Raw genomic sequence first — 106,762 nt, 5'->3', positions numbered from 1 at the left:
GTACTGTCTATAAAGATGCTTAAGAGAGATCATTTGGTCACATCAATACATTAATACAATACACATCAAAACAAAGAGTACGTTAACAGTTGATGAAATGAAAACGTTGCGAGCTATCACAAGTCACACTTTGGCAACGAATTCAGAATTCAATAAACCAACAGGTCTAAAAGTGGACGACGAAGAAAGAGACATAGATATAGAAATCGTTGCGTATGTGTTTATACAAAATCTCTATTGTTTATTGTTTTCGGAAAGAATGAACTTCAGATGTAGTCTAATTTTAGAGCTAGCCACTACAACTGATTTGAACATATTAAATGCTGGTAATACCTCTACTTTTCGAAGAATTGGATATCTGACAACATTGCCGGTCGTCTACAAGACTAAATGGACTTGGTAAACTACGGAAATGATTATTGTTTCACGACAAACACACATACCCTATACCTACTAAAAAAACTAATAAAAAGCTGGTAAATTGAAAGCAGAAATGGCCAAATATGGCCAATCGCATTGATGCGACCTGTGATTTGAACATTCCGTAGAAAAATATGTTTTATGAAAATGAGAGAAAATATGCCTAGAATGAGATGATTAATCTCAAAAAATTCTAAAATAGAATTGCAGAATTGAAGGTGCCTCGGCTTCAAAATACTAATGAAGAAATTGAGTGACACCTTTGTCCTCGCTCGATAATGTATAATCTTTGCCAAAAGGAGCAGCACAGTGTTTTGTACTTCCACTGGAGTTCTGGAACATGTTCTATGATGTGCTTGACCAAAGATCTACTTGCAAAGTAAATGAAACTAAACAAGGTAATGTGACGACCTGGATGATCGAAATCGATTGAAGTTGCTGATCTCAACATTATTACCGAAAACAACTCAGCTAACTACTAATATTGATCTTTGTTTAAAATTCATGCACGTTGTTCTCATCTTCAACATTAGGCTTGTTTTCTTAAAATATACTGTTAAGTGTAATAAGGTTTCTTGTTCTACTGCTTTCTTTTGCTAACGATATGAGGCTCGGATACCCGCTATTAGTTTTTCCCCGCTATTAATCTTTGTAAGGACGATTTTTCAAATATACCCATCCTTATTCGATATTAGATCATTTACTTACGATGCTATGAATTAAAACAGTCCAAACACCACATTTTTGTATGACGCAATTATGTGTCGTTCGGTTTTGCAATACTATTAAAGGCAGATTTGGAGGTATAATTAGTTTTTTTAAATTCACACTTACTTCATGTGTTCAATTGTTGAATAAAGGAAGATGTAAAATTATGCGTTTAGCTTTTTTAACTACGAGAAATCAACAACTATCAGGATTTATATTATTATTATCTACAGACTGCATAAAAATTTGCGCAAAAAGTACACGAACCTTCATTTTATTCTAAAACACGATTAATGTCAAAATATTGTATCATTCATCTTCACGAAGTTCTCAAAGTTTGGACGATTACTTTATTAATACCATTAAAATTCAATAATTATTGATAGATATAACTACAATTTTTAATAAAAAGAATCTTAAAAAAGAAAATTAAATCAATTTTCAACAAGTACAATAAATCAAATCAACTTTTTGATTTAGATTTGTATTTTTGTTTAAAATGTGACCTTAAAAATGATTATCTGTTTATGATCTTTATGAAAAACCATTATCTTGATTTTGAAACATTTTATTTATCTTAGAAATGTTGAAATATTTCTGATGTGAGATTGGTAAAGATTTTGATCGATTGTTACCAGTCATTAATATTAAACGAAATGGGAAAACGTCAGGGGAGGCGTGAAGAATAAAAAGGGAAGTGATGTTTGTTTTTGGGCGCGATGCTCGGTCCATTATCTTTCGCCACATTAGCCGTCAACGGCTCCCTCCGTGAAATATGTATAATAACACCATGCATTATAGAATAGTATGGACCCCCTAGGCGATGTTCCAGCACGTGTTATCCTTTCAAAGTTAATTTTTATTAATTTTTTTTGTTTATTATTACAATTTTCAATCAAACAACATAATAAAGTTATAATGTAAAGATACAATACAAAATAACGAATATTTTTAGTTAATAAAAAGTTTTTATAAATATTATATTTCTGACTTATCCGGATAAAATATTAAGATTAGGATGAGAGGGTAAGAGGAAAACCTTTGAGCTCAACTGTGATTGCCACCGGAAAAAAGGCTATTTTTATGCTTCGAGCGCCCTCTCGATCTCTGGATGGACTATTTTCCTTTGGCAAGACTCGTCCCCTTCTATAAAGTCGTTCCCAACGATTATTTATACAAGTTTCCGGGATCTAGCTCGATCCCTTTGTCCTACCATCGAAGGGATCACCTGCACTTTAATGCTTCTGAACTTTGTACAGATGACTTGGCACACAATTGTTTTGCTTTTTATTCTATTTGCGAGGTCACGTGTCATATACACGTGACCTGACAACTTCGGGTAACATCACAATAACATTTTGAATCATTATTAAAATAGTAACTGATAATATTATAATTTTGTATCTTAGAAAATGAATTTGTTGTTTCGATATTTTGATACCTCAATGCTCTCTATATCAGACCATATAAGCTGGGCGGGATTCAGTGCTACCTATACCATAGGGCCTATCATATTTATAGGAAAACAAAATCGCTGGCGTTCCGAGCGAGTCGGGATGCCCGGGACGCTACCGCCTGATCCCGCAGGAGAGTTATGTATCTTGTAGATTTATGTATAAAGTGTAATTCCGGTAAACCCCGTCGACGCTAAGCCTGGCACGGCGCTGAAACACGGCCTGAACGTGAGTCGGTCTCTTCGTTGCTTGCGTTCGTTCTCTTGTATTCTTCCGCATTCAATGCCTAAACTCAAAAACCACAACTACTTGTATGGCATCTTAAATTAATTGGGTTCCTTCATGAAAAGCTCTGTCTACATACATATGTGGTTCTTAAGATTCAAAATGTTCATCAAGAGAAATTAAATTTAACGTTTCTTTTTTTCAATTATATAACTTCTTCACGACGTTTTCAAAATAATCCCTGAAGATGGCACATAGCTGAAACTAGTAAGTCAAGTACAAGATAAGTATAAAATGTATACATTTTTTCCTTATTACAAATATTGATAGAATGGATTTCGATTATAATTCTTTAAAAAAAAAGTTTATTAAAAATGTGCAATAGGATACTAGGTTATAAGACAAGGTAATATTGAGGGCAATAAATAATTGTGGAGTTAATATCGTGTACTACCCTAAAACGGATTACAAGTTACGATTTCTATACTGTTAGAAGGGGGAGAGGACCCAGTAATGCCAGGCACGTGACTGCTGCCGTCCACGGCTTTGCTCGATCCGTAATATGTTGTTGCTGTGATTTATTGATAGTGACATGAAGACTCAATTACATACCTGGCAGTAGTGACGTCGTCGTCGTTCGTCCTCCCCATGTGTTTCACGAACGCGTACATCACCGACGATCTCATTTGTGCTCGTCTCATTAATACAACTCATCATACTACGAATATTAAACATTTAGACCAGCATCTGTACATTAATATACATTATAAATAATAAAACTATAGAGTTTGTTTGAAACTTTTCCAATTACAGGCAACGATTTCTAAATCCAAATATATTTATGATACAAACATAATAAACTTTTATGCCTTTACAACATATTGACTTTACTTTTATGCTAAAATTGCAAAGAAAAAACGCTTCGTAGTAATCTTATCAATTCAAATGGCTGCAGTGAATGCCGCAGTACAGGGTTTATCTTTTTATTGTTATTACGAGGTGACCAAAATGGGCGCAGAGTCCCCATCCGGGATGCTGCTTAGGTACCTTGTGTATACCCGCCTCATCTGAAATTTTCGGAACCCGACGGTAGCCATAAACGGGAATAAAAAACATAAGTCATCCCGGCAAATGCCGGTAGGCGATATGGGAACCCATTACGGAGTCCTGTTATGGGGAGCTGGCGCGCTTTATGTCTCTTTTATTCCCGTTTTTATTTTACGATTATGCCGGCCAGATCTCCTCCTCGCCCCCTCTTTCAACGCGGCGGGACTTTGCCGTACCCAAGAACTAATCGGAATCTATTGTATTGGCTTTTAAATTTAATTTTTGTGGTTGCAAACTTGATACAAAAAATCTACAGAATTATTTCTTCTCAATGTAATTTTATGTTTAAAATAAAATTAATAAAAAAAAAACATAAAGCAGAAATAATGCCTTTTTTATTTGTCTCTGTTCCGCCATAATTAGAGGACTTCAAAGCTTTGACACGACACTTGTTGTTGTTAAGTTTGATCAGTTGAAACAAGAGAGGTAGTAGTAGAATAGTTGAAACATTAAACGTGCCATTACTTGAGTTGATGTAGTCGACAAAGTTTGTTGACTAAATCAACTCCAAGCTTGGTATTATTACGAAACGTTATTATATCAGTGTTTATATCATCTCCACTGTTTTCACCAATATAACTATTAACATATATGCTAGAAATATCACATGTTTGCTGTTTCTTGGAAAATAGACAATTTATTAACAGAGAAAAATAAGCAAAAAAATGGTGGGCTAAATTTGCAAAAAGGAACTTCTAAACACTCACTGCATATGTACGTGGTCAAAGCTGAATTGAATTTAAAACAAAACACGTGGCAATAGTAAAACTGAGAAAACGTTAACAAATATCTAGGACCAAGGCTAATTATTCCTAAAAGCTTTAAGTTTTAATCTATTTATTAAGATAATAATCCCATTACTTTAGATCATCATCTGATAGTACTTAACACGACCTGAAAATTTAAATCAATTTAAATAAAGCAAAATTTTTTTCCTCTTTCTTGCTATTTATTTTATTATGCTTCTAAATCGATTTCGAGGAAACAATCCTCATCTTCAGTAGAATCTTATATAAAAACATTTTTAAAAACAATATGAAATAAATCCAAAGTTTCTATACATTTACTTACTGTCAGTTTAATTGAAAAAATATATTAATCATCAAATTTAACACATCTTCCAAATTTAACTTCATCTTTTTTATCCAAACTTGAAAATTTCTTACTTTAATAATTGAACAAATATAATAGAATATCAAATTCAAAACCAAAAGTTAAAATACACTTAAAACAAAATCCAAAATAATATAAAACAAAACACGCGTTTACATTTGACAAAAGATACGAAAAATGACTGAAGGTCAAAAGGAACAAGCAAGAAGGAAACTGGTATTTATCCTGAATAACATTGTTTATATTTAAATTTAAAATCATTTAATAAAGTGAAAATAGGTGCAGTATTAATTTGTATTTGATCGTTTAATAAATTATAATTTTGATTGTGTTTATACTTTAAAATTTCCAAAGTTTCAAGCAAATCCAATCTTTGACCTTTATTACATTTGTGTATTAATTTAGTTTCTTTGTATTTAATTTTATGTCCCGTTTCCATTTTATGTTTATAAACATTAGAATTATTTTTAATTTCATGTTCTCTGATACGTGTTTCTAATCTCCTGCCTGTCTCTCCTATGTAAATAGTATTGCAATTATTACATTCTATCGAATATACGCCACATTCTTTTCCTATATCTATTTCTTTTTTATTGTTATAATTTGATAATAATTTTAAAATTGTGTTGTTATTAGAATATGCCAGAGAGATATCATATCTGGAGAATAGGTGTTGCATAGTTGAAGTATATCGATTGTAGATTATAGGTTTATATGTCAAATTTGAGTTCTTTATTTTAGTATTTAACGGATCTTTTTGTTTTATAATTCTATAAAAAAGTCTGTCTATAGAACTTCTCGGAAAACCATTATTGTTAGCTAATTTATATATGAAATCTTTTTCGTTTTTTAAAGTTTCTTTGTCAAGTGGATAATCTAGTATTCTGTTGATTAAGAATCTAAAATTTGCAAATTTCTGATTGTGTGGGTGGTATGAATTGTAGGGGATAGTAGTTAAAGAGTTTGTAGGTTTCCTGAAAATACTGTATTTAATTTTGTTTTCTATTGTCTTAGTTAAAGTAAGGTCCAAAAAATCCAGTGAATTATCTTTTTCTATTTCCATGGAAAATTTTAATTTTTCATGTATGTTGTTTAGATATTTTAAAAATTGTTTCAACTGAGAAATGTCTCCCTTCCAAATGCAAAACACGTCATCTACATATCTACACCAAAATTTAATGTTTTCTTCAAATATACTGTTATAATTAAGAATCATATTTTTCTCAATAAAATCTAGATATATATCTGAGATTCTACTGAAGATGAGGATTGTTTCCTCGAAATCGATTTAGAAGCATAATAAAATAAATAGCAAGAAAGAGGAAAAAAATTTTGTTTTATTTAAATTGACTTAAACAAAGCTTGCTAATGGATAATTTAATCAATGAAAATTTAAAATTCAGTCAAATAGTTTTTATTCAAAAAAATGGTGTTTACTAAACACATATTTGCTTTATCTAATACTTTATTGAATCATGCAATTCCTGACATGACCTCATAAACTTATAATCTATTTATGTATAAAATATTTAATATATCAGCTGTTGAAGAAATCGAAGAATATTTTAAAATAAAAACGTTTGTCAAGAATACAAAATAAAACGCCAAAAAGATAAAAAATGTAATGTCTTAATGCATCTGCAGTGGTCTTTTGGCTTTACTCAACTCCTCAGGAATGCTACAAATTTAGTTTGTTTTACATAATTCAACCATTTTCCATGTAAACAGCAACCTTGACGGTCGATGTTGCTTATAGCATGAAAGAAAATCTAACAACTAAATTGATAATAGAAAACCTATGGAAATTAACTAGATAAGCAATTTTTTTCTTCTCTGTATAGTCCATTTCTTCTTATTACAGTGTCCTTTCAGTTTTCTTTCTCTTTGTCCGGTCTCTCTTTTTTCATGTCAGCTTCTTTCTTCTATTATCCTTTTTATCTTTCCAATCTTTATTCATTCTCGCTCTTCTAACACCAATCTTTTCACAATCTCTTCTTTTAGCAGTTTCCCTATTCTCTGTCATGTTTCTTTCTTGCTTTCACAGTTTCTTTCCATTCTCTCTCCTTTCAGTCTCCCTGAGTATCTTTGTTTTATAAGTCTACTTGTTGTCTTGCCAGCTTCTGTGTCTTTTTCTACCCTTCTCTTTGCAATATTCTTCTTCTTTTTCTATGTAATTTCTTTCCTTTACAATCGCTTTGTAAACTGATTTGTCTAATAATATTACCTTTTTAGTCTACGTCTTCTCTTCTTAGCGGCTGTTGACCCTTACAATCTCCCTCTGCCCAATCTCCTTCCTCTCTCATGCATTTTTTTTTGTTTGCAGTCTTCTGAGCAGCATTCTTTTCCTGTTAGCAATCTTCCTCTTCTTTGTGTTCTTCTTTTCTTCCCTCTACAATTTCTCTCCCTTTTTCAATCTAAACTTTTTCACTATTTCCAGTTTCAGTTTACAATTAATTACAATTACAATTAATGTAATTTAATGTATTACATATTCTTTCCTCTATTACCATTGTCATTCTTATCTTTTCAGACAGTATCAATCTTTTTCATTTACAACCAATCTCCTCCCTAACAAGTCACCCTTCTATTACTACTCTTTTTTCAACCTTATATTACTAGTCTCTTTCTAACCTTCTACTTCTGTGTTAAGTCGTTTTCTTGGGTTCTTGGGCCCTCTTCTAGCCTCTTCTCTACCCAGTACTTTCTTCTATTTTACAGTCTTTGTAGAGGGTGAAAGTGACTATCTTTTATTACCAGTTTGTATCTTGTCTTTCCAGACTCTGTTCAGTTTATTTCTTCTTTCACCATTCTCTTCACAGTCTGCCTCTTCTCTGTCTATAGCGTTTCTTGCCTTTACTTGAAGCAGTCTTCTTTCCACACAGTTCTTTTGCCTATTTCCAATCTCTGTTCCAGTTATTTCGTCTATTATTAGTCTCTTTCTAGCCTTCTACTTCTCTTATCTGTCGTCCCTTGTCTGGTTTTGTACCCATCTTCTAATCCCGGCACTCTCTGTCCACCACAATTTTTGCATTTTAGGCATCTTTTCATCTTTCCTCTCTTTTTTATATTACTAGTTTCTGGAAGTTTTTTCTTTCTGTTACAAATCATTTTCCAGTCTTCCTCTTCTCTGTCCAGTATGTTTCGAAATTGTTTCTAAATTTCCTTCCTTCTGCTCAATCTTTTTCTTCAATAATCAATCTCCTTTCAGTTTTCTTTTTCTCAGTCCAGACTCTTCTACACACTTACACTAATTTTTCAGAGTCCCTCCATTCTAAAGCCTCTTCTTCTCATTCCAGTCTCATTCTTTCCTTTCAAAAACATTCAGACACAAAGGAAGTGCTACTTTATCTGGCACCATAGTTAGTTTTTTTCATACAATATAACACTTTAAATTGAGACACATTAATCAAACGTTGTATGAGCCTTTATAATAATTGAATTTAACTTAATCAAAACCATATTGTAAACTGCACAATATACAATAGTGTAAGTTTGGTTGTCTACCACCTAACCGCTGAAATTCAAATAAATTATTTAACTTTTAATGAATAGGGTTTAATTAGTTAAAATAATAATTAAAATGTAACTACTATTCATTAATTTATTAGGTTATGTTTGAATGCGGAAATGATAACATATCGTTAATTTTTAGAAAAAAGGATTGTGTTGGGACTTTTTGTAGCATTTTTTGATCTAAAAAAAATCTTTACAATAATTAAAATATCTTAACCTCAGCTTTATTTTTATATGTTTTAATGTTCAAAAAATATTATTTATTTCACTTCTAAGAAACTCATCTATCATCTAGAGGTTGAACTTTAACCGAATTTAACGTCCTAAAGAAAATCTTTGAAATCATTCTGAATAGTACAGCATCTTCTCAAAAGATGGCCAAAATTTTTTTAAAAAATTCAATTCAAAATAATAAAATTGTTTTTTTTGCAATTTTATTAAAAATTTATTAGAAGGAGCTGTAGAACAGAATTAATAAAAGAAAGTCTGAACGTTATAACAATTTCTTTTATTGAATTATCTCAAATAATTGAAGAGGTCGGGTGGAGGCACTTAAATTTTAATTTAACAGGAGGACGTTGAACGTACGTCACCATTCCAAAATTGATGTGCTTTATTAGAAAATAACTGGTAGTTTATTGGGCCCCTTTGGGTTTAATTCATGAATCGCGCCACCACAAAATTCCATGGCTATAGATAACGTCACAGCCTATCTTCCTTGTTATATTGATGGTCTTGATCTTGAACTCACAAGCAAAGACAAACAGATTAGCAATCTGAAAGATAATGGAAAATCGACCGAGGACGATTGTCGAAATTTTTTAACACAAAATAGAACATTTTTTAATTTATAATTCATTTATTTGCTTTATGTAGTTATTTAGGTATTAAAGAGTAACAGTGTTCTTTAAGTGAAGCTTTTCTAAAAATATTTTGTTTTGGAGGTGTGTTCTGACGTCATCTATCTCAACGTTGTCCAAGCCAAATATAGCTACCGGTACTATCGCGAGCAGAAAGTTATCGATTAAGATTTTTTAAAGTGTCTTAAACAATGTTTTCTGTCATAAGCACTTTAAAAAATTAAAAATTGTTGCTAACTGAAAGAGATAAATAAATCAATTTTTGATTAATTGCTTTCGTCAAATCGAAACTATTATTAGTCTAATCGAAAAACTTTTCAAATTACAAATAGTACGTACGTCAATCAAGTTAACAAACCAAACGATATAACACATTTATTGTTGATCAAAACCCTATGAAGTAATTTCTATTTAGAAATCGTAACAGAAAAAACAACAAACGCGTTTGTTATTGATATTAATTTTGGAAAACCGTCAGCAATCTTTGGTTGTTTTTGAGAAGCGCGTGATGATCAGTCATTTCTGATCATGAGTTGAAATTTTTTGTGTGATTTTTTTACGCAATTTACGTTTTTTACAGTTTGAAGTCCGTGGAAAAATACTGAAAACGCAAGTGACCTATTCTTAGTACAATTTGGGTCTAACTTTATTTCGCTACAAAAACAAGTCGTCTCGAGAAAAAAAAATTATAAATACACCATTCTTATTTGATATATATATAAAGATTTAAATTCAATGATCGTGGAGATAAAAAGCACATATCACTTGTTGCAATGCTGTGTATTAAAAGCAACATTAAACATTTTTCCTAATGTGCCCATAATTTGCAGGATAATCACATTATTTATATTTCGCCACTAATATTATACGTAGATTTCACATCATAATATGAAATTTATTGAAATTACCAAAGAATTAGCTTGTAATATATAATTTATATTACAAGCTATTGATAAATTAATTATAAACCAAGCATTCTTATTTTAGATTGTTAACACATAGTGTTACAAAAATAAACGCACTCTTTCAATGTGCTAAAGGAGATTTGATGTAAAAAGAAAAAAATAATAAGTTTAACGAATTGCACACTATTTCAGTCCTGCGTAACATTATTGTATGTATCATCAATGAAAAATAATCAAAATAAACAAGAATATCAATAATGTGACAGTAATACACAAAATATTCAAGTGAATGACGCAGAACCGGGAATTTTGCTGATCTACGTAAAATAAGTTCGCTGACACGAAATATACATGTGCTTACCCGAGGTTTTTCTGGGACGGACTTTGTCCAGAGTGATTTTAAGCAAATTATGATAATTAATTATCTCGAAAACGAGATTAATTAAATCATGCGTTTATAAGCAAAAATTGTTTCTATTATTATACGCCCTTAAATTTAGTGAACTTACTTTTCTTGTGTACATTGTATAGTGTACATTGGAAACACGATTTATTGCAGATATTGAGAATCTGTTAATGGTGTTGTTATTTAATAATAAATTGGGTGTTCTGATGTCAAGAACTGATATCGACTGATATCATTGTATGGGTTAGGTTGGGTTGTATGGGTTCACTCTCCAATAGATAATCATTGTCAAGTTCGTTACCTAACGAATAAAAGCTCTTGTTGATTACTGACGAGGACCACTTAACACTTTGTGACGATAAGTGACATTTTGGAGACCGAGTTGAAAATAAAAAACGCGATGTTTTGAGCCATATTTGAAATTTCTATGTCTTGTGGTTTCGTAAATACCGACATTAACCATGTGACACTTTGTGATAATAAGAGACATCTTGGAGACCGTTAGAGTTGAAAAATAAAAAATTACCTATTGCAATCTGCTAGAGATTGTTTTGCAATGTTTGAAACATGGTCTGCAACCTCATTAGAACTCAGGAATTATGTGATTGATGTGCAAAATGTGTCTGGAGTTGAGCAGTTATAACCTCATCAAGGCTATTGATGTATTAAATCGTTGAATCATTGAAGATGCCATCTCGTCTTTTTCGGCAGATGCGTTTGGTGTACCACTAGAGTCCATTTTCAATCCGAATCTTTTTACAATATTCTGTCATAATTTGACTTAATCTGGTTTAAATACCCTATTCTATCATTTTTATAATACACAATATACTGCAGCTTTTTATCGCATGAGTTACTAGATGTGCGTAGTAAGCAACACTCTTTGCATTAAATCGGATGAGCAAACTACCTCTTTAATAGATCAAATGTTTGGCCAGCTGTGCGGCATGTGGCAGCATCTTGTACGAACCGCATATCAGTCATGTCCATCCAATTTTGCCCAAAAATAGTCTTCCAGCATGCTACGATGGCGAACTCTATCGATCGTAACATGGCGATCATTTTTATCGATAAAAAATATGGTACAATCTGACATGAAATCCACCAACACGGTCATGTCTTGTGGTTGTAATGGAGTCTTTTGAGGTATACATATGTGAGTTTGTTGCTATCTAATAACGCAATTTTTTTGATGAAGTTCAAAATTTGTTTCAAACATTACCCAACCTGCGAAGTTTCGACGCTTCAAATGATCAAGAAACTCCAATTCTTGAGTTAATTTAATCTTGTAAGTAAAATAACCCAAGATCTTTACTCAAAATTCGCCAAACTGTGGTTTGAGAGATTATTCCTTTTATTATTATTTCTAATTTTTGTAAACGCCATGCCGCACTTCCTATTGAAAGCTCGTTTGTTGAAGAGGATGCACATCATCAGAAGTATTCTTTGTAAAACTTTATAAATCAAGAATTTATTAGCATTTTCATTATTACAGGGTTATGTTTGATCCATGTTTGTTGCAGAAAAGAGTTCGTATGGCGTAAGTTGCTCAAAACTGCAATATTATGGGTGGCTAAACATGCAACACAAAGTCTTTGTGCTACAATTAATAGGCACAAATCTTAAAAAATGTTAATAGGAAAATACCTCTATACTCTATCAAGTGGCTAATGTATGAAATTTGGTCTTGGATTATGCGAAGTGTGTTAACTCTATTGTGAAGTTTAAATCAGTACTTTTGCCAGGCAAAATGTATGGTCAAGTATCAGTTACCATATTTTATTGGTATCTTTAATGATTAGATGTATTCAAAGTCATCAGAACTGATGAATGAGCAGCATACTTAGAGTAAATGTATGCACAATATTATTCAATTATTCATCAACAGTTTCTCTATGGTTTGATGTGTAATAAAAGTAAAAACAGTTCTGGTGCAGAATCTATTAGATATTAATTAGATATTGGTAAAAATTTTATAAAAAATTTCTAAGAAGTCGATATTTTACACATCTTTAAGGATTGTTTTAATTACCAGATTGACTTCTATGACACTGTTTGTATAAAATAACATATTGGTGTAATTTAAATGATTCATTAAAAACATAACAATCGAAACTTAAGTAGGAATACTTGTTTTCAACATATTTTATACAAAGAAACAACATTTATATGTAAATGCAGAAAATAACATAATTGCATATATTTTTTAAAACTTAAAAAATCGCATGTTCAAACTTTATTACATATTACCTATTTCTTAAGTTACGATGAAATAAACGTTATAAACAAAATTGTAACCTCTTCAAATATTGCAATAGATCTAAATTTGTTTATCTCACGTAATTGAAGTACCAGCCAGAAATGATCGTAAGATGCCCAGTGTTTCGTCATCCCGAGTTTTATCAATGAACGACAAAAAGTATGTCAAAATGTTTTCATGGTCAAACATGCGCAAATCGAAATAACTTCTTTACCAATAAAAACCTACGTAATATAATTAATTGTAAACACATAAAATATTAGTTAACTCGATAAAATTCATAATCTGTTAAAAAAAGCATGCAAGTTCACGTACAGAATTACATCATTCGCGCACGAAATAGTGAACGATAAAAGAATCAACGGTTCCTCCCTCCTTTGCTTTACAACAGTATATAAAAAGAAGCTTCGCCTCCATGAGAATGAAACGCGAATAGTAGCCTTGAGAAGTCGGTCGTCTGAACGAAAGCTGCCCCAGAAAGATTCTTTAATCATTCAAGTTTGGATCGCTTCCAAAGTTATCGTGAAAGTTATTTCAAAAATTTTAATATCATGGATAACATCAATGATAAAATTGAAAACAACTTGGATTATAGTTATTTCATAAATCCTTTATCGTCAAGAAGAAGACCTGCCTTAACTAGAGAATTAAGTAAGTAATTAATTCTGTTTAAATCAATTTAGAAAATTTAAAAGAAGTCAATGTACTTTAATCTCTTTGTATACAAACTAATTAACGAAATCGTTAATCATCATCATAATTTGTTTCAATTCGTTAGTAATGTAGCTTAAAAAATTCTGGCCTACTTAATTTTCTTCCACAACAAAAAAAAAACTCCATCGTAAACTGGTTCTACAGCCTCTTTGACGAGGTATTGTAGAGCCCCGTTGTGTTTTAGAACCTGTTCTTGTAATTAATTCAGAGAACCCAGACCAAATTGATGAATCGACCTCTTTAGAAAGAACTTTTGTTTCTTCACAGCAAAATTGGCTTACTTAGCTCCAAAGGAAGCAATTTCGTTAGCCGAAGGAATGCCGAACGAGTCCACCTTTCCATTTGAACGTTTTGATATCACCATGAAAGATGGTTCGGTGATGTCGTTGAAGGGATCCACACTCGGCGCCGCTCTTCAATACATCCCAACCCAAGGATATCCACCTTTACTAAAAACTTTAAAAGATTTTACTCTTAAAGTTCACAATCCACCCAACTGGAATAGATCTGATGTTCTAATTACCAACGGTTCCCAAGATGGTCTCAGTAAAGCTTTGGAAATGTGTATTCAAGAAGGTGAACCACTTCTTGTTCAAAATCCTTTATATGCTGGAATTGAAATTATTGTAAGATTATCAAAAAAAATTGTAGTAGTTATTTTTTGTTAACTAGAAATATAATTTTAGATTTCCCCAGTTAAATCAAAACTTCTTCCTGTTGATCAAGACCAATATGGCCTTAATCCAGAAGAATTACGTTCAACCCTCGAAGATTGGAAAGAAAAATGTCTTCAAAACGAATCATACAAAATGCCCAAAATGATTTATATTAATCCAACAGGTTCAAACCCAACCGGAACGAGCATGACTTTAGAAAGAAAGCGACAAATTTACGAAATTTGTTGTGAATACAACATCATTATCCTAGAAGATGATGCTTATTATTTTCTACATTTCTTGGATGAATTAGTTCCATCGTTTCTCTCAATGGACGTCCAAGGAAGAGTGTTGAGATTTGATTCCTTTTCAAAAGTTTTAAGCTCAGGTCTGAGACTTGGCTGGGTAACAGGACCAAAACAATTAATTCAAGCTATTGAATTACATATTCAAAGTTCTACTTTACACTCAAGCACTTTATCTCAAGTAATCACGAATAATTTGCTTCAATCTTGGGGATTTGAAAAATTATTGGAACATTTCGATACGGTTTCCGCTTTTTACAGAGCTCGTCGCGATATAACCATTGAAGCTATGGAGAAACACTTGAAAGGACTCTGTGAATGGACTATTCCAGCTGGTGGAATGTTCGTTTGGATTAAAGTCCATGGCGTGACCGACGTTTACGACATGTTAATGAATCGTGGTTTGAAAAAGTTGATAACTTTTGTCCCAGGTCACGCTTTTATGGCAGATCCAACAAAAGCTTGCAATTACATAAGAGCATCGTACAGCAAATGCCCACCAAAACATATTGATAAAGCTATCAAGATTTTGGGGGAATTGATCAGAGAGGAAAGAGAACTTTTGAGAATAAAATTAGAAAACTGTACGTAATTTTTAAAGGTTCGCATCAAAATAAAGATGCGCTCAATGAAAATTATGAAAATTCCATCATCTCGGGGTGTCTTTTACGACACCCCTTATCGTACAAAAAAAAATACTAAAGTATTAGAATCCTTTCTAGGGGTTATCACCACTTTGATATGTATTAATGCGCGTCTTTGACGCAAAACGATATAGATATAATTTAAATAATAACATTATGCATTCATATTTATATTTTTAGGAGAAAATTTCATCATAAAATTTATGTGAATCTCTGTATTAGATGATAAATAAACGCATAGCAACACTAAATAGTTTATGTGTAAACTTATTTTCTTATCATTATAACGAAACATATTCGTTTTTTTTAACGGGATAATATGATTTATTAACATCTTTTATGACATCTTTTAACGCAATCAAGAGTTGATAAGATAAGATTGCTGTAACATTGTATTAGTGTTCTATACGCAGATAAAAAAGGATATATTAGATGTACGATATAAAGATTCATCTGCTGGTTCATAGGTGACGCTTGATATATAGATGAAAATTTTATGCTTTGTATATAAAATATAACTAGTATTTGGTATATTTTAATGTATAATTGTTTCAAAATATAATAATTATTATTAATTTTAAGTTTATATTTAAAAGAACGAAATAAAATTCCACCTTTGTAAAATGAGATATATTGTGCTTATTTAGGAAAAATTCTGTAATACAATATAAAGGTTTACTTACTCGCAATCAGAAATAAATATTAACCGAGCTAACAATAGCTTATGACATTAAACAATTTAGATCCTATGTTTATGGCAAAAAAACTATCTTCACATATCACCTTTAATCTGACATTGGTGGCTAAAAAAACCTAATCCAAAACTGATACAATAGAGAATAAAACAAGAAGAACACGACTTTGACTTTTCATGTCAAAGTAAATACAAATTCGGATGCATTATCAAAGATTATTTAAATGATCTAAACCTCAAAATTCAAATCTACTTAGTTGACTTACTTAGGATGATTCAGAATTGTTAGAAATTGTCAAAGAAATGTCGAACTCTTTGATCAAATCAGAACAGCAAACGGTTCCGTAAAAAACCACATTTATATCTAACCAGGTATATATAATGCTTATATTAAAGAATTTTCAAATACTGGACCTCGTATAATTAGATGTCCACGAAGGACAGAAGTTGTCACAGATGACAGTTATACAAATTGAATATCTTGTAGGCATAACTAACCATCATCACATACAAAAGATACTCGAACAACTAAAAACAATGTATTACTGACCAAAAATGGAAAAACCATTAGTTTTCTTCTGGGCATGGATGCGTTCATAAACGCGAACTCAATATATACAATTGATAATGTCAATTGTGTTGGAACGGATTGTGTGTTTGAAGAATTATTGTATGATAACACTTGAAATTACTTGCAACATTGTTTTAATCAACGAAATCGGACATGATGCCCAATAACAAAATTGTGAATGGAATGAAAAATCTCAAAGAAAAAACTGCGCTAGGTAGCAAAAATAATTTGGTGTTCACTGCAACCAAGCAATACAAAACTATTATGACCTAGTAATTAGGTGAATTTCATATTTCGTAGAATAAATGAAAAATGGAATTGTTCATAAACTTTCAACTGAAGCAATCTAACCAGAATTGGTGAATAAATAATTGAAAGGTAGAACCCAGAATGGTAATGAGTTCTTCAATAATGTAGTTTAGACATATTTTCCAAAAAAGAGGCTTCTGACCGTAACGCTTAGTGTTTATGAAGTTGTAAAAAGATTCTATGATGGATCTTATAGTATTCGCAAAAATTGGATTGAAGGCAAAAACTTGTGTAAAACTATGAAGATGTTAGAAGCGTGCATGAAGTCAACATAAAACCGAATGCAGAACTGGAAAAAAAATCAAATAGTATTCAGGGCAAAGATTCAATCCATCTCGCAATTGCAGAGTGAGTTCTTTTATGTTACAAGACCCACACTTTATATCATATGTCGGTGGAATACAAAAATCTATTGAATTTCTTCAAATTCCTATCGATTTTAGTTGACAGAAAATATCTTATCAGAAAAATATACTTCAAAAATTAATCTGATGATTCCCATGGAGTTTCTTGAAGGGAGTAATAGATTAAAAAGAACAAATTAATGTTGATCTATAAGCTGAGATCTTTGCTATAAGCGCAGACACTCAATACTACAAATTTCATCCTATGTGTGGTATTACGCTACTTTAAAAAACATCAAGAAGTTGGTGTTAGGTTCTTCGTCTTCGGCCTGTTTAAAACATATACTATGTAGAAAAATATATGAAATGGTGTTATGATTAAGACGGAATAATATATATGTTAGCTATGATGATGATAAAAAATAACTAAGAAATTATTTGAAAAAGATATTGAAAAAATGGTACAACCCGATACGAGATTTTAGTAAACAACTCAACAAAAAAAATATTCGATTATTTCCACTTTCACGATTTATATTAGGACCAATAAAGGCAATATTATTTACATATAAAATCCATATGCGTGATTCTAAGAACGTCTTCTTTCGTCACGTGTAAGAGACAACTCACGCTACATATTTCGTTTTTATATTCATGTTTTTAGAGAGAAAGGTTATTTTTTCCGTCTACTGCTTATACGATAAAATATGAAGCCGTCATGTATTGGACTGATGTTTTTATGAGAATAATAAATATAAACAAACGCGAGAAAGTTATTTTTGTAGCATTTATAAAAGCTGTTAATTTCGGCAAGTCGATTAACTGGCTGAAATTGTTCGTAGATGAAGAGAAAATTAAACGAATTAGTGAATTGCAACGAGTTCATTCTCGCTGTAGCTCTTTTCCTCTCTTTAAACTTTGCCCTTTTCCTCATTCTGTCTCTTTCCCCATTTCTTAATGAGGATATTGTTTTTACGCGATTACTGGCGCTACGAGATGGCGCTCGCGTCGTTTCTGTAAAAACTCTTCATTAAGCGCTTAATTGCACTCGGGAGTGTTAATTGACTTTTGCGTTTGTGAGATTACCATTAGCGGGGGAAGAAGAATACCCGGGGTAGTTTGTTCTTTTAAAAGCTAGCGTTTTAAAAAGGAAAACTTTCCTTACTTTTTATAAATCGAGGGGAGTAGAAACAACTCATCATTTTCTAATTACGCGAGATTTCCCGGCGAACGGGAAACTCATAAAAGGCTGTTTGTGGATGGCCTGATGTCAACGTGACCCCAAGGCTGGTTTATAGATGTATCGAACGGTTAATCCACACTCCCCACTGTTAATTTTGGACGTACGTTGACGTCCTTTGTTTGCACTTAATTCGATAAAACAGTCGTGCACGAAATTACTTTTTTTGTTAACGATGATTTTTTTAAATTTAATATTTAGAACAGTTGGTTAAAAATCTTAAATGAATTCTAATTACAATTTGATATTAATTTAATATCAAAAGCATTCACGACGAAGGGAGCTAAAAAAGAAATCAACGGTTTATAGAATAGACAGTAACAAAGTAAAATAAAATCGGGGAACGTCAAAAACGCCCCCGCCAAATGTCGCAACCGTCCGATACAGTTTTATTAAATGAGGCAACGTCCCAACAAACCCAATTGCGCCCCCAAAAATCATTATGTGTCCGCCCGGGGTGGTAATGTTCTCGTAATGTGGCGGTCTCTTTTATGCCCCCTTTTTCATCCGCAGCGTGAGGGTCTCGTGCCCTCTTGCCCGGTGTTTGACAAACTCGAATCATTTGTGTACATGGGGGCACATGTTTAATTGACTCGACAGTCGGCGGCGGTGGCGACGTCGGCGAGGAACGAACAGCAATTTTTACCCTCACGGACCGTTTAATTTCCTTTTCACAGTGTACTAAAACAACCATTAGCGAAGCTATTTAGGAAGGGCGACGCTCCAGTGGTACTTTTGTCGTATGAAGAACTCTTTCGCATTTAAGCTCCTATTAATCCTTTTTCTTTGCTTAAGTACACTAAAAAATCCACGTTAAATCTGCACACGTTGGGGTAATTTAATGAATCCGTGAACAGATTTCCAACACTTAACGTGTAGTACTTATTGTTCGAATACTACTTTAAACTGTAATTTTAGTATTACAGCCGCAACCCTTTATGTAACGAAATGCTCCCCGCGGCGAGGTTCATAACGACATCTGTCGACAAGGTTTAGTAATTGAATAGAGACTTGAAGATACAAAGTATCGTTGGGAACTTATTCATTTGAAACCGGCCGCACACTGTTTGCTACATTGAACGTAATTATAGGTTTGGAGGCTGATTTCATCTCAATTTATATTTTAAGGATCCCCTAAACCGAAACGTTCGATTTGCAAAGATTAAATTACCATCTGGTACTATATATTACGTAACGATCAAAAGAAGTTATTTCAAAATCAAAAATTACGAGATATAACAGATTACAGTAAAAGCTCGATATATAGGATTTCGTTAGAATGGATATTAGGGACAAAATATTTTTATGTCTGAAGATGTACGGCTAAACCCGAAGCTTTCTCGTTCTAGGTGTAGTGTTAGTTCTAGTTTTAGTTGTTACAGTGCTAAATTGTGGCATATTTTTATTACCGCCACTTCAGACGGCTAAACCCGATCTTTTTCTAGTTCTAGGTCTAGTATTAGTTCTAATACTAGTGTTAGTTCTAGTTTTAGTTGTTATTCAACGTTAGATTGTTGTATATTTTCCATTGAACTAAAACTAGAACTACCACTAGAGCTAGAACTAAAATCATTCGAGTTTAGCCGTGCGTCTGAAAGCACCTTTTCTTTGGTAACAAATCATAGAGTATGCAGATGACATCAGCATATTAACAAAAAGAGTGAATAAAAATATAGACGAGTGCTTTGCGGAACTTAAAAGTATAGTAAAGGGAATATGAATGAGAAAGAAACCAAACTCCTAGTGCAGAGCAGCAACCACGAAATCGATAGAGTGAATCATCACAATATACGAATACAACTTTAAAGTTGTATAGGACCTAACAAATCAAAGGAGGTAATTAAGAGAATAAATGCAGCAAATAAGACATATTATGCCACACTACCCAGAAAAACCAAAATTAGAGTCTATAAAACCATGATACGGACAGTACATATGAAAGAGAAACGTGGACACTTACATAAAGAAACACAGAGAGACAGAGGAACACTTTAAGAAAAGTAATGGCATAAACTAGGCATGGGAACATATGAAGAACGGACATGAACCACGAATTGTACCACTATATGAGGAACCACGAGTCTCAAAATGTATAAAGCGAAGGAGGCCATTGCTCGAAATTGAGCTACAACGCGATTGGATGGATGGATAGATTCTACTCACAAAGTTTAACAATTTATTGAACAGTCTTGGGTTGATACGATGTTAATTGTAAGCCTTGACAGTAAGCGATCGCAGCTTAACCAGGAAATGTCATACATTCAATGCTCTAAGTTTAGCCGAAGACCTTTGCGGTCGAGTCATTGGAATATGTTAATCAATATTGGGTTGATATGATGATTGCTCTAAGTTTGGATGAGACCAATTCTGGGTTGATATGATTTAATACCATATTATTTAATTTTAGAGCATCGCACAGAAGCGAATTAGTTAAAAATCTTGGCCAAAAAGATATTTTTGTCAATTTATTACTTCAAAATTGGTGGAAATTAAAAAATATCTATACAATTAACAAGGATGAAGTATTTTATGATATACTGCGATTTTATTTAATTGTATCTACCTATATTTTTATATATAGGATGGTTCGTTACTACTGGGACACAGAGGAACAGTGGATTCGTTACATTAAATTGTTACGATTTAACCCAATTTATGTTAGTCTAATTGTTAATAATAACAAAAATACAGATGATTAAAGTTAATACTTTATTTTCGCATTTCTTTAAATATTTCGTTTTCTCTTGCATTATGACCATGAAAATTGGTGCATTACCATTTTTTAAGACGATAAATAATAATTTGGTATTAGTTTTGCTTTATCTTTCAGATGGCACTGCTTGCCTTAAAAAACTCCTTTAAAGTAGACATATCCTTTTCATCGTTAAAATCTTTGCAACTCACACAACTTGAAACAGTTTCTCAGACATTTTTACATAAATTTGGTATACCTACCAATCTTCTCTAAAGTTCTCCGTTTTCAAGATAATCACTGTTTAAAGGCACTTTGCAAAATTTAATTATGCTCAGTAAACATTAGTTGGCGTTGAAAATGATTTTATTTCGTCAAACATTAGACTAACACCGTCAATTGGCATTAATACTAGAGTATTAATGCTAATTGACAGTGAAAATTATTAAAGAAAAATGAAAATAAAGTATAAACCTTACCCATCTTCATTATTATTAACAAGTGGACTAAGATAAATTGTGTTAAATCGTAATAATTTAATGTAAGGAATTCACCGTTGCTCTGTGTCCCATTAGTAACGGACCAGCCTGTATAAGACGTATGGTTAATAATTTTCAATAAAAAAAATCTTGCAAATAATAAATTGAATAGACACAATAACAACTTTTAATATTTTACCGAAAACTCAGTGTGTTAATTCAATTTTTTAATTTCTTTCTAGAAAATTATTAACTTTAGAACGCTAACATCTCATACCAAAATTAATTAGTGTTTCAGAAAATAAATTGTAATTTTGGTTAGAAACTTTTTTGTGGACATCCTATATTATCAATTTAATAGTGAAAAAGTGTCCCTTTATGTTTATTTTCTAACTGCAAATGCTCTCCCCAAACAAACAGCATATAGCAGAATTATGACTTTTTCCGAATTTTATACACACACTATAATAAAAATTTATTTTAAGGTAAAACCGCAAAATACCGCAAGAATTTCTAGTAAAATCTGCAATAGTAGGCCTTATACTACAACACGTATACAATATATTACTTTTGGACAATGTTAAACAATTTATTTTTTGCCCATCTAAATATCGTAAAATAAATTATTTTCTCAATTTCAACATATGATGTAATCAAACAATATTACAAAAATACTAATAACCGAATTGTTGCTTTCTGTATATTATACAATTCTACTTACCACCAGCAATAGGTTCTATGATAAATTTTCGAAATATATAAAAAAAGTGTAAAGGAAAAAATTAATTAAAAACCACAATTTTTACCGACGTTTTATCTAGGTGATAACTGTTTACTAAACAATCAATTATCAACTAAAATATTTTGGTGGCGATTGTTACAATAATTATAAATAAGGTGTTTCAAGGCACCTTGGGGTTTACTTAATCAAATAGCAATAATTGCATTTTTAATCTTATTCCTTCAATTTTTCCAATTTTGGCCGAGTTTTTTAAAAAATTCGCCTGTGTGATTAAGTCAAAGACGTTTAATAGTAAGTTTAGCCTAGACGTTGCAATGTGTTGGTAAGTTAATATTCATATGATATCAGTTGAAGAGCCGTGGCTGTAAGCGTCTTCGGCTTAGTCAGGTAAAGTCAGTTTTGGAATAATATGATATTAATTGTGGAGCCTCGGCAAGAGAATTCTGCTTAATAAGGCGAAATCATAGATTCATCACTTTCAGATTGATAATTGATAATAATATTAATTGTAGAACCTCGGATGTAAGTGATCTTGGTTTCATCAGATGATGTCACAAATTCTCTGCAACAAGTTTAGCCTCAGTCTCAGAGGCGGTTAATATGATATTCATTACAAATTGTTGATATTCCGGAACAACGATGCTAATTTTGAAAATAACGTAAGATCAATAATGCTTCAAATGAAAAGATCTAAACTGTCGAAATTCATCCCTACAGAAGTTGTTGAAACTTCGTCATCATAATCAATTACAACATATGCTGTTTCCCATCTTCCTTGCTTCATGCCAAGTTTTTCTCTATCCTGCAGCCACCTCATTCTAGCTCCTTCTCGATTTTCTTCTCCTCCATCGCGTTTTCTCCACTCTTTTATCTGCCGCTCAGAAGACATGCTTTGAACATGACCCCACAATGTAAGATGTTTTTCTTCAATGTATTTTAATAACAGCACATTTAATTTTTGCCTGATCTCAATTCTAGTCCTTTCTAGGACCCACCTCAAGTACTTCATTTGAAAAGTTTTAGTTTTGCTGTTGATAAAATTCATATACAGTTTTTTTTACATTTTTTCCGTTGTCTTTCAGCCTTGTTCCCAGATATTTCAAATGTTGTACTTGATCTCATTTGCGTTCTTCAATTGATATATCATTTCTCAGCATTTAATATTCTGCACCAAAGTATCATTAGTTGTAGATTCCGCTCATTACCGGTCAGTACCGTTACATCATCCGCAAATTCATACACTTTTTACAGGTTTTGGCGTCCTCTACGTTGCAGTCTCTGTCATACTATCTCTCTAAGTACTCTATTAAAAGCATTTTAGAGGTTCAGAAATCCGAAGTGTTTCTGCCTTGTCTGCATTTTTTTTGACAGTTAGGTTGTGGTAAATACATGGTCCTGATTCCTGAATACACTTTGTGATTCGGATAAAGTTTTTTACAACCATTTGCTCAATTTATATCGAATACCTATATAATTTGAACAATCCTTGTTATGTAATGGAATTATGCATCATTTTTCCCAGTCTGTCCGTATTGTTTCCTCTCTCCATTCTTGTTAAATACCTCAGCAAGCATTTCTGTAGCAGCGTTACTCATTCTTTTAGCATTGCTTTGTAAATTGCGAAATCTAAATCTTACAAAATCGAAAGCCATTATGACACTTTAATTGAAATAATAAATAAATACACAAAGTATAATATTATTATTAAAATTATTCATTCAAACAGTTAAAAGCGGAACAGACACCACAGTTAATTTTTTTTTAACTTTCGGCCTTAACAAATTTTTTCTTTTCAATATTAATCCGTTATATCGATGTTTTACGGTATTTTCGTTATTTTGCTATTTTGAGAACCAAATAAAATTGGTGAAAAAAAAATTCGTTAGCTACAGGAAATTTTCCGAAGACCGTTGCCGTGTAGTTGAGAAGCAAAAGAGGACGAAAAAACAGGACGCCTCGGATGCATCTGGGCTTAATCGAGAATTAATCGAATGAACTTAATGAATCGCTAAGAGTGACAAATTAAAAGACGGTGATGAGTTTCTGGTTATGGGAAGTTTCTGCGATTTCATCGAAATTTCAAGGAAATGATCGTCGAATCACTTTTTCATCAAAAGTTAATGTTCAAGTAGATTTAGTTATATTATTATATGCAACCTTCCAAATCAATTTTTTAATCAAATTTAAACGATTCGATCAATCAAATTAAAATCTTGATAAATTTCAAAACAAAGTTATATTATCTTTGTAACAGTCAGCGGGAGTTGAATCTCGACTTTAATAACGCTCCATTATGCACTAAATGGCAAGGACAATGGCCAGGGTGCGCTGAAGAGGGCCGGTGGAGAGAGACGTAATGAAGTTATATACAAACCCTCTCTCTACACGCTAACCTTGTTATGCCTATTCGAATTTGATTCATGTTTAATATCGATGTTTGTAGTTGTCTGTCTTGACAGCAAACATTAACTTCTAACAATAATACAGACCGCTGCAGTGCACATTCTCAGTGTAAATTTAGTCGATTTTGACCAATTTGTGATTCAAATTTACTACGTCAACCCTCTCCTATACAATATTATGCTGGGCGTTAAACTTGCGGTGGGAAGTGTCATTAGATTTAGTCCAAATAAGCTTTTGTCGGCAAGGTGTGAATATTATTAACGAAAGACTGAGTTCTTGAGGATCTTGGTGTTGAGGAGTGGGGTTGCATCTTTAGGGGATCAAGGTAAGGAAAAGAAGACATCAACTATAATATAAGTACTTATCAGGTAGAAAAATCCAAACAAAAACTTGCCGCCCCTATTATCGTCACTGTTTGTACGCGCTAAAAGGTTCTTTAAGCTCTATAAGTATTTCTTTTTTTTTGCAGATCCTTTTTGAGAGGATCTATTACGGTTGAGTTAATTTTTTTGATAGTTGATAAAAAATTGTTTGTAGGTGTAAAAATATTTGAATTGAAACCCTTATTTAGAATAACAACGAGCTGATTTTCAAACATTTTATTAACACATCAGGGAAAGAAAAATTTTCCCTTCGAACGATTTCCGTATAAACGAATTGGAATATTAGGTCCATTCACACGGATAACTGCATAACGCGTAACCAGTTTAGGGGCTCGAAAGGACCCCCTAAGGGGCAATAGTCGCTTCCTAACCGTTGTTTACACCGTGAATTCCTTGCCCCCTTCGTTCTGAGCCCATTTTGTCGCCGGGATAATGGTCTCTTTTTTCGCGTCTATTCTTATGGCCCTTCGTTTTCAATGTTCCGCAAACACCACTAATCCCATAATCCCAGTAATGATGTTTCTTGTGGAGAATAATCGAAATAGTTTTGAAATACATCATAATCATTCTTACTTAAAAATAAATTGATAACATTTTCGTTATAAAAAAAAACACATAATACTTTTTCTTATATTATTTATAAACTGAATCTAAACACTCCTAATTCAAATGAATAATAGGGTGTGTGCCCAACAATACAAAAATCCAGTCACCAAAGGTGCTACCACATAAATACCTACTCAACACCCCTTGACACAATAGTCCCGTTTGTATATTTTCACCTACTTACCGAACCAATACCCACAACATTCTCATTGACACCTTTGTAGCGACCACGCTAATAACGAAGCATTGAGGTGAACAAGAAGAAACTGAGGAGTAATACGTTTGTCGGTTATTGTACGTTGAAGAACGAACGTGAAAAGAGCATTGTAAACGAACAGAAGGTTTTTTTTACAATATCTATTTTGCGACAAACCTGGCGTTCTATTGTATAAATGCGGTTTGTTTTCGAAGTTAAGGATGTTTCCCGCTGCGATCTGGCCCGTGTCCGACGCCCACTGCATTTCTTCGCGAAGAATAACAGTTCTTGGGAACGAAAATCTTGTATCTTGATACCTCTATTTATACCAGACCAGATGTAGTTTTATCTAAAGATCTACAGATTAAGATGTGCAGTTTTTAAATGGAGATTAAGAAAAATAACCAGGAAGTGTTTAGAATTTGGAAGAAGATGAATGAAATGTATATCAAAACTAAGATGAAAAGGAAATAGATAATGAAAAATAATTTAAATGGAGTTATGTTGAGTCTTTTGGAATTGAAGAAAAGCAATGAATATAGATATGATAAAAAGAAAATGAAAAAAGAATAAGTTATACACTTTCAAATATGATAGAGTTGGTATAAATTGTATAATAATAATAATAATAAACCTTTATTGGCGACGTCATACAATAGTATTTGCGCAAGTCAGAAAAGCGTATAATACATAACAAACAAAATAATAAAAAATACATGTAACATTACCGCTAGTCAATTAACAACATTAAGAACATCTTAAAACTACATCTACAATAAACGACGGCACAAATCCGGACGAGTAAGGCATGCGAGATAAGGCCTATACTAGGTCATCAAAAGTGCTCAGACAGTACTCATCCACACTGTAGAATGCTCTCGCTAACAAATAATTTCTGATCCTTGATTTAAAATTATTAATATCAAGTAATTTAATGGGATTAGACAACAAATTAAAAAATTTAATTCCATAATAATTAGTGCCATCCCTAGCTCTTTCAGTGCGAGTATAATCAATCATGAGGTTATCATGGTGTCTGGTTCCATAATGATGGACCTCATCATGTCTTTTGAAATTCTGAAGATTTTTTTTAATGTAAAGGAGACAGTTAAATATATAAATACAAGGTAGAGTTAAAATTTTTAACTCTACAAATTTAGCTCTACAACACTCGGAGAATTTTAAATTCGAAATCACTCGGATACATCGTCTCTGAGCGCTAAAAACCCGAGCAGCATGTGCAGAATGACCCCAAGCGAGAATGGCATATGATAAGTGAGCATGAAAATAACCATAGTATGCTGTCATTACTGTATTTACTGGAACGATATTAATTAAATTTCTAATACAGTGAATAATTTTGTTTAATTTACTAGTTGTTCGTATTGCATGCTCTTCCCATGTAAGTTTACGATCGAAATGAACTCCTAGATATTTGACAGTAGGGTTATCAACATTATCACCTAGTATTGAAGGAGATATGGATAAAAAATGTGTGCAAACAGCCTCTTGAAAATAGGTTGAGTTAGGATTGAGTTGGTTTATGTTGGGTTGCTTGGCATAGTTCTTCCAAAAGCCAACTCGAAAATAGATAGTGTTTTAGATACCTTAAACTATAACCATAAATTTACAATATTCGATGAGTTTGATAGCAAGGACATGGTTGACTCATTTGTCATGTTGAGATCATACTACAGGATTTGATTTGCAAAATTCAGAGTAGCACTACAGGTCGTACAACATAAATTTACGTCGTAGCTAGACAGCAGACAGTCTGTGGTAAATCCAACCCAAAATGAGCGTTGATCTGCTGATCCTTAGCGAACAATATACAAACAGAGGCATGGAATGCTTTCTGTAAGCATTCACCGGAACATAAACTACCTCATCGCGAATCATAAAGCAACTCTAAGCAAACACACTAAAGCACAAATTATGCGGAACTTGTTGGCTACAATGTTTCACATGCCGCGGACGTGCAACTTGAGCATCATGTGGAATGATATAACCAATAATACTATGAGGTCAGCGTTCTAACGAACACCAGAAATAGCTTATTTTCAGAAAAAGACCCGAAGGAGCTAATTAGAGTTAGCGGAAAACTAAAACACACAAGAGGTATGGTTTCTGATATTTCTGATGGTTTTTATGACCCTCAGAAACAGTAGTGGCAGTAATTATCACCCCGAAAAAGTACCTGTAAGTGATTTATGATAGGCCCTCCTAGCGAACTAGATCCAGGGACGTACTTCTTTTTTTATTTTATTTTAAATTAAAAACACATAAACAGTATTTAGAGTACTAATTATTGTTTACATTCAAAAAATACAAATTTTGAATAAATTGTTGTATTTTCACACAAAGTAATGGTATTTCAGTTTTTGAATATTATGTTTTTGTAATTTCCGTTAATGCGGATCTGAACAACTCACGCCAGAGTTTTGGGTTCGTAAACTGCCTGTTTACAACCCCGTCTTTGTTCGTTATATGGCTACAATTAAATCATAAAAATCACCAGAAATATCGGAAACTATACTGAACCGATTCACAGAGGATTCAAAATTATTTTCCAGAAAATGGGTAATAACACTTATCCTGCAAATCTTTATCTAAAGACGTGTCCAAAATAACGTCTTATACCCGGAGTGGCCTGAAAAGAAGAAACAACTACAGGAAGACACCACTGAGTTTCCACTTTTTCCAATTTTTTTTCCTAACACCAGTATGGTGCGGTGCATTGAAATTTATCATTAACAAAATCAACCATCAACTTACATCTCATATTCTTATGATAGTTTATATCAGTCACATCACGCATTGCTCCACGGTAAAAGTAAGTGTTGTCAAGTACTTGTAAACTTAAATCTGAGTTAAGTCCACCATATGTTCTCACGTCTGTATAGTCACATTATTGATTAGAATATACCCAGATCGGCTTACATATGTAGTTGTACACAATTGATTTATTTTGAGTAAACATCTTGAAGTCACCCCAGTAGACAATACAGTTGTCGCACTTTGAAGTGGAGATCTTCGCGTTTTCTCTTCGTCAAGTGCACCATTTAAGTGAACTGGAGATGATTCGTACATTCTACAATACGTGAAATTCACGTGGGAATAGTTTAGCTCATTGAAATTGATTTTCTATTTTTTATATCCACTGTTAATTCAGTACTATGTTGCTATAGTTACGTCATCATGTTTGAGCAAGTCACATATATAAAGCAAGGTCTCAGAACGATGCTCTGAGGAACACCTGCGCTGATGTCTTTGAAATGTCAAAATTCCGCTTCCTGTTACACTCTAAGAATCCAATTAAGCAGGATTCGCTGAGCAGAAATATCACATAGACAGTCCAAAGACTACATGCGCTAATCCAATCCACAGAGAGTTGGTTGTAAAAATGGAGAATCCAAGTTAACCCATCCAACACCCAATTTTTCATTCCATTTTTTCCCATCCATGCTCTTTCTCCCATCGTAACTATCCAATCCACGGTCATATCTCCCTCAACAAGCTGCAAATACCTGGTAATCTCGATAGACAGAAGATTAAAATTTTCCAACCATGCTACCAAGGTTAAGATGAAAGCGACTATTCGAGCAAAGCACTTCAAATCGTTAATATACTAGGGGCGCGGCATATCAACAAAATACGCCGCTCATGTTTACAAATCCATCTGCAGACCGATAGTGGAATATGCTGATCCTCGCTGACGCATCTAGAGAAGCCCTATACCATTTAGAAGTTGCCGTAAGATCTGCCCTTAGATGCACTACACGAATCCGACATCCCCAAAACCCACTCTTCAATCCCAGCAACGAACCGAAATCCCTTCAATCCACTTCCGTCTAAAATCTCTATCCCATACTGCTGCCATCAACTTCTCTATTGATTCTTTAAAAAACTTACTCATCCTCACCCAATCATCCCACCACTCCCGATCATCCCAAGAATCAAGATAGTTAAGTATTTTCCTGGGCAGAAAGACTACGGTCGATAGCCTTTTGTAGGCTAACTATTCTTTTAATGTATAAATTTCTTATTATTTTTTTATATATATGTATATATATGTATTTTTTTATGTTGTAATTATGTTGGCGTAAATAAATTTTGTTGTCTCTCTCGTTGAGCAGTATTGCTTGTTTTCTAGGGTCTTCTCGCTTTAATCTCTAATCCTGTGAACCCGATCAACTCTCGATTCTATATGCAACATTTTAAGCTGATGGAATGAAATTCTCATCATTTACAGCACTAATTAGGGAAATCGTAGCAGGAAGGTGACGTGCGTTGTGACGCAGGGTTTATTTAGTTCTGAGATCTGGAAGATCTTTAGGGGGATACTTTCTGTATTATTTAAGTTTGCCAAGAAAATTTAAATCGTTCTACTAAGATGAAACGGATATTATCGTAGATGTAGCTACTAAGTATTGTGACTATCGACAGCAAAATTAACTTTATTCAACATATCAAGAAGGTGTATGATAAGGTCGGACGAGTAGTGACATTTTTGCCAACAGTACTGCAATGAAAGGTACTCAGCGTAATCACTTATGAAAGTGGCATTATGGAATCGAGACCTGATTAGGGACAAATAATAAAGACAAGTGGAAGCGCTTTAGCAAATGTGCAACGCAAAGACATCCTTCGAGTCGCAAGTGGTGTCTTGGTGGTCTTGTGCTTACCGGGCTTTACCAATCAACTTGTTAACATTGGAAAGAAGGAGATTTCGTGACGCTAAGCCTGTATACAGAAATCAGGCTAAAAATCTTATCATTTAGGTCTGGTAGTAAATAACCAGAGGTTATGATGTCAATCATGTGAAAGATCAGAAACACTACAATGGATATTTCAATAAACATCCGAACACTAGAGGTTGCAGAAATTCGACCAAATAGCACCAGATACAATTGGCAACATTAGTGCAATGTTTCGAAGATTTCTTCACCAATATGATGAGTTCCAATACGATGTGATACTCCTAAGTGATATCCAGAAATTTTTGGTTCTGCTAATTGAAAATAATACTTCAAAATAATTTGATTTCAAGCCAAACTGGTAAACAAGAATTGAATTAACTGTGTATTTCATTTATCCGTTGACTAGTTATGATTTCAAAAGTTTTGCCTGAAAGGAATCTGTTGATTTTGGGTAGGGAATGAATCAGGTTTAAAAAACTGTTTCTGAACATCCAGATTTGGGTGTAAAAAAGTATACTTTTGCTCTTTCTTTCATCATTCATCATGTTATATTAACTTCGCCAACATCGGCTTACAGCTTTCTAAGAGCTTTATGAGCTCTTTGAAATTGAACTTACATTTAATTCATGGATTCATTTATATTTCAGTCTATATTGGATAAATGGTAATAAATCTCTTCTTTTCAGTAGTAATTAAATAATACCTAATTTGTTCCAATCATTAGTATTCGTAATTACATCCAAAAACCGGTATGCGCTATATAAATAGTATGTAAATAAAATGAACGCGTTTGGCAAATTCATCCTGTTGGATGTCCTAAACCAGAATCCGGCGTCGTTCATCCCGTTCACGAGGCATTAATTTTCAATCTAAACCAATCAATGAGAGAGCTAGTTGGGTAAATAATGGAGTCTAAATGCGGTCGAAATCGTGATTAGTTCCGTGGGCCGGCCGCCAGGGGTTAACGGCGGCGGGGGAGATGATGGTGCTGGGGTTTACGGGGAGTGTGAAGGGGACGCCACCTGGCGCTAATTACCATAGTCATGCGGCGGCGGCCTCGCCGGAAATTAAATCGGTTTACGGCGCTCCAATATTTGTGTTACCAACATTTAAACAATTTAGTTTCATTATTAGGCGTACCCGTTGGGCTTTGCTGTTTTTGAATAAAGCGTAGCGCCGCCACCGCCGCCATGTTGGACGTCCGCGGGGCACTCTAATTAGTGATAGAGCGAACGCCACGTATTTATTAATTATCGATGCAAAATGTGTACACTGGCAATAAGCTTATTACGCGTATTATCCCGTGCGAATTAGATTGATGCAATTCAAATTAACATAATGTATTGTAACTGTTTCAGTTCGCTTTTAATATATAGGAATTAATGAAAACTTGTATTTTATTTCATTATTTATTTACATTATCAACTTTGGTTTTATGTGCATTTATTTAAACAATTTAAAATAAAAGCTCAATCAACTTAGTTACTTCGTACGATTAATCTAAAATTAAGATGAAATCGTTATCGCCCTACTTGTTTACATTAGTATACGTATAGTGTAAACCGAGGGATGTTTTGATCACCAAACGAGGTAAACTTGTTACTGTCGTGGTAATGGGTTTTCTCGGTCAGTAACTTATCAGCACGTCATCGGATATCACCCGAGGTAGACTACAGTGGCTTCTAATATCTCTCAACCGTAAGTATAGGTATATCGACGTTGATGCTTTTGGCTCGCTACACAGCCTTTAAATCATATCAGATCAAACGTTTTAATTTATGTTAAAAGTCTACTAAGATGGAGGCATAACAAAATTTAAATCTAATTATACAAAAAGACTGACACTAGTGAACACTTCGAAGTTGTTTCTGTAAGTTCCAAAATGTCATCCGAAACGTCAAAATTTTTTTCAAAAGGCGCACACTTTACCCGAAAGTTTCTAGTTCTACGCCTAGTGTTAGTTCTAGTGATAGTACTAGTGTTAGTACTTCTTCCTTCGTACTTATCTCGTTCATTATAGTTACAAAAAATAAATGAAGATGTACTTATTGATAATATTTGAAATTCCTATACAGATAATCAATATAGTATACAATAGAGAGTAGTTTTAATATTTCAATAGATAGTGTTCGCTTTGTTCAGGTCAGGATTCGTTTACCCGTTAATTCTTCAAACCTTTATCGCAGTCCAAATCACGGATCTACACTTCGAAAGGGTGAGGAGGTAAGGGTTCGAAATCGACAATAGACTAAGGGCCGCAGTTTAAAGCCACTCTTAACTATATGAATTTTGACATCGCCATTATGCAGGCGCCTTTGGACCGTGAGCTGTTGCTATCGAAATGAGAGAGGAAGGATTTAAGAGGGCGATTAAAATGGTTAATGGTCGTGCGGTTTTTGTCCGGGTCCGTTCTATCGGATGAGCCCATTTTTTCTCTTCAATAGTATCTTAATGTGATGTACACTACAGAGTACTTGAAGTAACATTGTTGTATAGTTGCAGATGTTTTAATCGCCAGTCTTACCGTTCCCTTTCAAAAGTGATTATTATTAGAGAAAAGGTAAAGAACGATTTTTTTTAAAGTGTCGAAAGTTTATTGGACGGAAACTCGTTTTCGCGAAAAAGAGCGCTCGCTAAAAAGCTCTCTCTGCAAACTCATTTGTAACGAGTATTCGTTTTCGGCGCGGGACAGGGATGGCGGCGTGGTGGGAGGCGCCCAGGGTTCCAAAATCGAATTATTATTATGATTATTAATAACGAAGGCTAACGGTATTCCCGTGCATGGTACAAATGACTTTTAAATTGGATTGCTGGCGCTCTTTTATACGGAGAGCGCCGCGTCGCTTCGCAAAAATGGAGTACCTAATCTGATTAGTTCGAAGATAGGACGCCAGATGGGAGCGCTAGTTACGGCTCGCCTCCACGCCCCAAAAAATTGCTTGTGAGTTTATTTAGTTAACCGTTGTTTTGATTGATTGTTTTAAAATGGTCTAAAATGAAACGAACAATAATTTAAACCCTCGAACTTATTTAATTCTGTCTAAATTTACTTCCATTTTCTTATCTCTTATAACTACCAATGTATTGTTTTGCTAATTAGGTACTTAGAGCCTTTGAAGTGGTCTTTAATCAGTCGTCTCAAATGTGGTAATTTGGATCAGTTTGCTTTCTCGGCATAAATGAATGATGATTATATCTTGTGATGAGATTCTTACATAAAATCTGTAAAAAAGAACAAGTATACTTGAAAATCCTTATAAATGCCTAAAAATTCTTGGACATTTTTGTTGAATCTTAGAAAATCCAATATTTTATTAATTAATCATGATATGAATATAGGACGGAAAAGATCTACAAATACTTGGAAATTTTTAAAATCGCATAAAAATCTTTTTGAGTCTATCCATGTAAATCCTTCTAAAATCTTTAAAAAGTTTCGAAAATCCTCTAAAAGTAAATGATGAACTTGGTATAAACAGTTGTGTTTGAAAACTCATAGCAATTTCTGTAAATTCTGATGAAATTTGGTAGAAATATCTAGAAATCCCTAGAAATGCTTAAGTATTTCTAAGAACGGTTATAAATCCTTGGAAATTTTTAACAAATTTAGGAAGACTCACATTTTCTTAATGAAGCCTTGAGATTATTGAAAATAATTCTAAATTCTGTAGAAATCCTTGGACATCATTTGGAATGGCTTCAGGAATTCATGAACATTTTTAGAATTCCCTAAATATGCTTATGAATCACTCTATAGCCATGGAAATCCATGTAAAATATAGGTGAAAATTTTCGTCGAATAATCCAAATCGTTAAATATATTGAGAAATTGTTAGATCTTCCTTTAAAAATTGCTAAATATCCATAAGTTTTGGAACATTGTTTAGAAAAAATAAGATATCCCTAGAAATTGCTGATAAAATTTGAAAATCTTTCTAAATCCCTAAAAATTCTTAGAGATTTTGGTAAATTTTAGTAAATACTACATTGTAGCAGAATGTTGCGTGATAAATGTGCAGTTCGTAACTGGTTTTAAGCGTTTTCAGAAATTGAAAATTGTCTTCATTTTCAAGTTTTTTTTCAAACATTTTGTTCTGGTACTTCTCGTTTGGAAGTACCTTGTCTGCTGCTTCGGTAATAACTGTTAAGTAATCAACTCTCCTCGCATTCTACAACCAGCAAACATATCCAGTCAGTATCCAGTAGTTATAAAGGACTTAAAAATTTATGGAAAGTATTAAAAACAATTTCAGAACAAAAAAATAATGACGATACCAACTTTACAAATAATTTTAATGCTTCTACAATGAAAATAGATATTCCACGTTATAGTTTAAAGTATACAGAAGGAGATGTGGTGAAGTGGCCCATTATTATAAGCAGAATATGATCAACCAATATCACAAAAACCTTCAGGAAGATACATAGATTGAATATATCTATTAGAGCAAGTCTTTAAAGATGCCCAGTAAACTGAGGTTGTGTTGACAGTAATGATTGTTTCTTCTCTGATTCTGTGAAAATAATCGTCGTCATATTAAATAATATAATCACAAAAATTTTCTTTCTTCGTTCATGTTTGATGTCTCCGTTTTAACATCTTCAAAGTCATCCCACTTCCACTTTTTGTTAATGTTCCTAATCAGAACAAATTTTGCACAGGAACTACTCTTGACTACTATATCTACAATTTTAATTCAGCATTGTACAATACAATGTTTGCGCTGTGATTTGGGATGTCATTTTCTAATGTACCACTGTTTGATGTCACTTCTTCAGTTTCCAAGCTCTTGAGTATATTGGATGCTAGTTTTGACTTAGCTATTTCCATTTTCATTGGACATCCAAATACTGTCTCGTATATGGTAAACGCTTAATGCCTTCATATATGCTCTGTTTGGTTTCCACCCAAGTTGTGATTCTATTCTGAATATGTTTGTCTCATGAGAATGGCAATGCTGAAATTTGCAATTTTGATATCACTCCACACATAGAACAAAATTCTAAGCAACAAAATTTACAAATTGCCTCCCATTATCAAAATGTTTTTTTTTATTTGTCAGTTTGTATTGGCCCAACATTTTTATATGTTATACACAACATGTATAGTTTATGACATTAATGTTTTGTTTTTCAGCATTATTTGATGTTATTCTGTTGTCTCCTCTTCGCTACTTGTGTTATTGGTGACAAAATCTTGTGGTAGTTTCCTTTTAAGTCGAACGTGGATGTTTTTCTGTCCTAGATAATGATGCGTTGCTCCTTCACAATGTTTTAAATTTTTAATGAATTTGCACTATGTCTTGTGAAAAAATCTGTTATTTGTGGCATGTTTAGTTCCTTAGCGTTTCTAATATACCATTTGTTGCTATTCTTAGGATATTATTTTGAAAAGCCTGTAGTTTACGCAGATTAGTTTTAGAAATGTTTGACCATACACAACTGGCATTAGTTAATATCGCAGTAGTGATTTATAAAGTAAAAGGGAGCACTCTATTTTTAATTGTGATTTTCGGTATATCAGGGTATATAATTGGTTTAATCGCATATTAGGTTCATTAAGTTTTTGGTTGATGTCAAAGCCCAGTGAAGTCTGGCATCGAGATATGCTCCAAAATGTTTAACAGCCTCTCTTGAGCATTCTACAGCCTGGTTGTTAGTTAATACCATTGGCAGATCTCGGAATTTTCGTAGTGTTTTTTTTTTGTATTATGTACACCACGATTGTATAACACCTAGTAAATACATACTAATTAGTTACTTATTTTTAACACCAAATTAAGCTAGATAATGTTTTACAGCTTTTCCCAGTCTGCTTTACCCATAATATAGATAAATATTATCCATTTTGGTTTTAATACTTGCTTGTATATTAGCAACTTGTTACTTAGTGATAGCGTTATCTTTGTGGATATCTGTTAATGCTCTTAATTCAGCTGTTATTTTATTTAATTTAGTTTTATCACTAGGAATTCTATTGGTTTGCCATTTCTTTCTTGCTTTCCGTTTTTCTGCAATTTTGTCTCTAATGAATTTAGGATAAATATTAGATTTAGGTTTTGGTGTTAAAATTGGTGTTGAGGCCCAGGCTGCGTTTTGTATGTCTAATGTTTGTTGAAATAGATTCTGATCTTATTATCAAAATGTAGTATATTAGGTTTTCCAAATAGAGTGAATATGTCAGGTAGTTGATATCATGTTATAGTATAAGATTTTTTGGGCACGCTGTGTTTCTATTGGCAAGATTTGCATAATCACAAATACTACACGATAAACTCCACAGTTATATTTCTGTATTTGTCCTCTTTCAGTGTTCTAGTTCTGCAGCCATTACCAGTTGCAAGATGAGCTTCATGTAAATGCCTAGGATTCCCAACAATGAATAGCAACACCTTAATAAAACATATAATCTCATGATTTATGCATAAAATCTAGGACTTACCGGTCTTTGGGATTTACAGTTTAAATTGAACAAACAAAGATGTACACCTATTGCTAAATTGAATTTACTTCAATTTTATCAATAAATTTTCAATTAACAAATTCCATTATGATATATAATTGGAAAGTTTGATTAAATATGAAGTGGAATATTTTTTTTATTGTGCGTTTATCCTCGTCTATCCATAGGGAGCCAAGCAGGGTGCACGTTATAGTCGCTTTTTTGGGACGTTGTTGCGCGTTTCGACGTCCGATAACTAACTTGTCAAAATTGCTAGCTAACGCCGACGTCGGTCCCGTAGTTCGGAATTATTGGACATGACGCGACTTCAAATGCGCTTAATTGAAACAATGAATGGCCAATCAGTGACCCTGATTGAGTTTTTGCGCGCGGCACACCTTCGATTTTGTTTGCGCGTTTCCGGATGCCGGCGATTCGCCTTTTTGTTTCGGACATTCCGCGAAACGATTCAATTGTTTTTGGCCGCCCTCGTTTCCAACCCCAACTCCGGTCTCGTTTAACCCAAACGTTAAAATTTCGTAGAAACTAAAAATTGATGTTCTTTTTTGTTTTTAAATTTAAACTCTTCAGCACGGTTTGTCCAAGCATCCCTTCCAATTAAAACAGGAGAATATCAACCCTCCCAACCCTTTCCTCCATCCTCATTATCCCTCTCGCCACTCCGGTCCTAAAACCAACCTCCTAATCCCCGCGAAATTGAAACATAACACCAATTACCCCTCGTCGACACGTAAACGTTTTTACAATAAACTACCGTAAACATTATCCCGAGACGATGGTGGGTTGAGGTGGAGGAAAGGGGGGAAAGGACACGGGCTACCTGGTGTGTGGTGCCCCTCTTTCCGGCATCCCCTCCGATGATGGACACCATCATGGAAACTCCGGGTACAGTCGCATTGGTCGACTCGCAGATTCGAGCTCCGCCCTTTCAAATAAACGCCCCGAGCTACTCCTGGTAGCCGATGGGGAGCAGTTTGTTAAAAGCTCGCGATGGATTCGGATCGTTGTGAGGACACCGGTAGTATGCTGGGTTTCGGCCTAGATGTGAAACCATTGAGGATGGTATCCAGTCCCAATACGGGACCTCGACACACCATCGATAACATTTTGGGACTTGTCCGTAAGGATGTCGAGGAACGAGATCGGGAAAGAGCCACTACTCCAGGAAATACAGAAAGTGCTGGTAAGAAAAAAATTCAACATGCCATTAATATTCCATAAACAGTATCAATTTATAATTGTCAAAACAGCAAAGAAATAATTATAACAATCTTTGAAAAATATGATATGATTTAGCATTGCCGTCGGTTGCTACTTTGCTAACCTAACTTTAATATGTACAAAAAATTTTTGGTTTAGTCCCAAAAGATATAAAATGTTTTATTATCTTAGGAATACTCAGTAGTAAGTGATCCATTATAATTTCCGTCGGATAATTTCCTCCTAAAAGTATTAGATAACATACTGAGATAAAGTTTTCAGGGATAAATATATAAGTCTATATAAACAAACAGTTTAATTGATTTAATTGATATGTAATAAGTAGGTTAATTTAATGCATTAAACTCGACTAAACCGCAATGAAAGTTATTAAGAACATTTTTCCGTGTATATAAGAACTGTTGCAAAATAATAATTTAATTAATAATTTTATACTTTCTACTTACAAGGAAACCATAACATGCGATCACTCCACTTTAATTAAATTTTTTTTGTTATACTTAAATATTCAACACCTGTCTGTGCCAAAAATACTCGAGTAAAATGCAAGCATTTTTGCAGATATATATCATAAATTAGCACTTGCCTAAATGAATAAACGTCGCATGGCTGGCAATTTATCAACACGGGGAGGAATAATTTTAATATTACTTCTTTGACCATTGCCGAATCACCAAATTTTTATTCAATTTCACTGATTTTAAACAAATCAGTAATCCATATATCAAAATCCCCCTTTGGTTCTGATAAGCAAAACTATACCTTAGTAAGTATGCCCAGTCATTGTGCCATAAGAGTGTGTATTTAGCGCATTGACATAAGCGATGAAACTGGTCATCATCATCATCAGTAGTTTTACAGCCGTATACGGGACCTCGACTTTCTTTAGCCTCGTCCGCCATTCTTTTCGGTCTCTTGCAAGAATCCTCCAGGTAGCCGCTCCAATTTTTTCCGCATCATCGGATATTCCATCTTTCCATCTGAGCCTTGGTCTTCCTGTTTCTCAAAGGTTCGCCTCGTTGGTATGGCCATGTCATAACGTGCTACATCTAAATCTGCCAAACTTGATCGTTGTTATTATATCTCTATTTGCCAATCCTCTATATAAGTCATACAGTTCAAAATTATATCTTGCTCCAGACGTCATTTTTCCTTCACCATATTTTCCGCAAGGTTTTTCTTTCAAATGTTGCTAATAGCGTCTTGTCTATTTTTGTTTCCGCGACGTAGATCAACAAGTTCGATTTACGCAGATATATTGGCACTGCATAGTAGCAGCGATTAGCCAGTATAATGCGTCTCTTTATTTCTTTACTGACATCATTACTCCGGTTTATTAAGGCTCCAAGTGCCATTTTCAATCTTAATGAAACTGGCATAAAATATTTATGTCATTTGCACTTTGAATTTGGTTCTAAAGGGAATGTTTTGTTTTGATATTCGATGACTTTTAATTATGGTGTATTAGATCTAACAGAGTTATCAATCATGGCGTATCAAAAGAAAGAGAAAAATTGAGGATGCTTGTAATAGATGTAATATGTAATAGATTAACCACGAAATTCTGTACGCTATTTTCCCATATTTGCCCATAACATTTTCCCCTACCATCAACCAAAGATGTGTATCTACACCTCTATCTACACCTCTTAGCATTAACTGGCAACTTTAAAGAAATCAAATCAAAAGTTTTTGCATTATAACTCAATTTTAACAACCTTTAACGTATTAATTTTCATTACATATCTAACCAATAGGTTTAGCGAATGACAGGTTCAAGTATATACATTAATAAAATCAAAATCGCTTTGTATAATTAATTGAGCTGTTAACATGGCAGCTGCATTATACGTTATTATGCCAACAAATTTTGAAGGTACAAAAGAACATTATTGGTTCAGCCTGATATTAGAACCTGATTATAATAATTTATTTTGTTATTTAAACTTTATTCTAAAATACTCAACCAATTATTTCTTTAATTCTTATTGGATATTTTTTGCAGTTCAATATTTTTCCGTAGTGTTCAGCATTACAATATTTCCACATTTATTTTTCCGTTTTCACTATAATCTCACTTGTATAAACTGAAAACAAGCTTCGAATAAAATTCGGGTGGAAATATTCGCTACCACCATTGCTAAATTAGACCTGAAGATGTGTTGAGATATCATCTCTGCATCAAATCTTTACCAACTTTCTATCAAATCAACTTTGTACACAGTGTAGTTTCTATAATCAAGTCTGCATCAATACCGAATATATGCGTGTATCAAGTGTCTTTCAAGATTGCACTGAATCTTCACATATTGTCTGCACCTCCATTATGTCTGAATCCCAGCAAAGTCCATATGATTTCTGCATCAAGTTTCCACCATGTTTTTGTTGAGTCAAGCATGAACAGAGACAAGAGTTCATCAAGTCTGTATGAAGGTTGTATCATATCTCCATTGTGCCTCTAAGTTAATAAATGCATTATGTCTTGATGAAGTCTCCATCAATGCTTCATCTCTGCATACAAATTTCAAAATACTTGTACAAAGTCAACTCTCAATCAGAATATCTAGGAGAGTAGATGTATTATGCTTAAGTTTAATTTTCATATCTTCCCTAAGTTTACATCAAGTTTGACAAGTCTGCATAAAGTTTACATCATTTATTAAAATTGCATTAATTGCATCCGAAAGTGCATCAAGTCTTCTTCGAGATTGGATAAAATCTTCAGAAGGTCTCTTAATTTGATAGATCTACTTTAAATAGGTTTTATGTCTGGATTAAGTCTACAATGTAATAAAATTTTTCTGAAAAAGGTATCATTAGTTATACATGTGTAGTGAAAGTTTTAATAAACTAAAGGCTCTATGCGGAATTGGATCAGTTGGACTTTATAGATGGGGGCTCAAGTTTTTATCTGGTTTACGATGGGCAGGAAAAATGATATAGGAAACGGCATCCGAAACAAGAGTACTACAAAAAAATAGAAATAATGTTTAAGGTTTGTTTTATTTCTTTCAGTAGTATCATAGTAATTTTTAATTTTGAGAAGGAGTGCAAGATTCTGAAACCAATAGCATACCAATTCAATATTGGTGACTTTCTCATAATGAGCTGCAACCTTCACTGTTGGTACCACTGTAATGTCAATGATTAAAGATGCTGAGATAACTATTTTGGACTTGACTTTTATGTCAAGTAAAATTGATACAATTCAAACCCAGTAATCTTAAATGACATCATGATACAAACCAGTATTCATTCAGTCAACAATTCCAACCTGGTTGTGCATTAAGTTACGTCAATGATGAAAGAAGCAGATATTACAATGAGAGACGCATTTATTATTGCCTTTAATATTGCTCAAGAAAATGACATTGAAGCACAACTATTTGTATTTCTTCGTTATGTAACAAATTATGTAGATTTGAAAGAAGTTTTTTGAAACACCTTATTGCACTAAAGTACTAAAGTATATAGTGCCAAAAAATGCCCTTAGGTTCACTTTTACCATCCCCCTGATAAACTATATAAATCTAAGAGATAGTAACAGCGGTTTACATTGTCATTGGTTAAGAACTGGATTTATCTATCGGATAAATTTATCAAGAGGTGATAAAAGTGGGCCTTAATGGTGTAAATCGAAAACTTTAGGTACCGATTAAAAAGTTAGTTAGTTTCACAACGGAAGATCCAATCTTATCCAAGTATATTGTATTATTCATAGAGAATACTAGGTGTTAAACTAAATATTTGAAAGACCACATTATTGTGTCTCAAACACCAAGACCCATCGACTGTAAAGCTTCCATACAAGAAATAGAGAAAGATGAGCTTCCAGACAATATATCGTAATTTTGTCTAATAAAGTGACTCTCTATGACATCTTTCATCTATCATGACATCTTTCGCAGAACTTAAAGATGCTAATTGGTAAAGATGCTAATAGGTATGGCGTTTTTCACAGATGCAGTAAAACACTTACAATCATAAAATATATCACTGTAAGGACATGACAAACTTATTTCTGATTTAGCACTCAGTGCTTTTCAGTTTCCATAACAAATTTAAACTCTTCGAGAAAAATTTGGTTCACTAATTTCTCATGTCTTACTAAAATGTTGACAATATTACCCGAGTATGAAATTATTACTACATATTATACATGCAACTTACATAGACTGACAGAAGATATTAGTAATAGATTTAATGATTTCGTTGCGTCAAAGCCATCTATGAGATGGTCTAACATATTTTGAAGAATGATTGTCCCTTGTCAAAATTGCTACGGATATTGCGGCTATACAGTTGGAGCTACTCAAGTTTCAAGAAGTATTGAATTTTGGAAACATGTTTCAGAGCAAGAATATCCTAAAACCAAAGAGTGTACGCTGCGAAAATGTTATGCCATAATAATTTTAAATAAAACACTTTTCTATTTTTCATTAATTCATGATACACTTTATTGAAATACTTAAACTCTGAAAATTCCCCATTACTCTTCTATACAATTCCCCTCGAAAAGTGAAACACTATATTACCCGGCTCCATAAAAAAATCAACGACTTTCCTTTCTTATTCTTATATAAATCCAGCAATCATTTTCCACCATTCACGAAATTCAGCACGCGACACTATAAGCATACAATAAAGTGTAAACGTGGACAACTTAACTGGTTTTACGATACCGTAAACTATCGGATATTTGGCGTCGAAACGCAAGTTCACGAGATCTCGAGGGAACACGATGACTTTCGTGACCAACAACGGTTTATTATTTTTATATACTTATACATTATAACCATTAAGCGAGGATTTGGAGGGTGAAGGCCGAAAAATTCGCTTTCTATACGAAGACGTCCGGTGGAAAGGTTAATTTGACGCACGTCTCTCGAACGAAGAATTAGGTTTGACGAGATTACGAGATTGACAAATGGGATTCTGAGGGCTTAGGCGCGTGCACGATACATGGATCTAAAAATTGAAAGCCATCGAAACATGCTGTTGCCCCGTACAGTTCCGATTGCCTGATCGAATTGAGAGCTTTCCTTTCTTAAATTGACTATAAGAGGTTTTCAATGAATTGGTTTCCGTGGTTCAATAAGATGTTTTTTTTTTGAGAACAATAATGTCTTAAAAATTTTTTTTAAACAATATCTTTTTAATTTCTTATAATCAATGTTCTTTTAATCCGATTTTTCTTAATCTTCTGTTCTTGTATTTGTTTTAATTAGTTATAATTATCGTTTCGACAACGACGAAATAATCACACATAAACTCCAATAACAAAAAACTCTTGGAAAGGTATCTCATCCAGCTCCGCCGCCATCAATTAAGTACGCTTAAATCTTTTTTCTCGATGGTCACGCAACCGGTTGAGTCAATTAGCGAAGCCTTCGTCTCTACGAGACACAATCTACCGAGGAAATCACCGACGTAGCCCATCCATAATTAATATTAACCGTTCCAAATTGATAATGACTCGGCGCGGTGGTTGTGACTCCTCCCGTTTTCGACTTAGCTTCTTCTTTGCTCTTAGTAGCCTTTAGTAATCGTAGCTTTTGTTCCATTATTCTTTATTAAACTCTAACACATTCGTTCCTTTTCGACGTGTTTAAGTAGTTCCTCGATCGGCGTTGGTGTGTGCAACACTTAAGATACGATCCGGTTTCAAGCTAATGTATTAATTATGTTGAATCACGATCTTGACCTACGCATTTTTTTAATTTTTTTTTGGTCGTTTAGATAAGTTACTTACTAAGACCAAAAATCCTGCTTTAATATAATCAAATAGTATATTGTAAATAACTTTTATATTGCTACGTATCACGTTATATGTTGAATAATTACCGTTTGTCACCACGGTAACTCAGTTAATACAGTAAACGATTTCCGGTATTGTTAATGAATAGTTAAGGGAGGTCGATTACTGCGAGGAAGGACAGAAAAAGCTCGGAAAGCGGCGCCGCTGCGGCGGTAAGCTCATGCAAAAACGCAATTAACAATTACCGGCCTTATCGCAAATCCGTTGTGTTCATTATTAATGCGAGGCAATTAGTCTGGGCACGAGAATGCCGTGCCGATCGATGCGTCTAATTAAATAATCAATTGGCACCGTCACGTTGCACATTTCTGAAAGCTCACGAAAGCTTTAGACGACTCGACCGGGAGGGCGTCGATTGCGTGCCACGGCGTTAATTGAAACAGAGATTTTAAAATCTAAACCCGATATTTGCCAAACGCGATTACTCAACCGCACAACTTTATATTTTCGATTTTGTTGTTGAATCCCATATAATAGAGGTGAATTTTAATTTTTTGCTTGGTCACGGTCGATTTAGTAGGTAGCCGGCGAGCTTTTAAAAGCTTTTAAAACAAAAAACAACTCGAAGAGACGGACTCAATTATCGCAATTTCCCACCCTTTACCTCGCAACCACTCTTCCCGTTTTAATATTATCGGCAGCCTGGATCGCCGCCGCATGGAATTAGTATTTTTTTTTAAGTGTGGGCAGCGTAGGACGGGTTACCACGATTTGAAGGGACCTCTCAAAACAGTTGACAGCCGTCGTATCTCGACGATGATCTTGTTAGCGGCACGTTTAAATCGCCAAAAGTCCAGACTTTCGACCGAATGGACTCGTTCAACCATTAGGGCAAAAATCCCCGATTAGATCTCGCATATATTACCAAGAATGCGTTCGAGGAAATTTGTTTTAATAGAAAATTTAAATTAGAGTGTGAGTGATCAAAAGTCGTGACAGGTGTGATTTTTGTAATTATGTAAACACGTGATCTAGATTAAAAACGCAAACTGCTTCTATCAGAATACGGAATCTATTGAGAGACAATGAACGATCGTTTTCGTTGAATAGAAAGGAAACGGAAGCCGAATCAACCGGCTGACAACTAATTTGATTTTAATTCGTGCGAAAGGTCTCGGGTTATTTACCATTTTATGGGGACAGCTGGAGGTATGATATCGTTTGCATGTTACATCAAAATGCTTTTTCTTAATTTGTGAAATTAAATAAAAATTAGTCATATACATTTTTCTTATTTGATAATAAAGATTAAAAACATATTTTCTTTTTAATGTAAGTGTCCGTTTTTAAATAGAGCTTAAGTTTTTGAAAACGTTGCCTTTTTAATGAAATAATAATAATAATAATAATAATATATAATAATAATATACCTTTATTTACGTTAAGAAAACAAAAATACAGAGACATAATAGAAAAATCAAAGATAGGCGTAAATAAAGTGCGAAAGAAAGAAAAAATTAACCACCTTAATTATTACCTTGATTATAGCGCCACCTAACTAACCTTTATGGTCGTTTCAAAAAGGCAAAAAGGATGTTGGTGGTGGTAACATCCCAGAGGATAGAATTTAATTACACTCCATATTTCTCTTCAGTATATCATCACCTAAGAATTATTTTGAACCAAGCCTCTTACGTCTAGAAAGCAGTAATTTGGAATTAAACGTTACCACATCGTTTACCTTTCGTGGTTGTGACTACGGGCTATGTCTAAATTCATGTTAAGATTAGTGGTATCAAGTCCTATGTCACGTGATTGCATGCTCTGTTATCATTGGTACAATTCTTGGTATAATACAATTTCACATAGTAAGATTTTTAGACATGGTTCAAAATAATTCTCAGGTGACGATATATTAACGGGAACCTTAATGATCGATGTAGCTTTAGTACCACTCTTAGTCAAAAATGTCTATGATTTCCCTTCAAGATGATGCATCTCTTCTAATTGATGTTAACCATAAATTATGATTTAATCCAAATAATTTGCCGAGTAAGCTTATGTAGTCACATAACCCAAGGCAAAAATCACAAGGCGTCTAAATTTTTCGTGGGCTTTGACATAGCACAAAAGAGAATAAAATGACGAAATGATTTTGGAACAAATAATGGAATACCAAGCAGTGTAGCAGTTCATGACAATCGCCAGTGGACTCAATTACTGTGCAAAAGACCGTCAAAAAGACAGTAGCTGATGCTTAATGGTTATTATTGAGCGATTCATGTTTTAACATGGATGTAGTCGAGGACCTATCTGTTTACTAAGATATTTTAATCCTAGTTGATGGACACTTTAATGAAAAAATTCAAAGAATTCTGCACCTATTTACGTACGTTCATTAGGATGGACGCTTAAGCTTTTGACAAGACTACTTGAAGATGAGTGAGTATTGAGTTAAAATGTTAAACTCAAGTTGATAGCAATGTCGACAACCAAGCCATTGGTGGAGTATTTATTTACAAATATTGGTTAGGTTGGGTAGGGTACAAAACCGTTATTGGTTTTGTACCTTTTTGTACTTTTTGTTATTGGTATTTCATTTTCAATTAAGTATTACAAGGTAATGAGTGAGTTCCGAGGAGTCTGAAGAGAAATTAGTGTTTTGCACTGACGCTTAAAATCTTTAATATAGGATAATATGATGTAACTAAATCACTATAATTCCATTGTTTAAAAAAGAAACCCAACCCATCCATTTCGACATATTTAAATTTTTTTAGTTTTGGCGTTATGCTTTAATGAATACATAATTTGCACTACAACATTAAATATTGCAAGAGGATATTGCTTGAAGTGACTACAATGGCTTTGTCACAATTTTTCAATAGTCTCCCAAAACTTTTCCATAAACACTTACAAGAAATATGATAATAAAATTCATCTTAATGCTCTTATGAAAACAAACGAAGACATCGACAATGAAGTAGAAAAGTTCTTAAAAGACATACAAAACGCAGCCTGTGGCTCAACACCAATTTTAACACCAAAACCTAAATCTAATATTTATCCTAAATTCATTAGAGACAAACTTGCAGAAAAACAGAAACCAAGAAAGAAATGGCAAAGCAATAGAATTCCTAGTGATAAAACTAAATTAAAGAAAATAATACTCAAAATTACTTAAAAGACCTTACTGACGATGCCAGTACTGATTATTCTCTGTGGAAGGCAACAAGAAAGCTTGAAATAATAATGATACCAAAACCTGGTAAACCCCCTACAGATGTTACATCATATAGGCCAATCTCATTATTACCCTTACTATCAAAACTGCTTACAAAATTTCTATTAAAAAGACTAAAACCTGTCATAGAAGAAAAAGCCCTAATACCAACATTAGTTTGGGTTTCGGAATAAACATGCAATAATAGACCAAGTGCATAGAATAACGAATACTAAAATAAAATCTGCTCCGCCGTATTTCTGGATATTGCACAAGCTTTCGACAAAGTCTGGTTAGTTGGTTTAAATTACAAACTAGACCAAATACTACCATCAACGGGTAGTCAACTATTAAAATCGTATCTTTCTGATCGATATTTTAGATCTATTATATTTTAAATTTTACGCATTCACCACTACATGAAGTACGAGCCGGAGTTCCTCAAGGAAGTGTGCTTGACCCAACACTGTACTTACTCTACACATTCGACCTTCCTCAGGTACCAGAAACTTTAACAGCTACATTCGCAGATGACACAGCGATCTTGGCTGTTGCAGAAAATGAAGTAGTTGCAGCAAATAAGTTACAATTGGCCTTAAATTCAATAGAAAACTGGACCAAACGATGGCTAATAAAACTAAATACAAATAAATCGACATACATAAACTTTACTTATAAGAAAGTAAACTATGTCCAAGTACACATAAATGGCAATGCAGTCCCTTACGTCGACACTTCAATGACACTTCACTTACAATATGAAGCGTTTTTAAGTGCTTTCAAACGTTAGTGCTGGTTCTGCGCTATTTTATAACTCAATGCAGATGACCATAAAGGTGGGCAGAGAAGTCAGATTTTTGCCATCTGGCTGAAATCTTCATGATTGGACTTCGGTAACATTTTGACATAAGGAAAATATTAGAAAAGATAAAAAAGATATTACATTCCAAGATGGATGTGAAGGAGTCTAAAGTCTGACTTGTAAGTATTGAGTGTTAAAATGTGGATGAATCATTAAGAACCTTCTTCAAAAAGTATCGAATCAATCATACCATCGTTGATATGTCGCGATAGTATAAGATGCTTTATGGTTATCACATTAACCGTAATTGTTGTTTATTTAAATAAACAATTATCGGGGATCGACCTTTTTCATTTTCAAGTAAGTATTACAAGGTAATGAATGAGTTCCGAGGAGTGAAGAGAAATTAGTGTTTTGCAGTGAGGCTTAAAATCTTTAATACAGGATATGATGTAACTAAATCACTATAATTCGTAATTTGTGTTATATAATTTCATTAAAATAATTGACTAAAAACATAATAATTTTATTAAGAAGATTTTTAAATGTGTAGGCAGAGACCAATTAACTACACATTAGTAATTAACTTATTACCGTCGAAAACGGTGTTAATTAAAGGACAAGTTCCCGTAGGAGAAAGCGATTGCTAGTCACAAGCAGGGGGTCCTCACGAATTAATTGCGCGTCAAGCCCGCGGATGATTAATTCTTCGGACGAACGGAAAGCTCAACTGTCGAAAAGTAATTTGGCGGCCGCTAACTAACCGACCATTGTTGCTCCTACCGTTAATTGATGAATTAGTAAATTAAGTTGTTCGGTTTTCGGACCAGTACCGTGGAGAGGAAAGGGGTCTATCGAGTTCTACCTTCCACTTACGGCTCGATTGGCAGCCGTTCCATCTACCGACGTCGATGTTAATTGCATTAAAATCTCTGCTAGAGAGGCGCGAGACTCTCGATGTGTTGGTCTTTTTACTTGTTTTACGACCCGGTTGGTCTCACCTCGAGAATTAACCGGACCCTGCTCTTGCTGGTCGTTTTCTTGCTTTTAAGACTCCCTTAAGTAATGGGCGCGATAGACCGTAGTAGGTATAGATATAAGGTAGCGGGAGTTTTGTAAGGGCATTAAAGAACAGGTATTTCCATCGATTACCGGTGGGCTTAACACAGAAGGTGTTGTTAAAAGGATAGATGATGATTATTAATAGAGTCCTTAGGTTACTATAAGATCAAAAGAAATTTAGTAACGAAATTTTAAAAATTTATTTTTTTACCTATGTGTAGGAGAAGGAAGCTGTAACTCAAACGACGGTGTATCGGAGATTCGTTACGGTAAAATGGGAAATGGTACCGGAACCGGAAGCGGATCGGACGACGAAGGCATGACAGGAAACTCAAGTCTCTCGGAAAGTGGGGAAAACTGCAAGAAGAAACACCGTCGAAATAGGACCACGTTTACAACGTACCAACTACACGAGTTAGAAAGGGCTTTCGAAAAAAGTCACTATCCAGACGTATACAGCAGAGAGGAACTTGCGATGAAGGTCAACTTACCGGAAGTTAGAGTACAGGTGAGTTGTTACTTCATTCTCCACAAACCTACGCATCGCCACACCTAATTTTATTTTAAGTTTTTGGCTCGACTTAACCCGCGCATCTTGATTGAGAGGCGTTCGCCCTCGAGATTGATTAAAAGACAAACCGACCGTAATTAGATATTAACAATCGCATTAGGGGCGAGGATAAAAGTAATCCGGTCTCTGCCTCGCCGTCCGTGCCATGTTCCCGCGTGACAATCTGACATGAGATCAAGAATGTAATCCGATTGTCTCGTTAGGCATGTCTTGTTAGTTCGGCGAGCTCGCTTCACGTAAATTGGCGCCAAAGCTGCTGCTTTAACCGTACAGGTAAATCAAAAAAAAGGCCATAAATAATAACATTAAAACCAAAAATAAATTCTTAAAACAATCCCATAATTAACTTTAACAACATGTAATTTATGTAAATCTGTTCGTAATTAAGTGATAACTGAAGATTTTCATTAAAACAATAATTATGTGTAAATAGATAACCCATCTTAGTCTATTATAATCCTATAAATACTGGTATAAATTTGTTTACAATTTGTTAAAAATGTTTCGTTTTGATATAACTTCTGCACATCCACAAGAAGTTAGTTTGCAGAATGAAACTGCCAGAAAAGATTCTGCAAAACTTACTGCAAACACTTAAAATGTTATGTTTATGTTAAATATAATATGTTAACCATATTGTGTCTGGTCTCCCTTTGGTACTTAACGTAGGCAGACCACTAACAGCATTAATAAGCATATATCAATCGATAGTGTCCCGATGGTGTCGCCAATATAATTTCAGTAGGATATCCTAGTGGATAGTTATGACAATTCCTCGACATTGATGACAACAATGATCGGGGTTTCAAACTGTTTTAGTATTGATGATCATATCCATCGTTGTTTTCTACGCCAAATAAAAAAATGAAATTACTGCACCATTCAAATGAATGTCATGTGCTGTTGGCTTGTAAGAGATAATAAAATAAGAATGTCAATAGAGTATGTGAAAAGTTATGCAATGCATACTGTTGAAAATAGAGTCAAGTCATCTATTGATATAATAAGTTGCTAAGATAAGAAATATCAAAGAACTATGACTTGTAGTAGCTATATCAAACGTCATCATAACAATAGAATATGTAAAAAATAAATTTGATAAAATTGAGTCAAATTCACAGCACAACAAATACACAACACATAACCAATAGAAACACGTAAAATGCGATTGAAGTAGTAATGAGAAGAATGAAATAAATGAGAGAGAAGGAGATGATGTTGGTCAAAATAAAGACCAAGACGAAACAGAACAGCTAAAAAGGAGCAGCTATAAAAGAGCAACTAAGAAATCAATGAAATTCTTCTATTATGACTTTTTTCATTTCAGTGATGTGCAAAGTTGCTGTAAAAGATTTAGGATAAACTCAATTTCACCGAATCTCCGCGACTATCACCGATGTAAAATCCTTCTGGCATCTTTAGATTTAATTGGATGTTTAAACAAGTTAGTAGGAACATTACTATATTTTGCGATTCATCATTTTAAGTAAGATCAACATAGAAAAAAGGAAGCAGCGATATGCACTACAGGTTTATCATATCAAATCTTAGGTCCACAAAAGAGATAGATTTGTGGACATTTATCAAACAGTTTGGTTACCGATAGTTGCTGGTTCCTCTTAACAGCTGTCAGCAGTGCTAATATTTCTTACGAAAACGTCTTTTCCTGCAGTATTTCATTGATTATGTGGTTTATTCTAAAAGTTTTACATTTTACATATGCAGAGAGACTACTTATGATAGTTTTTTCCATGGAATATGGATTCTTTTAACGAAATTATTTATTTGAACCTCTTCTCAATCAGTTTGTCCATTGTAGTAATTCAGCTCATCCATTTGTTAATCGTCGTCTCACATCGATAGAGACTATGTCTTTTTTTGTCTTTCATTTCCTTTGTAGTGCACATTTCGTCTTCCATCTGTACAAATTAATAATCAACTTTGCGTATACGCACCTCGTGCGTTTGACTACAACAAGAAGTGGATGAAGGATCGCAAAACCAACAATAGTAAGGAAAAAAACTCCTAAAATGTAATATATGATTTGTGCTATTTGACTCTACTGCTGTTGGTAAACTAAGAAGTCGTTGATCATTAATAACTTTTTCTGCTTCCGCTTCTAGATTTGATCTGTCTGTTATAAATGTTGGTACAAAATAAAGTTTGATAAACAAATTCCAATTGATTGGATATATTCCTGTTTTACGAAATCCAGCCTGAATATTACTTTGTTTAACAGCTAATGGCATAGGATTTGCAATAATGCTGTGTGTCCTAAATTGACATGGTTTTCTCTGGATAGTTTTGTATCCATGCGTCATAAGTAGTATTAACACCTTTTTGCAAAGGTCCAAATATAGACAGATCAAGTGGTTGGAGTTTATAAGAGTAGTGGGGAGCAACGAAAGTAATATAATACAATTTTTTTTGCAATATTCTATGTGTCTCAAAATAATATGTGATGATTGATTGTTTAATACTAGTTCTCTAAATGATTCATCGTGCATCATCATGTATAAGGCATTAAATGTGTTTATAACATCTTGATTTATAGGTTGCAGTAAAGTAGTCATATTTGGAGGCAAAAATATTTAAAACGTAAATTAATAATTAATTAATAACTTGGTCTACAAAATTCAATACTCCACCAGTATCATTAATAAGCTCCAAAGTCTTACTTTTTAGATATCACAATCAAGTAGACTGCACTATCTTCATCTACACAACTCGACAAATTACACAACCAATCGTGTTTAGACTTGTTAAGCCCATCGTTTTTCCTATTACGTCGTTCGCTGTACCTCTCATCATTTAGGAAGTATTCACGTTATTACATCCGTACCCTGTTATAATGGCACCCAGTCTACCCTACATTCCATAATATCTCGAGAAGTCAATTTCAAATATCAACCACTGAGGTTGGAGAAACTAACTAGTAATACAAACAATATTCGTTGTAATATTCTATATAATTAATTTTATTGTTTCGCTTTATTTTTTGTTAAGTTTTTTTTGTTTGGTTATAAAACATGAGTTGAATTTACCACTAAATTTAGCTGAAATTTAAAACGTACAATTGCAAAAAATTTAATTTATATTTTAGTTTAGCAAATAAACTCGAATTTTAATGAAAAAAAATTCATTAACTTTGTCACTGTATCTACATCAACTTTTGGGTCAGAATTCATGTTATTGTGTAATAATAAATTTGCATTGAATATTTTTTGTAGTAATTTTGTAACATTTTTCGGCGAATTTCAAAAAAGAAAATACACACATAAATTCGTTGAACTGTTAATATTTCAAAAAGAGTATGATATATTTAATTAAGTACCCCGAGTTTATTGCTTTTATAACGTGCCATCGGGCTCATTATCAACGAATTTGTTTTAAATTTAATAACGACCGGCCCGGGTTTTATTAAAATCGAATCGGAAAAAGAGTCGCAGTTTTATGCGGTCGTTGAGGCCGGCGGTCATTTCCGCATGCAAATTCGCTTTAATAAAACCGCGAAACGTTGCCATATTTCCTTGTTAAACAAGCGCCCGCAACGCCAACGGCATTTTTTGCCAAAAAAAAAAACACTAAAAAAATAATAACATCGCGGTCCTAGCATCCAATCAGAATCGGCCGATTATTGAAAACAAAGTCAACGAATTGCGATCCCGCGCCTATTAACAAAATTTAAATTGAATCATGGATGGGCGCACACAATTTTGCAAATAATTTTTTTTTATCGTGTTCAGTTTGTTGTTTTACGTGGGCGAATTTTTCAAACAACAATAATTGTCCGCCTGCGGCGCTAGAAATAATAAAACTTGAAAAAAAAATTTTTCGTTTCGATGCAAATACAATATTGGTCCCCGCTTATGATTTTTTATCAGTTTGGTCGCCTAACAGTGACTTTATGGGAAAATATTTTAAGCGAAAGCGCTATATCAAATATATATTTCAAGTACAGGGTGTCCCAATTTCGATGTCCGCATAGGCTATCACCGAAACTAAAAGAGATAGAAAAAAAGTAGCTTACATGTCATGATCTCGTTTTTCGAGAAAATGCTAATGCCGAAAACTCCGAACAGCTATCGTCTTTTGTTTTCGCCCTATCGGCAAAAACTGAAAATTTTGCGAAAACGACATTCGCAAATATCTCACTTATTATCAAAGATGGAGTATTATAAATAAAACATTATATGGGCTACTTTTTACGAAGAATTCAGTGGCTTAGGTAGAATTTTTTTCCCATCTTTTATTTTCGAGATTTTAGACGTAACTTTATTTTTTTAAATGGAAACCATAGTTGGCTATGACTTAAAATAATTTGTTATTTTCTTCTGATAACAAATATATATAGTTTGTAGGGTATATTTCTTATGGTTATAAAAATTCATTTTGTTCCGTCTAAATCTAATGTATGTATTTAAAAGTTAATGTTGCTATGGTGATAACCATACATACTATGATAGAACATAATGTATCAAATAATTGCCAAAGTTTGTATTTAAAAATTTGATATCAACTCTGGCATTATGCACCAGCGTGTTAAGTGTCAAAGTATAACAAAACTGAATAAAACTTTACAATGAATTTCGAAAATTATGAAAAATGTAACATGATGGAATGCTATAATATATGTTATCAGATAACAATGCGACGTTAGCCGCGGAATTTTATTTCACAAGATATCCAGAAAGAAGACAACCGCACGTACGAACCTTCAGCCGGTCAGCAGAAAATTTAATAGATATTTGGTCCTTCCCCAAACCACATACAAAAACATACCAAAATGACCTGCAAGAGAAATTGCAACAAGACGTCTGACCCAAAAGACGCTGCTCCCGAATATGAAAGAAAAATAAGCATAAACCGTACAAAGCGGGGCTAACTCATTATTTACGTGCCGAAGATGTCAATCGAAGATTAGAATTTTGTAGATGATATTTAAAAAAATTAAATAATCTGCTGTTTGTTCAAAATGTAATCTGGACCGATGAAGTCTCTGAGTGTTCAAAGAAGATTGGGGTTCAATGTATGGTGTGCCCTTTTAGATAATAGAATTTTGGCATATAGTATCTACCATAAAAACTTAAACTCAGGGAAATACCTCAATATATTAAGGCAGCACATTGAGCCTTTGGACGACAATTTGCTACTAAATATGTCTCAAATGATATATTTTCAATATGACGGAGCACCAGCACATAATGCCAGAGTTGTTAGTGAATTTTTAAATACTACTACAAACTCAAGGACAGTAGAATCTAACAGGACTGCTACATCCATTGTTGTGACAGCCTACCAGCAAGCTACGTCACACCATTTTCCACGCCTAGCTGTTGTTATAGTCTATGCGTTTGCTGTGTGTTTTTAGAGGTTATATCCTAGACGTATTCATATTAGTTTTGAAGTTTTATGTTTTTAGACGTATTAATGTCTATCATATAACCTCTAAAAACATAGACAGTTATCAGGCGTGGCAAATAGTGTGACGTAGAGTGCGGGCAACCAACCCGTAGTCGACTACAAAAATACAATGGATGTAGCAGTCCTGTTAGATTCTACTGTCCTTGCTACAAACTTTGGCAATAATTGGAAACAATGCTTTCCCTCATGGTATGGTTATCACCATAGCAACATTAACTTTTAAATACATACATTAGATTTAGATGGAACAAAATGAATTTTTGTTAATTATTCAATAACTATAAGAAATATACCCCACAAACTATATATATTTGTTATCAGAAGAAAATAACAAATTATTTTAAGTCATAGCCAACTATGGTTTCCATTTAAAAAAATAAAGTTACGTCTAAAATCTCGAAAATAAAAGATGGGAAAAAAATTCTACCTACGCCACTGAATTCTTCGTAAAAAATTGCCAATATAATGTTGTATTTATAATACTCCATCTTTGATAATAAGTGAGATATTCGCGATTGTCGTTTTTGCAAAATTTTCAGTTTTTGCCGATAGGGCGAAAACAAAAGACGATAGCTGTTCGGAGTTTTCGGTATTAGCATTTTCTTGAAAAACCAGATCATGACATGTAAGCTACTTTTTTTCTATCTCTTTTAGTTTCGGAGATAGCCTATGCGGACATCGAAATTGGGACACCCTGTACAGTAAAATATCCATTGAACGGACTAATACTGGGAAGGGAGTGTCCGTTATATGAAAAATTTAAACGTACGAACATCTGAAGATGCACCGCTAAACCCGAAACTTTCTAGTTCTAAGTCTAGGTATAGTTTAGTCCAATGATTTAATAGTTAATGGTTAGTTCAATAAAAAATATACAACAATCTGATGCTGTATAATAACTAAAACTAGAACTAAGACTAAGTCTAGTGTTAGTGATAACAAATTGTTTATCGCTTTTAGATTTTTCGGAAAATTGCAAAAGTTGTAGAAAATTTTATTCCTAACAATATTGCTCTATTGCACTTTTGCTCTTAGATACATAGATATTAAAAAAATACGAAAATATGAAAATTTGATGAATTTCGTTATTTTACTAGAAGCAAAGCACGTTACAAGAAGGCTTTTGGAACGAAAGTTGTGGCTAACTTTATTCATAGTAATATTGTTTCACTTTTGCTCTCAGATACGTCATAACGAGAAAAATACAGAATATGAAAATTTCATGAATTTGTTGTTTTCTCAAGTTGTTAATGGTAACACTCGGGAAACGCAGCATGTTAGAAAAAAACTTTTGGAACAATAGTTACTGGAAATTTTATTCTTAACAATATTGCTCTCTTGCACTTTTGCTTTTAAAGGCATCAATATTAAGAAAAATAGGAAAATATGAACATTTTCTGAATTTGTTGCTTTTTCAAGTTGCTAATGGTAACTCTCGGAAAACTGATCATATTACAACAAAAATTTTGGAACAATAGTTACTGGAAATTTTATTCTTAACAATATTGCTCTCTTGCACTTTTGCTTTTAAAGGCATCAATATTAAGAAAAATAGGAAAATATGAACATTTTCTGAATTTGTTGCTTTTTCAAGTTGCTAATGGCAACTCTCGGAAAACTGATCATATTACAACAAAAATTTTGGAACAATAGTTATTGCAATTTTTATTCTTAACAATATTGCTTTTTTGTACCTTTGCTTTTGGACGTATCAATATCAAGAAAAATATGAAAATATGAATATTTGATGAATTTGTTGCTTTATCAAGTTGTTAATGATAACACTCGTAAAATAGAGCATGTTATAAAAAACTTTTGGAACAATAGTTATTGTAAATTTTATTCTTAACAATATTGCTCTCTTGCTCTTTTGCTATCAAAGGCGTCAATATTAAGAAAAATAGGAAAATATAAAAATTTCATGAATTTGATGATTTTTCAAATTGTTCATGGTAACTCTCGGAAAACGAATCATATTGCAACAAACATTTTGGAACAATAGTTATTGCAATTTTTATTCTTAACAATATTGCTTTTTTGTACCTTTGCTTTTGGACGTGTCAATATCAAGAAAAATACGAAAATATGAAAATTGGATGAATTTGTTGCTTTATCAAGTTGTTAATGATAACACTCGTAAGGGAGCATGTTATAAAAAAGCTTTTGAAACAATAGTTACTATAAATTTTATTCTTAACAATTTTGCTCTCTTGCACTTTTGCTTTCAAATGCGTCAATATTAAGAAAAATAGGAAAATATAAAAATTTCATGAATTTGTTGATTTTTCAAATTGTTCATGGTAACTCTCGGAAAACTGATCATATTACAACAAAAATTTTGGAACAATAGTTATTGCACTTTTTATTCTTAACAATATTGCTTTCTTGTACCTTTGCTTTTGGAGGTGTCAATATCAAGAAAAATACGAAAATATGAAAATTGGATGAATTTGTTGCTTTATCAAGTTGTTAATGATAACACTCGGAAAAGGGAGCATGTTATAAAAAAACTTTTGGAACAATAGTTATTGTAAATTTTATTCTTAACAATATTGCTCTCTTGCACTTTTGCTATCAAAGGCGTCAATATTAAGAAAAATAGGAAAATATAAAAATTTCATGAATTTGTTGATTTTTCAAATTGTTCATGGTAACTCTCGGAAAACGGATCATATTACAACAAAAATTTTGGAACAATAGTTATTGCAATTTTTATTCTTAACAATATTGCTTTCTTGTACCTTTGCTTTTGGACGTGTCAATATCAAGAAAAATACGAAAATATGAAAATTGGATGAATTTGTAGTTTCTTCAAGTTGTTAATGATAACACTCGGAAAAGGGAGCATGTTATAAAAAAACTTTTGGAACAATAGTTCCTGTAAATTTTATTCTGAACAATATTGCTTTCTTGCACTTTTGCTATCAAAGGCGTCAATATTAAGAAAAATGGGAAAATATAAAAATTTCATGAATTTGTTGATTTTTCAAATTGTTCATGGTAACTCTCGGAAAACGGATCATATTACAACAAAAATTTTGGAACAATAGTTATTGCAATTTTTATTCTTAACAATATTGCTTTCTTGTACCTTTGCTTTTGGACGTGTCAATATCAAGAAAAATACGAAAATATGAAAATTGGATGAATTTGTTGCTTTATCAAGTTGTTAATAATAACACTCGGAAAAGGGAGCATGTTATAAGAAAGCTTTTGAAACAATAGTTACTGTAAATTTTATTCTTAACAATATTGCTCTTTTGCACTTTTGCTTTTAAAGGCGTCAATATTAAGAAAAATAGGAAAATATGAAAATTTCATGAATTTGTTGCTTTTACAAATTGTTAATGGTAACTCTGGGAAAACTGATCATATTAAAACAAAAATTTTGGAACAATAGTTATTGCAATTTTTATTCTTAACAATATTGCTTTCTTGTACCTTTGCTTTTGGACGTGTCAATATCAAGAAAAATACGAAAATATGAAAATTGGATGAATTTGTAGCTTCTTCAAGTCGTTAATGATAACACTCGTAAAAGGGAGCATGCTATAAAAAAGCTTTTGAAACAATAGTTACCATAAATTTTATTCTTAACAATATTGCTCTCTTGCACTTTTGCTTTCAAAGGCGTCAATATTAAGAAAAATAGGAAAATATGAAAATTTCCTGAATTTGTTGCTTTTTCAAGTTGCTAATGGTAACTCTCGGAAAACTGATCATATTACAACAAAAATTTTGGAACAATAGTTATTGCACTTTTTATTCTTAACAATATTGCTTTGTTGTACCTTTGCTTTTGGACGTGTCAATATCAAGAAAAATACGAAAATATGAAAATTGGATGAATTTGTTGCTTTATCAAGTTGTTAATAATAACACTCGGAAAAGGGAGCATGTTATAAGAAAGCTTTTGAAACAATAGTTACTGTAAATTTTATTCTTAACAATATTGCTCTTTTGCACTTTTGCTTTTAAAGGCGTCAATATTAAGAAAAATAGGAAAATATGAAAATTTCATGAATTTGTTGCTTTTACAAATTGTTAATGGTAACTCTGGGAAAACTGATCATATTAAAACAAAAATTTTGGAACAATAGTTATTGCAATTTTTATTCTTAACAATATTGCTTTCTTGTACCTTTGCTTTTGGACGTGTCAATATCAAGAAAAATACGAAAATATGAAAATTGGATGAATTTGTTGCTTTATCAAGTTGTTAATAATAACACTCGGAAAAGGGAGCATGTTATAAGAAAGCTTTTGAAACAATAGTTACTGTAAATTTTATTCTTAACAATATTGCTCTTTTGCACTTTTGCTTTTAAAGGCGTCAATATTAAGAAAAATAGGAAAATATGAAAATTTCATGAATTTGTTGCTTTTACAAATTGTTAATGGTAACTCTGGGAAAACTGATCATATTAAAACAAAAATTTTGGAACAATAGTTATTGCAATTTTTATTCTTAACAATATTGCTTTCTTGTACCTTTGCTTTTGGACGTGTCAATATCAAGAAAAATACGAAAATATGAAAATTTGATGAATTTGTTGCTTTATGAAGTTGTTAATGATAACACTCGTAAAAGGGAGCATGTTATAAAAAAACTTTTAATCGGTAGAGTTGACAGCGTTGTTTCTTAGTCTAGTGTTAGTTCCACTTTTAATTCAATAAAAATATACAACAATCTAACGCTGAATAATAATTGATGAATAATCCTTGATTAGTAGTTTATTTATGAACTATGTGCACACACATTTATATTTAAATATACTGATGTATTAAATAGATAATATTCATAGTATAACTTAAAAATCGTTATCGTGGTTATTGTTATTGTTATCGAGATTTGACTGTACAAGAATTTAGATATGACGATTTAATGCTCTTAACGCCGGTTATTTGGGAACATTTCGAATTATTCGATGTCGCCGAAAAACACGCCAACTCCACCAAGTCACGAATACAGATTTGACATTATTTACCACAATCTAAACCGCTTAAAAATAAAAAAAAAATGTTTTACTTATTATTTTTTAATATCACACATACAGAAACATCAAGATAAATGTCATCTTAAAGTAATAAGACTTGATCCTGTGAAAGTTTTCACCCAACAACAGATATCATTAAACTTACCACCCGAAAAGATAAACGAAGGCCAGACAAATTAATTCGTTGAGCGAGATAAAGTGGCCGTCGTCCGTTCGGCTCTTTTACGGCACTCGCCTTTGATCTGTACGATTAAAATTTAAAACGTCCCTTAATTAACGCTTGCGCTCGCGGTCCCCGTCGCGAAATCGCGTGCTAATTGACCGGTAATTAGTTATTACGCCTGTCAAACGCGATACTCATCCACTTTGCCAGATCCCGATCCCTTAATGAGATCCCACGAGTCGGCAGCGCGAGGAGACGAGAAAACCGAAATAATCCGGCAGAAAGGTGCCGCTCTACCAAGTTAAGTTTGTTCCCTAGTGACGTAATCTCTCTCTTCAGTTCCTTTTTCTTCTCCTTTACCTTCCACTGCTCTCCCTTCTTTCACTTCCTCTCGTTTCTTAACTCCAGCAACATCACAGCAACTCCTTATTCTCGTTTAGGTCGTTGGTGGTGGTTGTCGTTTTCTTTTAGCGCCCGTTAATTGCCTGTCGTTGTCTTAACGGCCTGCGATGGTTTTGAGCTCTTAATTAAATACTGAATGTCGTTTTCAAGACGACTTTCTAAGCTTTAATCTGTGTGAGCAATTTTGATGGTGCATACTTGATGATATAAGTAGTCTTAAAAACATTAATCATCATATCAATTAAGATAAACTCATAATAAGAAATGTGATAAGAAATAAAAACGTCATGTTTATTGATAATAATAATAATATGATTAGATTTCTTCATATGTATGTATATATATATGTATATATATGTTTATGTTTATATATGTATATATAAAGATATTTGAATGTTAATGTTTTTAAAGTAATTGCCGTTTAAAGCAAGATTATATCTCCGTGAAAATGTGTTTTAATAGTGATCAACGTAGGAGGGTTAAAGATATCCTCGAGGTAATAGGAAAAAGCGTGGGAATTCAACATACTTTCAGAGCAACCAACTGGAAAATTCGTTTGTAGCAAGAAAATGGAGCCTGGTTTTTCACTCAAGACAAATGACGTGAGGGGCGATGTATCCATACTAATGCGCGTCTGTTTCTTTCCGTTGCACCACCAACACCAGGGGGACGTGAAACGTTTAGTTCGGCTTTGGAGGTTGTCGGGAAGATGTTAAATAAAAAAGACCCCGAAAAGATCTTCGTTAACTAATGGTTTCGTGCTATACGGATCGAGGAAATTTCGAAAAACTCACCACTAAAACGGCGCTGAAAAAATCTTTGCGATAAATTGCGTTAGTTGAGTCGAGGAGATTAATGAAGGCGAGTAATTATTGGGAGAGTGTCAGTCAACGAGGGTTGAATTGAAAGAGGTCCAAATTGGGGTTTTGGGATGTGGAAGGCTTAACAATGCGAACAGAGAAAAAAACAGCCACTTACCCTTTACCTTGTCCGCTCATTTACCCCTTCGACACCGCTAATCTCCTATTAGAAAAGGGTTGTTGATTGATAGATGACTAGCCAGATGGCCTGAGGAAGTACGCGTGCTTTTGACACTTCCGGTATACGTCAACATTTCCCTCTTTTCTTTCATCCCGTTCGTTCAATTACCGACCCTTAAACAAGATTTTTTTATATCTCGAGAAGATTATTTTGAACGATACATCCTACACACGTACACGTTAACAGAGCTAATGAAGTGCACCCTCTCCTTGGGTATTAAAGCAGCGGAGGCGCCCTTTGGAATTGCACGGGGGCGCTGTAATCGCGTTTGCCCGGTTAAAGTGCTTTCCGTCCTCAAATGCAAATTTTAACCTCGTTAAGGGCGATTTTGGGGTCTGGCGCCGAGTTTAAATCATCAATGGTTAATTAATCTTCAATTTATTCACTTTATGTAATGAATTTAACGCTCAATTTGGCGGTTATTAATGAAAGTTTTGATGGAGCTCAGGCGAGTTCCGTTCTCCTTCTCTTACGACGGAACCGGATCATCTTGCAGCAGCTGCGTGGTTACCACGAAAGCTTCGCCAGTCGCGACCTCTAACCTTTCTTCATTAGGAAACGACCGAAATTTGTCTATATTAATTTATAACTAAATTTTCAACATTCTTTTTTAAATTTTGATTCCAATTACTGTTTATTAAATTTGTGGTTAATATAATAACAACAAGTTTAGAAGATATAAATATAAATAGTTATAGAGCGACGTTTTGAGTCTATTTGAAATGATTCTAATGCCTGATCCTCAACACACCCTAATTGATTAATCAATAGAAAAGAATGCAAAGGTTTTACGTTTTGCTCTATCTAACAACATTACTACTTGTAATTTGAGCGCTACATCAAGTGGTGTACTAGAAGTGAACATCCAGAAAATGGCAAAATATTATTTCGACGACGATTGTTGCTTACAGAGTTTAGAATCATCCCAAAGAATTTAATATATTACTGATCTATTAGTCTGGTTTTTTCCAAGTTGTGTGACAGTGAATGTTTTTTACATTATTTGCTACTTCACACTCATTTTTTAAATTTTCTGAATCACCAATTACAGCCTGCTATTATTCATTATTCGTAGTCGAAACAGTGTTATCACTTTTATCTTTTTAATAAAAGAAAAAATCAAGCACCACAAGAGTAGCATCTTTTCCTCAGAAATGTTGAGTTTTGATTTTATGGCTCTTGTTACTAATAGGAAAGCGAATTTGATGTAATTTGATGCTCTTCAATATTGACCGAATTAAATTGCTTCTTTCTTTGTTCTACCATTAATAGGAGTTTCACCTCAAACCTTTATCTAAGACTTTACCGAGATATTTTACCTTTAAGGTAAAGATTCGATGGTTATTACATATGAGAACTTTGAAGTTCCCTAACTTCCACTGCGTTATGAATGCAGCTAACTCAGTCTATTTAGGACTTTTAAAGATTGGACAGCATATGTTGTAGCGCCTCGGCCACAAATGACCTGGGCTTAAGTAGGACGCGGTTAGAAAATCTGTTATTGCTTTGATAAAATTAAGTGCTTCATACACAAGACGTATTTTAAAGATGAAAATGGAAAAGGCTGTGATAATATGGATGCATGATGTCTCAAAAACGAATACTAGTTGACAGAAATAGTATCAAGCAGATGGTATTAAGAATCTACAACCAGATCAGCATCAAAAAATTGTACCACAAATGTCAGCCCAGAAATTAATCAAATTTGAATTTTCTGCAAATACGGGATGGATGAATGGATTTTTACAAAGGCACGCGCTACATTGTATAAAGATTAAGGGTGAAATTGGATCTGCAGATCATCTGGCAGCTAAAGAATTTCCTGCAAAAATAGCTAAAATAATTGAACGTATGCCAAGGCTAGTTTATTTAAAGCAGCCAAAGACAGCGTAACTTTTTTATTTTGCTCTAATGCGTCAGGAGGTCGGATGTTAAAACCTGTACTTGTAAATCGAGCTCTAAAACCAAGGAGTTCCGAAGGAGTAAATTTAGACACTTTACCAGTTCACTGGATAGCTAATAAAAAAGTTTGGGTGACCACTGAATCTTTTAATGAATGGTTTCTCAAATATTTCGTTCCAGAAGTTCGGCACTATATGAATGATAAAGGCCTTGAATTTCTTGATTCTGTTGATTATAGACATCAATTATAAACATATAGAACACCCAAATGTTGGTTGACCACTGGACCAAGAAATTATTGCAACCTTTAAGATCTATTATGTAAAGCAAACATTTAAATACATTTTAGATCAATTAATTAATGATAAAAATTTAACAGTTATAGATGCATTTTCTATAAATGACTGCATCAAATATACTGGATTAACACTATCCGAATTGAAACCGTTAATTTTGAACACATGTTGGAACCCTTTGGTCAGAATGTGTAAAAAATAAAGATCATGTGCCTTCTAATACGGTTCAATATTCTAACATGTTTGCAGATATACAGGGTGTCCCGCAACAATTGTACAATACTGCATCTGCATATTCTATGATCGAAAATAAACAAAAAAAGCCTAATAAACATAGGTCAGAAAATGGACCATTTTCGAGATATTCAAAGATTTAGTTTCATAAGTTGATATTGTTAACATCATGAATTTAAATTTGTTTTTATAATAATTAAGTGGTTACTATGATTACGATAAGTTGTTTAATCAAAAAAAATAATAATACTTCACGAAATTATTATTTTACTATTTAATTTAATAAAACTATTAAGTATGGCTCCTATTAATTACTCCAAGGAAGATATGGCGGATATGATGTATTGATACACCATATCCACAAGGCCGGTGGAATTAGAAGAAGCAGTTTTGAGAAGAGTTGATGAAAAGGCCTCAACCAGCATTAGAAGAAATTCTGCATTAACATTAAGAAAACAACCGTTCACCGCATTTTAAGGGAGCAGTTGCTTTATCCTTATCATTACAACACTATTCAAGCTCTAACAGAAAATGATGGCGAAAAAAGAGAGATTTTTTGTAGGTGAGTCATATAGGAAGAGGTAGTAAACGTCGACTTTCCCATAAACATTGTATTTACAGATGAAGTAACATTTACTTAATGCGGAATTTTTAATATTCATAATGCGCATGTTTGGAATGATGAAAATCCCCATGCAATACTAGAAACTCATCATCAGTGGCGATTCAGTGTTGTCATGTATGGGCTCGAATTATAGGTGATCAGTTATTAGGTCCATTTTTTCTTCCAAAGAGATTGACAGCCGATGCTTACATACATTTTTTACAAAATGACCTTACAGAGGCATTTGATGAATTACCTCAACAAATTCTACAAGATTGCTACTTTATGCATGATGGAGCTACTCGAGCATACTATAAAATTAGTAATGCATTTGACACAGTAAAACAAGTTATGACATGAATCTTTTCCAATTTGTTAAATATTCATTGTTTTTATGCTGGTTGAAATATTTTCTTCGACAGTCTTTGTTACTTGTTTTGTTAAATTATTAATGAACTGTATTAATTAACTTAATATTATTTTATTATTTATTAAATTTTATCTTAACCATCGTAACCATGGTAATCATATAATTACTGCATCTAAATCGTTACAATTAATGATGTTAACAATAAGTCAACTTATGAAACTAAAACTTTGAATATCTCGAAATGGTTCATTTTCAGACCTGTGTTTATTAGACTTTTTTTGTCTATTTTCGATCAGAGAATACGCTGATGCAGTCTTGTACAATCGTTGCGGGACACCCTGTAGAATAAAACATTTTCCCGATATCAAAGAATCCAGTGCAAATTAAAAAAAGCAAATTAATAAATATGAATTTGCCTACTTTAATCACATTTTATAGCCGATTTTTCAGATCTCGGAACCTATCTCCCATTTTCACATAAATATCGTATCTTTTTTAACGCGATTTTCTTTAAAGCGATTTTTTTGGGAACGTATCTGTCGCGTAAAACGAGAATAAAGTGTATATGAATAAAAGATGGTGTTGGTTTGTGTTCAAGACTGGACGTCGCGTCTTTATTTCTTTTTGTAGGCAAAATAAAGGCGCGACATTCTGTCTGGAACACACACCAGCTGAATTGGATAGAACCCTCCTCTCAAAACCACGGAGCAGAAATTTTCAAATTCACATATATTACGTAGAAATGTTCAGTGATTTCAACAAAGTTTACCGCAATTTTTTTCATGTAGCGGTTGCAAAGATATCGATCTCTAAAGTGAGGGAACTGGTATTTTGGATAGCAGTATAGCGGTTTGATGCATTTTTAATTTTGAAATCTAGTTTTGCACCAATTTCACTTCATTGAAGGAATTTCTAACAAGTTTTCAATTAGTAGCGTCGCCTTTTTGACCATTCTGTTCCTTTCATCTTGCGTACAATTTCTTGTACTAATTTTAGTAATATACTAATTTCTTGTAATTTTAGAAAAGAAAGTATTGAATTAATCCAAAAGTCTCGTTACAGCTCATAGTATGACTTCAAAAAAATCCTAATTACATTATTATGTACTTTCAATAATTGAATTTAAATAACTTTGATATAAAAATGCCTAACTATTATAAAATCAACTTTTAAAATTAGAATTATATGCATTTTGTATAATGACACGAAAAAATTTCGTGTTGGCTAACTTGAGGTAGTTACGATTAGGTCGTGCGTGTCACGAATAAAAACGATAACGATCTTCGCCAGTTTAGTTGGCAGTAAAATTAATTTATCTTACATTATACCCCGCTGGGCAAATCGGGGTGAAACTTACTCCATGTGTCAACTCAACCGAACGAGATCTAAACCAAGTGGGATACTCTGAATCTAATGCGAAGATACGGGAACCATGTTCACCGGATTTGTTGATAAAATCAACGTTTGTTATAAGAGTCGGCACCAGGTACAGCAGACTGCGGAAGCCTATTGTGCCTCCGTAATGACATGGCAAGGTCCGGATTGGCCCCATTATGCTCGAGATTGTATTACGGACCGGAATCTGCTCTTGACATCTTAGCAAGCCATGCCCAGCGTGAGGCCGCCGCCTTCAATATTTCGCGCGAGGGAACGTGCCTTCGATTTTGATTTTGTACGTATACGCTGGGATCGCAAATCGAACGATCATAAGGAGAAATCTACTAAAGTAAAGCACTAAAAATTCAAAACATTTTCTCATTCTTATTTTTATTTTGTTGCTGGTTGGTTTGAAGAATATCAGGGAACAATAACCGGGGTAAAATTGGAAAAATGGAAGTTTAAGTGCAGACGGAAAGTTCTAAGGGCTCTGCAAACACCGTCACCCTCATAGGAAAGAGGGGATAGAGGCAAACGCGCGCGCTGTACCAATTCAATATACGCTAACTCCCCGAGAAAATTCGACCAAATTGAATAACTTTGTGTGCCTTTTCGTTTTATTTGCGTTAGGCCGCCCGCGCGTATATGAAATATATTGAGGGGGTTGGAAAGCGATTTTGGGTGGAAATGCGCTCGACGAACGCCTCTAAACTCCTCGAGAACAGCACTTTCCCCCCCGCGGGCGATTGGGCGCGGTCGTTGCGTGCAATTCAAAAACGGAAATTTAATTTAAACTTTCAGATTTCGTGAACCACCCCAACTCAACCCTTTCCGTTTCAGCCCTTGAAACGCCACTCTCATGCCAATCTTTCTGTTCAAACACAAATCATATTCATTACATTATCAACATACGAAATTCGTTTACAATAAATAGGTTATTTAATTTTTCAGTATGAAACATTCCCCTACTAAATAACAATTAACGTTATATTCATACACACTCAATACTCTATCAACACCCTATATACCGTGGAAAATTACAATGTCTAAACTGTTTTATGGGTGTCTTTTATGATCGAAGGGGAAGTAGTCTTTACCCTGGGATCGAGCAAGTGTTCCATTTTTTCACCCCTCGCCCCAACAAAAATATCATAACCGAATTACGACACTAAACATAAAACGATATCAATGTGTCGCTACCCTCATTGATGTTTAATCGTTTTAGTATATTATGAAACTCAATGTTATAACCGTTCGTTTATACCAAAAAGAAATTGGAATTTTTACATAAACGTAATTGAAAAAGTCCATTATTGTTGTTAAAATCATTTTTTAAAAAACGTTGTAAATCGATCGCCTGATACGAATGTTGTACGCCTCAGCAATTAGCTAAAGTGACAGTCACGATAGTAGCAAACGACGTCGGACAGGTAGCTAACTAGCTAACTAACTGTTCAGAGGGGGTTAAAAGCGAGCGCGTGATTGTTAATAAATAGAGGGAAATAAAACCCCTCCGTCTTGCTGATAAAATAATTCCGAATGTCGTGTCTAATAACCACCCAATTGTCACGCGATTTAGATTAAGGGGTCGGTCGGTCGAGGCGAAAGGGAAACCACGCACGTTTTTCTCAACCCTACGACCTATTTTTATCTCCTTTCATTTCTTAAACTAAGCACAGTTTGACCTTTACTTTTTGTCTTCGCATCCGGCTAATTATAATTATAAAATCGTTTCAATAGGACGAAATTAATTGATGAAAGAATTAGGTCGACGCAACGTGGGGGAACCATTTATAAGGAAGTGACAGTTGGAGGCAGGTACACATGTAGTAGGTACTTTATAGTAGGTTTGCTCGCGTCATTGACGATGGTATCGTGTGCCCCCCGTTACTTCTTCAGCACAGAGTGCTTGGCAGCCGACATCCGCGGCCTCGAAGCTGTTGAAAGGGCGTTGTCAAAGCATCTCCGTTGCAGAAATGTGATACTCAAAACCGTAACCTTACACGTCTTTAAAGCTTCCGACGAAATACAATGATGAATAAGGAATTATTTTACATTTTTGTTAGATATCTAGATTGTTGTGAATGTGATATATTACATCTCAAGTTATTTTTGTGATATTGTCATTAAATTAGTGGCACTTTTGTGTCCAAAGTTGAAGTCTGAATAACAATGAAAACTAGAACTAAACTAACACTAGACCTAGAAAGTTTTGGGTTTAACCGTGCGTCTTCAGGCATTCTAATGAGGTTCTTTATATCGAGGTTTTACTGTATAAACAAAAAACTTTATGAACTGTCAATGTAGTTACGTAATTCATGTGAGCACAACAGACTTCAAATCGAAAGGTCGTCGAAAGTGATAAATTAAAGCCGTCCCATCAACCGTTCCGAATCAATCAACAACTAATTAAAACGTATTTGAAGCCTGGATGGGGTCGTGGAGCGTTTTCCGGGCCATTGGGTCCTGTTTAAAGTTGGGGTCGTGGGAGGGGAGCGAAGCGCCCTTCAAGGGGCTTTACAACACGAACCCCTGACGTAGGGTCGGTCGCAGCCTGCGCAATCCAACAGCTCGCACAATTCGTTACATAATGGACCCTTTTGTTCGCGCGCAGTTTTTCACCAAAGGGCGCTTTTGCTTCGACGAAGATCGCGGATCTGACAAAAGGTGTACAATCGTGATCATCGATGGCCTCTTCACTACGGTTTCTGTCCTTTGATGGGGAAATAACGATTACGGATGGTTTTTGTTTGAGGGATATGGATTCAAAGAACGTTTAAATTTAAACAATTATAATTTTGTTGTTGACCTAATTAGTTGTCGCCCAGTTTGACGTAGCCGCCGAGAACAATCACCGCCTCGGCGTCGTAGCGCTTAGAAGGCGCACACAGAACGTAAACTCATTACCGAGCGAGATTTCCAAAGCAGGTCCTCATTAACCCGGTCTAAGGGTTTAATTAAGTATGGCGGCGCGCCGTTCTGTGCTGCGCCCTTGTTTGCGATGGATCTCCTGTCCTCCGGGCTGCGAAGACGAGGATGACAACGCGGCAGAATACTTCGATGGTTAGAACGAGGACGAGAGAGTTGCCTCCCTACCTAATTACCCCCCATTAGGGTAATTAACTACGAACTACGTACCAACTCAAACACGTTACTTACATTAGCGAAATTCCTCGACCACGCTACTGAATTTTGTATACGTACGTTGAAGATCTCGGAGTATCTATCAAATAATACATTTTACAATAAAGTAGAAAGCCTTGAAATTGGTTTTAGGAACTCAAAATGACGGAAAGAAAAAAGGACGAGATATCGATCAAACATTCTTTGAGCTTAACTGCACGCAATTTCCGTTAGTCGTTGAAAGAACTTATGTATGCGTCAGAGTGGAGGTTTGTGTAGCGGGAATTTAAAAAAATACTTATGTGATTGAGATTGATTGTTCTTTAGTAGGAAAATACCATGTTTGTTTTATAATGAAATCATTAAAATAATTCTTTTTCTGGTAATAAGACTTCTCACGTTTTTAATTATAACAATCACAACTCCCCAGTGATACATCCTAAAAAAAATATATTGAAAGAAAGTCGAAACCACCCTCGATGTTTGGTGGTGGTCGTTGTTAGGGCGTCATTAGGCAGAACCCGAAAGTAATAGTAAACTAATAGGGCGGCTGTAACTGTCGCGAAACAAACAAACCGACGCTTGGCGTTTGTTTCGAGACAATCGACGATCGTCGTCCGGGGGCGGCGGCCACGTGGCCGCCACGTGCTGCCCGAATTACCGAGTCCGGGTCCGACCCGATTAGCCGGATGCTACAAAAGAGACCCCATGACGTTGATGTGTGTAACTGCCAATTATGGAGCTTGGACGAGGGAGGCGGGAGTAGCGTCGCGCCACCGATGTCGACGACGACGACGGGATAGTCCGCCCCCCCGCTCTTGCATGGAAACCTTGTCAACCCCAGGAAGTATAATGAGCGCTATTAACTGCCGCCGGTAAACCGGTTATTACCGAAATTGACTTTCGATTTCCATGTGATTTTCGGACACCCTCTTTTTGTTTTGGTGCGTGAGTAAGTTTTTGAGTCTAAAGTTTCTTTTGTACTTCAAAGAAATATAAGGAAAAGTGCTTTAATAAAAATACAGAAAGAAATGACAAAACACTCATTTATAAAATATGTTTACTTTGCTTAAAAAACGTAGATATCAAAAAAAAATTGCCTGGTACAATAAAATTAAATAATTTGCTCGAGACAACCTAAATGTGAAAGATTTACAATAGACCTGTTTTGGTTCAAGAGTTCCGCAGTTCTGAACTACAGAACTTTTGAACCAAGACAGGCCTAACAGTAGTTATTTTGCTCTGGTTTCTTATTCTTTAAGTCTGACTTTGTAACCCTTTTGGTTCAAGAGTTCTGCAGTTCCGAACCTTTTTGCACATACATTTAATATGCAATATGTATGCGCAGAAAGATTCAGAACTATTCGGAACTACAGAACTTTTGAACCAAAACAGGCCTAACAGTAGTTGTTTTGCTCTGATTCCTTATTCTTTAAGTCTGACTTTGTAACCCTTCTTTGAAAGTTTTCCTAATTCTCATTAATATTCACAACATACACATTTAGAATTCGGCAACAATCATCGCCCAAAATCTTTGAGATTTTCATCTCAACATCAAACAAAATGGGTTATATCAATGTGATGAAACCGTAACATTAATAGAAGAAAAAGACTGAATAGAGAAGCTGTAAAGAAGGCTAAAGGGCAAATAAAAACCTGACAGCAAGGAAAGAGGCTTGAAAGGGATTGGTATTAGAAGATAGAGATTGAACAAAGAATGCACTGAATTTACAAACAAACTATAAAGCCAAGCCACAGGAACTAAACAGAGAAGATGAAGACTAGACAAAAGAAACTGAACAGAAACATACAGCAGAAAGGAATTGGGTAAATAAGGGGGAAATTCAAAAGAAACTATATTATACAGAGAAGAAGGAAACTGAAAAGAGGCTTGAAAGTGAAGAAAGAGACTGAGCATAAAAAAGGGAAAACTGGAAAGAGCCTGATAATAGAAGATACTAATCAAAGTTTTGAAAGAAACCGAACAGAATGCAGATAGACTGGAAAGACAAAAAAAAATCTGCAAACATGACAAAAAAGTCACTTCCATTGTAAAAATATGAACTTGCATGAACTTGCATGAACTTCTTCAGTTATAGAAGAAAAACGCTTCATTTCTATCTTTATTCATGTTATACAGTCATTATTCAATAAATTCTACATTTCAGTAACTTTGCCATTTTCACCATTCGCCATTAAAACTAATTTCATATAACTAAAAAAAACTTAAAACTATTTTATTAAGTAAGCTGACAATTAGCAAACTTACTTAGCAATTGATGTCTCAAGTCATACGATCTCCAGTATCTACCAGTACCTTTAATACTATTGAAGTAAACATGTCTGTGTATCATTGACTTGCCATAACAACTCTGCAAGTCTAATGCATAAGCAAAACTTGTAGTCTTGCTTGACTTAGCTTTTTGTTTTCCAGAAAACTTTGACGAATATCACGTTTATTCATTCGCTTGAACGATGCGAATATTAACCTCTCTCCAAAATCTACAACAAGATATCTAGATCTAGCAATACTCTTTTTCTCTGGCTTACCTTCCGTTTATCGCATAATGCCTTATTTATGCAGTATTAGGGTCTAACAAGCCCATATTTTTATGCCAAAGCACACAATCTAGCTCTTTATTTAAAAAAAATTTCTGCGATATATTGTTAAACGTTCATCATTTCTTTACATATTCATTACAGGTACTGATTTGTGTACCTTTCTAGTTGTGGAACGATCAAAGCGAAAAAAATCTCATTGACATTTCTGAAAAGCTTAACTTAATAGTTTCTTTCTTTGATTTCTGCCCATATCTTCAGGCAAGAAACTGATACGAGATACTGACATATCTGTTTCTGTAATTATACAATTGTATAATTGCCTTTTTGTTAAAAATCGCATTTTTAATTTATAAGTTTTTAATTTTGATCTTCTATATTGCATTTGTGTAGATAATTGTTCAAAAAATTATATTAAATCTGATCAAATTCAGTTATATTTACTCGACTCTTATTTCATCGGTAGACCTGAAAGTTAGCGACCAAGAAATAAATGACCTATTACATTTACGTAAAATAATGAGGTTAACACGAGAAGGATTATTTTACAAAAATAGCCGCCGCCACTTCCAATCCCAAGCAATAAATGATATTAATTCTCACGTGATTCTCCGTGAATTTACTGGAAAAACGCAATGTATTAAATACTTAGGTCCATATTCCATCACAAAATTCATATTCCAATTTCCAGGAAAATAGAAATCTTGTAATCAAACAGGCCATAGTGCATGGTTCAACAAAAACAAGCCAAATTCTCTGGATGAAGTTCAAATTAGTATCAAAATTACAAGAAAATGTGATCAAAATATATGATAAGTATATTGAGGTTCTAGAGAATCATGTTATGCCTATCTTTTATGCATGATAATGCTAGATCATAAAGAGTCAAAGTTATTGATCAGTAATATCCATCAAAACATATTTAATTAGCAAGCATTTCAGAGATAATCTTGTTATCTATTTCTGTCTAGGAACAAAAGATCGCTTCAAACACATGAACTAATTGATCCCACGGAATGCACGGAGATGCTTCATTTTGTCCCCACAATAAATGCATAATAGATAATTGCTACCAATCCGATTTCATAAATCTTACAGACATACCCGAGGACAATCTTAAACAGGGATGGCAAATGCTGTACTCTTGTTTGCCAAGAGAAGCATATATGATATATGATATATCTATATGATAACATTTTAAAAAAAATACTAAAAACTCTCAATCTTGACATTCATGATTACATCTAGAAATTTATCAATTTCTGCGTAACGACTCAATATATCCTGCAAGACTGCGGACTGAGTACTCTATTATCTGCGATTCTAAGATGATTGAACACTTAATCATGTTACTCTTCAGATAATATTTTACTGCTTCCTGTAATTACAAAGATCTTCAAGCCTTACCTCAAAAACAAGTTGCTAGTTGCAGTTTCAAAAATTCGGCTTCCAACCCAACAGTTCCACGTATCACCCACTAACTGAAGTCTTCAATTTTTAATTGGCCTAAACTAGAAACATCAATCTTTGCTGCTTTGCTCGAAAATAAATCTACTCAGTGTGTAGAAATATCCTTGACTCGTGAATGCAAATATTTTGGAGTTGTATTTAAAAGTTGACCATTAAATCCAGTCATCAAATGAGTAATTCTTCATGTTTCAAAATACTATTTATGTCAGAATTTCTATCCATTATTGTCTAAAAGCCTAAAATAAACCTTCTTTCAATTTATTTGTATTAAACTCTGTTTCTCATTAAAACCTTAATAACAAAACCCAAGAGTTAGTTTAAGAAGCCAATATCAAAGGTACTTATACCTCAATAAAATTAATCTCACAACACCCTGGAACAAAATTGGAAAAGACCCGCAGCAGTATCACGAAGATGCTGGCGACCAATCAGTTTATTTGAAACTGCGCCGTCGCCGAAGCGCAACAGTCAGAGGGAGAGAGAGATCGCCAAAGCAAACTCTGCTAAAATAAAAATTAAAGCACTACCAACTTGATACAACTTAATAGCAACGTCGTCGATCACGAGACGTACCATACAGTTGCAGAATCCTTCTTCTCCCCGTTTCTATCCCGTAGGAAAACTGGGATAAAGGGAACGCCCATTGCCCCCCCTTTCCCACGCGAGTAGTAGCCCCCCTTTTGCATTTCGTTGCTAAAAGTGTAGGCCCCCCCGTCATCGCAGCCAGGGGCGATGCAAGCGGTTGTGCCCCACCACCACGATTCGTCTTCATTTTGATACTTAATTATTTTGCGGCCGGCGAATAGGCGCCATCAAATTGCGCCTTAATTAGAACCGTTTTAATTAAAATTGTCGAGGGTGCGCCGTTAAACGAGACGCCGCCGTCGAGGCAAGGCGCGCGGGGAACTGGGGGCGGCTACGTCACCTTCCCCCGAGGTGGTCGCGGTTATTACAAGCTGCGAGCGGGGACCGTTTAGCGAAAGAAAATTCAATTTATCGCGTTACTTTGCAATTTCTTTTACGTTTTTTAATTAACCTTTTTATACTTTTTGGTGTTTCGTGTTTATTCTCTTTCAGAGTTTTTAGACTGATACATATTTATAATTATTATTTATATAAATAATTATTTAAAACTAACTTTATTAAAATAATCATAAAAATAAGTTCTTATCTTTTTTTTTGAAAAGGTTTTAAATTGGCACTTCCCATTTGACAGTTAGCATAGTACTCGACCTGAACTTTTAATAAAGTCCTTTTCCAATGAGGGGAGAACTTCGTTAAGTACCACTGTGGTAAGTTAACGCCTCTGGATGCCGGGCGGGATAGAACGGCACCACCGTTTCTCCCCTTCCATATAATAGGAAGAAAAGCACAAAGGACTTTGAAAAGGGAGGGCGAAGCCTCTTCGAGGGTAGCGCAGATTGCGTATGCACCCCCCTTATAACCCCGAGAAAGTCCCACCTCTCGCGATTATCCCAATTCTTGGTAAGAACAGGCCGCCATGTTTCCTCCCGTAGGGAAACGTTCTTGGGGTCTCCCTGCCTAAAGGTTCTTTCCCAAGGCGCTTCCCGAAATTGGTTTTGAACTGATGCATTAATTGACAATTTGATGTCATTCTTCGTCCCGGCGTTAGCTAATGGCGTGCTGAAGCTGTGCCCCAAATTGAGCGAATCTAATAAAAAAACTTTTCTGACGTCCGCCTCATCCTTTTACCTCGTATGGAGAGAGCGCGGAAATCCACGACCCCAAAGTGGCACCCTAACTTCATTTTCTATGTTATTGTTGTTGGTGGTGTGAGTAAACGGTGCCGTTAGTGTTTCGGAAAACATTCCATTAAAGACTGATTTATCAGGACAAATTATTTTACGTCCAATATCGTTCACGTTACCATTTTAAATGCTTAATTATCAGGTAATTAGTGATTACCGAATCAACGGGCGGCCTTATTGTTTACGCTTATACTCGCCATTAGCGGTAATTAACTCTCGCAACAAATTGATTTTGGGCAAATAAACCGGATGACGCGATGCGCCGGCTCCGTCGGTTTCACGAAATTGGACGTATTTTAGGTTGTCTGTTTTGTATGTTGATTCGGGATAATTTTATATAAATTGGTTATTTTTAAATTCGAATTTATGTTGACTATGATTTTTGTTCTATATTAAAACATTGTTGATATGATACTTCAATCTAACGCTGAATAAGAACTATAACAAGAACTAACACTAGTATTAGAACTAACACTAGACCTAGAACTAGAAATATTCTGGTTTAGCCGTTCTTAAGACGGCTAAACCGGAATGCTAGAATCATTCCAGCTCTAGTGTTACTTCTAGTTATAGTTCAATAAATATAGACAATAATCTAGCACTGAATACCAAGTACAACTAGAACTAGCACTAGAACTATTAAATAGATAATATTAATACAGTCGAACCTGGATAAGTGGGATCTCTGGGAAACAACTTTTTTCTTTACGTTTCTTCTCGGCCATCAAAAAAAAATTTTTAAATATTCATAGCTTTTCGAGCTTCCGGTCTGGTTATTACTGGATTTTGTACTTCTGGTTCTTCAACATCCTGTTCATCTTATTCCAAGTTTTCATTAAGATAAAGTTCCAAAATGTCGTCTTCATTTAGATCTCCGCAAATACTTAAACCATGCAAAATTTATGAAATAACATGCAGTGATCTGATCTTCACATCTTTCAGTAACAGTCATCCATTCGTCTTTTTTTGAAATACAACTTTTTTGAAACAATTAGCAATTGTTTTCTCGGTTACTTTAAACTAGTGGTGGAACGGCAAATATCCGGCAAATATCTGGTATCCGGCCATTTTTTAGAATCCGGCAGGATACTAGGAATTTTTCAGTTTTCGCCGATTAAGTTTTAAATATTCGTATAAAATCCACTTCTAGGAATATGAGTATGAAAATTTCCCAAAGTGTTAATAAAACTGTCCTCTTTCCAATAAACCAACCCGTTTTGAAAAACAACTTTTAGTTTTTGAGAAACCAATATTTGAAGTTTTGATAAAATTTTCGATGTTGCAATTTTCATCGATAATTTTCAAAATTCGCTATAAAATTAATTTCTTGAAGGATCCTTGTGGAAATATCACCAATTATTAATAAAAGTATCCTCTTTTTAATGCAACAAGCCGTTTTGAAAAATCACTTTTAGTTTTTGAGAAATAAATTTTTGAAATAATCGACAATTTTTTCTAATTTTGCAATTTTCGCCGATTAAGTTTTAAAAATTTGTATAAAATCCACTTCTTGGAATATGAGTATGAAAATTTCCCAAAGTGTTAATAAGAGTGTCCTCTTTCCAATGAACCAACATGTTTTGAAAAATAACTTTTAGTTTTTGAGACAACAATATTTGAAGTTTTGATAAAATTTTCGATGTTGCAATTTTCATCGATAATTTTCAAAATTCGCTATAAAATTAATTTCTTGAAGGATCCTTGTGGAAATATCACCAATTATTAATAAACGTATCCTCTTTTTAATGCAAAAAGCCATTTTGAAAAATCACTTTTAGTTTTTGAGAAATAAATTTTTGAAATAATCGACAATTTTTTCGAATTTTACAATTTTCGCCGATTAAGTTTTAAAAATTCGTATAAAATCCACTTCTTGGAATATAAGTATGCAAATTTCCCAAAGTGTTAATAAAAGTGTCCTCTTTCCAATGAACCAACCCGTTCTGAAAAATAACTTTTAGTTTTTGAGAAAACAATATTTGAAGTTTTGATAAAATTTTCAAAGTTGCAATTTTCACCGATAATTTTCAAAATTCGCTATAAAATTAATTTCTTGAAGGATCCTTGTGGAAATATCACCAATTATTAATTAAAGTATCCTCTTTTTAATGCAACAAGCCGTTATGAAAAATCACTTTTAGTTTTTGAGAAATAAATTTTTGAAATAAATACAATTTTTGATGTTGGAATTTTCCGGGATCCGTGATGCCGAATATCCGGTATCCGCCTTTCGCAAAATCACTATCCGTTCCATCACTGCTTTAAACCAAGCCTGCCTAGCAAAGCTCATAGCTTGCAATAAACTTAATCCCGTGGAATTTCTTCTTCCCATACATTTTAGTATGTGTTTGACAACAATTTGACGAAAAAAACTTTGGATAATACCTTGATCCAGTGGTTGTAATTTACTGGTTGTGTTAGCAGGAAGAATCGAAACTTTGATGCTCTTTAATTTAGGAATGTGCTTGTGAGCTGAGCAGTTTCCAATAAAAATTTTCATTTTTTGTTGTTTTTCTTGTTTAAACCCAATAATCAACCCCGAAAAATAATGGAAGTCATCCACGAGTTTTTGTAATTTATAGGTAGTGCCTTAATATTTTGGAGACATCTTGGTTTCTTTGATTTTCCAATCAAAAGCAATGGTATTTTTCTGTCCCATCTATATTGGCGCATAACAATAATGTTACTCGTTCTTTGTTTGGAACCATAACAATCGTAGTTTTTTAAACAAATAGTTTTGACAGGAAGACATTTCAAAAATAATCCAGCCTCATCGGCATTAAAAATGTTTTTCGGTTCATATTTCCTTAGAATTTCAGGTAAATCATTAATCCAAGCATTACAAACCGTGTTATGAACAGATTTGCTCTCACCACAGATTTTTTTGAATCATTCCTCTTTTTGTAAGCTTCTATCCACCCATTACTGGCAACAAAATCTTGAAGATTTAACTTTTTTGCAAAATCCTTTTCTTTTAAATTGTTACCATTTATGTATTTTGTGAGTTACACTATGCTCTATCCATTTTCTTAAGAATTTGGGTGATTCATCTGAAAATTTATTTGGATCTGCTAAAATTCGTCCAAGAGTTGATCATGGAACCCTAAATTCTTTTATTAATTCACTCCTACACGTTCGACTGTAGTATGACTTTAAAATGTTTTGTCCGTTCTAACGATATAAATAACGTATATCGAAGTTTTTCTGTTTACATCAATTGTAACATCACTACCCTAACGATATCACAAAATAGTGTAAATTATAGTGTGTCGTTAAAGACTCAAAAAGGAAATGCATGGAAATGATGTTACGGTAATGGACACTGGTAATACGTGATGATAAATTTTTAATGAATCAAGTCGTTCGTCGACCAACACATAGCCACCCTCTTTTTCCCTCAAAATAGAAAGCTTTTACTGTCACAGGAGGAAAACAAATACGTAATTCGGTATAAATCAAAGATAACATCAATAAATTGAAATTACCTTCGTGGCGGAAAAGATAATGGCAATAGAAAATTGTTGAAATTCGAGGCGTATGGGTTAGGGTGAGAGGGTCATTAATTTTCTGTTAACGATTTTTCAATTTACACTGTCAGAATAAATGTATGACAAAATCTAGACGGAAATAAAAATAATAAAACAAAAAACGTTTAATGCGCATAAAGAGTTTGCTAAGCAATCAATTGTATCCATTAAGATACATTACGGTATTTATCATGGTTTAGCTATTTACTACCTAACCATTTAATATCATTAATCGTTCCATTTTTATTTACTGAAATCTACATAGCACTTTACTTTTACCCTATGTAATTAACGTACAAAAAGTAATTAGAGTTATCAGTTGTGCCATCGAAATGAATGCTTTATGTTGAACTTTTTTTTTTGTTTCAGGTATGGTTTCAAAATCGACGAGCAAAATGGAGACGCCAAGAAAAAATGGAAGCTGCTCGTTTGGGTCTAAGTGAATATCACGCTGTTTCCTCCCTAACGAGAGCAGCCGGATCGAGTTTAGCTTTGCCAATGGACCCATGGTTATCACCACCTCTTTTAACGGCTTTACCCGGATTTCTCAGTCATCCACAAACTGGTTACCCCAGTTATTTAACATCACCACTTCCAACAGATCCAAACAGACATCCGCCTGTGGCACATTCTCATTCGCCGAATACAAATCCAGATTTACGAACAACATCAATAGCCGCTTTAAGGTTAAAAGCGAAAGAACACGTGGAGAACATCACCAAAGGTCTTCAAATGGTGTAATAATTTAATACGATATAAAAGGGACAACGTGTAAATATTTGTCAAAAAATTAGTGTCGTTTGTGTGCCTATTTTTCTTTTTTTTAATTTTAACTTGTACATATTCGTGTATTATATTCTAGTATCGAGTAAGGATTGATTCGAAATAAGTTATCTGTGTACATTATAAAAAGAAGAAAAGAAAAAAGAAGGCGCAATTATTAAAGACAGTGCAGTTTAGATATTTGTAGAAGTTACGGAGTGTATTAAGAAAAAAATTAAAGAAGTGTGTTATGGATATTTTGGATAAACGTATGCAAGAGATTTTAAAATTTCTTAATTTTATTAAAAAATATAAAGTTAAGGTAACCATAAAATACCTTTCACTTTATGACATTTCGTGCAATATGGTTATTTCTAAAACGAGATATACAAAGTAAAAAATCTCTTGCAAAAGTTTTCCAATAAACATTTTTAAACACTTTAACTTACAGAAGTACGATTTAAATTAATACTCAAAAACATTTTTGTATGAAATATCAACCCAAAAGTAAAATTTTCATGTCAAATTTTATATTAACATTTCTTCAAAATTAATTAATTAACTTGATTGATGTTTTCTCGTGCGAAAATGTAGCGTAGATTAATAGTTAGCCTCCCATTATTGTTGGAGCATCGAACGAATAATGACGAAGAAGTACAAGTAAAACCATGCAGTTAAAGAAGAAAGAGGTGGAAGTGATGGGCACTGATGATTTAATTACCCTCGATAATTGTTTCCTTTTAGAGCTGTGAATTTTTGTAAATAAAGCACAATAAACTATATTAATTAAAAGGAATCTTGCATTTTATTTCTTTTTATAGAATTTTCGTGACCTTTTGATGTCCTTTTATAATCAAAATTAAAATTGTTATCCGGTTCTCCGTTAAAATAGAAACAAAACTAAAAGAAAACCGAGAGAACGGATTTAATCATCATTTTAACGAATTATTAAGTGGTAATGAACGACGGAAATAAAAGTAAAAAGGAAAAACTGTCATTTGCAACTGCTTTTTCTTTCATCGGCGAATTTCTTCTTTCTCTTTTTAGCCATCTCTCTCCACCATTTAATAAGTGCAGTTTAGTTAATACGGTGGAGATCAAAGAGCTCTTCAGTTTTAATTCCACTTTATCTGGAGGGCGTAGAGTGCCGGGCTAAGGCAATAAAATGCTAATACGTGTTTGTCGTCGTTAATCAGCCGTCACCGGCGGGTCCAGAAAATAGAAAGAGGGATGATGAGAATCGAGGAAATGAGAAAGAGAGAGAAAGTTGAGAAACCTCAAACTTGCCTTTTACGTAACAGTTAGATTTGTCCACCCCTTCCTTTTCGGCGATCAAGGGGAGACTTTTGCACGATTGAGAAATTTAATTGAAATTATTTTGAATAAGCCGAGTTAATTTGCATTTTACCAAAGATAAACTCGAGTTACGGCGTTTGGCGTCGAGTTTGCAAAGCGTCGTCGTCGCTACCACAGTAAGATTTTAATCGCTTAATTTAATAGCGTGTACCATGCGATGACCTCGTCGCACGCCGTCAACTTTACTACTAATTTATCCAGGACCGGATTGTTATACAAATTAGACAATAAATGTTTATATATAAAACCCTAATTTTAACCATCCTACCATGCTTTATACCATCCTAAGTTATTTCAATTCAAAGTCGTGCAAAGTTAAAAATAAATCTTGTATCAAAATGTTGTGATAACACTTTTACGCCTTAAAACTACTTAATTAATACATTATGCAATTGGTGATTTAGAAAACGGAGGCAGCATATTCAATAAGGTATATCAAGTGACTAGATACGCAGATGACAAACTAATAATGGCCAAGAAATGAAGGCATAGAAACACACTAGAATGTCCAGAAATGAAAATAGAAGAACTCCGTAAAACTGAACTGTTACTGAGTGCCACTGTGAAGGTGTGGAAAGCATTACCCTGGTATTTTACTCAGAAATGATGATAACATAATACTTCGCTAACAAAATGTTATTTAAATCAAAACTGCTGTCTATCAAATTAAAACTATTAGTATATAAAATGATAATAAGACCGGTTGTCACACATGGAAACAAAGTCTGGTCATAAAAAAAAAGATGAGAATAGCCTAAAGGTTTTTAGAAGAAAAATTCATGAAGAATGAAACAACCTTGTCACATCTTAAGAATGAGTGAAACCAGGGAAACAAAGAAAGTATTTGCAAGCAGACCAGATATACCATGAAATAGAGGAAAAATAGAGGAGGAATAAGTGACGATGTGACTAAGACATAAAGAAGCTGCGTGTTCACACTTGAAGGGTGACAGCACTTAATAGAGTGGAGTGGAGGCAGATTGTTCAGAAAGCCAAATCTTACTTGTAAAGTTCCAAATATTTTCCGCAGGACTTATCATTCAAATGTCCTAAGAAGTTGTTCGTTTGTAACCTAACGATACACGATACCACAAAGCCCTAGTAACCCCTAGCGTCCAAGATTTGCATCCATATATAAACAACAGCTTTAAATTTTTACTCAATTTTAGTACTAGTAGAATACCCAGCGCTATCTTATTTTCTGATGAATTATCAGATTGAACAATATAGCCAACAGCATCACCCTGTCGCACACCAGTAGTAATGCTAATTATAGATAATAGTACTCCGACAGCTCCCACTGCAGACTTGAAAAAATTAAGGCTAAGGTTGCTTCTATAAATCTGACATATTTCATCGATATTCCTAATAGGGGGAATATTAGCTAAAGATGCAGGAAATGCACGAGTTGTGGAAGGTGGAAGCAATTTTATACAGGATATTTCTAATATTTTACTTAGAACTTCACTATTCGATCGAAACCCCACTTTTAATTTGCAGCTTCTAATAGAATTTCAAATCGATTTCAAATAAATACAAAAATGTTAGGTTCCAATTCGAATTGTAAATTCGACTGAAAATGATCAAGTATATAATAAACTAGAATAAAAAATACAAACAAGACATCCGTTTTGAAAACATTATCAAAACCGGTACAAAAACTATATTGGCATACCAAGAATTTAATTATTTGACCAACATTCAGCGACGTTGACCAATACATTTTTATTTCTGAACATTAAGTTGGATAATAAACTAAATCTAAGCTAAAAGTCACACTGACCGAATTTAATAAAAACAAGACCATAAACCAGCTTATGTTCTGTTCAATGCACCTTTTCTGACATTTCGGCGTTGACCTCTTTCCGGATTACTTCAGGGCTGAAATTAAAAATTACGGATTTAAGAAATAAGTTTCTATATTTTCTAGTATTTATAAAATTTGTGACTAAAATTATTCCCAATAAACGATGTAGTGCTTTTAGACGAAACTATATCACTAAACTTACCAATTTATAATGTAAAATATTTTTTGGTGGTTGAACACCTGCATTGTCTAAAGGCAAGAAACATTTTACATCGTCCGGTAGAGTACCAAAGTTCTTGTCCTGAGTATCCCAATAATGTTACCATGTTTGTTTCTAGGTTGGCAATTTTTCATGTTTAATTCTTGTAGTCATAGGCCAAGGCTCAATTTTAGGCTGTAGCGCCTTTTATGAATTTGCCGATAATCATAATTGTCCCAAAGCCATTAATCGTCGATACCTTTGATGATATCTTCAGCGTAAATCTAATAAATACACTAATAAATAATGATTACGTAATAAATACATGATTCATAACAAAAGATATCCTCACTGAATGTGAATAACTTCAGACATCAAGTTTTTCCATGCGGATCATGATTTGAAAACAAACTTAACACATTCCAAGATATTAAATTTTGTTTTCTAAAATTTTTTTAACTTTATTTCCTGAGATGATTGACATTTGTATACAAAACTAACCTTACATAACATTTTAATACCGGAACGAATGACATTTCAAAAGAAAAGTAACGTTATCTAACATTTTATTATCAGAAGGAACTACATTTCAAAAGAAAATTAACCTTACCTAACATTCTTTCTGGGGATGATTGACATCTGTAAACAAAACTAAGCTATTCTGTCTGAAACACTTTCCTGTAATAAGGAAAGAACAAAGACTAGATTCTGATGGTTTATGTCTAGACACTGCTAATAATACTGGATATTGCTTGCAAAAGGCTATATTTTGTTTGTAAAAGATTATCTGCTGCTGATAAAAGGCTAGATACTGATGGCAGTAGTCTAGATACTGCTTTTAAAATACTAGATACTGTTTGTAGAAGATTAGATAGTGGTGATAAATACGATAAAACGCTAGTTATTGATAAAAGAAACCTAGATTCTGCTGGGAGTAGGCTGCTTATAAAAGATTAACTGCTATTTGCAGCATACTTGATACTTCTGGCTGAAGACTCCTTTAAAGAGATGTAAGACCATTCTAAAATTTTAGATACAGCAGAATCGTGTGCTGGAGTTGATGCTTCATCTGTTGTACAGACGAAGTCGATCATCATATCATCTTTTTTCAAACACTTTTAATTTGCATCCATGTATATGTTGTTCTTGTAATATTGCGATAGATCTTAAGCTTCGATTGTCTGCCTAGTAATTTCTTCAGTGATATTTGTTGTGTTTACTCATAATCCCAAACAAATAAAACTTTGTACTTGTTCAAATGAGTAATATCTTAAAGTGAACCGCTCTGAGTCACTTCTTCTGGGTCTTATATATATTTTCTTTTGGATTCGTTAGTTTTGGAGTCCTACTTTTGAGGCTTATTTTATAAGTTGAGAACATTTTTCCCTTAACTCGCAATAAATTTATAAATAATAAATAAAGAGAAAAGTGTTAGTGTGAGTTGAGTTAATAAGATATTTGTGGAGGAAGATTGGGGATGCTGTTGGAAAAGAATGGGAAGTAGCTGACATTATTGGCTTAGTAAGATAGGTATCAGAAATGCAAGAAGTGTAGGAAATCAACAGGAATGAGAAAATTACTGAAAATTGAACAAAGCAGAAGCAAAACCATGATCAACAAGATTATGGAGGATCTATTCAAGCTTTTAAAAGTTTATAATTACTTGAGAGTAGAGCTAACCAACCTTGGCGAAGAAGAGGGGGAGATGCGGTAAACGAGTATGTTGGTTAACAAAACATTTTTTCAATTTCAAGCATATACAAGTAAAGAACGGTACACTACAACGTTATAGCCCTCATCACCTATGGATTTTAGCTCAAAAACTAACAAACGATATTGATATATTTGAATTTTATGGTCAATTAAAGAAAATAATACCACCTCATGGAACCAGAGCCAACCAACTACATCAGAATCCAGAGAGTGTAATGGGTGGGTTATGTTTCAAGGATGCCTAGAATATTAATAAACAACAAATTGAAACAGTGAGACCAAAAAGCATTTCATGGAAAAGATGGGAAGAGACGCTTTATATTGAAGGGAAATACTAAGATGCAGGAAATGGAAAAGGGAAGCTAGAGATAGAGAAGTATGCATGCTAAAATCGAAGCATTCCAAGGTTCGACAGCAAATTGCAACATCACAAAAGAAAGGCAGAAAGATCCTTAAGTAACTGGAATGTTAAAAATAAACAAAATTACAAATGATTTAAAATATTTAACTTGTATCCTCGTTAATCATTATAATTTGATTTATTATCATTATATTTGTTACAAGTATATCAAAAAATCTTTACAAAATGAATTTCATTAACATTTTTTTTTATTTTTATGTTTTGTGTGCTACATTTTATTTTAATAAGGTCCTGATCACCACCAACTTTTATCGTGCATTTATACGTGACCTGACGTTGAGGGTTTTACAAACCAGTGGCAGGTGTTTTTACCCCAACCAGGTAGATCTCGTGTAAACGCAAAACATTTCGCTAATTTACACAGTAATTATTTTATTAATTAAGTTGACAACGGCACTTTTACCCTCGCCTTCGTACCACAGTGCGCCACAATTACTCATACTTTCTTACCTTATGGTCGCCTTTCCTGCAACGTAATTTATTCTTTCCTTTGTTTGCGGTTATCGTCTCCAATTGCTTGTACTTGTCGTGTTAAACCTTGACAAAGATACCTTTTATGATATTACATTACTTACTCTGCGTGGATAGACGCAATAAATCTTAAACGGTATTTATATGAAAAAGGGTATATACAATTCTAATTGGTTATGAAAATAAATTTTTCCGAAGACAATAAAACTTCTCTCAGATTTTCTTTAAAAAGGTCTCAGTCGAACCAATAAAGAAACATAGAGTAATAGAAACCATTTTGGTTCACAGTATCAATATAAAAAGAAATTCAATATAAGTTAAGGAATTGACGAAAAAGGTAAACAAACGGGAAATGAGGGAAAAACGGTCCGGGAGAAAAGAAAAGAAGTTAAATTGAGGGGTAGGTGAGCTCAGCGAAGCGTAAGGAGAGGGTAAGGGGAGCGAAAAGTGCCCCCATTTGGGAGGCGAACGCCGCCCCCAAAAGCCTAGTGGAGCGTTGGTTTGGTTAAATTTATATCAGATGAAGCGGGCAACGTAGTGAAGCTGCGGCCCGCAACTCAATAAAACGGCCACCGAGGGCGGCAATGCTACTGTTGAGAAAAGAGAATTCGTTAATTTAACTTTCGCCCCAAACCCTTCTCCAGGTTTAATTAGAACAAAGATAATCAAAATAAAAATCAATTGGAAACTGTTAATTGCCAAGCGGTCTTTATTGGGATTATGGATTTTCTGGTTTGAATAAGGATTTCTGGGAATAGCTACGGGCCAAAGAGACAATTATCTACGGTCGGACGAGCAAAAGCTCGGCTCTGGTATCCCGGGTTGATTAAAAAAGAGGTCTTCTCTCAATTGAAACTTTAGCTGCACGTTCGTCTCCCACCAAACAGAGAAGCTCGAGGCGGTCGTTGGGTGGCAGCACAAACCAATAAAGTAATAGAAAGACTTAATTATCTCACAGTTTGTTTCTGTGCACGGGTTTTCCATTTTGATCGAAAAAGATTTGCCGATAGTTTTCAAAAAAAAAATCACTGGAAATTAAATTAAAAGAAAAACTGAAACAAAATGAAAATCACTTGATTAGAAAATTTCAAGTTCGCATTATAGACAAATTATAAATTATAAATTGTTGGTTCGTTGGTTTTGAAGGAAAAGGGCAACGTTAAACTGTTCCGCAATTACGTCATTAATGTTAGTGAGTAGGTAACACGCGATATTTGAATAATTATTCCAAACAAGGTTCAGTTTTTTTACGATCCGAGTTCCGCACTTTGCTCCGTGGCTGAACACAGAAAGGATTAAGTTAATAGGGCGACATGTGCGCCGGTTAGTTTTAAACAAACCGGGTTGCGACTAAAACGCGACTTCCAGAACTCACTAATCGATTATATTATGGTTATTAAATAATTTCGAGTACATTCAGCTCTACAGCGGTACCCACTTAACCCAATTACCATTTGGCACGTCATCGTATACATTTTCCTTTCCCCTCTTAATTTTACCGGAGATTTTTTGCGTCGCCGTTAGGAAATTACATGTAATTTGAAAATGTCCACTTATGGTGTTGAGGAGTTAAATACATTATTAACAACTTACCACGCGAAACGTTGTTCTATGTAAACTAGACAGTAAACATCCAATCTCATCATTTGTTTTCCTTAATCTACAGTTTAACAGTCCTTTGAATGGAGCAGTATCAACACCCCTTTATGACGAGAATTCCATTGAAATGGGATACTCCTATAAGGTATAATATATACAAATAAATAGTTGACTAAATTACTTAAATGCAGAAAAACGCTTTAAACTGTTTGAATAAATAATTTCCGGGAACAGGTGCACAACTCGAAGGCCCGTTCGTGACGTCACGCAGGATAAGGCAACTACTATTTCACACTTTGAATTAACAAATGCTGAAGTAATTCGTTTGAGACTTAATAAGGTTCATATCATAAAAGAAAAGTCTTGTAAAAACTAAAACAGAACTAAGACTTGGCCTAGAACTAATACTAGACGATGTGATATATAAGTCATTACTTAATTCTCATAAATAAAGCCAGTGCGATTTTTTTAATTTTAATCAGCTTTACATGAAACTATTTTAAGTATTAAAAGGGAGTTTCCCATAGCTTTAGATATCTGAAAATATTATAGGTTTAACATGTAGATTATTATATATCATTTTAAAATATACACTTTTAGCTTTAATTTGATATATAATTCATTACTTAATTGTCATAAATAAAGCAAGGGCGATTTTTTTAATTTTGACCAGTTTTATATGAAACTATTTTAAGCCCTAAAAGACAGTTTTTGATATCTTTGTTTATCTAAAAATATTATATATTCAACATATAGATTATTATATATCATTTTAAAATATACACTTTTAGCTTTAATTTGATATATAAGTCATTACTTAATTCTCATAAATAAAGCCAGTGCGATTTTTTTAATTTTAATCACTTTTGCATGAAACTATTTTAAGTCGTAAAAGAGTGTTTTCCATATCTTTAGATATCTGAAAATATTATCTATTTAACATATAGATTATTATATATCATCTTAAAACATACACTTTAAGCTTTAATTTGATATATAAGTCATTACTTAAATTTCATAAATAAAGCAAGGGCGATTTTTTAATTTTGAGCAGTTTTATATGAAACTATTTTAAACCCTAAAAGACAGTTTTTGTTATCTTTATTTATCTGAAAATATTATATATTCAACATATAGATTATTATATATCATTTTAAAATATACACTTTTAGCTTTAATTTGATATATAAGTCATTACTTAATTCACATAAATAAAGCCAGTGCGATTTTTTAAATTTTAATCAGTTTTGCAAGAAACTATTTTAAGTCCTAAAAGAGAGTTTCCCATATCTTTAGATATCTGAAAATATTATATATTTAACATGTAGATTATTATATATCATTTTAAAATATACACTTTTAGCTTTAATTTGATATATAAGTCATTACTTAATTCACATAAATAAAGCCAGTGCGATTTTTTAAATTTTAATCAGTTTTGCAAGAAACTATTTTAAGTCCTAAAAGAGAGTTTCCCATATCTTTAGATATCTGAAAATATTATATATTTAACATGTAGATTATTATATATCATTTTAAAATATACACTTTTAGCTTTAATTTGATATATAATTCATTACTTAATTCTCATAAATAAAGCAAGTACGATTTTTTGAATTGTGACGAGTTTTGTATGAAACTATTTTAAGTCCTAAAAGAGTGTTTTCCATATCATTTAGATATCTGAAAATATTATATATTTAACATGTAGATTATTATATATCATTTTAAAATATACACTTTTAGGTTTAATTTGATGTATAATTTATTACTTAAATTTCATAAATAAAGCAAGGGCGATTTTTTTAATTTTGACCAGTTTTATATGAAACTATTTTAAGCCCTAAAAGACAGTTTTTGATATCTTTATTTATCTAAAAATATTATATATTCAACATATAGATTATTATATATCATTTTAAAATATACACTTTTAGCTTTAATTTGATATATAAGTCATTACTTAATTCTCATAAATGAAGCAAGGGCGATTTTTTCAATTTTAATCAGTTTTACACGAAACTATTTTAAGACCTAAAAGAAAGTTTTTGATATCTTTATTTATCTGAAAATATTATATATTGAAGATATAGATTATTATATATCATTTTAAAATATACACTTTTAGCTTTAATTTGATATATAATTCAATACTTAATTCTCATAAATAAAGCAAGGGTAATTTTTTGAATTTTTACCAGTTTTGTATGAAACTATTTTAAGTCCTAAAAGAGTGTTTTCCATATCTTTAGATATCTGAAAATATTATATATTCAAGATATAGATTATTATATATCATTTTAAAATATACACTTTTAACTTTAATTTGATGTATAATTTATTACTTAAATCTCATAAATAAAGCAAGGGCGATTTTTTTAATTTTGACCAGTTTTATATGAAACTATTTTAAACCCTAAAAGACAGTTTTTGATATCTTTATTTATCTGAAAATATTATATATTCAACATATAGATTATTATATATCATTTTAAAATATACACTTTTAGCTTTAATTTGATATATAAGTCATTACTTAATTCTCATAAATGAAGCAAGGGCGATTTTTTTAATTTTAATCAGTTTTACATGAAACTATTTTAAGTCCTAAAAGAAAGTTTTTGATATCTTTATTTATCTGAAAATATTATATATTCAATATATAGATTATTATATATCATTTTAAAATATACACTTTTAGCTTTAATTTGATATATAATTCATTACTTAATTCTCATAAATAAAGCAAGGGTAATTTTTTGAATTTTTACCAGTTTTGTATGAAACTATTTTAAGTCCTAAAAGAGTGTTTTCCATATCTTTAGATATCTGAAAATATTATATATTTAACATGTAGATTATTATATATCATTTTAAAATATACACTTTTAGGTTTAATTTGATGTATAATTTATTACTTAAATGTCATAAATAAAGCAAGGGCGATTTTTTTAATTTTGACCAGTTTTATATGAAACTATTTTAAACCCTAAAAGACAGTTTTTGATATTTTTATTTATCTGAAAATATTATATATTCAACATATAGATTATTATATATCATTTTAAAATATACACTTTTAGCTTTAATTTGATATATAAGTCATTACTTAATTCTCATAAATAAAGCAAGTACGATCTTTTGAATTGTGACGAGTTTTCTATAAAACTGTTTTAAGTCCTAAAAGAGAGTTTTTGATATGTTTATTTATCTGGAAATATTATATATTCAACATATAGATTATTATATATCATTTTAAAGAATACACTTTTAGCTTTAATTTGATAATTTGAGTTCTAGATTTAGTGTTAGTTCTAGTTTTAATTTATATTTTATAATGAAATTTTAATTTTCTGTATAATGTTAGTTGAGAGTGCTTATGGGAGAAATTTTGTCGTGCCACAAGTTCTTATCTCTACGATATTTTATTATAATCTTAAACCTAACTTAATTAAATACGCGATCAACGATAGTGTCAGTGGTCACGCACACTTATGCTACTGCCGGTTAGATTCTTATTTTGTTGGGGCTCTATTCCCTACGAATCACGAAAATGTGGGGGTTGTGGATCGTTTTACTTCCCGAATAATCGGTGGATATCGTCGCCCTTCAACCGACGACGACAATTTTTCTTTCAAAATTACCCTCCTTGCTACCTCAAACGACGAATATATATAAAGCTGTAATTACCACCTTAGGATCTAAAAGATGACTGAGAACGATATCATGTTTTTGTTTGTCAAAATTTTTAAGTAGGTTAAATATAGAATTTAGATTAAAATCTTTTCAAGATTTATATAAGAAAAGGAAAGTTAGTAAACATTAGTTAAAATCTTTTTCTGGAAAATATCTTTTACGCAACACAACACTTTAAGTTTCCGTCTTTAATGCTCTTTTTGTGTTTCCACAACTAACCCTATACTTATACGAAAGACATCGGTTGATCCCAATCCCAAAGCACTAATCCTGTTCGACCTCGTGGCGCCAAAGTATTTAATACTGCTACTACCACTGTTTCAAATAAAAACTCTTCTGAGAAAGTGGTATTTACCTTAAGACACTCTATCTCATTGTCGGCGTTTTATCAAAAGAGGATTTAAAACAGTTTTGCAGAAAAAGAAAATTTGTTTTAGGAAAACAAAAAAAAATAAAAATATCGGTTTTGCTGTGATAAATATAAAGTTTAGATGCGAATCGAAACCAGTAATATTGATTCATTTTAGATTAAAATCGGAACTTGTATGGACACGAAACTATTGTCACGTCATCTACTTTTACGTTGAAAATCGATATTGTTGCGAGTAAATTTGTATATAAGTGAGTGGTGCAATAATACTAATCCAATTTTATTATTTACTACTTAGAAATGACCGTAACAATATCTTGGTTCTTAATAAATGATAAAAGTATCATTTTCAATATTATGTGTATACCCATTACGGTAATCAACTACACCGAAACAAAAGCTCCCACTTTGATTACCGTAGCGTCAACATGAAGAACGACTGTGGTAAATTCTCGTAATTAACCATAAAATAAAAGTAATAAACGGGCGATAACGATACCCCGCCGGCGCCGAATAAAAAAGCACTAACGTGACTAATAAACCGGGTCGGGCATGAATTATGCAAAAATTACTTCCTACAGGTCCTCTGCGACCAGTTAGGCGAGAACATCGATAAATATTTAACCGGCGGTAATATTTTAGACAAATTAGCGACCACTAACCAAGGTTTTAATCAAAAATTCATTTCCCTTATCGCCCCATAGATATCACCCACTTCGGCTAATGATTGCTCCCTGTCAATTTACCAAAGACCAAAACATCATTAGCATCAGACCTTTATCGATGCTCAAAGCTCGTTCATACAAAACTTTAATTATACGTACAACTTGAAAATAGGGTGTTTATTTCAGAAATTTAATTGATTATGGGGCATTTTAGAGCCATCTATGCGCTTTCAGGTCAAGCTTATTCCGGTAAAAGCTTCCTCCGCCATTTAGTTTGACGATTCGTTACCAGATGACACTCAGCGTAAAGATCTAGATGTAACAAAATTTTTTGTATTTAATTAATAAAGTAGGATTAATATTATGTTAATTAAATATGGTTTTTAAAAAGCCCGATAAATGAAGCGCAACTAATTATTAGCTAAAAATTTGTGTAAATTTCTTATAGGAAACTTAGATTGTAAAAAATAATTACTAATTAAGTTACTAGAGAACAATTTTTAAAATGAAATTGTTACCAATCACAACCGTGACCTTGACTGTGCGATTGAATGTAATAATCCAAAGACAGTCAAGTTTATTTACGTTAGTTATGAGACCACAAGATAAAGGTTTGTCAAAAGAAGATGTACAGCGAATTTTAAGCTTCGGCAGGGATGCTTCTGCGGATGAAAAAAGTCAGACCAGAAAGAGCAGAATTTAGAATAGATTATGGAAAGAGGTGAGAGTGTAGATATCGGTCTTCCTGGCAATATAGTTTTAGTGAAAAAAGTTGCCGTGTTGAAGATACTTGGTCGAAAAAATTAATTAAGACACTCAAATAAAGTTTAAGGCAATTTAAGGTTGATACTCGAGAAGTTGATTTGATCACACAGTAAAGTAATTTGTATGGACTGCAAGAACTGGAGGAAATACAACGGTATGCTGGTACTCTGTAATACTTAGGTGATTTGAAATTGTCCCAATTTAAAATGGCATGATCTCAAAATATGAAGCTTGCCCCTATAATAGATTCAATACCTCGCAATAGAATTCAACAATTAATATATACATAGATGTTCAAAGATCTGTAATTGCTTTTTCGTACAATAAAAGGGTGAGGGGTGGATCTAGCAGATCTTCTCTAAGAATTTTTTATTGGTATCTGTAAGATTCTGTCACAAATGTCTGGCTGCCTTACAGAAAACAATTAAATTTGCTACATCCTCTGGTTTGGACACTTCTCTAATAAAAAATTTCAATTGAAAATTACTAATGCACTCTCCAATTTAAGTCTTCTACAGTTTCTATTTAATGAGAAAGAATCGTCCAAAGCAGTAAACTATGCCAAACTATACTATGCTACCCCAGCATAAATTTAACACTTACGATTTGATGCCGAAAAGTTCGTCAATACACATTTCTCTAGAACCAACATTTACACGTCTATAGAGATAACAATATACGAGATGAACCATGAAATGAAATAAGAATTCCAAAGGTATTTTCTGCTACTTATATTGCTCTTGATAGTCGATACTTAAATATGTTCTTGGCATCATTCGCAGTAATTCTATTTCAACTATTTGGTTTAAGTAGATAACCTAAGTAGATAGGGGAAGTCTAAGTAGATTTATTTTCGACGGCTTTAAACTTTCTTTGTAACTATAATATATAAAATCACTAGCAATGGGATAACGAATGATGATATGTTATCTATTGCTCCAAGGCAGTTTGGGAAATTGTACAAATATTTATATCTTTGGGAAACTTCCTTCCAAAGTCCCCTTAAGGATGTGGTATCATAGGTCTTTGAACTTGTCATATGGCTTTGTAAACCTCTACGACTACATTTCGAACCGTGTTAAATCCTACTCGAAATCTAAATCCAATCCGTTTGACGTAATATAATCATCATAAATAGTTGGTTAGTTACACATCGATAGGAGAAAACAATAAATCTAAAAATTATCAATTATTTATGTTATTTATTTGATAAAATTAACAGTTCAAACAACACCTGTGGAATATTTGTATTGGTTTAGTAAATTTAGAATAGATTTTTATTTGAATAGCCCTCATTTCGAATAAATACAATTTTTTTTAATTGGTTTTTCATACATGTGAAATTTTACAATACAATATTCTCATAAAATTCATAACCCATCTTTCGCTAGTAAAATTAAATTTAAAGAAATCTTTTTTGTTGGTTCTAAATTCATTTTAATCACATTCTTTAATTCCTCCAAGTTTTTTTTTCCAAAGAACCAATTCTTTTAATCTCAAATCCACGGATTTAATTTTGATATTAAAGCACAGCTATGGAAAACGTTATGGATCTCTCACCTTGTTGCCCATCAATTTAGAGCGATGGAAAGATAATTTACGATCGTTGATTAGAAGCTATTTCACAAACAGACGTGTTGATAACTAACACTTCTAAAGGACCAATAACAAAGAAGAGTGGAGTCCGAAAAGTAATACCGAAGGAACAATATTTGACGAGGAACCTGAACCTTGTATGGACAACTCTTCAAAAACATAGTAACAAAAAAGTGAGTTTAACCAAACATTGAAGAATTAAACTATTACAAGTGATGTGTAAATACGAAACATATGCTCACTCGAGTCTGCAACAACCAACATAACAGTACTTCTTTGAAAAATCTTTGATTTACTTGCATAAATTATAGAATAATAGATTTTGATTGCCAACGTGTATCTTTTGAACTACACAATTTAAAAAGTTAGGGAACGGTTAGCTGACTTCTTCAAGGGACAAGAGTTTCGTCAATTACATAATCTGATTTGGGACTCTGATATTTCTGTAAATATGGAAGGAAAACAGAAATTGTAATCATTTTCTATAATAAACTCATATTTATTGTTATAATTAAACTAATTCATTGTATTTTCACATTAATTTGCTAAAAATAGAATAGAGTGGAGAGAAGTGACTGAACAAGAATTGATAAAGTTGGTAAACAGTAAATAAACACAAGTACAAACATTAATTGTAAGTATTATTAATGTATTTTGAATGACACGCATTACAATACAGCACGTGTTCAGCAACCACTACGTCTTATCTTTTTGATAAAACACCTGAACATACAGGAACGTGGTCGCCGAAGAGGATACAACCTCGATTACAACATCTGATAATCGCCGCTAATTTAATATAGGTAAATCAATCAAGTCACGTTCAAAATACACAACAAATAAACTGATAATAGTTAATTAATTTTTCCAACCATTTTATGTTTGTATCTGAATAAGCTGGGATATAATTACGATCAGATTATTTTTACATAAATCTTTTTTTATTCGCTTTATTTTTATTATCAATTTGATACCTATTATTACAGTTACATTTCAATTTCCCTTTGTATTGCAAAAATTATTGCTTCACTAATTATGTTGCAACACAATTAGCAGTGGTCAGAGGAGAGATTCAAATTAACTGAATGGTTGAAACGTCTATTTACCAATCGGTAGTTGAGCTCGGCATAGATTTGAAGTAATTCATTTACGAGCAAGTCAACAGCGAATACGGCAGCTTTAGTAACCAGTAGTTCACAAAAGGGGGCCCGAGCGAAGTATAAAGCAAATACCCCTAAACTAGCTAAAAGGGGACGTCAAAGATCTATATAATATTAACCGATCAGTAAACTATTGCGGAATTGGATCAGTTCTATGAAGTTGGACTCTTGTCGGAAGCATGCAGCTTTAGTTTAATTTGAGGATAAGTTCAACTAGGATGGTTTTCGAAAATTAATAACTTGACTCGTATGTGAACACAAAACTAAATATATACAACTGTTTAAATTAATAAAATAATATAGACTCACTAAAATAACTAATTTAAGAGCGTCACTTTTAAGACTCAATATTTTCTATTGGTTGGTTGCTCAGATTGCATCTACTTTTTAACGCATCGTTGATTCGAAAGGGGTTGACTAAAATGAAGATTACTCAATAATAAAAGTAAGGGTGAAATTCAGAACGCCTAAATTCAAATACAAAGACAAACAGGGTCTGTCACCAGCCGCCGTCGTCGTAGTCGTCGAAAAATACACCAGTCGAGATCAGTGTAAACGTAATAAGTTCGGGGGGGGTCCTTTAATGCCATTGTGCGCGGGGGGATCACTGCGGGCTATTACCATATGAAGGGTCGCGGACGAAAAGGGGGTCGCGCGGTCCAGGGATTGTTCGGGCCTCGGGCTTTCTCTCCGTTCCTTCTCGGATATTGGTTTCTGATTCCGTCGAGTCCGGAACAAGATCAACACCGAGTCGGAGGCGCGGACGTGCGCGACGGATTTTCTTCCGTAGAGAGTTACTGGTGTGGCAAAGACGTTCTTGGTGGCATGCAACAAGCGTCTCGTGGCTTTCAATAAGACGGACTTCACTTCCTACCGATGGACCCATTCTATACACACAAAGAAATAATCCCTGAAAGTGATGATTTCGCAGGAATGTATTGAATTTCGTACAAATAAACTTGGGGAGGAATAAAATTTTTATGAAAAATATATTTACATAGAGTAATCATGTTTTCAGTAAAAAATGAATATTACAAAGCAAACAAAATCATTTTCAACGTACATTTCCTTTGTTAAAAAAATCAAGCAATACCAACTTATATTTTTGTATGAGGGGTTTCCTTCTTAGCCCCGTGGTTATTCTTTCTGCGCAACATCTTGTGGGTACAAGATTTTTTGATTGGTGCACTAAATTCCTAATTTATGACGTTCAGTCATTCTTCAAAGCACGGAATTTTTTGGTCTAATGTGCGTGGTAGTCCTTGTTTGCACATCATATAGCTAAGCTAATTTTTCCACAAGATTTATTCCAAATTCTAAATATTCGGGATATGTTTGGGGTTGCAAGCAGCATCACGGTGGCTATAGAAAATCTATCGTCACATCCAGAAGTTTTCAAGAAGAACTTTTAAAATGAATTGCTTATCTATAAAATTTGTATTTTAATAAATCTACTTTATCCACCCCAGAAATGTTTTTTGAAGGAACTATTGATGCTGAACACCAAAAACCTGATATTAATTTTGACCAAATGTGTGCAAATTGGCAGTTTTCTTCCAAACTTCTAAATATTGGAGGAATTGATGCAAATATAATACTAAATAGTGCAGATATCAGAGTGCAGGCATCAGAATAATATGCTTTTATAAGAAAAATTTTTAAAACGAATTGATAATCTATAAGATTTGTGTTATAATAAATCTATTTTGTCTGCCTCAGAAATGTAGGAAATAATAATAATCTAAACATTCCTAGGCATACGTCCAGTACTCTCTGTCATCCTTCATTCAAGTGTATTGAAACTCATAGAGGTGGAATCACGGTAAATGAATCTATTTTCTTGCAGTGGGTATTATATTACAAGCAAGTTATGTTTTTGTTTTACACAGAAAGTAGACAATTCTTTTTTAGCATTAAACAAATGATTACCTTTGAGGTTATTGATTATTTGCATTTGAGGGGACTAGAAAGAACACTGAGGTTGCTCTGATAACAGAGATGCAGATAGATTAGATAACATAGTCGCTGTAAACCATAATCACACAAATTATCCATCAAAAGTTTATGGTTAAGGATAAGGTAACTAAAGGATTTCTAACTAAACAACATGAAGAAAAGCACCTCTATATATAACATGAGACTTCATAACCCTCTGTGTTGTGCTTGAGAACAAAATGGCCAAACGGCAAATCATATCTTTTATGATTGTACCACTCTAAAAACCTTAAAATCAAGGTTGGAGACGCCTCTGGTTGATGAACGTTCATACCAAAGGCCTTTAGACCCAAAGATTTTTAGAAATATTTTTCTATTTTTTCAGGATTATTGATAAATTAAAAGTTCTAAAAGGTTTCTTCAAGTACAGCTAGAACTGGCGCAAATAATTTTTGACGTATCTGACGAAGAATAGAAAAGATCATAACTCGGAATCAGAACAGGAAGTTGATGATGTTATGGACAATCCTCTAGGAATGAAAACGATATTGCCAAGGAATCTGATATGATGGGGAGGGATAAAGCATCAGGTAAAAAAGAAATTTGCTAAATCGGCAGCTCAGAATGAAAATCTCTTCAAGGGCAACACATTAATAAAGTGCTTCGAGAAGCGGTGTCAGAAATGTTAGATTGAAAAACATTTTGATAGTAATTGAGATACAAATCAAATAACGAACGTCTTCAAAGGTTTCGTTGTATTTCTCTCCTTATCTAACATAAATAGCCAAATCGTGCTAACATTCAAGATATTTGAACAACTGCACTAGAACAATGCGGAAAAATAAAAAGGTTATTCCTCCAGAGATGATGCCAAACAAGTCTAGATTAATAAATGCATCAATATTTGCATATCATAATAATGATACTCTCACGTTTCATATTGTCCAGAAAAATGTAAAGCTCTTTGCTATCCTTCTTCTCTGTTTTGCTTTTCCTCGATGCTTTCTGAAGGTACTTTTGATGCTGAACACCAAAAACGCGATTTTTGACCAAATGTAAGCAAAAAAATTCTATGGAATTTTTCTTCCAAGCTTCTAAATATTGGGGGAATTAATGTAAATGTAATACTAAGTGATATAGATCATCAGATTGCAGGCATCAGAAGATGTGTTTTTATAAATAGATTGGCTCTTTTGCTATTGAGTCTACATTTATAATCAAAAGCAGAAATTAGCAGAACCTACCTTTGTATGTGAAACAATTTTTGCCTGGATATAAACGTTCTTTGGAAGAAGTCGATGAAGGACTAAGAGAACGTGTATGATTTATAGAGAGGAAAGAAGAATAAAATCACTTCATTAAAGTCCAATGCTTGGTTGTAGTTGCAAAGTTAAAATTTTGGCATGCAAAGAGTACGCCAAAACGCAACACATCTATTTTATCCGTTCCGAGGTACCCATGAAAGATTTGAGCAAGCTTCCAACATGGGTTGGGTTTAACTTTTGAATGCCAGTTACAAACCACTTCTTCATTTTATTTACGTATCTTATGGAAAGCATAAGAACATTTTTCTGATCTTCGCAACCTCCTTTAGGTTTTCTATGGAGTACTTCATTTAATTAATTCTCACAATCACTCTTTATTTGAACATATCTTCTCTTCATTTTTTAATTGTTCAAAAAGATATTGACACTTCACATTTTATACTCTCCAAGCAAAATATATCCCTTGATTAGTAACTATCGTTGTTTATACTCTGCTTTAGTAGGAACAATACACGTATGATAAATGATTTGTTGACATGGAAGAGTGGACCAATGACGTGGAGATTTTGGGATCATAATATATTCTTCAATTTATTACAAAATTGTTCTTTATTCACAAATGCATACTTTTGTTTAATAATGAATACATGATCGGCAACAATATTATATCTGATATAAATCAAACACTTATCTCTTATCTCTTATAACTTTACTAAAAAATAGTATTTAGGAAATAAACTCTTTTTTATTTGTAATACCACGTCTCTGACACGCGTATCAGATTACATGCTACACAAAGCGGACACACACACACATCAAATAGCTAATACGGATTTACTTAAACTATCCGGTAGTATACACGATACCATTATGGACTGTTGATGGGGGATAGGTTCGAACAAGACGAGAGACATCGGCGTGGGACACGATCGTGACCCTTCGTCCCTCCAAAATCGCTTATCCCGTTTCCTCCCAGGTTGAACCCCCGACAAATTACCATTATTATTGCCAATCTCTTTTGGCTCCGATCTCGTTACCGACGCCTAATGGATTTAATTGATACATTTCGGATTTGACGAGTCTGCGGGGTCGTCCGTTTCTTTATTACCGTTTCGGCCCCGCGGCCTCGTCGAAGGGGTCCCTTGTCAAAGAGCAAATACAATGGACGTTTTCGATCGTAAAAGGGAGGACGCCTCGTTTTATCCCTTTTTAATTGCCTGTTGTCGTCAAGTCTAAATCGGTTACAACGATTTAATCTTATTTATTCTTTCGGACATAGAAAATATGCTTGTATAGATATCGATAAAAAAGCAACTTTTTTTATCTAGTGGCTCGACAGTTATCTTAATGATGAATTGTAGATTTTGTGTATAAAATTCTAAAATGTTCGAATTGGATGGTAAACACCTTTGTACTAGTTAACTTGGTAACGACGTGACGAATCGATTGCAATGGAAGGTTAGGGATTTGAAAAAGGGGAAAAGCCGCGGGACAATTGAGTCGCAATGAACTGTAAGCTGCTGAAATTGAACTTCACCGCCTCCGTCGGTCGCAATTTCGTCCGCCCCTTTTCGGTCCCCGTGATGCCGCCCCCGGTTTCAGCAGAAGCGTCACCAGTCGTATATATACCATTTAACGAAAGCTCCTGAACGGGCCATTATGGGCTTTATTGTGATGGAGGCGGTGTTTGTCTCGTTAGGAACGGCTTTGGCCGCTTTAAGCCGGACCTAAATTTTAAAACGTGCACACGATAATTTCAATCTTTACGAATTGACTTTTTATTTTTTCCGATTTTATTTTCAACAATTCAATTTTAAATACACAAATTTATATTACACAAACTCAGAAATAATATATCGGTATCAAATTAAGTTCTCGTCAGGCGGTGTTTACTCGATAAATCGGCAGTGAATTAAGTGGGGTGGTAGTGGTGACATGTCATAGGGGTGGGCTTTCGCGTTTTTCGACCAATTTCACCCGATCCGACCCCAAATAAGCTTCGGTTCTCACGATTTCAACCGAGAAATGGGCGATGTTGCGCACCACCGCACACCGCGACACCCGCAGAGTGCGAAATCGCCGAAAAGGCCTTCGTCGGTACGGTCATTGTCGCCCCATAAATCGTTCCGCGACGTCAATTAATGGGGTTAATAAGGCAAAAGTGCACGAGAAAGGCTTCCGGACTAGTCGACGGCGATCTATTATTCCTTGATTTGGATGGGAAAAAAATTCAGTTTTACATACCATATTTATAACTAGGATTAGTTTAAAAAGGTTAGAAGAGAATATAATTTAATTTATTTAACTTCTTTTATATGCAAACATATTTTATGATTTAATAAATTTCTTGTTATATTTGATACAAAAAAAACTCCATAAAGAAATCTCCTCTAAAAGTACAGCATGTAGTGGCAGAGTACACTTTTTCACATTATACTTAGGACACTCAAAAAAAGAAATGTGTTGAAGGGACGGTATTTATTTAGCATACATGTGAACACCAAGAGCCAGAAAATACTTCAACAACATTAACATGTGATGTTGCATAACCACTGGAAAAAACTCCTATAAAACAAAAAAAACTTACAAATCTAAGAAAATGTGCAGCTTTCGTAGAAGAGGAGCATCAAAAACGTTATAATTCAATACCTTTTTTGGCCTATTACAACTAAGGAAGAGGAGATGACTGATTCTGGAAACTTCTTTTGGGATTCAAAGTGATAATTAATTAACTGTCGTTGTCAGGTGCGAACATAGCCAAGAGGTAGCCATCCTTCACTAAAGAAGTGAATTGCAACCGATTTTGCGTTTGGCCAGTAAAAATTCTGTTCTGCTTCGTAAAAATGGGTTTGCTTTTCCCATTGGTGATTTTTTGCTCCGAAGAAAGAAGTTGTGGGACGGTTGAAAATTGTAAGTTCTCAAATGTTCAAAACATTATTAAAAGACAAAATTCAAAAGAGATTTGGGACTTCTTCAAACTTTTTCGCAAAATTGCTTTAATTTCCCGCTTCTGAATTGAGGTGTTTTATCAAACTTCAAACAGAGCATGTAGTTATATTGTCCGGTTCTTCTTCTGACCTGTGCAAGAACTGTGTGCCTATTTTCCGGGTTGAGTTACAATTTCTTGTATAGCATATACCAGGAATTTCATAAAACTCGCAATATATGAATGTAGTAACCTTAGTTACGAAACTACTATGCTCTTGCACTGTCCCATATAAAATGCAACATAACTTAGGCCCACTTTTACCACCTCTTGGTAAGTTTATCCCATAGATAATGGGAGCGTTGAAAACTGTTGTAACCATGGTAACTATCCCCTAGATAGTTTATCAGGAGGTTGGTAAAAGTGGACCTTAATAGTATAGGCGTTGGGTAGTTTTGCAAAGTTTTGCTTGAAAAAAGGTGACGTCCTTATGACAACCCTAAATTTTCGGCCATCTTAAGAGACTCACGACTAAACCCGAATCTCGGTTCTAGGTTTAGTGTTCTACTTTTCGTTCAATAAAAATATACCACAATCTAACGCTGAATAACAATTAAAACTGGAACTAACACTAGACTTAGAACTAGAAACATTCGGGTTTAGCCGCACGTCTCGCAAGACGGCTAAACCCGAATGATTCTAGTTCTAGGTCTTCTGTTAGTTCTAATGATAGTGCAATACTAGAACTAGCAGTAGACCCAGAACTAGAAACATTCGGATTTAGCCGCATGTCTTTCAAGGCGGCTAAATCCGAATGATTCTAGTTCTAGGTCTTGTGTTAGTTGTAGTGATAGTGCCAGTATAAAACTGGAACTAACACTAGACCTGGAACTAGAAAGTATCGGGTTTAGTCGTGCGTCTTCACAACGTACCTACTTACTTTGTTCCACATAAAATGCAACATGTCTGAATGTTTCTAGTTCTAGCTCTAGTGTTAGTTTTAGTTTTAGTTCAATAAAAGTATTGAACATAGTGATATCTTATGTTAAGTATCGCTACCTACCACTGTCATTACAAAACATTCAGGCATGTTGCATTTTATGTAGAACAAAGTGAGTAGCTTCGCCCTGGTTTCTATGGAAATATATTTTTGGATATTGCATTTTAAGTGAAAATCATTGAACACACATACTACAGTCTTCTCATCATGTACTGCAGAAGTTATTTAGAAGGGGTGAATCAAGATTGTGCAATAATGGCGCACATATATCATTCCTTTTTGTGAACCAACCTTAGGTTGGGATTTATTTTTCATTCTTTATTCGACCATTTATCAGAAATATAGTTCTGAATATTAGCTTCTTCATGTCATTTGCGACAGATTCAGAAGGACTGCAAAGGTTTCGAATTTATTAAATTGAAGCATTTAAGCATTTCAAGTTTTTCTATTCTTTAGTTCTTTGGCATAATATGTCAAATTCCATTAATCCAACAAACAAATTAATCCAAATTCAAGATTTTAAACCACCCAATGTTTTACATAACCTGATCTTCGATCAATTTTGTCAATTTTGAATCGACAATATAGCAACCTCTTAGAAGAAAAGAACTAGGTGTTAGACTTGATAACTTAGTAACCATAACATTTATTTTTAATGCAGATTCCACATATTAGTTCTTAGATGTGACAATGGCTAAATTCAAAGGATGGCCACGTCTCAAAAAGTATATTTCTACAAAATCGATCAAACTTGGCATTAATCTGTGGACTAGGTATGATGCTTTTAGTGGTTATGTTTTTGACAACAACATATATAGCGGTAAGATAATGGTTTTATCGAAGGAACAGTAGTATTATAACGTAATACCAATAAACCAATAAAACTACACCAGGTAAAACGTCATTATCAAAGGATAAAGGGACATCAATTTGTCTTTTTGTTCGGGGTCGTTAAAATGGCAGGTAATAATATTTATTCAGAATAATATGTGAAAATTATATAAATCCATTAATTATTATTGTTTGTTTGATACATTCTGTATCAGTTAGTATATTAATTTTTGTTAATACTATTAATTATGGTATATTTCATAAATCATTAATTATATTTAAATAACTAGGCTTGAAAATTTAACAAGCCCCTCTTTTAACTCCGCAATTAACAAAAACAGTTTATATTAATACCCTTTTCAGCGTCGATTCGATGAGTAGGAGGCGTTAATCGCTATCGCCAATTACAACTAATTGGTGCATAAATCCGCGATATTTGTGCTGACCTGCTCGAATTGGATGCATACAACGTACGCAGGTAGTTCCGCCATACATCGGTTAATAATAAATCGCCTGCTAATTATGTGCAATTCTGCCGATGCGGGGATAAACGGCTTGCAAACAAATCCGGGCTTTTGTATGAACCAGAGCGGAGCGCACGTATGAGACGAGGAAAACCATATAGTGGGGTTCCATTTGTGAGAAGATAATCTGATATAATTACAGCATCCCGCCGGTCAAGGGTCACTGTAGCCGCGTGCACGTGGGCTTACCTGGGCTCGCGCTCGAACAACGAACAATTAGGATTTTCTACTTGCACGAAATTGGAAATTTTGCGCTACATAGGCGCTCATTGTTTAGTGAGGGCGCACCAGCGCAAAGTGCTGGCGATTATCTCGAGAGCTCTAAGTACCAGATTTCGCATCGAAATTAACGGAACATGACCGAAAATACCCTCTATTGACAAAATAAATAAAAAAAACTTTAAACTTATAATAAGTTAATTAAAAATACTCCTACTTATAGTTTTTTAAAATACATTTAATTTTTTTTAAACCAATTTTCTCCTTCAAAATTATTTAATACTATATTATTATTTGTTAAATAAGGCATGATGACAACCCAAGCAAATTCTCGTGACAAACCCCTTTTTCACGGTGGTGGACTCGTGCCCAGCGGGGAACTAACCAGGTGTTCCATCCGCACCTTGTTTATACGGATGAATTGAGCTATAATTGCTCGATGAGATATATTTATTAATATGATAATATATTAGTTATAATTACCACAAAATGTTTTTTTTTTTAGTTTTTAAGACGACACAAAATAACGATTCAATAAAAATGTTAACGATTTTACGATTCAATTTAAAATTCGTCGAAACCTCGGTTATTGAGCGCAACAAAAAGAACGATCGTGTCGCCGTCGTTCCTCACAATACGTTCTGATACAGTGTAACCAGGTGGTGTATCAATGGCGAGCAGCACAACAACACGCTGGCATAATAACAAGGAACGTATACGGAAGATCGCCCATTATACATTATTAACCAGGTAATTTGAGAATGGGTGTAAGTTATACGCAGCATGGCTCTGTGTTGTGAGACCGTTGGGAAAGAGACCGCCCATTTCGGTCCTTTTCGTCTTTTCTTTACAAGAAAATACTAGTAGCCACTGTGGTATTATTTCTTCTGTTACTGCTACCGGTCTTATGACACACAAGCGGTCAACGTTTGAGTAATACTATCTTTCGAGGTTTTAGGATGAATTACAAGAATAACAAATACCTTCCTTATTTGGTGTATTTTTATTAAAAAAGTTTTACTTTAATATACACACTTTAATATGTTTATTTAAAAGCTGATGATGATCCTTCAGATCGAAACATATAAGAGGGAATGAAAAAAATAATCATAAACAAGAAATACACATAACAATTTAAATACTTACATGTTAAACTGTACTGGTCAAAAAAGTGAATCCAGGAAATAATTCAGATTCGTTTATGACCCAACAATTTTCATTGCTTCCTTACTGCGAAACCTACCTTTTGCGAAAAGATAAAGGCAGAATGATAGAAGAAATAAAACAAAGTGATATTAAAAACAAACCAAGTAGATGACTAATACCAACTATTAAGAAGAAGGGAAATTGAAGTTGGAAAAAGAGCAGAAATACTGCAAAAAGTATGATAAGAACAAAGAAAAATCAAAGCTAAAAAGGAAGAAAAAAAAATGTAAAATCTGAAAGATGAGGATCAAGACGAAGAAATTAAAAATCAGGTAAAATTTGAAAGGCGAATAAAATTGATTCAGTAAGAAGAAAATAGGCAGAAAGAAGCTATAACAAAATGAAATTGATACTTGGCGAGGCAAATGTATTGTCATAATGTGTCATAACTTCATAAGTCTCAATATTTGTAAATGGCGTTGTATGTCATTGTGCTTTGACACTTATGTTATAGACAGATACAGAATTGGTTGACAAGAAGCAATTAAACGATACATCCCTGAATAACAGAGAAATATTGTTTCTTATGTCACCAATTTCTAATTTTCCTTGTCGTCCTGCACCATGTGCACGAACAATTAAGCGTCCAATTGAGCGTCTTATACAAATTGAGTCTCCTAGAGACGTCACATGAAGTGGTTGGGCTCATAATGCTCGTTTGGCAGAGAATATCACTGCTCTGGTACAGGACTTCCAAGAGAGTCTACCATCATCGGCGAGGCAACAAGTCATAATGAACAACAAAGCAGTGTAACCATAACTGGTAAACACTACAAAAAGATGTTAAAGGAGCTTTTTGCTGAATTCGATCAGTATTGGTTTAATATGATGAAACATCAGTTGGGAATATGAAAATCCTTTCATAGTACGAGCAAATAATAGTTATTTATATTACAATTGGGCTAGAAACATAATTACAGTACGAGTGTGGAGAATAATATAATCACACGAGTACTGTAATTATGCTCTAGCCCACGTGTGATATACAGCATTTTATCTACGACTGCTAAAAATTACTAAAAAATCAATTTCTTTAGAATAGTCTATTTGACATTTATAAAAATATTTTGAAATGATTATTGACAATTTTGAATTGTCAGTTTCAACAACGTTTACTCATCTCGAATAAGTGTTTTGAAATGTAAAAACATAACAATTAATGTTTAAAATAAATAGTATTGTTTCTCTGTAAGTAGATAGCACTTTTTCTTTTGTATTGTTGCTCGTTTCAATAAATTAAGTCTGTTCCGATTAGGCTAAAAATGCGTT

General features: G+C 33.5%; 2 protein-coding genes and 1 long non-coding RNA gene across 4 annotated transcripts; 2 read left to right on the top strand and 1 right to left on the bottom strand.

The window, feature by feature from the left end:
• The first annotated feature begins 13,394 nt into the window (after positions 1-13,394).
• On the top strand, positions 13,395-15,376 carry LOC111425370 (kynurenine/alpha-aminoadipate aminotransferase, mitochondrial). Its single transcript, XM_023059349.2, has 3 exons — positions 13,395-13,622; positions 13,953-14,311; positions 14,372-15,376. The coding sequence occupies exons 1-3, from the start codon at positions 13,523-13,525 to the stop codon at positions 15,236-15,238; spliced, it is 1,326 nt and encodes a 441-aa protein (XP_022915117.1). The 5' UTR covers positions 13,395-13,522; the 3' UTR covers positions 15,239-15,376.
• A 22,722-nt stretch (positions 15,377-38,098) lies between these two features.
• On the top strand, positions 38,099-80,565 carry LOC111425572 (retinal homeobox protein Rx1-like). Its single transcript, XM_023059686.2, has 3 exons — positions 38,099-38,295; positions 49,400-49,686; positions 79,377-80,565. The coding sequence occupies exons 1-3, from the start codon at positions 38,103-38,105 to the stop codon at positions 79,746-79,748; spliced, it is 852 nt and encodes a 283-aa protein (XP_022915454.2). The 5' UTR covers positions 38,099-38,102; the 3' UTR covers positions 79,749-80,565.
• A 2,273-nt stretch (positions 80,566-82,838) lies between these two features.
• On the bottom strand, positions 82,839-83,599 carry LOC139430375 (uncharacterized). Of its 2 annotated transcripts, none has more exons than XR_011640854.1 (3): positions 83,484-83,599; positions 83,135-83,427; positions 82,839-83,006 (listed from the first exon to the last, which is right to left on the bottom strand). It is a non-coding gene; the product is annotated as an uncharacterized lncRNA (long non-coding RNA). The 2 variants fall into 2 exon arrangements; XR_011640855.1 differs by having other exon boundaries at positions 83,135-83,415.
• Positions 83,600-106,762: the final 23,163 nt, after the last annotated feature.

The sequence above is a fragment of the Onthophagus taurus genome, chromosome 7 (genome assembly GCF_036711975.1).
Source record: "Onthophagus taurus isolate NC chromosome 7, IU_Otau_3.0, whole genome shotgun sequence".
Lineage (NCBI taxonomy): Eukaryota > Metazoa > Arthropoda > Insecta > Coleoptera > Scarabaeidae > Onthophagus > Onthophagus taurus.
The sequence above is the reverse complement of the archived record's forward strand: the minus strand, read 5'-3'. Positions and strand labels throughout refer to the sequence as shown.

Bases quoted from the DNA above. Each gene is read 5' to 3' on its own strand.
- LOC111425370 (XM_023059349.2), top strand. From the start codon at position 13,523: ATGGATAACATCAATGATAAAATTGAAAACAACTTGGATTATAGTTAT. The intron at 13,623-13,952 runs GTAAGTAATTAA...GTTTCTTCACAG, and splicing joins TGCCTTAACTAGAGAATTAA to CAAAATTGGCTTACTTAGCT. The intron at 14,312-14,371 runs GTAAGATTATCA...ATATAATTTTAG, and splicing joins ATGCTGGAATTGAAATTATT to ATTTCCCCAGTTAAATCAAA.
- LOC111425572 (XM_023059686.2), top strand. From the start codon at position 38,103: ATGGATTCGGATCGTTGTGAGGACACCGGTAGTATGCTGGGTTTCGGC. The intron at 38,296-49,399 runs GTAAGAAAAAAA...ACCTATGTGTAG, and splicing joins AGGAAATACAGAAAGTGCTG to GAGAAGGAAGCTGTAACTCA. The intron at 49,687-79,376 runs GTGAGTTGTTAC...TTTTTGTTTCAG, and splicing joins TACCGGAAGTTAGAGTACAG to GTATGGTTTCAAAATCGACG.